Source organism: Phaethon aethereus, assembly GCF_964289735.1.
Source record: "Phaethon aethereus genome assembly, chromosome: Z".
Classification (NCBI taxonomy): Eukaryota; Metazoa; Chordata; class Aves; order Phaethontiformes; family Phaethontidae; genus Phaethon; species Phaethon aethereus.
Genome location: NC_138577.1, coordinates 37,334,279 through 37,441,878, shown reverse-complemented (window position 1 = coordinate 37,441,878; position 107,600 = coordinate 37,334,279). Strand labels below are relative to the sequence as shown.

The window sequence follows — 107,600 nt, the reverse complement described above, 5'->3', positions numbered from 1 at the left end:
GACTCTGAAGTCATTAAAAATGCGCGGTGTCCGTGGTTTTACAGTGGTACCAAGTCTTTCATCACACTTTACTGAAAAATTGCGTTTTCTCCTACCAAAGTGAAAACTTAATGCTTTCCAACCCTTTCTACTATAGCATTAAGGTGTTTAGTAACACAATGAACAAGGTTCCTGAGACAGATAACAATTTACTTTACTAGCACCACTCCTGCCATTGCTTTAAAAAATATACCTGTTGGCCTCCACCTTTTTTCCCAGCCCTATGGGATTACTGAAGCACTCCAGGAGCGATTTTTCAGGGAACATACAAATGCCACCGTGGACAACTGCAGCATATGCTTGTGTTACAGCACCTGGGAATGCCCTTCTGGAACAGCGTGACGCAGCTGCCATGAGCACAACCTCTTAAGAAAGGCAGAAGTAATTCTGGATTGGGCTAACCTTGATACATTTATTGCATGTACCAGCTGAACCACAGCCTTCTCATTTGCTTCAAGCCAAAATATCCTATTACTTCTTTAAACATGAAAATAATACTTGAAAAGAAGGTGTGTTAGCAAGTGGTTTGTTGGAGCAGAGTGTGAAGACCAGAAAAAGTTCATGAAAGGAGACTGGGTCTTTGCAAGCTGCGTGGAAGTGGTAGGATGCCAAGAGTAGGTCACAACATTTGCATGCTGCTTTTGCAAAGCAAAGTAGTTAAGGGGTAAGAATGTAATAGCCCAGTCCTGTGTTATAAGAGTATATTTTTCTTAATTTAGCAATAACAGCATGGTCTAAAGCCCTTATACCTCCCCCAGTTATATTTAGATTTGCACTGCATTTCAATGCTGAATTCTTTTATTAGCTCTCACTCACCTCTGCCTCTTAATTGCAGTTATTATTCCTCATTATGGAAGTTTTGCAAAGCTTCAGCCCGTTTTTCCTGTCGTTACTGTCAGTCCTTGTTTCCTTCTTCAGCTACACCCTCTGCTTTCTTCATCTGTCACCTTTGTGCATCATGACACTCCCCAGCTCTGGAAGGAGCTCTTGATTAAGGGCTGTTGCCATCGCTTCATGTTGTATCCTCCCTGAAACCTACCAGTTGTTCCATGAGGGATTCTAATTCCAATTTCCAAAACCATGCCTGCCTTTTTGTGTGTTTGTTGTTATCTCCTATGGTCTGTTTATGTCATGAACATACCTTTCCTCTTTGTATACTTGCAACATTGCCTGAAATTTGAAAACACCCCATCACCTATCTGATGTAGCCACATCTAGGGTGGAAGTGACTGGGCTGTATTGATCTAAGTGCAGTGTTGACATAAACATGTAGGGAGCAATGTGAGCCAAGAACAGCAGGATTAAACCCTACTTTTCCAGCAAAATATCAGGGGTTTTTAGTGTTCATAGAAAAGATAAGATGCTGGTTTCAAACACCTTCTGTGGAAAACCAAACACGACAAACTGTGTGGAAACCAGTGGGCTGGATTTTTTTGTAGGACCACACAAAAACAACATCACAGAATTCCCCAGCAGAAGGGTGGTCACTGCCAACCACAGCACTATCACATAAGGCAGTGTGATTTGGAAGAGGCTAGAGACTGCTGTGCTGTAATTATTTATGCTTCTTGGAAACCCCTCCTTGGGCTGTTCAATTAGATGTATGAATTTCCCCTACTCCTTCTCCCCCAGACAGGTTTGATTTTGGAGTTCTTCCGTATTAGTTAAATGTAAAGTACATAAACCTCAAGCAGGAAGACTGGATTAAGTAGGAGCTCAAGAAACAGCTAAATTGAAAGTACCAAAGCTGATAATTTTTAACCCTGAGTGGATAATATGTTTTCTGCTTCATTTCCAAATTTCAATACTAAGAAGTCATATACTTATAAAGCAACTCCACTCAATCCAAATCCTCTTAAGAACAAAGAGAGCTATTTATTTTTACAGCTTGGAATTAATCTGCCCTTTATACACTAGGCACAAGGCACATGGGCATTTCAAAGTTTCCAGGAGGTACTTAGTTTTCTCTGCTGTAGAGACTTTAATAATTCAACAATAAAGCAATGAAGGATGTACAAAGAACTCAAGCAACTCAAGAAACCAGGCAGGTATCAAGCTGAACTCTTTAAGACAAGAAGAGCATTGAAAGACTATTGAAATTAGAGGAAAGGTAGAGCTAGTGCAAAAGATGACTGGAAAACAAGCTAATAAAGGCACCCTATGTACAAGTGGAATAAAGAAATGGTAGCTAATGTGCTACTGAAGTTATCAGGTAGCTTGTATTTTCTAGTACTGTGGTATCCTGCAAGCTTAAGAGACTGATGTTTCAGAGCTCACGTGTGCACAACCCCAGCTACAGTCAGTAAACACTGTGGATATATAACCATTTTGAAAAGCCGGTCCTAAATGGTCCAGGAAGTCCAAGGCAAAAACATTAATTAAACCCCTTAGTTCCAGGCTAGTCTTTCACCATAAGAAACACCCTTCATTCCTTTCCTGATTCACACAGCATCAGAAATACATAAACATTTGTCAAGCTAATTGCATTCCATGGCACTATTGAATAGTACTTGCTCTAACAGACATAGTCTTAATATAATGACATGGGTATGCTTATGAAACAGTGGGTTTGTGGCTTAATCATAAATCAGATTTTATACTATTCTCAGCCCTGGCACTAAATTTAGAATAGTCATTTAAAGTACCCTGGACTTTCCACTTCAACCCAGAAAAATCACTATGATCATCACTTATGCACCAACAGGAGTTTCATGACACTAACAAAATTAATGTTTGTGGGTAGTTTGAAAAAACTTTGGAGAATCGGTGTTGAGCATTGTTTTTATTCAATATTTTAGAATCAGCTCCGTCCTTGTTCATTACCTCAGTCTTGATCTCTGTGGTACGTTTGTACCTTGGCAGACAAGGAACGTTGTTACTGGTTTTTAAGCACAGACTGTCTCGGCACAGCAATTACAGAGATATGTAAAAGTTCCAGGGCTGTAATTTTAGGAGGTGGGACTTAACAGCTGTCAATTTTTTCTCTGCTATGCCCTGTACTGCAGGCCTTTGTTCCAAGGATGCAGCTGTCTTCTGGATGGCAGCGCCCAAAACTGATCAAACCCAGTTGGAAGTACTCCCCCAGTCCTTTGGGGGGAGCATTTTTTAACTTGGCCTAAGCTAAGCCATGGCGTTTATAGTATGCTCTCACACAGGGCTGCATCGATACAGACAGCCTGGTATTTACCAATAGTGGGAATGAACGGGAAGGCCTAGCAATGTCTTGCCTGTCACTGCTTCCAAAATTCCCATGCCAATGAACACAGGTCTGGGAGTGTGACAGTCTTTGCATCAAAGACTCTCAAAGGCAGCCACTAGCATCTTTCACTTCTACACCTGAACAGGAATGATCCATTCCTAAAATGTAGCTATAGGTGGGACAAAAAGTAGCTTACATTACTTTTACAATAAAGTAAAATATTAATACAGATGAATACATTCATAAAGGCTCTGCACGGATCTGTATCTAAACAAATCACATAAAAAACTGTGCTGGCAATTTGAAAGCCATGTAACTAAAGTATAATTCTGTCCAAAGACAGAAATTAAACTGATTTTTGTATCTCTTCCCCAAAAGTAAGAGTACTTCCCAAGCATGTTGTTTTGCCAGAGAACAGCATGTTGTGTTGCTATCATCCAGGGTATGCAGAAACATTTAAAAAAAAAGGAAGGAAGCATCCTGTGGTTGGTAATTTCTGAAATATTTCATGGGTGAATATTGTTTTTACATAACTTAAGTGAGAGGCAAATGAATGCAGAATGCTTTCATCCCATAAACGTTGAGCGGTCAGTATGATTTCCCTGAAGGGTTTCTGACTACCTTTAATGCTTGTTCTTGCTTGCCATTAGAACAGCTGAAAGTGGAATGGAAGAGGAAGACAAGCTTAAGAGAAGGATGATGACAGGGATGCCTACAATCCAAACCAGATCAAACAGAGGTCTAGTCTTTAGGCCTTAAATGTTGCTGACGCAAGTCATTCTGATGTTTATAGCTGAATTTGGGTATATTACTGGAATAAGGACCAAAGTCGGACACAAAGCAGTAGTAGTATCAAAGAGCGGACACCATCGACAGTTGAGGAATGTGTTACGTGGTATTTTCAGTCACGAGCAAGCACAGCCATCAGTAAAATTTTGGTCAGGAACTCAAGCTGCTGCAGTTGTACCAAACTTTTACTCCAGCAGTAACTTCCCAGCATTTTTATTTCAAAGCTGGTTTGTACAGTGAAACACTTCAACAATACAAAAATGCAAACCACAGATGCTGTTTTCACTTGCAGCTTCTTTGGAAATTCATCACAAATATTATTCTTGGATTTGGGCATGCACTAGGTCATGTTTGCTTTTTGTTACAAGTTAGAAAGGAATGCTTCAGGAAATCGCATTTGGATTTGAAACTCCATTGGTGAAATTCTCAGCTAGAAAACGTGACATATCTGTGATATTTGTAGGACAAGGAATTCTATTAATTGAAGATGCTTTTGCATATTACTTACACACCAGAGAAGCTTCTGGTTTTATTCCCTAGTGCCTAAGAGTCAAACCCTCTTCAGACACAATATTTATTTCCATTTTGTGAAAATTGAGTTTTTGTGAAGCTAACGGAGTTTTCAGATTTACTTCTGAAGGAATGTTGTCACCAGCAATGAATTAAAAGCATTTTACACATCAGAAGAGCATGTTACATAAATTGCTTCTTGCATCAGAGGAATAGTACAGCCTATGAGGACAATTACAATTTAAGAATTGTAACATAAAGATGTAGGATATATTAAATCCTTGATCCACCTTGAAGGTATCTCTTTTCAGGCTTCATGCTAGTTTTTGATTATAGACATTCTTTCAGAAAATTTTTGCCAAGGATTTTCCATCATCAAGATCCAAAAACTATTTATCCCAGGGAGAGCTGTTGACTAGGGACTATCGCAAAATGCTTTATACAGTCATATTAGCAATGATTCTGTGAAATTATGTAATGAAAATGTATCACATTACAACTTCAGCTGAGACTATTAACAAGCAGGAGTTTGATTCTTAACATTATAAACTACGTACCAGACCACCTGAAGCTTTTTTCTTAGATACAGCCATAAAAATAATTTCAAAAATACACAAGAAAATAGGAATTTAAGTCTTCTTTCCAGAAAATTTTACCTAAGCCTTAATGACAGTCAACAAGACTTCACTTTCCAAGGCCAAGCTACAGGTTTCCTCTGGCATGGGAACCTTTTGCCAGTCTAGCTATGTCACATATCTAACAAAAGACTAAGGAAATGTTTACTAGTACAGTTTTACATACCAGTTTATGTAAGAAGGTATAGTGTAGAAACAGTATAGAAAATGCTCAGATTTGCAGGGGTGGGTAGTGCTATAACAGAATTGCTTAGTGCTTTGCCAGTGTAAATTGCCAGTGTGATTGCAGTAAGACCTAAGAAACTATAAACATCTTCCAGGCACTTTTTTGCTCCTAGTAGAAGTATTTTCTAGTTAAAGCATGCAAAGATTTTATAAGATACCAAGCAGAACTACAGCTGAGCTTCTGCAAGATGTCTCATCTGATCCATCAGCTTCCTTTGGCTGAAGACTCAGTACGCAATCTTTCATTTGCACAATGTGTAACTGTCGCCTCCATTTCAGAATTTTCCTTTACAGAGTATGAAGGAAACCTTGTCATACAACATTATAATTCATTGCTCAAATTTTAAAATTCTGTTTTATAGGCTTGCAGGGGTGATCATAGGAGTACTCTCAACTTTTCTGGGTAAATTTCACTGGCTTGGAAATATGCAAGACTAAAAAACATTTTGAACAGTTGTAGCTTGGTTGTGAAATGTAAAGCAAAGGAGCCAGATTTCAACAAACTTTCGTTGAAATCTGAATTAGTAAATAAAGTCCTTATATCTGTGAAACATTTTGAATCCAGAAAGGTGTTTCAGTGTACTAATTGGGTAATTGCTATAAGTGGTCATTTTATGCTATAATTACCAGTTCTAAATTTGTACAGTTGGGCATCATTAAAAAAAAAAAAAAAAGAAAGAAAGAAAGAAAAGGAAAAGAAAGAAGTGGTCCTGAACAGAGACTGACAGACATGAGTGTTTCTCAGCTGCCTTTTTATGTGAGAAGATGAACTGAAGGACATATGCTCACCATTCCAGAAGGGTTGTAACATCATAAATTTGTTATTCTTTTATGGTCAATGTGTCCACTCAGAGAGGTGGATATAGCCTATAGACTATATTGTGGTTATTGTTTTTCTGACTCTCAAATCTACCTATAGAAGTCCTTGTTGGTATTTTAGGGTGTGTTCTTCATCTGACAGATAAACACCTATTATTTCTTTATTTTTATTTTTTTTTTCCCCAAGAACCTTAGTCATGACCAAGGACCCCATTTTGCCATGTACGCAGAACAAAGAGATGAAAGAGGACAGGATTAATGTGGCTGCAGTTGTTTGATTGAGTAGACAGCTGCAACACAGTGTTCTGCTCAGAGTGCGAGCAGTGATGTCCTGCTGAGGAGTCCCTCCGTATTCCAGCCCTCTTCCAGCCTGACAATGATTGTTCTTGACAGCACCTGAGGGTCTTGTCCCCATCTTACCCTTTGTACCATTTCCATAGATTACCCCTAGCAACAATTTTTGTGCTACTTTAAGGGCTTTCTATTATACCAAGTGATGATACATCCTCTTCATTGAAAGCTGGCTGTTGCCATACCTTGAGAAAATAAGTATTGTATATTCATTTTTGCCAGGGTGAATTTCTTAGCTGAGTGCCAGAGATTGTCCATGTACATTCATTCTCCTTTCACCAACTGCCAGTGAGCAGAGTACTTGCTGGACAGCCTTTTGGTCACAAGTGCTTACATCTCGTGAAAAAGCAGAGTGTGAGAATTTTTCAGTTTGCTGCAAAGGAAACTGAGGAGCAATTTGATTCCTGCTATGTGCCTGGTGGTCTCTTACAGCGAAATTGTTTCTGAAGTGGATAAATGCTGTGCTCTCTTTCCACAAGTGTCATTAATTGAGATGTCATGGAGACTATGAAGTAACATAGCATTGTTTAGATAACAAAGTTGACTGGAAGAATTGTGCTTCAGGTGAGTTCAGGTAAGAGCATTTTTGTGTATAGTTAGACTCTTCCTTAGCAAATTCCACTGAGGTTGTCAGTCTCTCCAGTTATGTCAGCGACAGACACAATCTGAGGGGAAGCCAGTTTATCTGTACATAGATCTATTGCCTTGGGTCCTGCAGGGACATCAAGAGAAATGTGTTTTGGGCCTCTTAGACTGTTTTCTGAGCTGTGCTACTCACAGTCTTTAGCCTTTATTTCCAGACCAAGTCTGGTTTGTCTTGAGTAGCTCAATAAGTAGTTTGCGAGAGTTGAATCTGTAGGGCTAAAGCTCGTCTTCTGCTTTGGAAGAGCTGCCTTCTTCAGTTAAGCAGTGGCATTTCTTGCACAAAATGTTGTGGATGCTGAAGGTTTATACTGATTAAAGAGAAGTCCAGAAAAATTGACAGAAGGCTAATCTGGAGAGGATTCTTACATATATGCTCAAGAAATTCTTGAGCTGCAAAATAATGGAACCGGGGAAAGGATTACACATGCTTGCCATGTCCTTATGTTCTTTGCAATCCTGTGATTTTTGACAGTGGCAGAGCAAGGATACAAGGCTAGATAGATACCGTGGCCATTTTTGTGTTCTTTTATCACTCAGCTCACTGATGTTTTATTTTTTAAGAGAAAAAGCTGCAGAAAAGTCCCACCCTCATCAAACACATCTCATCATCATTAGTATTCCCCAGGTCAGACTGCAGAGATTAATTGGCCTATGAATATTTTCCAGAGATGTTTCCTGGAGTGTCTAAAGGATGGAGATAATAGCAGGATATTTTGTCTGAGTTTTTGGAAGTTTATTTTTGACACTGGCTGATTTGACTGTTGGGCAAATCTTAACAATAATTTATTCTGTTGATACAATTTATACCTTAACAGGTATGATGGAGTCTTCCATCCAATATAGCATCCAAAACTCCAACATGGAGACAAGTTACCTTTAAGCAGTGCTGTCCACAAGTCAACTACTTTCTATCTCACTAGTAAATGGTGCATAGAATCAGAAGGCTTGGTTATAAAAATCACTCATCTTCTGAAAAGGCAGGGACAGCACAGATCGCAATGCAAGCAATAGGCAGATAACACTCTACTGTATACTGCCTTTTCATCTGGCACAAAGAGTAACCCTAACCTTTTGAGGCTTTTGTGAAGATCTTTATGTTAAATGTGAGTACTGCAGAGTGAAATGATGTTGATGGGGCAAGGAGCACACCAATCTCCATCATATCATGTTCTCCTGAGAGCATCTGACCTCTGATCCTGAGTATAGACAACTGGGCTGCTCAGTGGACCTTTTCAGTATTTTGTAGTACCCAGACAATCATGGACAGAAAAATCTCAACTGTGAACGATGACTTCCAATGTGTCTGCATAGCTGCCTCTAAGTTCTAGTGTCATTGCATGGAACCAAGGGCATATGATTTTTCCATGCCTATTATTCTATTTTTTTACACAAATCGGTTAAAAAAATGCCACTGAGTGTTTTTTTACACTTTGTGGTTGAAAAACCACAAGCCTAAAAACAATTCTTAAAATTTTGTTCTGCTACCAATGTGTAGCCTCATCTATGGCTTCTGCTGGAACTCTAGGTTAAATCCAGCATTTCAGTCATCATTTTCATATCTCACTGTGGTCCAAGTTACTAGAGAGACTACCTCACTTTGCCTCCTTACGGTATGGCATGAAAACTACTTCATTAGCAAAAATATCAACTGTGTGAGACAGATAGACTGTTCAGGCTGCCAAGCAAATTAATTTGCAACTTGTCTCTCCAGAATATAATAAAAGCAAACCTTGATGTCTTCAGAACAAAATACATGGTAAATTTCTTCAATATAGGCTTCCCACTCCATCGCCAACAGAATAATCTCCCATTTACTAAATAAAGCCCAGCTGTTAGTGACAAGACTGACAATAAACACATGCATTTTTTATTGTGTAGGCATAATTCAGGGAGGTACGCTACCATCAGAAACTGGAAGCTGTTCCTCTAAACAAATCTGTCGAATGCCAGTGATGATAATTACTAGTGATTATCACCAATTGCTAAAGCAGTCTAGATTTAGACATTCCAAAATAGAGACAGACTGGCAGTTTTTCACATGGGTGCGTGTTCAGGCTAAATTTTTAATTTTTACCTTCTAACTAATATTCAGGAAGGAAAAAGCTAATATTCAGCAGCTGAAATCTGTGCTGCCTAAGTTTCATACAGTTTTAGACTTACTTTACAGGCATGTAATATTTCAACTTGAAAATGAATTGAACTCTAGGAGGCAGAAGAGGAAGCACTGCCTAAAGTCTGTTAAAATAAAGGCCAAAAGATGAAATCATCTTTCTGGTAGAAGACATTTAGACTAGGTCAAAGGAAAAAGGGAAGTTGTTAAAATTCATTTGCACCCTGGAAGCTATGCCGCATGAGATTTGTTGGAAGAAATCAGACCTTTTGTGAGACCAGATGGTACAGCTGGAAAAAGATGACAAGCTTTCAAGCACACGGAGCATTCAGTAACTGATAATAAAGACTAGCAAACTCACAGCTAACTATAGAACAATACCGCATGTCTAAGTAAATAGATCTCTCAAACCTTTTTGAAAAAGACTGCTTAATCCTTACCTCTATAGTCCTCTCTGTAGGGGGTTTGGGCACTCATCTAAATCTTATAAATTGAGTTTCCTGGAGAAAGTTTTATGAAAGAAACAGGCATTTACTGGGAACCGGAAATAGCAGTTCATATGAACCATTTGAAAACTGATTTTTTTTCCTTGTGGGTTTTGTTGCTGTTGTTGTTGCATTCCTTTCATCTGGAACAAAGAGCTGATCTTACTGTGTGACCACATCACCACTAGTGTCAATGAAAGGGAGAGGTGGAGGAATGCATGACGAGCGTCAGTGCAGTTTTAGAACACTATTAGCCCTCAAGAGCATAGCAAAGAACTCAAGGAGAACATCTGATTGTGCAGGTAGGCTTTGTAGCTGTGAGAGGAAATTTTGAACATTTAAATGCTGGCTTGAAAAGTTGTTTCAATTTCTTACAAATGGCATTTTTCAAACCTACATGATGCTTAAATTAATGAGATTTTCTACAACTAATATAATTTAAGTAATAAGTATTAAAGTTGTCCTAATAAATACGCATTTTGTTAAATGGACAGTTTCAGCTGATCTGAATTCTTTGAGAATTACTGCATATAACTGAGCACTGTGATTAAGCAGAGCAGTATGAAGAGGAGCACGGTTGCAGATGGTTTGTTCACGCCAAGATTGACTCTGATCTGGTTCTCAAAATGCTGTTCTCCCTATTGTGTTTGTGTTGTCTCTTCTGTGGCTCTGTCTGCATTCCCAGTGGCAACAGACCCTCTGTACAGCAGCTGGCTGAGCCTCGCTCTGTGTCACATGAGACTTCTTAACTGATGATGCTCTCCACATCCTCCTCTGAGCCATGGACCAATCCAGCAATGCAAGGGGAAGGAACAACTAAACCACCACAGTCTGGTCAACTGCTTCCCTGTACCCTCTTTTGTTTCCCAATCCTAATGACACCCTGATGATGCAAGCCAGTCTTGTTATCCCATATTATAGGACTGTGGCATGGAAAGACCAGGTGGCCAGCACAGCGTCATCCAGTCAGTATGTACTAGGGTAGGCAGTAGAACTAGTTACTCAAGCTCCAGGCTAGTTTTCTAACTTCTGTCTTGTCCTTCCTATTCATCTATGTCTTTGCATGTGGCTGCATCCCAGTGCTTTATCTTATTTTCCATGATTGGTTACCTTGTACTCTGGCTCAAGGAAGCATAAAATCCTGTGACCACATGTGCCACAACATTGAATTTCCTATTCCATCTTTATAAGAAAATCTTGAAACCTAAATCTGCAGCCCTTATTTGCACTCAGTGAAGAAAACATGATCAGACACACCACTCAAGCTTCAACTTGATGCATCTACAAAGTATTTTAATTCAAAACTATGTAATCCAAAAGATTTTATTTTAAGAACTACACGAATATATGACTTTCTGCTGAGTAATTATTGCTTCAGTGGGAAATAGGAAGCCTGCAAATGTAAGCTTGGCTTCTCAGCATGACCTATTGTGGCTCACAACCATCTGTATTTACAGTAAGAGATCGCCCACATGCATTAGTCTGTAAACAGTATCAAAACTCAAAGCTTTTCTTTTTTTCTCTTTCAGTCTTCCTCTATTGCAGTCTCAGGGTGTCTCCATCTAGGTATATCTATCTGCACAGATTTTTTTTTTTTTTTTTTTTTTTTTTTTTTGAGGTCTAAACAATCTAGCAGTTCTCTGAGCTAGTGCTTCAAAGATGACTTTGCATTATTTGTAGTTGAAAAGATTATTAGATTATTGTTGTCAGTGGTAAGGAAACACACACTAGCTGCCTCAAACCCTTCTTGGTCCTCTAGCAGTAATTGCATATTCAAATAACCAGTGCATATTCAATAACGAGTCAAAATGTAAACAAGAAAAAGCCCAACCCATTAATTTCCCCAATGTGTGTGTGGATGATAAGAACACCTCAGTTTGGCATTTGGGAACTCTCCATTTCTCCATGTTAGCTGACTTCAGACTGTCAGCAAACTGTCTTTCTGACCAGTGCTGGAGCCAGGAATAGCCACAAAACTTATTTTGTAATTCAATTATGATTCTGATACACTACATATATATTTGTGAATGTGATTATGCAAAAAGACTTGAAATCCAAGGTTTCCCACAAATGTCATTGGCAAAGAATGGAATTCAGATCAAATTAGAACTTGATATTTTTTACAAGATGTTATTAAAGAGCGCACTTACATGTCAGGAAACAGAGAGGAACGCATTTGTGGAACATGTAAAGCACAGCTGTTCTTACCACTTCATGATCTCCAGGACAATGAAAACCTCACATGCGTATCTCTGTTCCTAAAATACATGGTGCCTGCGTCTAACAAAGGTAAGCTGGCGCAACATGGAAGGAAGTTCCACGGTTGTTGCAAAGACAAAGAAAGCCCAGCATATCCTTGCACCATAGAATGGAAGGCTGCTTGCAGTTTCTGGAGCAGTCTTGGGCTTGTCTGCACTCCTAGTCACGGCACAACCACTCCCACCGCTAGAAGGGCAAGAATGCGAATTGCTGCTGCCATGGAAGAAGCCAAGGCGTTCAGTGCTGATGAGCCTGAATGAGACAGCTCTGTGACAGGTGTTTGGAAATGCATGCTATGCATGCTAGCATGGGGAGCACGAGACTAATTGCTGTCAGACCACCTTTTCCCTTTTTTTATGATGTCTTTCATGACCTCCAGGCATTGACTGATCTGATTCGCAAGATCAAGGATATGCACAGCACTTGGAGCCTGTTGCTTGCTTTGCCACATGCTTCCTGTGTGACTTCCTTAAACCAATGCAATGTAACCGCATCGTAAGCCTTAACTATTTCTTGTCCCATAAGTGTTTTGAGAATAAAGCTTTATGAACCTTATGAAATATGAGAAATCCTTAGAAATTTCCTGAAGTGTTTGGTTGAATAAAGCAAATATGCCATAAATTTTGGGCAGATAGAAAGGCACAGGCTAGATAGATAGATAGATAGACAGACAGACAGATAGACAGACAGACAAACAGATAGAAAGACATGTCAGACACACTAACACACTAACGTAAGCAAATTATGGTGAGGATTTACAACATTTTAGGTAGCAGTAACTTGTGCAATGGAGAACAAGAAGTTGCTTATCCTACTGGCCCTCAAATGAAAATTGCCTTGCAGTTTTCACAAGTGAGAGTATTCGGATGGGTAGTCCTGTATAGCAGCTCACTCACTGCGCAATCACATATCATGGCAGCTCATTCATGCACCCACATGCTGAGAATGGAGTCAACACTTCATGTGTTGGAGCTGAAAGGGCCCAACCTGGTTTAGTCAGATGATGCTGAAGTGTTTTTCTGAGTGAGCACACTGAAGACATACTGATTTTTAAAAATTCGAAAGTAAAATCAGGACTTTTAAAACTGGGAAATGAGACTGGAACAGCTTATATAAAACTGGAAAATATTCTAAACTTGACCTTCTTAAAACTTTTGAGAGCAGAAAGTGAAATAAAAAGTCAAATTGTTTCTTTTTCATAATGATTATTATGTTCTTCAGTAAAAAATAATTTTAAAGTATTTTTAGCTCATCAATATAGAAGCTAGAAACAGGCAAAATATTGTCTATTCACTAGCTGCATTCTGCTGCATCACAGAAAAACAAATGTGCTCTGACCTCTTAGAAAATTTCCTTTTTCAATTAAGTTTTGTGTGTTTGTATGGAACTTGTAAATATTATGAAAATTCTGAGCTGTCTCTTGAACAATATGAACCTTAATTTTCCTACAAAGGATCTGTTCACTGCATAACTGATAGGAATACCACATCACCTTGTCCCTCAAGGGATCTCACACCCTGGTATGACTTGGACAAGGATATAGTAAGCAGGTTTTTTGTCAGAATACCTGTGTGTCCCAGTCCATCTATTTCTCACATGAAAGCGTCCCCATCTATCTTTCTGTAAACCAAAGTCGGAGCATTCAGAAGACATTTTCTTCATAGCTTGTATGCAGTCTAGCAATCCCTGACTTCATGTGATCTTCAACATGTTTGGTATTCTGCCTGTGCACAGGCAGAAATTTTCGTTTGGTTATATGTGGCCAGTAAATGAAATGATTACTCAGGAAATATCTACCCTTTATTTTAGATGTTTTCACATCTCTTGGACTTGTGCCATACAGTGCTGAGGATATTCATCAAGAGCCAGAATTGCTTGAGAGAATTTCTCTTCATTGCAAACAGAAGCATCCGTCTGAATTCCATCCATCCATAGAATGTTTTTTTTTTCTGGTTTTATGACTGGATCAAATCAAGGCAAATGCACACCCTTAATACACCGATTTCCCTGTCAGGGTCTGCCCGTGGGCTACAGTGACCATAAAGCTAAACCAAATATTTTCACAAAGAGCATAGCTGCAGGAGAACTTTCTGCAGGATATATTAGCTCGTTTCTCTAGGAAGCCCAAAATTAGCTACAAAAAGACTGTAAGTTCACCAGATGCTTTTTCTGCATAGCCCCCCCCCCCAATTCACTCATCCTCAGATCCTTTTTCGAAGTAGTTATTGGCCAAGTGAGCTGCCACAAAGTACTATGTGAAGATTTTGACACAGAATGCATACTTTCAACTCTAATGGAGGAATATCTGAAAACTGCTGCACACTCATCTGGCATGGAAGCATATTAATTTGGGCACAGCATCACACTAACATGCCTACTGGGCTTTTGATTAAGAGCTAGATCAGATACAATCAGCATAAATTGTGGACAAGGCAAGCTCAGGTTTATCTATAACTGTGCCTGCTCTAAATATGTTTATTAGATTTTAACTGATTAAGTAAATAAAAGCTTTTTAAAGAAATTGGTTATCTAAGTCTTGCATTTTTAGGATTTCTTAAATAAACAGGTGGCTTGAATGAACTAATTAAATCATCAATATGGTTAAAATTCAAAGTAATCTCTAGAAATAGAGAGTATTTGAAACCTACAGTACTTGCGCTTAAGTTACTAATGAATACTGTTCACTCTAATAAGTATTAGTAGGAGAGCACAAAATCTCACGTCTCATTCTCTCCATTGGCAATTGTGGAATGCTGGAGCCAGGACAGTTGTATTCAATCTTCAAGAGCTCTTACTAATACACTGGCCAAATGCTATGATGTACTGAACAAGGTTTATGTCCCCAGATGAGACATCTTAGCCTCTTCTCAGCTAAATGTATGCATTTAGCTGCAGAGCACAGAGACAGTCCCCACCCAGTCCACAGCAAAATCTCCTCACAGAGGGACAGAGGAGATTTTGAGGAGAACAGAGGGACCCAGACCTGCCATTACGGTAGGAGCTTCTGAACAGGGCAACCTACATGACAAGAGGAAGGAAGCACACGCATGTGTTTTGCAGGTCTTTGTTTTTTAGAAAAACTACCTCTAATGTGGATATTACATCAATTAAGAGATGTTAAAATACAAGTAAATAAATAAATTTTTTTTGTCTTTTCCTACAGTGTGAAGGGAAGGCCTTTGGGTACAACTTAATAATTATAAATTACTGTCATATCATTAAGTCATAGGATCCTCACTCAGAGATATAATTCCTGTTTCCTTGTGGGAACAAGAACATTGTTATGTATACGTGATATTTTGGGTTTGTTTTGGGGGCTTTTTGTGGTGGGGGGGAGGAAGGGGTTGCTTTCAGGCATTTTCATTCCCTGATGACTTGGACACATAACAACCATCTGTTCAGATGGTTCAATCCAGAACATGTTGTTTTCAGAGCAATGAAAGAAAAACAAAATTAATAGACAAAAACTTTTGAAAACTTTTGTTAGTAAGGCAAAGAAAATTTCTGTAAGGTGAAGTTAGACCTTTTTCCTTTGCTTTTTCTGGTAGAAATGATACAGTGTGTGAAGAAAAAGCACATGGAAAGGATTCAGCTACATAAATAATGTCATTTTAAAGGTGCCATTGGCTATAGTTACTAGAGAATTTACAAGTAAACTGTTCCATTTCTTGAAGCTAATAGAAGTACCATGTGAGAAAGCAAGAGTTTAGACTGTTAATAGGACCAAAGGTTTCAAAGGGCAAAAAGAGCCAATTAAAAATTAACCTTATTAAATGGCAGCAATTCACCAACATCCTTAAGGGTTTATTTAACAAGAAGAGGTGATCAGGCATTCACAATATACCATGCAAACATCAAGCATCAGGTATCAGGGGGAGTGATGACACATTAATGTATTTTATTTTCTAAACAAATATCTTTAAAAAAATGGAGTGTTGAATAAGAACAGTTGCAGTTCTGAGCTTTATTACTCTGTTATTCTCTGAAACATGCAATTTGACAAGAGGCTGGGGGAAGGAACATTGAAATACTTCCAATGAAAATATGTAAGATGAAATGTAATGATAATAGGAAGAAGCTTAGAGATAAGACTGGGAGAAGTACAGAGAACATCTTGCTGAAATAGCAGGAAACTGCTTAGCTGTAAGAGAGAGGACAGAAGGGAAGAAAACTGCAAAGAAATGAGACATACCATAACAAGATAAATAAATGTACCATCTGCTGTAGGACAGGAAAGGATTAATTGTCTGGCCTGATGGAAGGAGTTACAGGTGGGGCCCCTGGAGCACCTGTGAGAAAATGCTCTTGGTTGGATGAATGAGCAGAGGAGGAGATAAACAGAAAAAAACCAAAGAGAACTTTTCCTTTCTTTTTGAGAAGGGAAATGGAATGGGATGGGGTGGGGTGGCAGGGAGAAAGAGAGAGATATGCACGTTGAGAGGAGAGAAAGCTGATCAGTAAAGATATCATGAAGAGAAGGAGTTTAGGCGATGCCTACCTGCGCTTCCAAATGTAGTGAAGTATTAGGTAGGTCTTTAACTTTACTGTCTAGAATCACAGAAAATGAGATGATTTTTAAACCTCCTTAAGAGATAATAAGTGCTGTGGTGTTTTGTTGTTGGGTTTTTTCATTTGTTTTGTTTATTGATGTTTTTGACTCTGTATGGCTTACCAATTTCCTGATGTATCATCCTATGGAGTTTGACTCAATACTCTGATCTTTTGCTTGGAGGTCTGTATTTATGTGGTGTATTATGTGTTCTCTATTAAGGCATGTATATAAAGTATATAAGGAACCTGCTCTAATCTTGAGCCTGGCTTCCTTTCAGCAGTGGGTGGATCAGGTGACCTCCTGAGGTCACTTCAAACCTGAAGTGTTCTGTGACTTACTTTACTACACTGTTGTGAAAAGTTGTGGATACATCCAGTTTAAATTGTGTCAGCCTAAGAATAGCTTGACTCCACCTAGAGCAAGGAAAGATGTGGTATGTAAGTGTTGGGGTGTATGCCTGTTTCTAGGGCTAAAACCTTTAACCAGTCATTCTGAGTGACGTCTTTCAGGGTTCTCCCTTAAGAAGGTGTTAAGGAGATACACAAAATAATCCAAATACAGCCTTTAAGTTAGAGGTGGCACCTGTAGAAGTGTTGCTAGTAACCAGTATGCAAACAATGTCTGTGTAGATATACCCGTCAAAGCACTAGAGGCTGGCTGAAAGCTAGATGCATTAATTGCATTATGCTTTCACCAAGGGCCACTTATACAACCTGTCTTAGGTACACAGTAACAAGTCACATGGTACCTCAGTTAGGTAAACCACTGTACCTTGTCCAAAGTTCATTATTGTCCTTTCCCTGGCTTTGGGAAAGAGGCAGGGCTTCCCTGAGTAGAGGAAGCTTCCATACGGATATTGTTCAAGATCTTGTTTATGCTGAAATGTCTGGTAACTGCCTGATCACCCCTCTTCTAGTCATGGGCACATAAACGAGCAGTTCTGTATGTCTTTTCACCACTACAATATTTGCTACATCCTGGTATGGTGAGTGAAGTGAAATATGGCTGTGTGACTGAAAGAAATGCTGGCTCTACTTCAAAGTGGCTAGGACATCTAAGTATGCAAACATGATCTGGGAGTTTGAAACTACTGTGGCTCTTTGGAAGTGCCTAACAGAAGGTGAAAGTTTTAAGTATTTAAAAAAAATAATTTTTTATTATTGCATCAATATATTTGTCAAAGAAATAATGCCTAGGTTCTTCACTGCCAAATAAAGTTCTTGAGAGGTCTAAGAAACAGGATTTAGATGAAGCAGATTACTGAGGGTCGAAAACATTCACTCCTAACTGTAACAGCCCAATACTTTAAGCTTTATTTGATGTCCGTGTCTGTAGTCTCTGCAGTACATGAATACTCTATGCCGTAGTACTGCCTCTACACATGTCGAGAGGTGTCTTGGCGAGGCTGCTTTCTCTAACGTTGTTCAGAAAAATTATATGTTGGTGTGCTTGGTTCAGTTCCTCGTGCCCTTTCTTTGGGGCCTGAAGCCAAATAACATGTTTTGAGGACACTGATCTTCCTTTTTTTAGTGACTTTAGGTATCGCATTTACTGGAGTGGGTGGGCTGCTCTGCAGCTCTCTAAGGTCTCCTTATAGCTGGCTGTGGGAAAACAGGTGCTGGGACTGAGAGTTAATATTTCTTTTTGAGACTAAGGTAAAACCTGAAACTTGTGGCAGGGCTGGGTAGTGGCAAAGGACCATGTATGTGTGTGTGTGCAGGAAGGGGGCAGTGGAAAAGAGAATAATCTTATCATCGATCTTATCCTTCTCATACAACTACATGTATGTATCGATGCACTCTCATCTCTTTTAACTCTAAAGGGGTTACTGCAGTCGCTATAGTAATCTCTGAAATACTGTTTGTGAGCCACAGATTAGCTCAGCTTGTGGGAAGAAACAATATTTTGATACTGGTCCCTGTCAGGAAGAGGCGTTGCCTCATCTTAATTGGCAAAATTAATGCTGGCTAAAAAAAATTAATTGCCTAGAGATTATGGCATGACTGTTATAATCCGTAAGGAAATGCATCATCATCAGTTTTTCTCTTTAGGCTGTTATGTCTTGCTTTTGTTACAGGTCTTTTGTGAATTGGTATCTCTGCTAAGTTACTGCAAGTTTTTTGTGTTGTTTTTTTTTTCTTTTCTGGCTTCTAACTCAGTGCAGCAGTAAGAAATTTCAGTCTCTTGATCTTGAAAGGTATTCCTCAAACATGGTCATTCTTACTGCTCTCAGAAAATTTTTCAGTGTATTTATGTGGGTAGATTCACATGCAGTTTGTACTGCTCAGAGTACTCATTGTTCTAATAGGTGGTTTATGAAACAGTACCTCTGGAACTAGGTGGGACTTGGTTTCTGTCTTGCTCACTTGCCCTACCTCTATCAGGGAATCTGCTAATTGTTTAATGATTGTTATCTACAGTTCTTCTGTTTGGGTGAGTCTGAGACAGACTAACCGTACTGGAAAGTAGCTGCAGGAGTGCTAAGTCAACTTCTTAGGCTTCTTTTACAGTGGGCCTGTTCTCAAGGGCTGTTTTCTAGTCCTCAAGAAAACTGGATCAGTACCGTGTGTTTATACTGAAGCTGATTTTGTTCTTCTGTATTATCTGATCACAAGGGGCAGAATAAGACTTTTCTTCATTGTCAGATCTGTATTTGATTACAGAAGCTCAAAAAAAAAAAATTCTTTTTCCTCATTGTCCCACGAATTCTTATAATGAGGTGAATTCCCAGTGAATAGCTATACTGTAGAAGGAAACACTATCAAATATCAAGGTAGTGTTAACACAGCAGCATACAGGTGATGTGTCTGAAGATGGGGGAAAATGTCGGCAGGTTTTTCGTGGCTGGGAATTCTACATAGCTATGCCAGCCAGAGGGGAATGGTCTCTCAAGGTCTTGCCTCCTCTGTCAGATAGCAGCAAAATCCTTTCAATGCATCCACTGGAATGCTCTCTGAATGCTCTCTGAAAGATTAGTAATGGGCTTATAACCTTCCTAATTCTTGCTGCAAAGATATGTGCATTCATATGCATAGAAACTAGAGCTGGCTGGGAACTGAAGCACGTTTCTCTTCTCAAAGGATTAAGACCTACTAATTCTTGTCCATATTCCTTCAGAAGTTGTGTTTTCTGTTTTGTTTAGTTCTTAACTGTAAGAAGAAGAGGAATTTGCAAGGCTTTTCTTTAATGCTTAAATTTCAAGGGAGATTAAAGTTATTAAAGCCAATTAATTGGGGGAGTGGTGGCTTTGAGATGCCTTTTTGACTATTAATACAATGACTTAAGTGGAAGCATGCCCTGTGGCAGCCTGTCAAAGACCAACCAAAACTCAGTCATGGCTCTGCCATTCACAGGGCCTGTCCTCAGACCAGTACCAATTTTCCTGCCCTAGCTCCCTGGGTCAGGAATGCTATGAAGTAGTTATCTCTGCCATGATTATTTTAGCATGCATCTTTCTTCGGACCAGAGAAAGGTCACTGAAAGATACAGCCTTAAATATGCCCAAAAGAGTATAAATGAGCTAAAGGACTTGGCAGGGAGGAAAGAATACAACAATATAAATGAAACCTATCAAGAGCTAATCATGACAAAGTGGTGTTGAACTAGAGCTTGGTCTTGACCTTGCTGAGTATATTAACTGAACCTCTGACTCATGCAGTTATGTCTCCTACGCATAGAGTAACTACTTGTGACTACAAACGCTGCACGCTGGTGTGATATCTCCAACCTAACTCAAAAAGTACTGGTGCTATAGTCCAATAACAGTTTTTCAAGAACGTGAGGGATCAGGCTAAGTTTTTATTCTCTGTAGCCAGAACTCGCAGTGCGTAACTGCCTAGGTGTGTGCGTTCTACAGAATGCTGTCACTGGTTCTCAACCTTTAAGGACCATGTTTCTAGAACTTGGAGACCTTATGTGTTAGCTATCCTACTCACATACTATGTACGCCATAGTATACTGTTATAGAATAATACTCCATTAAAAACTGTTTTTCAAATGGAGAAGCTCTGCTGCTTTAAGCAAAAGGACATGTCAAAGGGATTGCCTTTGGAGCTGAAAAATAGAAAGGGAGTCACGTCCTCAACAGAGGATGATATCTTGTATAATCCCCATGAACATTATAAAATTCTGATGTAATGGTAACGTAAATTTCAGGTGGAGTTGTGTGGGCAGACATGGCTCTGCTGTGAGTCAAATACAAAGCACGTATGGGCCTGTCTACTGCATTTGCACTACTGGTATGTTCCATGTCCTTCAGATCAGTCCTGGAGAAGTATAGTAGTTTCACTGGAGTATCTTCCAGCAAGTTGCCAGTGAAGAAACATGCTCAAGAGCAAGAAGACTATGGGAGAACAGTGTGTCTGTGACACCTTAGCTGAGAAAAGTGCAACTTTGCAGGACAAATGAACTTGTTCAAATTAGGTTCCTCTCCCCCTTTTACTTAGCTTGTCTGGGTAAAAATAAAAGAGTGAATACAGCAGTACAGACTAATGGGGACAGGTAAGTTGCTAGCCTACACTGAAAGCTTGTACTTCTGCCTCTCCTTAGACTGAAGGACCTTGCTTATCTCTAGACTGTAGTCCCAAATCTTGCAAAAAACTCTTAGACTGTAACTACTTCCTGGTTAGCTGAATCTGTTCAGTTCCCTTTCTCTCTTTGTAATGTCTTGGGTTCTCATGAAAGCTAGTATATCAAAACTATATATATTTTTTAATATCTGTGACAGAAGTAACCTGTAGGAAGTGGAGACGGGTATCTTGCTATGTACTTTTTAGTAGAACCTGATCTCAGCTGGTGGAATAGGGAAAAGTGGAAACTGGTAGATTTTTAGCAGAAAGAGCATTATGATACTGTGAACTAAGAACAGGACAAGGCAGGGTGGGGCAATCTAACAGCCCTTCTCAGAGCGCTGGCCGCTTCACCAGCATTCTTCTCAAGTGGTAGTCAGCATGGTGATGAAGCAGCTCTTCAACAGACCCTGGCTGGCTCTGTGACACCAGCAGGGTGCTGAAGGACTGCAGGTGCCAGCTTCTCCTGGACCTCAGCTAGTGAATACCTGGAGCAGACTGAGAAGAGGGGACTCATCGGGTGGCCTGCTTGCCCGCAGTGCTGCCTGTGGTCCCTTCAAGACAAGGTCCAAAGCAAACACGGCAGCGCAGCCCGTGCTGTCCTTCCCCTGGCTCCGCGGCCGGCCAGCGAGGCGGCCGGCAGCGCGTGGCGCAGGAGCACCAGTGCGGCAGGACTGGCTCGGGGGCCCTGGGCCGCGCTCAGCTAACTGAGGGGACACCGAGGGACCGCGGGAATGACTGAACGCCGCCCCACTGCACTTTGGCCGGTGCAGCCGTGACGGGTGACTGGACGTGGGGTGGCGGGAAGCAGCACGGTCTCAGGTGGGAAGGAGGCCTCGGCGTGAGTTCGGGACGACCTCCGCGTGCCCCAGAGGCCGAGCCGGACAGCCTCATCTCCGGCCGGTCCGAAGGGGCCGGGACGGTGCCGGGGCACGTTCCTGCCGCCCCGGCCGTGAGGCCGCTTTGGGTGCCGGCCAGGGCCGCCTGGACCGCGGGCTCAGGGCCAAGCGGCGGACGGGTGCGCCCGGCGGGGGCGGGGCCTGCGATGCAGATGAGGGGGCGCGGCCACCGGAGCTGTGGGGCGGCCGGGGCGGGGAGGCGGTGGCGAGCGCGGCCCCGCTCGGGCCGGGGGCAGGCGGCGGGGCCGGGCCGGGCCGGGCCGGGCGGAGGCGGCCGGGGAGGGCGGGGGGCGGGGACGGCCGCCGGGCGGTGAGAGCGGGACGGGGCGCGGCGGCCGCAGTCGTCCTAGCGCGGCGGGCAGCGGAGCGGGAACATGGCGAGCGTAGGAAACGGCACGGAGGAGAGCGGCGGCGGCGAGGAGGTAACTGGAGGGAGGCGGGGAGGGGGATCCGGGCGGGCGGGCGGTCAGCTGTCGGTCGTCCCCTGCCGGCGCGGCGGGAGGCGCAGGCGGGGGCCCCGCTCCACCGGCATCCCGCCTGCCGCCGCGCTGGGGCCGGGAGGGCGGCCAGCCGGGTAGCCGCCTCCTCCCGGCCGGCCCGGCCGCCGGCGGGGTGAGGAGCCGCCAGGAGTTGGGGAAAGTTGTGCCGGCGGCGGGGCCGCGGGCAGCCCCTTCCCGCACCCCTCCGCCGCCCGTTTGTGTTTTTCTTTTTTTTTCTTTTAAAGTATTTTAATTTTTTTAAAACTCGGCGCCGCGTCAGAGCGGCGCTGCTCCGAGGCAGTTGTCTGCGCCGCCTCTCCGGTGCGCGTTTCTCCCGCCGGCTGGTGGCGCGACCCCCCCGCCTCTCCCGCGCATCTGCCGCGCAGGGCCGGGGCGGCGCGGGGCCAGGGCGCGGGTAGCAGCGCTGCGCGGCCGGGCGTCAGCGGCGGGTGGCAGGGGCGATGTTTGCTGTCCGGCTGGCCCGGCAGCGCGCGGTGCCTCCCCCGTAGGCCCCGTGGGGTCTTCCACAGGCGGGGTGAGCTGGGTTTGTGGCTGGGAAGCGAAATCGGGCAGAACTCTAGTTCATGGAAGAGGTCTGAAGGGCCGGAGTTTGTCGTTTCCCTGTTGCTTTTCTTAAAGGTCCTTTAAACAGCCCAAAATCTCTTTAAAATGATCCCCTTCATATCCTCCCCGTCCAGAAAAATGCGATAGCAGGATAGTCGGTAACACCCCTGGGGCAGCTGGTGGCGGCAAGGGACTGGCTCTTGCGAAGGGCGCTGCCGAAGTGAGGTATTTAGCAACGTGGTTGTAGCCCAGCAGCCCTGCATGAACAATAGGGAAGAACATTCTTCACCGAGTTTGCTGTTAAATGTCAATGCCTTGTTAGACAAAAAGAAGCTGCCATGCAAACAAATGGAAAGGTAGGCATAAAAGCACCTGGAATAGGCATTATTTGAGCAAAAATTGTAAAGCTTTCTCCAGATGAGCTCAAAAGACTTCATGCTCTTCGCAGAGACCTGTACTTGATTCGCTGGAGATCAACAGACCAGAGTTGGTCATGGAGCAAGTGCTTGGATTTTTCCTGGTCAGATCCCAGAACTCAGGAAGGGAGGGCAGACAGTGGCTTGATCTTGGGGAAAGTCACTGCTTCTGTAACAGAAGTTGACTAGACCACTGTGGGCTGCCTTTGCCTACAGGTTCACCACAATCTCTTTGCTAATAAGCTAGATGTCATTTCAGAACTTCATGAATGAGAGAGTTGTTTTTAAGTGTCTTATATTTTTAAAAAATTATTGCAATGGTTGTGATACTGGGAAGCTGAAGCTGGGAAACTGAAGTTGGGGAACGTTACTGTTAGCTTTGTTTTCAAGAGCTGCATGCATCTAACATCTAAATAATGTTTCCATGGAATATGGCAGATGTGAACTCAGTTTCCTGATTTAAGTGTACGTGCTTAGTACTGTATGAACACAGCCTTTAGCATAGAATTTTGTTTTGCAGGGAGTTGTGAATATATCTTCATCCCTGAAGGTTTGAAGAAAGTTTTGTTAAGCTAGACCTTGAAGTTGTTTCCTGCTTAACAGGACATTGACCAGCAAGAACCCTTCTTCAGTAGTCCAGGCTTAAGGTAGCAGGTAGCTACCCCCTGCTGTAGTCACTGACGAATAAAATTTGGTTTTCCTTACTCTTCTTGTAGCTCAAGGAAGTGCCACATACCATCTTTATCTATATTTAATTTTTTTGCTGATTTATGCCTTATTGTCCTGCAGCTGTGGCTTTCCAGTGGGTATGTCAAGGAAGTGGTATGAAGTATAAATAAGTGTTTGCTTTTTTGTCCCCAGCTAATGCAAGTGTAGTACTCCAGGGTTGGGTTTTAAAAAACAAACAAACAAAACACTGACAGGAATTGGAGACCTAAGCCTAAGAGGCTGTATTAATGAGATAGTGTTATGGGTATGCTCACCTGGGAACACAAGTGGCTATTAAACTCAGGGTTTTGCTCTGCGGTGGTGTTTCCCAGGTGTTAGAGTGTGTGTGGTCATGCCTCTACTTAGGAAGGAGTTTCTGGTTGCTATGTGATCAGAGTGCACATGTCCACCTGTGAACTCAGAGAGTCATATGCCATCGGCACTTAAACCACCATATGATGCTGAATTCGCCTACTAAAAGTACTCATACTAGCATTCTTTTGGAACAGGTTGCAAATCTGGTACAGATATGCTTAACTTTAAGGGCAAAATACTGTTTCCAGCCACTGCAGAGTCTTCAAGCAAAACTTTAAGCCTTCCCCACACACTGTCTAAAGATTACTTAAAATAGTGGGCCAGATCTGCTTCCCATTAAGTTCACTCTGTGCTGCCCTGGTTTTTCAAAGTCTTAAAGCCAGCTTAATTGGTTACTTGGGGATTCCCTATCCATTAAAAAACAACAACAAACCCAACCTTGGCCTTTGTGCATGTGAGGGTTGTGGCCAGACAGAAATGGTCATGATCAAGGAGTGTCTAGATGATAAAAAAATGCCTTGTTTCGCAACAGTCAGCCAAGCTAAGGATTATACACAGATATGAAAGTGATTTGGTGCCCTTGCTGTGGTTAACTCTAAGGCTTGTATGAAGGACAGTTTGGCCCATTCAGCTAATCTGTGCCTCAGCCCTAAACTAACCGATCAAGCAACATTTACGTAATGAAGGTCTGGTTATGTATGCTCTTGAACTGCCCAAGCAGGGACAAACACTGTATAGGCTGGCTTTGTAAGTCTGGACAGTTTATCTTCAGAGCTAATTTAAAAATGCAATCAGCGTAGTCTTTAACTCAAAAGCTCTTTAGTACTGGTTAGTTCTCTGTTTAAGTACTCAAGCTTTTCATCCACTTCAGCAGCTGCTGCACTTGTGATCAAAGAACTTGCTAGTGGTATCCTTCTTTCCACCCGTAGCTTAATATAATAATGTACTTTGGAATAAATTACAGAACTGTGCAGCACTGGCCATTCTCTCTGTCATGTTTATGCTGAGAACTCCACCAGTTTTGTTTGGTAATGCCAGCCTGGGAGAAGAGTCTCAGTGCTGAGAAATGGGGGTAGCTGCTCTCCCTTGGAAACTTGAGAAGCTGGAGACAAGCCACTGTGATGCCTTTTTCACCTTAAAATGTGAAGAATATGTTGGAAATATGGAGTTGGGAAGGGGTAGTGAGGGGACTTGTTCTTGTGAAGGATGGTTGTTTTCAAAACATCCTAATCTGATTTGTATGGTTTGTTTCTTTGGGAAGTAGATACTACTCTGCTGAAGAACATAAAATTTGAACCCTTTTTGTCAGCTTACTCCAAAGGCTTGTGCTCTGGCACATCGCTCATCTGTTTCTCCTCTTCTTGTTTTGGCCTCTCCTACTGTCAGAGCGTATCTATGTCTAAGATGAGGGGCAAGCTATTCCAGCAGCACAGGCGAGAAAAAGACCACAGGAAAACTAAGCATGACTAGCAATTTCTTTTTAAAATAAAATTAGGTTGCTCTCTCTGCTTCCGAGATTCTGAAGTTCTTTATTTCAAATAAAACTTTGTTCTACCCATGGGTGTACCTGTTGAGAGGTATTATTTTTCCTTGTGATCACCTATTCAAGGTAAGAAGGTGTACTGCAGTATTATAACAATATAGTTAATGTGAGATGGCTGTTTTATTGTTCACATTTTTCCATTTCTTATTTGGCTTCCTAGAGCTTGCTTCATTTGTCTGTTTGAGCCCCTTGACTGTGACTGAATTTGAAAGCTGGCTAGATAAAAAAAAAAAAGTGTGGCTTAAGTCTTTATTGGTTTCCTGGAGGGGAAAAGGAAGTGTATGTAATGTGTTCCAATTAAATTTTCTTAGCTAATGTTCACTTTGGTTAATCACTGTGCCGCTCCTCCTCAGAACGAGGGGTAAAAGATACAGCGAATATGGGAAAAGGTGGGGTTACTGTGGAAAGCACCAGGTGCCTCCTTGGGAGACAGAGCAGGCAGGTAAACTGGGAGAGCTAAGTACTTACAAAGTGAATTTGTTTGTCCATTCTAATTTGCCTTTCCTTCTCTTTTCTATGTTGGTTTTTTTTGGGGGGGTGGGGTGGTGATATTTATTGTGTATATAGAGATGGAAAAAAGAACTGTAACAAAAAGGAAGAATCAGCTTTTCTTCTTAAGGTTTTGGGTTTTCTTTTTATATTGAACTGCTGCTATTCTGTTGTGGAAAGCAGCATCTACTATCTTTTAATGAAGCCTTTACTTTTTACAGTTTTTACTTTTGTTTTTTTTTTAACAGTAGAAGTTACTGTCTTTATCGGTACGGCTGTCTTGGTAATTGTGGCAAAAAGCTTGCCATCCACTACGTGGGAAGACAGTTCTACTTTGTACATAAACTTAAAGGACGATAGATTGCTTCTTGTAGTTTCAGTAAATCTGTGGGAAAATTATGACTTTGTGCAAGCACGTTTGGGTCTGCAGATGTATATTCTTCCATTGTTGACATTTTAGTGCCAGTGCGCTTGGAGAAACCTCTAGACCTGATGGGCTTATTGGAATTGCTAGAGGTCAACAACTTGGCTTGGGTAAAGGTTCTTGTTGGGCCCCTCTGTTGGCAAAGAGTTGCATGTTGATAGAGAAAAGGAACTTAATTGCTTCTTGGCAGACCACGCATTACATAGCAGCACGGACCAGGATGACTCAGCATATGAGTAGGTGATAAGCATGGATGATGTTATGCCTCCTGTCTTGTTAAGTAAGTCTCCTAGAGCTTACCTAACCAAAAGGACTTGCAATAGCAAGGAAAGTATCAAACAAATAATGGGGGTTTCTCTTCCTGTGTGGCACCAGCACAGAAGGTGGAGATAAGCTTGCTGGCATCACGCTGACAGGAACACAGCCTGACAGGCCACATCTGTCTGGTGGACCGTGATTTTCACACGTGCTGTTTCTTCAGGATTAATAGAAACAATACTATAGTTGAGGGAGCAGAATTGGTGGATCACTGCTCTCATTTTGAAAAAAGAACAAAATTTTGCAATTGAAATCCTGAGAATTAGCTTTCAGAGGTGGATCTGTGCTGCTGTTGATCTGTGTTCTGGACATGTCCAAGACCATTCTGCCATAGGTGGTCAGGTATCTGCTTAGATGGTCCGAAAAGTAAGAATTTGTGCATGAGCACTAAAAATTTATTCTGCTTTTCTAAGCCCTCTCAGGTTCAAAAAACATTTTGGCCAAGTCAATAGTAAGTAAATATCACAGATCTATGGACTTACACCTAAACACCACGTGCTAAAAGCAAGATTTTTTTCCAAAGCAAGTGAAGACTTCCCTGTCACCTTATTCTGGAGTAAGGAAGCAATATGGTTGCCACATAGTAAGTCAAGATAATCTAATACATCAGACCTTAGTAGCAGTGATATTTTTTGTTACGATGTGGTGAGTGTATCGTGTTTTTATGCCACTTCTCTTATGCATTCGTGGTGCAATAGAGTCGTAAATAAACTTCACAAGCCAGCATTTGGGTGTGCAGCACTGCTTTGATTTCTTCTCGTCCCCAGGAGCCAGCATCACGCACTCTCTTGCCCTCCAGAAATCCTCTTATTGGAGGATGTACAAGGACAGTCTGTCATCAAAAGAGAGGAAGTTTGGAGGAAACCTGTTCCTGAAGACGGTAATTTCTGTGCCTGGCACCCATTGGCAGTACTGGTTGTTCTAAGTGTAGTGTTTAGTAGATGTGTAGTAATTCTGGGCTATAAATAGGAGCAGGTGGCCAGAAGAAAGAAGAAATATTCCTATTAGCTTTGGTTGAGGGAAGTGTGATTATAAAGATAAGGATAATGTCCCACTGGCTTTTTTTTTCACCAAGACTAGGAAGAAGATGTATTATCTGGGTTCTCTCCCATAGGACTGTTGATACTTAATCCAGTGGGGCAGCTAGCTAAATTTGCTCTCTGTCATGTTCTTTTTTTTTCTTTTCTGCAAACTTAGTAGGCTTCCAGGGTTGGAGCAAATTACTTTTTTAATGTAATATTTTCATTTTTTAAAAGAAAGTATGAATAGTAATTAATTGTTAAATGGCTACTCTAAGGTCCTATGCAAAACCTGAGCTTGCCACTAAAAATACTGCGGGGACGTAGAGTTACCAGTTGTGGCTTTGGTAAAGAGGATTTTTAGATGAGGCAAGCTTACACAGATCTTCAGGTTTCTAGTAGCTCACCTGGCTAGAAGGTGCTGAAGAAACATGTGAAAAACTCAAGTATTCCCTATTCTCTACAAAACTTTTCCACTTTAATTTGGGAAGACAATAATTTGTCCAGTAAACAGTTACAAATAATGACTTTGCAAAGAGTCGTAGTATGTGATGTGAAGCTTAAGTGCTTCTTGACTTCTTTTTTAACAAACCGTAGCATAACTGAATACTGAAAAAGAGTGGGAGCTGTAGTGAAGTGCAGTTTGGTAGGGTCTTCCCAGCAAGAGAAGTATTTTTGAAAGGTAATCTTATTAACTGCATTGAGGGACAAGGGGTAGGTGTGGGTGTTTGAGCCATTTTAATCTAATTATTATCTTATTATATCCTTACATCTTAACAATTAACATGATTAATATATGATAATGTTCTTTGTCAAGGGAAGTGTAAAAGCATAGGAACTGAACTTTGGAGACGAAAGAGTTTAGCTAAATTTAAGTGTGTGACTTGGACCAGAGAAAGAACTTTAAGGTAAGACTCAGTTGCTTAAACATAGTATTAAAGAATATCTAAATCTGTGCTTTGTCCATGTGGCGAATCTTAGCACGAAAAACGTGTGGAACTCCGAAAAACACAGTTAAACATATCTGCCTCTGTACTGCTACTTGACACCACTGAAGCAGCTGGCTCTGTTAAGCTGTGTTTTACTGAGTTTACATGAAGTCTCTTTAAAACCTTGTGAAAGAAAGATTCAGCAGCAGCTCAGTGTTTATGTCTTTTAATGTAATTTGGATTAAAAAGCTATATATGGCTATAGCTCCCTCTGTCAGTGCGAAATAAGGGGTAGCTCATGGCCAGTCACATCTGGAGGATGGAATGGCTAGTCTGACCAGCAAAGTGCTACAACTTCTGCTAAATGTGAACTATGTAAATTCAAGTCATGCTGAATAGAAGGGTGGCACAAGTTGTACAGTGGAGTTTCAGAGTGAAGATATTTCTGAGTAAGTGAATGCCAAAGGAGTGTTAAGTCTGAGTAAAAACAAAAGGTTATGGTGGACTGTTTGGAGGTCCATTTCACTTATTTGAATGGTGGGATTTTTAGCTTCCATTTGGGTCGATGAAGTGATATGTTCTGAGTGGAGGTACAAAGTAAATGCAGGTTGTCCCAACTTTGTACTTTTTAGTGAACCGGAAACAGAAGTATGGAGTCATGCCAATGTCGCAAGTCAGGTCCCAGGTAGAAGGATTCTTCTGGAAGTCATGCTCTGTTATTTATTCTCTTCTTCCACAGTTTAGAGTTCCACCATGGAGGAGGACTTCCAACTGCTTTCTGAATTAGCGCTTGCTGTGAGTTTGTACATTGGAGTAGTCAAAAAGTGAGCTTGCAGCCTTAAGTAGTAATGTGTCTGAGTGAAGAGGAGGATGTTCGTGTCCCTAAGGGAAAGTAGGCAAGCAGTCCCTGGAGAGACTGTACAGCTCTGTGTCCGTGGTGGCTTGCTTTTGGGGTTTGATGCTGAATCAACCAAATTGTTCAGCTTAAAGGTCTGTCATCAAAGGTAACTGCACTGGCACAACCGAGGGCCTAGTGAAGAAAGAGCATGGGGACAAGGACTAGAGATTGGGTAGTAGGAAAGGGCTTTTGTGCCTTCTCTGAATGGTTTGAGAATTGCAACCATGGAATGTAGTTTGTGGTCCCTTTTAGCTAGTTTCTCTACAAAAAGCAGGCTCCCTTGGCCAATGGGATTTATGCAGTTGCCTTGAATTCCTGTCAGTTTGTGTGCATGTGTGTCTCTCTGGTGGACCAGAGCAGGGAACTTGCCTGACATCCCTGAAAGAGCTGACTTTTCCAGTGTTGTTACCGCTTTGGGTTGGTTTCGATTTTTTAATTTATTTTTTAGATACACATGACTTTACTGGTGTGTGTTTCTTTGTGTTTGTGGAAGCCCTCTGCTGTTAACAAGGAAAGGTGGCGTGCAAGAAGGGGAAGCTGAGGTTCTGTCTTTTGCTGGTAACCCAGGATACAGGGCTTCCCTCCTCCATTGTCTCTGAAACACTCCTGTCTTTGACTGAAGTCAAACACGAAGTTTTCTGTTTGGTCTTTTGTGTTTGTTTTAGCTTTAGTCTGTGCTGTAGGGACAATAGAGTGTGCAGTTTTATACTGGGAAGGTAAACATTGTATGAGTTTCTTATCTGTAGATCGTACCTTACAGTAGCAGTTGGTGTCTTTAGATTATGTAGGTGAGTTCTGGAAACTACTGAACTTACGTTTTAATAGTTGCAGAAATTGCCATAAATTGTATCTTTCCTTACTTTGAAATCTCACCCTTTGGTAAGTGGTTTTTATGTGGTCTGAAGCAGTAATTAAAAAGTCACATGTGAGATTGCAAAGAATTTGCAACAGCCTCCACAAATTAATAAAAACATTCTAGTATATAATGACCATGAGCTATACTGAAAACGGATACAGCTACCAGCAACAGGCAGAGATCAGCTGTGACGTAAGTACTTCCCTGGCAGCCTGGAATAATCATCTGACTGATACTTCTCTTTCTGTCGTTAAAAGAAGTACCCTACGCCTTGCGAAACGGATTCAGCTTTTCTGTGTTTGTGCCTCTGGCCACTGACGGGAGGAAGCAGTGCGCAGAGGTTCAGCGCTTTAGATTGGGCCGTGCGGTCGTGTGAGATTTCCTTTTGCACAGCCTGAGTCATGATGGCGGGTTCACCAGACGCGTGCTGCAGCGTGGGCTTGGTGCGAAGGAACCAGTGCTCTGACCGCGGGGCAGAGCGCCAGAAGAGGGCTGTGACCCCCTCAGGAGGAGGAGGAGGGAGTGTGTGTGCAGGAGCAGTTGCCTAGAGGTGTTGATACGCCATGACCTTACATTTGTGGTACAGTGACCCTTCGGGCAGAAGAAGTGACAAACCTGGGAACAACTGTATGTCTGCTCTGTCCTTGTTATTACACTCCAGCTGGGACTTCCAAAGGCCATAAATTCCTCGTGACCTCAGTAAGCTGTGCGGGGAGTGTGCGTGTGGGGGGTGAAACTGCACCTTTCTGACAAGCTTCAATGTGTAAGTAAATGTTGTGACTTCCATACGGGGAAATGCATGCCGCTTTCAGTGCGTCTGTGTAGCCTATTCAGTGACTCTTTCCTGGATGGTGCAGCCGTCCTGCAGTGGCTGAGGAAATGCCATGCTCCACTTGGGGATAGCCTGGGTGAAGGATTAAATAGGGGGGGAGCCTTGTCTGAAGAAGGAAAGCCATAGACACTTGACACATGAACAGAATTTAAAGGCGACATTAATACGTTAAGTCTTGCTTTGTTAATGACATTTGGAGGCATGTGTTACTTGTGGGGTTTTTTAGGGTGGGTTTTTTTTTTTTTTTTTTTTGGTAAGGGTTATCTTCATAACTTCAGATGAGAATGTGTTCTCTTTGTGCTCACCTGTAAGTAGCCTGAACACTTGAGTTTACTGCCTGGTTAAGTCAAGGTCTAATTCTGCTTAGTGTAATTTGATCTGGCGGTGGTGGGCTGAGCCTGGCAAGGCACCAGGTGCCCACCAAAGCTGCTCTATCACTCCCCTCCTCAGCTGGACGGGGGAGAGAGAATGCAACGAAAGGCTCGTGGGCCGAGCTCAGGGCAGGAGAGATCATTCACCAGTTACCGTCACAGGCAAAACAGATTCGGCTTGGGGAAATTAATTTATTAACAATCAAATCAGAGTAGGATAATGAGAAATAAGACCAAATCTTAAAACACCTTCCCCCCACCCGTCTGTTCTTTGTGGGCTCAACTTTGCTCCCAGTTTCTCTACCACCACTCCCCCACGCAGTGCACGGGGACGGGGCTGGGGTCAGTTCATCACAGGTTGTTTCTGCTGCTTCCTCCTGAAGGGAAGGACTCGCACTCCTCCCCTGCTCCAGCATGGGGTCCCTCCCATGGAAGACACTTCTCCATGAACTTCTCCATGGTGAGTCTTTCCCACAGGCTGCAGTTCTTCATGAACTGCTCCAGCCTGGATCCCTCCCCTGGGCTGCTATCCTTCAGGAACAGACGGCTCCAGCCTGGGTCCCCTGTGGGACAAGTCCTGACAGCAAACCTGCTCCAGCCTGGGCTCCTCTCTCCATGGGCCCTGCCAGGAGCCTGCTCCGGCTTGGGCTTCCCATGGGGTCACAGCCTCCTTTGGGCATCCCCCTGCTCTGGCATGGGGTCCTCCCCGGGCTGCAGGTGGATATCTGCTCCCTTGTGGAGCTCCATGGCTGCAGGAGCACAGCTGGCCTCACCACGGGCTTCCCCAGGGGCTGCCGGGGAACCTCTGCTCCGGCGCTTGGAGCCCCTCCTGCCCCTCCTGCTGCTCTAACCTGGGGGGCTGCAGGGCTGTTTCTCTCACTCATTCTTACTCCTCTTTCTGGCTGCAGTTGCCTTTGCACAGGTTTTTTCCCTTTCTTAAATCCGTTATCCCAGGGGCACTACCACCATACCTGGCTGATGGGCTTGGCCTTGGCCAGTGGCAGGTCTGTCTCAGCCGGCTGGCGTTGGCTCTGTCAGACACAGGCGAAGCTTCTAGCAGCTTTTCACAGAAGCCACCCCTGCAGCCAAAACTTTGGCATGCAAACCCAATACAGAGACACTTGGTCTGAAAGTGACACTACATTTCTGCGTTAGGTGTTTGTCTGTCTCAATTTCTTTCTGGTGGAAGGACAACAAACTCTCTAGAACACATGTATAAATCAGCTAGTAATTAGATAATTTTATACTACTACTGAAGTTAAGTTGCTGTGTCCTTAAGAAGATGCTTTTCTTTTAAGGAAAAAAAAAAATTCTGACTGTTTCTAGGAGAGGTGGAAGGTGGCCTGTCTCTGTCTTGCACTGGGGGAACAAGCTGTGCTCTGGACAAAAGTCATTGCTTTAATACTGTGTTACAGACGCTTCTAACCGTAGATAATGTTGGCTTCTAAAGCTCTGCTGTTTTGTTACTGCAGCAAGTACTGCTGGTGGGTCAAAAGATATCCGTAGAGCCTTTAGAGTTCCATAATGAGACCAACATTATCGTAAATGGGATTGTTGGAATTAACTGTTATTGCAGCACGACCTTCTTTTAGAGGAAATGAACTGGTCAAGAAAAATCACTTAGATTGCTTTTCACTATAAAATAGAACTTTGCGGCGCTAAATATGCGGCAACTGCTGTTGCATTCTGTACAAATGAGTAACCAGCTGTGTAGTCAAGAGGGTTTTTAACCTGAGGGAGACACGGGGAGGTTAATACCCAAGATGCTCATATTAATGTCCTTTTCATATTTTTCTTTTTGTGATTAATTATAGGCAAAGCTGGCGTTGAATCATCTTTAATAGGAGGTAAACATGTTTGTTCCCCAGCTTGGAGTCATCTGTGGAAAGTACTATATCAGCAGTTCCAAGGTGGTGCCTCTGTAATGAGACTTACTTAGGACTGTTGGTTACACTGCAGCTGGTAAGCATTCTGTAATGCTGTCAGAACATCTCTCCAGAGGAATTGTAATTTGTAAGAGGTGATGCTTTTGTCTAGATAAGTCTGTAGTAAGTGCATGGTCAACCTGTTACATAACTAGGGTTTTTTCTTGGTAACTTCAGAAATCTACGGAAGCAGTGAGCATCAGGCATCTTCAAATGAAATTGCCTAGTAAAGTTCAGGACAACACAATGTGGTCTTCCTCTTAGCTATTTATATTTTACTCTTTTTCATTTACAGGGAAGTGGTATCTCCACTGTGTCTACTTCTTTCTTATGCTGAGTCAAGACTGACTCTCTATTTGTCGCTGCAGCTTGACTTACACTGTACCTTTCTGTTTGGTCCATCCTGATGTGTGAGATTCTTCTGTTTTAAAAAATGGCAAAATTACGTGAATTTGGTTGTTTGTATTTTTGTTTGGTTTTTTGTTGTGTCTTCAACATGGTACATTTAATGACAGAAAGTCAATTATGCTGTGGGATGAGGACAGAGAGACTGTCACTGAAGTTTTGTTTTTCCTGATGAAAGCTACCCGTGCTTAGCATTAACATGATTGTGGAATTAGAGACCTCATCAAAGTTTGGAAACTCTTGTATGCTAACAAGAGATCTCTGCTGGAGAAGTGCTTGGAAATTTAGTAAATGCATTTAAATCTCAACAGCAAATACTTTTTTTGTATTAGAAAAAAAAACTATTAGCATAGTTTTTTCTAATAAAAGACCACCAAACAGTGACAAACTTCTTATGCCCGGTACTGACATAACTGGATGCCAACTCTTGTAATGATGGGAACATATCATTAGTAATTCTGATACACTTCTAAAATTTTATCTAATGACGAACGGATGGAAAGCACTGAGACTCCTCTCGCTTGCATTTTCTTAGGTGATTGTTTCTCTTCATGGTACAAGCACCGTTGATGTTATACTTCAGAGACCTCACATTCTGTTCAGCTGTGCTATTGGTGTGTCACAACACTAAGATAAAACTGCAAGTTTATTATTTAAAAAGATTGAGTCCTGTTTTTTAAACTGCTTCCAATTGTACCAAATACTAAGCAACAATAATAGAACCTGTCTGTGAAGTACATTAATGCTCTCGCAACAGCACTCCCTTATACTGATCACAGTCCTTTTTTACAGCGGATTGCAGTGTAGCTGTGGTTTGAGCAGTTCTTATTTTCCTTGTTGGAATAATCTCTGTATGCTTTTTTTGTTTGTTTTTAAACCCATAAAAAACGTTGTTGTGTGCATGAGATGAAGGAGTGTGTGGAAGTATGACAACTGAAGTTGCATTTCAATGAGATCTTTAGAAAGCCTCCTTGTATAAGCTATGAAATTCTTCATGGTAGATAAGACACCAGTCGTCCTGAAAAAAATTATACTAGAAGAGTTCCAAAGCCTACAGACGTGGCATCAAGCATTACACCATCAAAGTATAGCTGACACCCTTTCAACTAGTGGAAGTAATGGCATTTGTTTCTCTTTTGAACACTGGAATTGTGAGAAAAATCAGTGACTGATTCTTTGTTATGACAGCCAGGTGTTTTGGAAAGATGGTCTTCAATTCAGGACAACTCTCAAGTTGGTTCATGGCTTTTACAAACCAGAGGAAAGATATTTTTTTTTTTTTTTTTATACAGTTTATATTGACTTCCCACACTTGTTTATTACAAGATTAAGCTTTTGCCTGTCAAGAAATATGCATGTTTTCACATTGCTTGAAGGATAGAGCTATTCTTACTTCTCTCTCTGAGTGATGGCTTAAAACCTTTGAAATGGTCTTGATTTATAATCCTTTTCAGCATTAGATGTTTGTTTACTACCTTCTTCATGCTTTTTGTTTTACCTCACAGTTCTTTAGCCCCCTGTTCTTGAGTAGTGGTTGGTTGTAGTTTTTTGCTGTCTAATGTTGATCAGTTGGTGCAACAGCTCAGTTCAGTTGCAGCTAACAGCACTCCCACTAAAAAGAACGTATTTTTAGTGGGAGCGATAATTTCTATGTCTTGGTTCTGAAAAAAACTGTTCTTGACATATAAGGATTTCAGATTTTTGAAAAATTAGTTTAGTAGTAAATACTTATGCCTACTAATGAAGGATTATAGCAGAGCAAAAATAGAAATTGTAGCATTCAAATAATAAAAGAAATAGTGATGAAAAATATTTTTAATCTCCAAAAAATGTTTTGCCAGACAGTACAATTGAAGGTCATGGTGGCAACATATCTTATGTGGAAGCAGGAAGAGGGTAAAGTTAACAGCATACTGTTCTTTCCCTTCCAAGGCCATTTGTATGGAAAAATGATTTAGGGAATTTTTCTTTCTCATTTACTTCTCACTGCTTTTCCAGCTGATGGAGAATCATTTTCAGTCAGCAAACTGAAAATCTTTCAACAGTGGATTCGATACCTTGCTGCATTGGCTGTTGTCACTTCTAATTCTACTGTGCTTTTTTGAATTTATTTTGAGTGTCCCACTGTAACATAATGCGTAAGGCAGTCTATATGAAAACTGTCAGGTTTTGCCTTATCTACATCAGGAACCTTGAAATACGGGAATGAAGGTGGGAAGGTTAGATGAGACTGCTGAACAGATCTACCCTTAGGAGAAGGGAAGAATCAGGATTTTCGAGCTCCAAAAAAAGCACAGATGTGTTGACGTCTGGTGTTTGTCAAATGGATCTTCCAACTGTGTTTTTTGTTCCTTTTCACCGTAACTTTTATTTTATTTGATAGGTTGTGCAACGAGTGCAAATGGGCATCTTACCTGCTTATGCACTAGGACCGTATCTCTTGAAGTGATTTCTTTGGCAGCAAACTGTCTAGTGATCCTTTGTCTAGACCGAGCTGAAGTTTCTGTGAAGGTTAGCCAGTTATGGAAAGTTAAACTTGATGATAGATGGCCAGTTCTGAATTTAAATGGGTGAAATGTCACTAGCTGTGAAATATTAACTTTACCAGAATTGGTAAGACCAAGCTTCTTGATTTGAGTCACCAGGAGGTTAGTGAGTTTCAAGTTGCTCATGCCTTGCCTGCATGCAGGCAAGTTAAGGGAGTAAAACTTGTTCTGTTTCTGATGCTCTACCTAATGCCTTACTTTCAGTTAGTATCTGAAAGTGCCCTCTCTTGTGTCTCTGAAACCTCTCATTGTGTCATTACTTCTTCTACTGAATGAAAAAAATAAACTGAGAAGCTGATAGGAGTTTGCTAAATGTTTATTGCTAATCCAAATGACTGGAAGTAGGAAAGTCTTTACCAGTTTTGTGATTCAACAGTGGTATCTCATCCATGCTGTGTCCAGTGTCATGGAAAATACAGGCATACCTAGTACTTACTGGTTATGGTTATTTGTCAGAAGAATTCAGTCTAGAAAGGTGTAACAAGGTTCTTCCCAACTTTATAGACATAATAAATAGCATACTAAAGTTCCTTTCAATTTTACTGCATTTTTATGTAACTTATGTGGAATAATTGAATGATCACACTGAAGTGTTTGTAAAAACTTTTAATGAGCTTGACACAAAGTTCCTGCAAGACTCAGGGGCTGCAAGAATTGATTTCATGGATTAATCTTTCTTATGGGGAGAGAGGACAAGCTTCCAGCATCTTCCCTTATGTAGTGTCCGTTTTGAGAAGAACGGTTGTGTATTGTCTCTATCTTCTCAATCTCCTTAGTTGCCTTTGCATTCTTCTCAAATCACACTTCCTACAGTATGAAAAGGAAGATGTATCCAGCCAAGGTGCATCTGTTTGTATTCGCCTTTCAGTTTAGAGTTGGTTGGCCATCAGTTTTGTCCAATAAAATGGATCAAGGATAGTTACATACACAACCTCCGCAGGTATTTTTGCTGAGGAGCATACTTTTTAAAGTACACTTTTTTTACTTTTTTGAGGTTCATTTGTACTGGACTGGAAACTCAGGAGAGTTGAGGATGTGGTTTGTTTTGTTGTGTGGGCTTTGGTTGGTTTGTTTCTGATGCCACTACAAACAAAGGTAAGCCTACATGACACTCCTTTGGACTTGTGGGTGTCTGATGGGCTGTGTGTGAGACAGACAGAAAGGATGGTCAACTAATGTAAAAATGAGGAAAAAAGCTTTATTGCAGCAATGAAGTTTGGTGCTGCTACCTTGTTTATCTGCCTCTTAAAAGTGCTCTTTGTGCAAAAACAACGGCAGGTCAAACTAACAAATGCAGGTCAAATAGCAGGAAGGTGCCAGTGTAAACAGTAAGGGAAGCCAAGTTGATGTTCAGCCAACTTTAACTGAAACTGTACTCTTGCTTTTATGTGAAAAATGTTCGATATCAATCTGAACATGAATAACTGTTAACAGCTTCCATTTGCATGTCAATTAAAGTGAAGTATATTGTGATCTTTTACTTGCTGGGGGTGTAACTGAGTCTGCGTATTTCCACTTTTCAGTCGTGAGAGAGAGGGTGTTGTTTAAAACAGCACAAGCTCAGCCAGTTGTGTTCAGAACAAGCGAGACTGATGTCAGTGTGCTAAAGTAAGACTGCCTTATGCCCTGTCTTTAGAAGTAGGTTCAGAAAAGCCTTCATCTTGTTGCTCCCTTTGGTAGGTAACCAGTCTGACTCACAATGACTGGCATTGCTGAGTGCAATTCTTTCAGCAGATGTTCATTCGCAGTCTTGCCCTGGTTTATGCACTGTGGCTGGTATGCTGTTTAAGAATTGTCTGGCTTGCATGCAGCTGAAAGTGGAGTAGGAATTTTCCACTTTTTAAAATGTGTTGATTACTTGCAAGTACTTAATTATGGCAGGTGCTTTCATTACAAACATCTGTTTTCTGCAAAAAATGGAGGGTAGATCTTTTGAGACTCAATTTTCCTATGTCTTTTGGTAATTTCGGGGTGACCGGCTGCATCAAAAGGCCACTGCTTTTCAGACTGTAATGGAGTAACTTTTGTCCTTGTGGGTACTGACATCTGATTTTTGAGCTAAATGACACTGAAGTTTGTTTGGATTCCTAGCTGTTCAGCAACTCGTTAGTTAACCAAATGTCTAGTAAGGCTGGATTCTACTTTACCAACTCCTGTTCTCTTTTTGGGGTGGGTGTTCTTGTTTGTTTTTTATTAAAGCATGAACCCCAACCAAGTCACCCGCATTAGTAAAGATCTTGAACGTGGCATTCTGTTCTACGTGGATACGGTTGAATAAGTAAGTCTCAACTACTGAGCTTGATCTTTGGCTTCTGATGCTTGAGGTTCTTTATCTGCAGTGGAAAACATCTAGGAAAACACAGTATCTCCAAAGCAGCCACCCATCAGTCCACTTGGCTCTCTGGAAAAACACTGATATTTTATGCAAGTATTCTTGTGATCAATTTTTAAAAAGCAGGTGAGTTATATTTATAGTTCAAACCAATAAGTTTGTAATAATATGAAAGCACAAAAATATGTGCATTTTTTTCCTTTAGAGAAAACAATTTAATTTTTTAGTTTTCATGTAAAAATTGGTTGTACCGAGTAGAATAGAACTTGTGCATTTCAATTTAGCTCTTGCTGCCTCAAGGCTATTTCTGTCTGAGAAGGGGAAAATTGTTTTCCTCTTTTGTAACACCTACATCATCTCCTTCCCCTTTGAACCTAGTGCTTTTCTTGTGTTTCTGTTCCTAGGCTACAAATTGTTAATACCAGGATCTGGTGTCACAGTGGCAAATAAAATGCGTGTAGGTGACAGAGAAGAAAAGTTGGGGATGTCATCTTCTTCTACTCGTGCAGGTTATTTCTCTACCAAGGCAACATCAAAATACCTTTTCTCTCATATGTTTGGGGTTTTTTTACAATAAGCATTAAAATGTAGTTTAATTCCCAGGTTATTTTTCTCTTCTGCTAGTTTGTGAAGTGGACTGCTCTTTTCTCTAAGAAAAGACTATGTCAAGTCTAATGCTGTAGTGCTCGGAATTTCTCTCTTAACATCTGAAAAAATACACAGTTCTAGGTAATGTTTTCTTATGCCACTGCCCATGTAAGCAACAGTTGAATTCTGTCCTTATGTGACACAATCATCCGATTGTTAGTACGCAGGAAAGGTGTCCATAACAGATTATGTTTCATGGGTCAAGTTCTCAGAATTACTTTTCTTTTTTTAGTTCATGCAGCTTCTCTCTGAAGTTTGCAGATCTGTGTACGTTTGTTACCCTACTTCTCTTACTGTAGATGAATCAAAACTCCAGTTTCCTTAGCTGAATATATTTACTTTCAACTGAGCAGGATTACAACCAGAACTTTCACAAAGTTAGACCAGTGAGCTTGCACTGTTCTTCATCTCCATCTCCATCATTCTTTTTTGTGAGGTAGTAATTTCTGATATTTGATGCTTCAGTGGAGTGGTTTGGGGAAGGAGGGGAACAGGTCCTGGTTAAAGCAACAAGATCAAATCCATGTAATCTGCAAAGAAGATATTTTATATTATAGGGAGAATGAGCCTACTTTTTCTGGGAAAGAGCAGTTTTCAGAAACTACTTAAAAAGGAGTCTATACATGCATTACCATTTTGATTCTATGAAAGGGATTTTGCTGGTAAATTCGATAGCATAAAAGCATCTTTGGCTTAAGTCATAGTCTATGATTTGATTTGAACAAATTCTCCATAGAGTAGTGTCAGAACTACAGATAATTGCTCCTTGTGTAACAAAAGCTGTCAGTTTCATGAAACTTGGCTGGTATCAAGCCTAGTAATTTGTGCTTAGCTGAACTGTGATGTTGTGTGCTTTTTGGACTCTTCAGTTTGGAGACACGAAGGACAGTGTCCATGATTATTCTCACTGATGTGCTCCAGTAGTTAGCACTCTGCTTGACAAGTGCGAATTTGACACCGCAGACAAAAAGGCATGATGAAAACTGATGTTTACAAGAAACTGAAGAGGTTTTGCCTGGTAGTGAGTTTGTTTCTGTGATCAGTTTGTTTATATGAGCCACTGGTAGTAAGTACTTCTGCTGTCCTGCATTTGGTGAATCAAAAAGATTGAACTTTTAAGCAGCTTCGACATGTGTTCTACCTCTTGAACTATTTTCATAGATCTTTTATGTTACCTAACATACTTATCGGCATTCAAGAAGGATGAACTCTAGGAAAATACAAAGTTTTACAGTTTTCATCCTCCTGGTGTTGGACACTAAAATTTTGTTTTCTACTGTTTGCAGATTAATTTAAGGATCACATTAACAACAGGAATTCATATTGAATTTCTTGTCAAAATGACCTTTCAGTCTTAAGATTGTTGCTTTCTATAATACAACCTCAACCTCTGTGTATGATTTCTTTGATTTTTCCGTGTGCATCTCCTCATTTGAGACTGACTTAATGACCCCAGTCTATTTTTTGTTGCTCTGATTGGTATTCCATGAATTATTTATGGCTGAATATTTCATTAGCATTATGTTTGTTTCAAGTATGTTGATTAAAAATTGTGTTGAATAGAAAGAAGCCTTTGAGAAATTCTGTTAGAAACAATTTCATTACAGACTTCCACCTACAGCTGCTTTTCCTCTTGTTTACTCAGCTAATTCTTAAAATAACAAATGTTTATCAGGTACCTCTTAAAAACTAGATCAGTATAGCATGTAAAAAAGGGGGCTTGTCCAGTACAAAGTGTTTGTCTTTATAGTTCGTTCAACCAAGAGGGGTTTTTAATAGTCTCAAATCACTCTTAGTTTTTTTTTCCAAACCATGTAAACTTTGTTCTAGTTCTTTATTAATTAAATATAATTTTTGGGTTGTTTTTGGGTTGTTTTGTGTGGGGTTTTGGGTTTTTTTTGTTTTTTTTTTTTTTGGTGGTACTTTTTTTTTTTTCTCCTTGAGATTGGTGTCATGTTAACCAGTTTACAGTAACCGAGGTCTTTCAGTTACTTGCTGCTTGCTGTGATGGTAGCTCTGGGCTGTTCTAGCAAATCTTTGGCTGAAGTCAGCGATGCTTGTAGGTAGCTACATGTCTGGGAGTTTTGCTGATTTTGTTGCTATTTACTCAGGAGATTTTCAGGCCTCTGTTTAGCAGTTCTCAGTTCAGTCAAGTCAACTAAGGGGAGAGATGGTATGTTGTCCTTTTGTATCCTTGAGTAATATTCTTAGGAGCTTGCATATTGCTGTAATGTCCAGTAAGTTTTAAATGCCCAGGCATTTTAAGTTGTCACTTCTGTGGGCCTGGAGTTTAAAATTTTCAGCCACCAGTTTCTCTGAATAATTTTTAATGTAGTCCTTAATAACTTTGTAAGAATTAATTAATTAAAATTAGTTATTTACAAAGTTGCATAATAGAAAAGGACCAAAAAGGTGTGTGTACTCAAAATACTTGTTTTTAATATTCTGTCCCATTTCGTAATAAAACTGTGTGGTCACTCCTAACTTACAGAGACTATGTGGAAACTGGTTCTGTTGTAGAAACGAAGATCATATGGAAGGCCCCTCTTTCATAGTCCCAGTCCATAGTATGGGTGTTGTAGATGAGTTTCTTCTCCTTATACATCCCCCATTCTCTTCCCATAGTCATGCTTTTTCTCCTGTATTCAATATTAACAAGAAAAAAGAGATTTAGTCTATGCCCCCACATGGCCTGGATATGCCTTTGCCCTTTCAGCTGAGTCTGGACAGTTTTAGTCGGAGGGAATAGGGTGCACCTCCCCTGATTTTAGAAAGCTGCTTCTGAGCTTGTCAACTAAGTTTTGTTTAAACTTCTTAAAGTCCTGTGAGATGACTCCCTATACAGAATGATAATTTTCATGTGAATGCAGTGTAAGGCGTGTTATCCTTCCTGTTGGTTGAGAAATTTTAGACCTCTTAATGAAGCCTCTTGCTCTTTATGTGGAATCCAGCCGCTGACTTCCATACTGGCGACTGTACTTCCCACAGGCAGGTGCAGGTACAAAGTATTCAGGACAGCATGGCTGTTGACAGAGGCTGGGTTTGCTGTGCATCGTTTTCACCTGGCATTGACATTGATTTTTTTTTTTTTTTTTTTTTTTAGGGGATGGATGGTATGGGGCTGAATTACAGAGGACAAAAAAGGACAAAAATAATTAGATGTACCCATACCTGAATAGAAATTTGGACAAAAGGATCAGGACTAAAAGTATCTCAAAGTGTATGTGCTTGCTAAATATAGAACTGTCTTCATAGATTCCTATGCTTTGCAATATCTTAATATGTGGTCTTTCCGGGAGGCGGGGGCGGGAGTTACTGTTAACTTTACAGTTCTTCAAATCTTTCTTTAAAACTGCTCTATTTAGTACATGTAAAATAAAACTGTGACTAGGCGAGTAAATTTGGTATCTATAAATTTGGTATTAAGTACTGTATAAACAGTATTTAATTCTGGCTATTATTATTTCACCATTATCTTCTGTGGTCTCATTTGTCTCTTGAATCAATGTTTCATCGATGTTTTTGAGGTACGGTGCTTTTTTTTTCCCCTTGCCCAATCTAGAACAGACTCCAAATCCTGGCTAGTGTTCCTAGATACTATTGGACTTAGTTTTCTGAAGTTATGATGTTATCAGTGGGGAGAATCTAGATGGTTAATACCTTACTTGGTAATCATATCTTGTCATAAATCTGGATTTTAAAGGAATTATTTAGACTGACCAAGTTTGCCTACTTCACTTTGGAAAGAGCAAGTGTTTAAACACTGAGCTTGACAAAACAATTAGCAAACTTAAGACAACAATTTACAGAGAGCCACAGGTTATAATCTAAAAGTTGCTTAAAGTTAAATGACTTAACGATGAATGTGGAAGAACAGAGAGCTCACTTTTGATGGTAGGATTTCTGTAATAATCTACAGATTTCTGTAATAATCTACTGCCTAACCCTAAGGGCAAGCAGTTGTTTCCACTTTCTGCCAGTGTATTAGAACGAAAGTACAGTCACTGATAAACTTAAGTAAATCACTGAGTAGCTTAAGGGTCTCACTTGCACGTTATTTTTCATAAGGCTTTATAGGTGAATTATGGTCTGCTGTGAATGGTTTCCGCACTCATTGCTAGAGAGTACAGGAACTCTAGTCAGTTTTCCTGCGTTAATACACTGCGCCCATTTATGTCTCTGACTTTGACTTTCTTGGATTTGCAAAACATCAGTATCTCAAGTTGTGTAAACATAATTATTTTCAAACCTGCTCACATCTTGAAAATAGTGCATTAAAAAGATGTGAAATAGTACAATAATCAATGAGAAAAAAATGAGGACGATGTAATTCAAGAAAACTAATTTTGAGACAGCTTTATTTTGTCAAACCTTGCACCATTTTTTTCCACAAATTTGTGGGGAAGTCTGAATCAGTTTTTGTCATGCCATCTAGTGGCAGTTTTATTTATATCCATGTGTTTTAAATTCTTGGATTGACGCGTTCTCTGGAAAAGGTGCAATAAAATTGCTACTGTGGATTGCAGCATTAGCCAACATTATGTACTGAGAGACATGGTTGTTAAACTGTTTCTCTTGGTACCAACTCAAATGTTAATATATTTCTTTCTCTGAGTAGAATATCTGAAGAAAAGCTATGTCGCCCTTTTTATGGATTTAACTGCAGTTTGTATTTCCTGAAGATTTCCACTGAATGCCTGTGGCTGTTACAATAAGCACATACTGGAACAGGACCTTTGGGACTTGCTGCAGAATGGACCCAGGGCAGTTGAAGGAAATGAATGAAGGACTTTGTTAACCTCAGTCTCTGTCAAGTCTCTCCAGCCATGTAAATAAAGGGCATCGTATTCCAGTGTTAACACTGATGAACTGTAGAGGTCACAAATACGGCTGATTTAGTTTCACGTGACTTCAGACTTGAAGGAACTTGGGTGCAGCGTGTCATCGATGCTTGGTAAAACTATTCAGTTTGAATAAGTAATCTCCTTTGCTGTAGACTGAAATGAACAAGCACCTCTGAAAATTGGTTACGGCATTTCAGCTGTATCAGCTAGAAGTTGGAGTTTTGGGATGAGCAGTTGAAGATGAGAACTTTACTAGGCTTTAACTAAATGTGCAAGAATGTGACTGTCCATGGTCTTGTCCTGCTTCTGTACTCTGAAGAATGGATAAACTTTATCAATCACTTGATTTTTATTTTAATTGCCATAATATATGCATACCTATACAAGTTATCTAATATACAGCTTGAGATCTTCAAGCTACTCTTAACACCTCACTCTATTTTTTCTTTTTTTTTTTTCCTTCTTCTTGAACATGCTTAATTTACAAGTAAATTTTAATGGACTACTGGAGAAAAATGAATGTTTTACTGAGTACTTTTGAAACCTTTTATATCTTGGTAGAAATATGATGAATCCCAGAACTTGATCTGGGAGGAGGTGTTTTGGATGCTTGAATTGCAGTCTTTTCCCTTCCCTTCCCTAATTCCCTTATTTAGGTTGATACAACTTTTTTTGCTGTAGCAAGCATAGAATGGAGTAGAACATGGCTATTCCTTCTCTTTTAGTGCCTTCAACTTTCTCCTGTATTGAGGGAATCTGTGAAAGTCTGTAGAGTCAAGTACAAACTTGTGTGAGACAGTTAAAGAAATGAGAACAAGGTGTCAAAATGAATGCCTTCTAATACCCATTTTGCATGCAGTGGGAACAGGAAGGCACAGAGAACTTTTAGAAAAACTATGCCTTTTTTTTAGCATAGAAGTCACCTTCAGCAATGTTGTTTTTAGCTCCCGTGAGGAATCTCTTGAGAGGCTGTGATTATTCCCTATGTTTTGGTATAGGGGAAAAAGTTGGTGGGGAAATTTTTTTGTGGGGAAAAAATACCAAGGTTGTACTTCATCCTGTAGATGTTTAGACATGCATTTGACTGGTGTGAATAGCAGGGAACAAAATTCAGTAGGAGCCAGGCAGAGGAGGATCTTACCTAGACAGAGTGTGAATTCCCTCTCCTTTTCTTGTACATAGCTGCTGCTCTCGGGTTTGAAAGAGCAGGGAAGAGGTTCATGCCACAGGTTTTTTTACATCTTGGTGTAAACTTCTGATTGTTAGTGTTCTTTATAAGTACCTGACAGTTAAAAGTATCTTGACTTTTGCTGGTCAAGTTTGTTGTCGTAGGAGAAATGGAGGAGTGCTCAAAAAGCTGTCAGTGCGTTTTGTTTGTTTATTTTGCTCAATTTCTCTTCTTGTCTCCAGAAGTGGCTCAAGGAGGCAAACAGTCTTCAGAGAAGCACTTTATTAGAAGACTGATGACTGCTATCAGTGTCTGGGGTGAGATATGGGTAACAGGGTTTCTGTTCAGGATCTTTGTTCCTGTTGGTTTCTCTTCAGCTTTTCAAAAACTAGTTCAGCTCCTCTCGGATCAGGCTTCATTTTATTGTCTTCTTCTAAGTTGATTATTGTATTCTTCACAGTAGTCTTGTTCTACCTACTATAGTATTGTCAGCTGGTAAAATTAGCTTGAAAGAGAGGATTTGGGCAGTCTGTTAATAACATTTCTTTAAATACATTCATACTCCTTGGCAGTGACAGCTGCAGGCAGTAAAGGACATGCAATTGCAGCAGTTCAAAACTGATGTAGTAGCAGAAGGATGATAAAAGTCCTGACCTTTTGCAACAGTTTGTTTTTTCTTCTGAACAGAAACTCCTCCTTAGTTAAAAATACAAGTAAAGTAACATTTTCTGGAGGGGTGGATCACAGTCACATAGCATATTGTTGAATTTGTCCTGTGACAAAGAAACAGCCTCTAATGCATCATTACAATGTTTAATTATTAGCTGCCTTTTATGGTGAGTTTGCTGAGAAATGCAAAATTCATGAAGCTTAGGTCAGTCTTCTGAAGTATTACTGAATGTTAGCTTCAATCCCGTGTTGTCATGCTTAAGGTAAATACCACTAAAAACACTAATCCTGCACCTCACTGCCAGTGAATCTAACAATATTCCATGTGTGTGCATTGTCTTAACTGAGGGCAAGGGCTTGAAGTTAGCTACAACTGGTGTTTTTGCAAGGCACTTAAAGTTGTTTCTTTTACTAGTGTTTGTTTCGGTTTGAAAACTTTTTTTGGAAGGTTTGGTGCAAGCACTGTAGTGCTTGTGTCATTGGTGATTACATACCCTAAGAATGCTGTGTGAGATTTGTATTATCTTACTCCTTTGCACACCAAATCAGTGTTATGCCTGGGATATATTGAAAATTGGAACAATTACAGTTTTTCTGATGGAAGGAGCAGAAAGGACAGTCCTAAGTAGGAAGTAGCTTCTTTTTGAGGAGTGACTGTGTAAGGTGGCAGTCTTTGGCTGGGAAAAGAGATATAACAAAGGTTTTAAAAATTGTAAGTTTCAAAGAAAGAGCAAGTAGGAATTGATTCTTCACTGTCTTATAATTCAAAAGCTAGGGACTGTGAAACAGGTAGTAGGAGCCAGGTTCAAGTAGAAATTATTATTTCACACAAAACGGCTGGCAGATTTGTGAAGATCCTTACTAAGGCTATGACGTTGTGAATAAAAAGAAGTCTGCATAGGATCAAGGGAGACCGAACTGGTACTTGGAACAGTCTGAAAATCTTGGATCCACTGAAAATCACCGGATGGACGAACAAGACCTGGAATTCCCTGAGTTGCCAAAGGGTGGAAAGTGTGGGGTAGAGAGAAGGCTGTAGGAGGGAGGGCTGTTTGCCCTGTTGTCTCTCCTATATACTTCTACAGTCCAATTTTGGAAACTGGATGCAGAAATATGTGACCCGTGAGCTGAACCATTCTTACCATTTTTACAGTCGTGCATCTCTTCTTTTATTTCAATTTGAAATTTGAACCTAGATGTAAAGAGGTTTCAATCTAGGTGGAAAGAAGCATCCTCTGGATGGCTGGACCAAGCTGTTCACGTAACTGTTACTAATCTGTGAGGTGGCTGTATATGCACACTATCTATAATGCGTCCTGGACCTAGTATATATACTCTGGCCAAGCTGCTTATTGGGCTATATGCTTAGAACATTTCTTCTTTCTTTTTTTTATGTGTGGATATACTGGTCAGCTAGTGCATCCTGGATACATCAGATGTGATGTGCTACACAAACTCCTGAGGCATGAATCTGTTTTGCCTTCCGTGATTTACGTGATAGAAGTTTGGGAGTCTGAAAAGGAAGAGGTCTTTGGTTTAACTTAACTGCAGACTGATGTAGTATGCCTGTAGGAAATGTATGTGTTTGGATAATGATTTGCACTGAAAGCGTAACAAAAAGCCAGTAGACTGTGACTATTCTAATTATTACTGTATGTTGCAGAGTTAAGGGCTATCTGGTAATGGTAACTTTCTGCTGTGTCACAGAAGGAGTTCCAAAACACGTGCACATTTGATTGAAACAGGTTTTTTTTCTTTTGCAGGAAAAGTTTGAAGATGCCTTTGAAAATATCCCTGTGTAAGTAGAATTTTTTTTAATATTTGTGTTTTAATAAAAACTCTTTATACAGCAATGAAATATAGCATGCACACCATTCTAGGGAAGCATCATTTTATATGCACTGACTACATGCACATTTTCCAGAATAGTTAAGGTCCGCAGAAGTTGGAAAATAGAAGTGTATTTAGGTTGATATATGTGATGAAGTTGTTTCTCAACAAATGTGAAAGTTGTAAAGAATTAAAAATAGAAAATTTAATAACTTTTAGTTACATACTGATGGCTCTAGACATTTCTGCATGGTGAAAAAATGATAGCTCACCATTAATGAAAAAATTTTGGATCACACAGTATGCAAGACTCTTTAAGCAAGATTTTCAAGTGGCAATTGTTATACCTCGTAATATACTGCTGCATAGATGTTTTTCCCTAATGAAGTGAGCTATAGTCACTTATCTGGCATTAATTTTCATGATGAAGCAACACCTTACTTAAACTGATGGAAACAGATGATGCTGTTCATAAGTGCTTTTAGTTTTTCTGTAGGATTTTATTGCATTTTTGTGCTATGCGAAGCACGTGAGAGGGAGACTTCTTGTGATATCCTCAGGTTGCTAAAACACTTTTAGACCCAGGAGCATTAGCTTTGGACTGAATTTAATTGACAAAATTTCCGTGGCCTTGGCAAATTATACTTTACAGATTTGCCAGACCCTCTATTTATATCATACCTGGAGTAGTAAGGTCTGCGCTCTATGTAAAACTCGTTGAAAAATTAAACATACCGCTTCCTGAGACTCAGAAGGAAGGAATTAAGAATCTGATATGTTAGTGTTGAGAACTTTTTATGTTAATGATTACTTTTTCTTCCTTTGACTCCCTGGCAGTTGCTGTATGATCAGATAACCTCTCTCTCTTGCCCTTGCTTCCCTCGAAAGTGGGAAGAAAGAGACTCTGACATTTACTTTATAAGAAGATTTATCCTTCTCATTTTTGGTTGTTTTTATTGACATCTGAGCTGGGCATGGATGTTTATTATTGGCATGCAGAGCTTTGATTTCTTCCTCCTGAGTCTCTCTTCTGTGCTTATAGCTGTCATACAGAGACACTTTACATACACTATAGCAGTGTAGAAGTTAGACTGATACTAGTTTATTCTGGCTGGTATTGCTTCTGACTGTAATAACCATTACGTAGAATAGTAAATGTGGGATGATAGAGAGAATATTAGTGGGACAGAAATTGTGTCATTACTTAATGTCTTTAGTTGAACAGTTGTCACTGTCGTTGCTGTCCTCGTCCTCACATATGTCCTCATGACCTGCTTACTTCTTCTTTCACCCAGCTGCACCTGCGTCCTCCTTACTCCTGGATGGTCAACAGGTAGCTTGATTTTTTTCAGCAGGCCAACAAAACAGGAAATGAGTAGTAGCCTTTCCCTCAGTAGGTACCCTTCAGGTATTTCTGCACTATCTAGATACTGATTTTAATTGTCTCTTGAGTCCACTGCTTCTCTGTCAAACTTGGCTGACTGAAATTGTCCAATATGAGGACACGTGAGTGGACAGTCAGCGTAGTTGTGTATGTTGTTTTCTTTGAAAATGAGGTTCATAGAGAAGCAGTTCAGTTTGTGAATATTTGAGCAATAAGGGTAGGATAATCTTAGCTGGAATACTTGCTGCTGATGGCTTGCTCTGTCTTTAGAGAATTAGCTGCTCTGCAGTTACGGAAATTATATGGAAATGTGTGTATTCTTTTGTATCTGGGCAGTATTTGTCACTTGATTAGACTCTCTCTCAAATTCTTCAGAAGGTACAGCTGTTTAAAAAAAGTGCCTAAGAAACTTAAAAAAAAAACAGAAGCAAAAAAACCCCCAACAACCACCTTGGGACTTTTTGTGGAAATTTTCAATCTTTTCTTCCTTGAAATTTTTTGGTTGTAGTTTACAAATGATGCTGCCTGAGGGGAAGCCTTTCCCAAATCTAGTGCCACACCAGTTATTCTTGACCTTTCTCTCTCTAGAATTAATGGTAGTTTTTTCTATTAATAATGAAGTAGTAGAAATTTGGAAACATTACTACATTAAAGCAATGAGTTTCCTGAGGTTCAACCTTTTGGGAAGCGGTATCTATTTTTTTGATTTTGCTTTTGATAACATTAGTCTTAAAATATTCCTATGTATCAATGTTTCAATCTCTTTTATTTTGGATGAGAAAGTGATATTGTTACAGCTCTGTGATGATATGCCTGGCATTGGCTTGAGTGGCTTACTGCAGTTTGGTTATGCCCAATTGAATTTAACTAAAAGTTTTTTATAGAGAGTTGTGTCTACAAAGACTGTTGATGTTTACTTGTGAGATCAGAGCTGGTTCAAATTCTGTCAGATCAACTTGTTAGTTTTCAGAATTTGGAAAGAATGTGTGGGAACCATGTCTTCATAGCATTTCATACACCACTCCAATTCTTCATATAAAATATGTGTAGAGTAACACTGCTCAGTATATTGCTCCAGTAAATGCAAGCAAATGGTTTTGCCAATCTAAATTGGCTTTAACTGGCTTTATTCCCTAAATGTTATTGCTTAACTGTAGATACCAGGTTGTGCAGGTTAGATGTTAAAAGGGCAATGAGTTATCTTAATAGGGTAAAATCCTTCCCTAAATCTCTAGTGCTGGCTGTCGTATTTGAGGACAGGTCCAGGAGGAAATCAGTCTTTGCTCTGCTTGTCTAAATGGATTAGATTCTTTATCTAGACTCCTTTGTGATCTTCTACTTGTGATGGCTACTGTGGTTATACACAACAACCCCAAAACAGTTTTTGAGCCCAATATACTTGTTTTGTAGAAATGTGGAGGGACGGTTAAATGGAGTTCCACCTGTAAATGCAGTTCTTTACTCACTGGTGCGAAAGCCAAAGAAAGCCTATTGCAGTAGGTTGACTAACTACTGCAAGCAATAGCATTTCACCTAGTACCTTCTCTGCCAAAGAGAGTTTCAAAGTTTTCAAAGTACTGGCTTGGAGATGGCTTTTGATGTAGCATCTTTCAGCCTTACAAAGAGGATAGGTGGGACATAGGTGAAAGTAAATTTGCCATTACATGGTTTTGTTAACTGAGAACTGGTTTCAGATTGGCATATTCTGTTGTAAAAGGAGCTGACTAACTGGAGACAAACGATTCTTTCTGTTTTGGAAATTCAAGCCTCTGCCAAGAAGTTTTTTAGTGGTAAGCTACTTTTTACTAAATATTTCCCCATGTTTCCACTGGAGTGTCTGCTTACTCTAAGTTCTGGGCAAATCTGTTTCAAAAGGTAAGCTAGTGTTGCTACCTGCCAAGCATCTACTTAATTCTTGCTGAAAATGCTTCATCAGTAGCTGAATCTTATAGTGGAAAAACTATGAACTTTAATTTCAACCTTACTGACCAAGAAAATTCTCAACTTCTATGACTTCTTTTTCGTATATATTTCTTCTACCTTAATTTTTTCCCCAAATTATTCAGAAATTCTTTTTGTGGAATGCAGAGATCCATTTATTATTTACAAGAAGAAGATTGAAAGAGATTTGAGTTCTCAGCAGTTTTTAACCATCACTGTATTATGCCTAGCATGTACTGACCTTGTCACTGCTATTTTGATTTCTGTATTTTATCCTCTGAAGTTCTCAGTTTGTTAGGAACTTGTATGAAATTTTCATTGTATTTGGATTTTCTCCCATCTCATTCTACTTACTGTTCCTTAAAATGTCATCTGTATATGATGTTATAAGTTACCAGCAATTTATTATGCTTTTCCATGGTACTGGTTGGCATGCAATCTTTCTCTTGAGGTAGAGGCAAGATGGCGTTTTCAGTTATCACCCCATTATCAGAGGCTTATGCAAATGAATAACAACATTTAGAGTAACTGTATTGTGGTTGCTGCCTTAGTATGTTTATAGAAGATGCTTTGTAGTTGTCCTTGGGAAGAAACGTGGTAATCTGCCTGACTGCTGCAAACAGTTCACATGCAGAGGAAGTCTTCATGTTGCACTATTTGTATAGAAATTTTTGACACCAGACCCTGAGTTATGGCATCCATGGAAAGCAAGTGAGATCTCATTTAAACACATTTAAAAAACCAAAATAGTGGAAAGATGGAAGCTAGAATTCTGTAGAAAAGCAGACAGATGATTTTTGATGAGTAGTAGTATTCTCAGGATTTTCTGTCCTTACCAATTTCATCAGAAAGAGGCATATTTCATTGCTGTATTATCATTCCTCTTTTGCATTTTCTTTTCCTACCCAAAGCTGGATATTGTTAATCCTTGATCCTACCAAAGCAGCTCTGTGTGGTATTACTGGGGTGATAGATCAAGGGCCAGAAGTGTTTAAGGAAGTTAGAGCAGGTTATCCTTGTAATCTCAGAAGTGTAGTTAAGATTTCAGTTATACCTGTGCATATGTGTGTTTTGTCAGTGAATGAAATTGAACAGCTGAGGAAATGGCCCTAAATTCAAATTTGAATTCAAGCAGCCAAAAACTTTTAAGAACAGTGCTTGTCTCCGTAAGTTTGAACTCAAATTCTGACCTTGTCTTAAGATGGTGAGAAACAGCTGTGACAATTTAAATGATCAAATTTTTATTTTATTATGTTTGGCCCTCAAGGTCAAGGGAAAAAAAAGTCCAGTAAAGGTGATTTTTTTTTTTTTTTTTTTTGTATCCAGTAAAAAGCTATTTTCATAGCTATGTAAATATGACACAGTAGATACTTTATATGTCAGTCTCAAGATTTGGAACAGCGGTAGTGAGACACCAGTCTCATATCACTAATCCTTCTCTACCATAAAAAGTTCTTGAATTATAAATTTTTTAAGTTTGAAGGGTTTTGAGTAGGCGGTAATTAAGTAATTCCTAACTCTTCCATATTTATTGCAACTACACCTTTTGCCGCTAGTATAAAATTTCTCTGCATGTTTGTATTTGAGTAGAAATCTTCAGGCTACATTGTGCAAATTTTTATATTGGTATCTTCTGTTGATTTTTGAAATGTGCAATTTCACCTGTGTCCATAGCTGTGTAGAAAGCAAGGAGGGGAATAAAAAAACCCACAACACAACGAGCCCCAAACAGAACATCTCAGGGACATTCTTACACAGAACTGCCTGAAACTCTGCAACTCTTCCCCACTGTGCTACTCTTTTGCAAGCCTTCACTGAAAGGCTGGCACACAGAAAGATACCACAATCCTGTTTTTCTGTGATCCAGTGTTCGCTAAAAGAAGTTTGTCTTAATTGAGCCTGAATATTTGAATTGCTGCTTGTGGTTTGCTCTTCCATGAAAAATGAAAAATAAATTAACACTGTCTGTAAACTCACGTGATATTTTTGGGTTGGGAGTTCCTGGAGGCTTCTCGAGTCTGTTAATTATCATGTTGGAATCTTGTTTTTGTGCTCGAATCCATGACCTACTGATCACATCTGGGTTTTCCTTCTTTAAATTTCTTTCAGGAAATTACTGTTTATCATGTGCTTTAATAAAGACTGCATAATGCTATTTGCAGTCATGCAACTCAAGAATTGCCTTCTCTGACTAACTTCAGAGACTTTGAAAGGGGTGTAGACTCTTAATGTTTTGGGTTGATGATACAATCTTTAAGTCATTAGTGCTTTAGATAAGAAAATGAAAAGATGAGCTCGAACTCATAAATTAAAACCCCAAACTTTTAGGCTGTGACTTGCTCAGGTGTTGACAAGCAGGGTTGTTTTTAGGGAAAAAGGATTGAAAACCAGATTTGCCACATTCCTTATTTTAAAATATCTAGTGAACAAAAACCTTTCTGGTCTTTAATACAGTCATGTTTTTGTTGTTTTGTTGGTCTGTTCCACCTCAATAATTGAAAACTGTCTCAGAGCATTTTGGGAGACTATCTGAGTAGAAGGTATCTAGAGTGTGTATTAGTGGGTTTTTCTTTAAGACAACCCAGGGAAAAAATCTTTTGCACATGTGTTGATATTTGCAGACAGAAAGCATGCTTTTGCCAGTTTTGTGGAAACGTGATTCTCTCTCTCAGCTTTTACTGGGCAATACTTTCTGAGGCCTCAAGTGTTGACTATCAGCAACTTGTGCTGAGTTAGAACATTTTACGTTTTGAGTGTGATCTGAGTCGCTTTTTATGTGACTGCTCAACCTTCATTCAAAACTGGTTTGCCTTTCATGTGCAATCAAGATGAGAGAAATCCTGGCACTTTGACTCTCGCTATTCCAAATAATGTTAATATAAGAAGTGACAATACACGTAAGTACTGCTTCCAAGTCATGTGGTGGAGAACTCTGACATCTCTGAACTCCTTGGTCTTTAGGCACAATTTAGGCACAACTGTCAGGCACAATTTCGAGGAAAAGGTAGAGACACCCTGATTTTAAAGATGCTAGTGTCTGTAAGTTACAAGTGTCCATCTCATCACTGTCCCGCAAAGCCTGTCTTACCTGATCATAGCCCTTGGTTTCCTCAGGTGTTTTAGGAAATACTGTGCAACTATTGACTAGTACAGTGCATTCTTACTTGTATTTTCAAAAGTAGACTGTTTTAAATAGATTGGTTTGAAGTATTACTGCTTTTATTACTTAGCACCCATCTGAAAGAAGTAAATGCAAATCTTCAGTTTCCTGCATTGTGTTTTAATGCCTTGAGGCATTTTTGTGAGTAAATCAATTGAGCTAGGAATAGGTACTATTAGCCCAAGTGGTACAGCTTTAAAGAATACTTTTTGCAGGTAACAGTGGGGGACATAGTTTAATTTTCTGCTTCTTAGCTCCCGTGTGCTGAGCTATCCCATCCCATCTGGAGAAATTAGACCAAGGGGATGAAACTATCTCTGTAACAGCTGTTTTGCTTCTGACTCCTTTCTCCTATTGCTGCTGGTATTCCTGAAGGTAACTGTTTCTTAGATGCCTCTCTTTGCTATTGAGTTATTTTGGTCATGAACTCCAGCTAAAATTAATCTGGATTTCTGGGGAAAAAATGTCAAAGGGTTAATAAAAAAAAAAATGTTGATTTGTTCGAGTACTGTCAAATAATGAAAATCAAACATGCGATTAGTTTTCTTCAGTGCTGCTTGCTACGAGCTCTTGTATGTTTGATTTATTTTTACTGCAGTTGCATTAGTATACTTTTCCTTTTCTGACTTTAATTGTAGTTTTTTTTGTTGTTTTTTTTTTTTTACAATCAGGAAATACTGAGGTAACTCCCTTTTTGCCTTTAAATATAAGTCACTTTGCATTCCTCCTGTCTCCATTTTCTCCTTGCATTTAGGAGTGATGGATTAGAATTAGGCTGCAGCACAGATTGGGAAAATCTCCCAGCATCCTCTTTCCGCAGAGGCATCAGCTTCCAGCGTGGACCGTAGCTGCTGCCACTCTGACATTTCTTTTGAATTCGGCTATGGAGAGTGCCTGTGATGCCAGCTGCTGGCTTGTGAACTTTTATTCTTTCATTCTTTTTGCTTGATAACTCATTAATGAAACCTCATGGATATTGAGAAATAAACCAGAATCAGTTTCCTCTTTATGCTTTTTTCTTCTGTGGATTTTTTTTTGTGTGTGTGTGTGCGGTGGAAAAAGAACAGAGTGAAAGAAGCAGCACATATTTTTACATAAGGATTATATTTACATACCTGAGGTTAACTGAATTAATCCTGTAAGTATACTATCTCTGCCTACTAGTCCCTGAAATCATAAATGTGGTAGTCAGATTTATGGGATTTTATCTGAAAATTCACTTTGGCATGTATATTGAACAGTTAAACTAAAAAAAAAAAAAAATTAAATGGATTTCCTTGAAGAGGAGGGAAAAATTATATATTCACAATGGGTTTATGAAATAATTGTTTTTCCTCTGCACTTTGCAGTTGGTGAACAATGCTTTTAGAGAGCAGAAGCTTCTCTGGTGATGTCAGTGCTTAATCAGCTCAGATGCTGTAGGTTGTAGAACACTGCAAGGTGTGTATTTTAGGATGCCATTCTTTAAAATGTGGTAATTTAAGGACAGTATAAGACTTGTAGTTATTTTCTCCATTTATAGAGTATATCTTCTACTCTTGGTAGCTGTGCTGATTTAACCATTTGAGGTTATATAATTTTTGACTTAAATATAAATAATTTAATTACATGGGATGCAGTTCTGTGCTTTCTAAATACTAACTGTTAATACAGTGTGCTTTTAGAGATTTTAGTAATTTAAAGTCTTCAACATTAGCTATAAGTTCACTGTGTAATAAATTCCAGTAAATTGGTTTGAAGTTTAGGAAAAGTGTCTTACTAGGATAACACTGTCCTAATTGTCTCTTTGGATCTGAGCCAATATTTCTGTGACGCAGTGTTAGTCCCATAAACATCTGGCCTGATCTGGTGTCCTACTTGCTGCATGATTTATTTCTTGTTTTTTCCATAGCAAGATCAGTGGAATTTTTATTCGTTTTGTGTAAAACTCTCAGTAAGCTGTCATTAATATTTACATATGCTAGCTCTTTCACAAGGATCTTTTTCAACCTATTTTATTGTCAGCATGTCTTATTTAGACCTACTTTCTAAGGGAAATGTTGAACAGATCAATTTTTTGTTGTCTGAACCTCTACTTATCTATATCTACATATGATATATTAAGTTTTGTCAGTATCACACTCTGGCATATTCAAGGGCTCATTTTTCTACACAATATTGCCTGTATTGACTGCAGCTGGATTGTTTGATATCAGCTGCTAGTCTGATAAGGGGTACTCAAACATAATAAATTCTCTGTTTACTTGCAGAGCTCTCATGTTAAAAACACACATCTAAAAATACTCGTGAACCACAGAGTTCTATTAATAAATCTGATAACAACCTTCTATAGTGTTGTGCATTTCCGTTAGTGTCCAGCAGAACAGTGTAAAGCAGATTTTTCTCCTACCTACAAACCGACACTGACACTGCTTTGTTTTTCCTTTCTCGTCTGTCACACTGTGGTCATTTCTAAATACCCATGATCTGATTGTTTTGCTGATGTGTTTTTAGGATTATATATATTTTGCAATGCTGTGTCAAATTCATGCCTGAGTAGCTTGATACGCATGAATACGATCATTTCACGATCATTTTGGTGACCAGATATACTGTATGTGCATATTCAGGTGGGAAAATAGTAACCCAGGTAGTTGTCATGTGTCTTGTTCCCACAATATGGCTGATTCATTATGGAAAATTTGCATCTTGCTTACTGTGCATGTGCAGTGCAATTCGCTGTTGAACTTAAAGAACTTGGTGTCAGATAAAGCTGCTGATGTTTCTTTTTACCTTCAGGCTAAAAAAAACCCTGACTTGCAATAAATTGGTTATTGGCTTACTGAATCTGATTAACGGTCAGTCCAAAATGGAAATATTTGTGAATGCTCCTGTTTCTTTTCTTTAAAAAAAAAAAAAAAAAAAAAAAAAGTGGCTAGATATGTAGCCTGTCTTTCTGTGTTTCTCAAAGGGTTGGGCTGTGATGTTGTCAATGGTGGGTACTGGTCAGCCAGGACGATGAGTTTAGTCTTGGCACAATTTCCTGTGGCATCTGAGACTCAAGCAGATCATCAACTTTGCCTTGGTTTTCTTCCTTTGTGCTTATTCACTTGCTTTGTTGCATCTGTACACTAGTAGTAGCATGTGAGTATAGGGCAGTTGGTGTTTTCTTCTAGTGTTCAGATACTGCATTGATAATAAATGTACAGATAAGCAAATTCCATGTTTTCAGTATGAGGGACCATTGGGAAAGTTCCTTTGCCTCATCACCTCTCCCTGCCCCCTCAGTCATGGACATAAAGTAAATGTTTGGAAGCAAAACCTTTTGATCACCTTCTTGTATTTCACGACCAGAGTCTTGTGAAGCCGCGCTGTAGGCGCTGGTCTGCTTTCTAAGTAGAACAAAGATGGTCTGCTGCATGCCCCCAAAGTTTGAGATCACAGATGAGACTCACATGCAGCAAAGAAATACTACCGGTTTCCTGACAGGTGGTGGTCCAGCATTTAAAGTTGAAGGTCAGATGAGACCTTTAAGAAGGAATTTTTGTTTGTATATTAAGTTTTTGGTATGTTTGAGGGTTTTTAAATGCATTTCATTCATAAGACAGTGTTATAAATATTTCTACTGCTGTGAGCAGTAATAATTCCGGAAATAAAACAGTTGTCTCCTGTAGCTAAATATATACCTGTGAAGTTTAGAAAAGCTAAAATTAGAACTTGCTTTTCTAAAAAGGAAAAGAGGGCAAACACCCCTCCTAAAATGCCAGCAGCTCCCCGCCTCCTGCCCAGTGTCTGATATGTGAGGAACCGCTTTATCTACCGTCTGTCTGCCTCGTCATTAGATTACATGTATCTGGTAAGGTATAATGATTGATCAGTTAAAATGCTCTCTTAGTGAAATTCCTATAGTCTATGAAAAGCTAGGTTGAACTTTTTTTGACAATGCTAAGGTACAAATAAAAGCTCTAAAGTCATTCTCAGCTCACTTGCATATAACTTTAGTAATTGTTGATTTTTCAACAGTGGCAACTGCCTCTTTTTTCCTCAGTTGCCTCTTCCTTTTGTACTGTGTTTTTCTGAGAGCTCCAACTCCTTTTCTACAGCTGTTTGTTTTGAAAAACAGAGTTTTTGATGCTTTATTTTATTATGTATACAAATGTATAATACCGGATAGCTACTGTCTCTTCTGTCTGCATCGGCATTTCTGCCACAGCTGTAAGATGAGGGAGAAGAACAAAAATAAAACAATTAAAAAAAACAAACATGAAAAACCAACTATAAACAAAAACTCCCAAACCAACCAACCAAAAACCACAATGCTATTAAACAAAAGGAAGATGCCCTAGCGGTGAGATTGCTTGATCATGCAAAGGGTAGTATAGGCAGATCTCCTGGTATTGCAACGACAATGTGGGGGTTCACTGCCTACAGATTTACAAACAACTGGCTAAATGCTACTCTGAGTCAGATACCATTGAGGAGGAAGGTGCAACTTCACTGAACTGCCTCATAGCATGGCGTTTTGCATCCTCTGCTCGTACCAGTTCTGTGGTTAGATAGGTGTCTCCAAAATTCAAGTGAAACTAGTACCCAGGAGGGGCTTGGGTAAGAACAATGCTGTTTGCTTGTCTGCTATTGAATGTAGTTTTAAATGCAGCATGCAAGAAAGTCCCAAGGGAGGAAAAAGTGAAAATAAGTATGTTACCGTGATGGTTTTGCCAAAATACCAAGCTGTGTAAACTAATAAACTAATATCATTTAAATGGAATTAACATTGTTGGGGGGGGGTGGTGTCTGTGGTGTGTTTTTGGGTGGGGTTTTTGATTCTTTTTGTTTGTTTTTAAAGAACTGCTTGTTGTTGAACGGATTGTAACATAGTAAGCATTTAGAGTAATTCCTGCCTGTTTGCAAATTTGGCTAGCACAGCAACTGGATAGTTTTGCTGCCAGTTGTGTTTCCTTAAATGAATGTTTAGCGCACAGACTGCAGCATGCGTTGGTGAAGTTCTGAAACAGTGAAGACACTACACCTTCGAAGGAATTATTTTATCAAGTCTGTCTTGTATCAGAATGAAATTTTTTTCAATGCTTCCCATCAGCTTCATAACATTTTTATTGAATATCTAAATGACACAATTTTATTTATCTAAAATTCATGCTTCTCGTAAAAAAGGATGCATGCATAATGAATGCTGAATTTGCTGTGGAGGTAAGTTATGACTAGTGGATTTACTGTATGCATTAAAAAGTTAGCATTTGGTATACTGGTCAGATAGGGGTAGTTTTTAGACTTCGTATATTAATGATAAAAATAGCCTAGGATAGGAAATGATTTATGTAAGTTGGAAATAATTTCAAAATTCTAGCCTTATGGCTTAAGATTTTTTTCTGTTGTGTCATTATAAGTGGCGTTGAAGTCTGGGTTTTAGATGAAATGGTAGAACTGTTTGCCAAAAGTTTTCTGTTTACGATAGGAAGAAATTGTTGATCACGTGGTCTTATGTCTTTCCCTGATTATTTTTAAACTAACACATCAGGTTAGGAATCCTTTTTCTTCATAAACTGGAAGTGATTGGCAATTTAAAAGTACTGTGATGCCTTCAATGTAAGGGATCTATCATGCTTTAATTTGTTAGCTGCAAGAAACAGCTAAATGTGAGAAAGTTTACTCAGTTTGATTCCACCTTTCTGAATTGTTCTCCAGATGGGAGGAATGTATAGCATGCATACTGACAGAAGAATCCAGCCCTCGTGGAGGCTTGCCTGATGCACCTTGCTATTCCAGAGCCTGATTCCTGTACCTAGCCAGCAAGATACTGAAAGACATGTGCCAGCACTAGGACAGCGTCGGGGCGAGGAGCGTGTGCAGTTTCTTACCACACAGTTCAGTAGCCCTCAGAGAGAATGATACATGTTCTGCTTTCATGAGGATTCCTTAGATTCAAACTTGATACAGAAATTGTTCCTCAAAGTGGTGCATCTCTGCTTGTATTTATTTAAAAAAGAACAAAAACCAAACAGGAGTTTCACACTTGTGAGTTTTAGGAGTAGTCCCTTGCAGTAAGAAGAAAGTCCAACACATCTAGAAAGCTGCTCTCTTTGCTTTTATGAACGCTTCCTAATGTTCACTGTATGTAGGTCAGTGGATTTTACTACCAAGGACCATGTAAGCCTTCAGCCACCCTTCACTGAACTATCCCTGAATATAAAATGTAGACCTAGCAGAATAGCTCGGTAGGATTTGGCAGTAAGTTTATTTTATGTTAACCTTTGCTTCATGTCCTAGAACTGTTGGTGGGTATTTGTAATGAGGAGTGGTGCCACCTGCTGCTCTGTGGTAGGTGGGTAGTACTCCTACAAAGCATCTCACTGTTTATCTGATGAGATTTATACTTGTGTTGCAAGTTGGTGTCTGTGCAAGGGATTGATAAAAGTGATAGCAATTAACATTGTCCCTTAGAAAATGATCCAAACTACATTTTAGCACATCACTAAGCAGAATAGTGAAGTATTACTGTTGGCTCATATATGAGTGTTGGATGAGAGGGATAAGATGAGAGAGATTTTTCTCCTCAAATTTTTCTTCTTCAACCTTCCAACATCAGAAATTATAGAAACATTCTGAATAGCAATAGTGAGTATCAGATTTTGAGAGTATATTAGGACTGTTTGGCTTACCGTCTTCCTTCAGAGGACAAGAACCACCTGAGAACTATACATTTTAATGCTGTTTTGTCATCAGTAACTTGGCAGTAAATACTCTAGCAGATGCCTCCATATGTTACTGAAGAATAGTGCTACAGGTGGTAGTTTCTTGCTGCCCTACCTGTTATGCTGTGGTTGACACTGAGAAGGGTTTTCATTTAAGTTTAAGCAAACAAGTGCCTCCAAAAGGTTCTTCTGATGAAGCTTCTTTAAATGTTAAGGGTCACTTGTTTACTAAAGTATTTATGTTCTCTTAGGTGTAATGCATTTTGGTTTCTTGATCCTTACCATCAAAATAGCATCCACTTTGTATACTGCCAATTTTTAGAAGACCTTCTTTTCATTCCTTTGGTTTGTGTCAGATATGCATCTTAATGGAGATATCTTAAAACTAAATTTTTAGTGCTAGTTTCACATTTTTGTGGCTTTTTTCCTTCAAAATTTTGCTTTGCTTCCACTAATAACTTCAAATATTTTCAGTAACTGTAGCTCAATGAGACTTTTGTTAGAGAGAACAGTAGCTGTACAAAACCAAGTCACTGGCAATTAAATGTTGTTTATCAGATGAGGCTGACTATTTTGGCTGTGTTGCAAAAGAGCCAACAAATGGTTTTAGAAGTTCAAAACCTAAATTCTGCAGTCCCTATTCATACAAAGTGCTGCTTGCACATTAAAGTCCAGTTAATGTTACTAAAGTGATGTGGAACTCAGTCCTAAATATAAGATTTAAATGTGGAAAATATAGTTGGATTAAAAGGAAACTTTTCTGCAATTCTCCTATTTCTAGCTCCTGAATCCCCTTTCAAGAGAAGAGTTGGTAGACCAATACAAGCCCCAGGGGTGATTGTATTAAAAGCTGACTAAATCTCCTGCAGACACAGACAGCAGCATGTACCAAGTTAACAATTTTAGCTATGTAACTACCTTTCAGGAATGCTCTTACACTGAACTGTGGTGTGGACAGATAGGTGTTATTGCCTAACTCTTCACGTATTCAAATAACTTTCTTTTAAATACTAGAGCAATGACTTCTCATTTGTTTTAGGCTAGTAGTTATGTTCCCTTTTTAATTAATCTACAGGGGAGGGGAAAAAAGGGAAGTGGCTTAATAAGCTGTAAACTGTTTTGACATTTTAAATTACTAATGCTCCTGCTTTGTGTACATCCTGAGGACTGTCATCCTAATAGTGAATATTGCAATACATCTCAGGGCTTTGAAGTCTGTGTTCCTATTCTTTGTTTCTATCACAGCTCCAAGTAGTTGATTAGAAGAACCTATTGAAAGCTGCTAATAACTTCCTTATGGACAATATATCCCCACTGTATTGCAACAGTTTCATGGGTAGCTCAGCACCAAGCACAAGATACGTAAGCTACTTCTGGAATTCAAAACATTTATTCTTCCTTCATAAAAGAAGTTTGAAATAGTAGTGAAAAGATAACTTTAAAAAAATGCTGTGTGTAGGGAAAAGGTATCCTTAAAGTACCTAGACAGTAACACAGTGGTGTTTTATTTTCCTTGTAATGTGACATTGTTATCTTTGTGCAACACCCAATACAGTATATTTTTCTTTTCCTTTTTTTGTTTGTTTAGAAGTGAACTGTATTCACTGGGTGTAAAATCCATAGTAATTTCACTGAAGTAGTGTTAATTTAGTCTACTCCAGGATAAATTAAAGCATATGCTCATCTGAGATGATAAAATGTGTTAAGTTTATGTCAATTCTAGGAAACAGTATGTGGAGGTAGGGAAAAAAATGAGATTGCCAAAATAAGACTGAGTCAAAAGGAGAAGAGCATGAGTCAGAGAGTGTGAGTCAGCATTGCTCACTGAACTGTTCATCAGTCTGCTAACTTGCTGTAGAAATTGGTTTGTGATGTTTTGGGAGGAGAGGAAGAAATGTGCTTTTTCTGAGCCTCTGCATAGAAAAATTCCTGGTCTGCCAGCAAAGATAGCCAAGTTGGTTCTGACTGTTCTGATACCAAGTTATGAATCTTGAGTTGGAGTGATTCCTTCTGGTTATGTTCCTTTGCTACAGGATGTAGGAAAACAGTAGAAAATATATGTGAAGAGTAATTAAACAGGAGTGAGACTCTTTGATAGAGGATATGATTCACTTATCAGAAATAAGAGTGTGAGAAAAAGTTTTATATCCAAAGTGGCAGAAGAATTTTATAAGTTTGCTTCATGTAAGGAACAGTAAATATATTGACGTAAGGAATACCATTTGCGTTGTCTGCAGGCTTTGGTCACACATAAAGGCAGCGGAGAAAGAGCTAGTCTGTAGCACAGGAAAAGAACATGACAGCAGTGTGCTGGAGAGATCTGCTGCTTACCCATTTAGTAGAAAAAGAGAGTTCTGACAGGATGCCAGGACTCTGTTGTGTTAGAGTCATAGAATAGTTTGCGTTGAAAGGAACCTTTAAAGGTCATCTGGTCCAACCTCCCTGCAATGAGCAGGGACATCTTCAACTAGATCAGGTTGCTCAGAGCCCCGTCCAACCTGACCTGGAATGTTTCCAGAGATGGGGCATCTGCCACCTCTCTGGGCAACCTGTGCCAGTGTTTCACCACCCTCATGGGGAAAAATGTCTTCCTTCTATCTGGTCTGAATCTACCCTCTTTTAGTTTAAAACCATTACCCCTTGTGCTGTCGCTACAGGCCCTGCTAAAAAGTCTGTCCCCATCTTTCTTATAAGCCCCCTTTAAGTACTGGAAGGCTGCAATAAGGTCTCTCCAAAGCCTTCTCTTCTCCAGGCTGAACAACCCCAACTCTCTCAGCCTGTCCTCACAGGAGAGGTGTTCCAGCCCTCTGATCATTTTTGTGGCCTCCTCTGGACCCGTTCCAACAGGCCCATGTCTTTCCTGAGCTGAGGGCTCCAGAGCTGGATGCAAGACGCCAGGTGGGGTCTCACCAGAGCGGAGCAGAGGGGCAGAATCACCTTCCTGAGGTGCAGAATCAGCTCCCTTCCTTAAACCCAAGGTTTTAAGAAAGCTTGTTTATGCAGTTGTTTTACAGACATTGATATGTACCCTGGCGATTGCTAGAATTGGTGGTATGATGGTGTTTGGGAGCCTGATGTCTAATGGTCCTCTCTGTTAACAGCTGAAAAGCAAGCATGCCCATGGCTATGTTACACAAAATAATCATTAGATTTCCCTTCCAAAAGAAGTTTCAGCAGTTGCTCATTGCTGGGTAGGAAGTATACAGTTTTACAGCATACAAATGTATTTTGTTTCACTGAGATGAGGCCCAGTGAAGCAGTGGAAGTAGGACATTGCCCTTACATCTTGATCCTTGCATTCAGAAAAATGGTACAGAGGTGGGGTACTGTAATACTTCAGTCTACTTATTTGCTGTTACTTTTCACATTAAATGGTAGGAAATTTTCTTACTCCTTTGAGGCTGAACCCAGATATCTTAAAACTTAAGTTTTAGATATCAGTTGTTAAATTACCATTCGTGCTGTTATGAATGATCCACCTTCCCTCAGACTGTTTTATGAACTATTTGATTATACATCTCTCGCTTGAGGTTCTCTTCCCTCTGACTGTCATAGTTCCTCCATGCTCTGTGTAGCAGGTCATCGCTTACTGTTGGGTTTTTCGGGTGTTTCTGTTCCAGTAGTTCACAGAGTTCTTGGCCCACCTCAAAGTCAGCAAATGTGCTGTGAGGAGAGGGGACCAGAAGGTCCATCTGTCCTCTGTAATCTTGAAGATATAAGTTTGGTTTTTTCCCCACTTAATGTGGCAACGGGGATTTGTATTGGAAGACACCTGGAGCAGGGCACTGCTTCAGTGCTAGTCACGGACAGGTTGTGGTGTGCGAGTATGAGAGAGTAAAAACTCATCTTGCCATGTAGTAGTTCTCAACTTTGATTACTGGATTTTTTTAAGGCAATAACTGCAAATGTGGTATTTAAAAAAAGACACACCACTCCTTTTGTTTTCCTTTCTTGAGAAATTATTTGAAAGCAACTAGCCATTTTTCGTAGCAGGAAAGGCAGAGCAAATGGCATGTGTAATCTAACCAGACATGTACTGAGTGAAACACAGTTTCCTGAAAAGCAAATGTGAAATGAGGAGATAGAAACATAGGAACACACAGTGGTGGTGATGGCGTGTTACTGAGAGTCCAGACTAACTCAGGTCTGTCCTTGTGTACCAGGAAAAAAAAAACCAGCCTCTAAATCTAGCTAAAAATTAGTGTTTTGAAAATGATTTGTTAGCAGATGGTATTCATGGAATTAGCTAATAAAATTGAGTGTTTTACAAAACTTTCAGTCATTATAAATTAGTCTCTTCTTGATTCTTACCACTGTTCTTTGGAGGGCATACTATTTAAGACATTTGAAGAGGACACATAAATGAATACATTTCTCTACTGGTTGTATAAATATTTTTATTTGGACAGATTCGTTTACATATTCACAGTCTGAATGCACTAAAATACAATTGCTTTCTTCATATTTGTTCTGATAAAAATTTTAATTCTGCTTTACTGAGTTGGAAGTATAGGATCTTAAGGATACTTATTTCAGATGATTGTTGTTAAAGGGAAACCCTTAACCAGTTGAGCAGGTTTAAGGTAAAGTGCTAAGTCCATTCTTTTGTCAAATATGCAGGATGCTTCATAATCTAGAGTCTGTGGTTCTCTTGATCCATGCTCTGGAAACAACTTTGGGAGTACCAAGAGGTGTTACAGGCTGAAGCTTTGGCAGGTATCCAAACTAAATGCTCAGCCAGGTTATTTTGTTTTCTGGATTTAGAAGCTAGAATGTACAATATGCAAAATGAACTTGTGGTTGGCTTTGATAGGCTGGGGTTTTTTTTTTTTCCTAAACTGAAGTATAGAAGGTGTGGATTTGCCATTTGAGGAGATACGGATATTCTGTGTCTCCTACATGGGTTTCTTGGTCTATAGGTTCATTTTTCAGGAAGGAATTGTGGAAGGTGCCTCTGTTAAAATTGTAAGGCATTTTGCATTTTGGCCTGTAAATTCATGCAAGATGTGAACATGAAGTGATGATTTGCATTTACAATTTAATGTCTGATGTTCTAATTTTTCAAAGATTGTTCAAGTTAGATCTGAGAAGTGCAAAGTCCCTTGTTAATTTCAACGTGAGTAGCATCATAAAAACAAAAAGTTGTGTACACTGAATCATGAAAAAGAAAGTTCTTAAACCCTGTGTGACCTACAGCAAATAGATGCTTTCTCATAAAAATTTATATGCTTGCTATACTGCTTTCCTTTTCCCCTTCATCAAGGAGGAGCCAAATGGAAATAATTAATTGGGGTATTTGAGAAACAGAGGAGAAAGTAAAAAATCAAACAGATTAAGCAAACTTTATTAAAAGGGGAAATAAAAAATTGTGCATGATCCTGTTGAATTCATAGTGAAAATGGTGTCTTATTTTGTAACCAGGTTGGACCAATGCTACTACTCTTCCCTCTCAGTTTTTATTGAGAGGTGTGTTTCAGAAACTTTTGACACAGTATGTATAGCAGAGGAAATTTGAGAAGTAAACCTATAGATTTACTCAGATATACTTCTGTCATTGAGTAGTCTTGATTATCAACTATCCTGCAAAGACGAATCATACAGGCTTACACACCAAAAGATTTAGGACTTTGGGGAAAAAAAAAAAAAACAAAACCTCAACCCAAACACTCACTTCTTCCGCAGTTCAGTTGTAACATTTCAGTTAAAGTAGTCTCAAAGATGACTGCTATTGCTTTACCTGAAGGATTTTTCTTATTGGGGCTTGTGTATTTATACATAGATGTAAGTAAACTTGCTGTGCAGTAAGTTCCCTGAAATACTTCTAAGAAAATGGAAAGCAATTTAGATACCTAGTTTAAGGGTATTTAAGTGAGATAATATAAACTGATAGTGGCAACGGAACACCATGTGTTGTTGACATAGGGAATCAATGAAGAGAACACGAATGTAGTAGATTTGCTCTCCAGTAGCCCTACAGTACTAATCAGTACAGGCTAATAAAGACTTTGGTACCTGTACCTATACCCTACACAGTAGGGCAAACATAGGCAGTGTTGCAGTGCTTCATTCCCCAGGCCCTCACCTGAGACTAAATGTTGGGATGAAACCTGGGGTGTGATGGGCTGGCAGGAACCCTACACACATGGGAAAAGAGGTGGACACTTTGCTAGTAAGACTTGTTCTGGTTGACTGGATTGCCGTGGTGCCCCTTCTCTGCTGGTGTGACAGTGGTACTTTTGGTGGACAACTGGAGATCAAGGCTGTAGGTTGCATTCAGAATATGACCTTTCCTACAGCGTTTGTGCAGCTGAAGGACACAAGAGCTTAGCAAGTAGCTAATGGTAACAGTTGAAGCAGAGCTGCAAATGCTTCAGCTTCTAAGAACTGTAGGTTTTTGTTATATAAAATTACATAAATCTTAAAATAGTATACGTAATAATCAAGTTGGATCCCAGGATGGGAGAAAATAAAGGTATTTAAAATTGTTGGTAACAGTCTGATGGTAAAACTGCCGTATTTTGACTGTTGGGCAATTCACTGCTTCATTATGAAGGGCAGGATTTACCTCTTGGTATGTTCAATAATAAATATCTAGTAGTTGCCAAGCATTGAGTTAGATATTTTATTTTTCTATGAAAGGTAAATTTTTCAAGTACTGCCACTAAAAAATGACAGAAAATAAAGCTGAGAAAAGAGTTTTGGGATGACATCGAACCTTATGCCAATTTTCTGCCCCAGAAGGGATACAAAAAACAAAGCCAATGTTTTCAAAGATTTTGGGTGATGGAGAGAGGAGGAGGGTAGGAGGAGTTGATGATTCTGTGTAAAAACCTGTGCAATCATATTTTGATGTCGCCCTTTTTCTTGGCTTGTTTGGAGTGTGTATGTGTTACTGTCAGAGCAGCTGCACTCCTCTGTTGTTGCTTTCATTAAATTTCTCCTTCAAGATTCTCCTCTTCTGGTCAGCACTTGAATATTCATCTCATTGACATGATCTGTTGGTTACTACTGCTTAACCTTACTTGGATAAAGCCCATCATAGAGTCTAAAGCTGTAGATGGGTTATCTTTTCCAGATCCAGCTGTGCACACTGAAGGCTGTGTACCCTAGCTGTTAATCACTACTGTGAGCGTACAGTTTGTGACCAGTTCTGCCCATGGAGCAATTTGTGAGTGCTCCCAAATCTTTCAGACAAAACTGTCCAAGGTAGCAGTTTTGTTAGATCGCTTCCTCTTAAGCAAGTGCATGTGAGTTTACTCGAAGTGAATTAGGAAGAAAAAAAGGTTTTGGCGTAGCTGCAGGCTTCTGATAGGATTATTTTTGACATAGCTTTTTGCTCACTCATAGAGTGAGTGTCTGTTTACTGCTTTCTTGGATGAAAATATTAATTTGTCATCTCTCTCAAGATTTAGATCTGAATACAGAGTCTGAAACTGCATTTGTACTGATACAAAGAATCGAGAGCTTGGACACATTCATAAATTTTGAGTATTTCTGTTATATAAATATGTGGGGTTTTTATATATATATATGTGTGTATATATATATAAAAAAGTAGCAGTATGTGTGTTATATGTATACAAGTAGCAGTAAGAATTACTCCACTGTGTATTGTCTAGTAAAAGAAGGAGCATAAAGCCATGAACATCACTTGAATAAGAAAAGATGGCACACCCATGCAGCATGGATAAAGAGTTAAGCATATGACTTGTTTTTGTAAAGCTAGATTTAAAAAATGAGTAATAAAATTGCTATAAAAGATCTTGTGTCTTATATAAGGGAAAAGAAGTAATTTAATTTTATGTTTATATTTACAGTTTGACTAAACTAAGAATCTTTTTTTAGGGCATCCAAGATGGATCTCAAGTGTGCTCTGGAAGAATGTTCAATGGCACTGAACTTATTTCTAAACAATAAGTTCTCTGAAGCCCTGGAACTACTTCGTCCATGGTGAGGTCCTGTTATTTGCTGAAGTTACTGTAAACAGATAGTACACAGTATGCTGTCTGGTAGCTGAAGATTAATTCAAGGCGTCTGAAGATAGTAGTTTTCATTTATTCCCTTTTGTCTGAAAGCATTTGGCAGTACCTTTGGGTTTTAGCAGTGCACTTCTTTCTCCTTAAGACCATTGCAAAACCTACTGATGAAGCACTGAATTGTTCTGTTAGAGTTTATCGTTCCAGCTGTCTATCTTTGTGCAAAAGCAGGGGAGCAAGACCTCATCCAACATATCTTTGATCAGAGAATTTGTGAAATGGAACTGCTTTTGACAAGACAACAAAGCTGGAACAAAACTCCAGAATACTCCTTTTGTTGCTTTTTATATTACATTTGAGTGACAGTAGTGTTTACCCTTAAAGCCCACCATTTGATATTTTGACTAATTCTGGCTGTTCCCCTGTTGCCTTTGCTCCACTGAGAAGAAAAGCATGGCAGTGCAGATGTAGGGAACTAAAGAATACCAAAAGGTTTGTAGAACAAACCTAGCTTACCTGTGACTGGGTGGGGAGGCAATCTGGATGACTACTTTTTAGAACTGCAGTTTGAATCCCGTTCACTGTTCTTCTCCTCTCTGTCTCTAAGATGCATATGATGTTGATGGATATGTGAGAGGGACCAGTACCTTGTGTTAGTATAGTGAGGTAAAGTTCTCACTTTGCAGTTTGATGTTAGTAAGACTGGTTTAAGAAGGATGAGTTGGTGATGTTATGTCAGCAGTATGGACAGGTGGAAGAACATTGTTAAATAAACCTTGGGAGGATGACACAGCTATCAAGTGTTTGCTTTTAGTGGCATGGAGAGCTTAAGCGTAGAGGAGGTAGGCAGAAATAACACCTTTTCAAACTAGCTGTACTTACACCCAAGCTCTCTTCTCTGAGCATTGTGCAGTGTTATTTGTAATAGAGCAGTGCTTTTGAGATGGCCCACCTGCACTTGTGTATGCCAAAACTATTTTTGGGTAGTATTGCCAAATAGTAAGTTCTACATATATTACGCAAATGTTTTTTGTATGTTTCATGTATATATATTTTGTGTTGTAAAACAAAAAAATTGTTTCAGACAATAGTGTTCTTATGTACAGTGAAGTATTTGTTTTAGTTGATGTTTGCTGCAAGGAAAAAAATATTCTAGACTCCATAGTTTTGATGCTTTAAGACCCTGGCAGCTAATAGACTTTGAGCTCATTATGTAGCATATTCAACTAATCTGCAAAGGAAGACCTAGCCTAGCAAGGAAATGAAAAGCCACCTTTAAAAAAGAAAAATCCCAATTGTTTTATTGAAAAATAGCCTTTTAATGAAAGTTAAACTTAAGTGCTTAAATAATGTAAACATTTTAGGGAAAGTGTTGATATATTTAAGAAATAAATATTAATAATAAGTAGCACATGGGTCTATCTTCCTTGACTCTGCTGAAGTTTCTTGTCTTCAAAACTACATTTGGTGGGTGGCTTCTTGATTTATGGGGGGAAAAAAAAAGTTGAGGAAACTGGAGAGGAACCAACAGATGGCTAGCAGCATGGCTAGAAGACTAAAACATAGGACTCATTAAAATTGTGAGAGCTGGATTTGTTTCAGTTTGGCAAAAAGGAGACTTGGTGGTTAGTCTAATAGTGGTCTTGAGCTATTGAGGAGAAGTTGCAAAGACAGAGACATCCTTCTTCATAGTGGCAGGTAATAAAACAAGAGTCAGTCACCACAAGTTGAGGCTTAGGAAGTTCAAACAAGACATTAGGAAAAAGTACATTGATAGTACAGTACCAGAGGTACCACCAGAAGGGTATGGCATTTTCTTGAACCTCTTGAAACTTGGTTACACAAAACCTGAGTTTGCCTGACATAACATTGGCAATATTGCTGCTGCAACTGGTAGGTTTGACTATATGACCTCCAGTAGCCACTTTCCAACAATAATAGGTTTTTTTTGGTTGTATAATTATGTTGTGAAAGCCAGGCTGGTTCAATGTAGCGTTTTATGCAGAACTGAGCGTGTGTGTACTGGCTCTTCTGTGACATAGATGTGGATTTTTTTTATCTTTGGATCAAGTAATAATGCTAGAAGGATGTCCTTACTTCTTATGTTAGGTGAAAGCAGCTGAACAAGTATTTATGTCAAGGCTTAATTAGCCAAATTAAATAGATACACCAGCAGACTATAAATGGGATATAATTAATTGCAATGTTTGTGTAACCCAGTTGGGCTATTTTTTCGAACTTGCTGCAATAACCTGTGGAGGTAGACATGTAGCACCCAGTGGAAGATGATACTTGCTAGGTTATGTTCTCATGTCCATTACTTTCCTACTTTATTCTTCTGTCTTCTCACAAATTAAGGCAAGTGTCTCAGCATTTAATTTTATATTGTAATTTAAAGTTTTGCTTAAATGCAGAAGACTTATGTGTTTGCCCTAGGTCTAAAGATAGTATGTACCATGCCCTTGGGTACAGCACTATTTTAGTTATGCAAGCTGCTATGACCTTTGAACAGCAGGATATACAAATGGGAATTTCTACAATGAAGGAAGCTTTGCAAACCTGCCAAAGGTAAGTTCAAGCAATGAACATTTATGAGGTATTTAATCCACTAAGTGTTCTTTGTAAGATATCCCAGCTGTCTGTAAGCTTTCAAAGCAGGCTATTGTCAGTATGGTAGTGATCTAGATTTGTGAAGGTGGAGTAAGTGTCACTATCCAGTTATTATTGGTAAGGCTATGTTTCTTGGTATTACGGAAGCAAAAGACTTGTCAGGTCTGGGCATATATAGCCTCTAAAGTTTTGTTAAATGGCTGGTTGGCCATGTAGACCTACATGTAAGCTGACAGTACATGATTGAACTGCCTGAGCTGTTTCAACCTGTGACTTCTTGTTTTCCGTGGGGATCAACAATCTAAAAGCTCCATATTTTGAATTTACCTTTTCATCATGAAAATACTCTTCTTTTTAAAAGTTGGTTTCAAAGGTGGACCCAATAGTCTAATAGGACTAAGCTTGCACTGAGATTTCTTCAGTTTGTTAGTTTAGACATTTAACATCATCTCCTTAGCAATGACAAACAAAAGAAAGGGAAATGGGATGAAATTACCAGATACTACCTGAAGAAAATAAAGGGCCAGCGCTTTGTGCCTCTTTTTCAGGTGTGCTATTGAGTCACAGTTTCATCTGAACTATGTTGTTTAGCATGTCTGAAAATTAGGTGCCTGTTTGTACTTCAGCTAATTTCAACAAGGGCCGCCATGTCTGCAAGATACGAACTTTTATGTATAAGTGCTCTGGTCTAATCTGTCACAAAACTCATAAAAATGCAAGATAAAGGCAATCAAACACTCAAAGGTGAAGAACTGCCAGAACTACATGTGCCTTAATTGACCCTTTTTTTTGCTATGCATTATGTTAACCTGTGGTGTTATAATATCATCGTTTGGATCCTGTGCTTTTCAGTGTGCAGAATAGTGTAAACAAATGATCAGCTAATGCTCAGTATTTGTACTTAATGACTTCCTGGCTTACAAAATACATTCCTTTTCTGAATGTGGAATTGTTTCTTCAGCTTCTTCATAAAGCTGATTTGTTTGACAGTGGTAACAAATTCATTTTTGGAATGTCATACTAAAATAAACCAATTCATAACATGGACAGTTCAGATCTGTTGAAAGTGAAATATGTGACTGTTTGGCATCATATCTAGCATAAAATGCCACAAAATACTGAAGTATTAGAGCTCCTTTTGATTTTTCATCCTAATTCTGAGTGCAATTTTAAGAAACGGAAAAAGTAATTAATAAAACTTTGAAGTCCAGTTCAGGTGGCTTACCCAGCATCAGAGAGATCTCGGCAGCAGGTGGGTGGAGGTGGGATGGAAGCTATTGTACATTTAAAATAGATTAATGTATGCTTGGAACATCAGTGACGGTTGGATAGGCTTCTGAGCCTAAATGTATACCAGTGGCCATGGTTAGACTGCTCAAAGAATTGCAACTACTGGCAAATCATCACTTTACTAGGAATGTCTATAAATTGTGGTTGGAAATGGTTAAGTAAATAATTAAGTAAATAAAATTTTAAAAAAGTAAATACAAAGTAAATAATTAAGTTCAAGTTTGTGCTGAAATGTTGCTCAGCCTGTGTGCATTTCTTTTCTTTGATGTATGACTGATTTAGATTCAGGAAAAGAAGCACAGTGGTGGAATCCTTGTCCAATCTAGTTTCTAAACAATCAGTGGATCAGTTGAGTGAAGGTAAGTGGTTTATAATACAACTAAAATAACAAAGTGAAAAAATCTTCAAAAACTTCCTACCAACATGTACTAAAATGCTTGACTACTGGTATGGTGGGTTTTTTTATAATTTGAAAGCAAAGCTTCTCAAAATGGGGGATTCAGACTAATTTTTTTTGGCTCTGAGCATGCATGAATTAGGAAAGGAATGCCTTTCACAACACGTTACAGGACTGAAGAGAGATTTACAGATTTACCTTTTTTTTTTTTTTTTTTTTAACTTAAGACCACTCCCAAAAGTTTAAGAATCATTGGTGCTGTGGAATAAGTCCTTGACATTAGTTGCATTGGGATCTAAATATATTAACAAGTTTTGTGCTTGTCTGTTTTGCCTTAAGGTGTTTGGGAAATGGTATCAGTACATTGTTCATGGCTCTGAAAATGCTGATCTCCTATTTCTGATTCAGGCAGAATCAAGTATGCCTTTTTTCCTAACCTGACACAAAATAATTCTCTTTAATACTTGACACATCAAACTCACCATGTGTGCACTGTACATGCAGCAGCCTTGTGCATGTGGCTGGTCTTGCAGCATGGGTGCAAGGTAACTCGTTTCATTGTGTTAAGTCAAATATACTGCTCAGTGCTGCATGAGGACAGAAAGTCTGCCTGGAGCTTTTGGTTTGTTGAGCATGACTTGGTGAAAACCTGTTCATAGTGTCTTACTGGACTTGGGAAAAGCCTGAGCCACAGTGAGTGTGACCATTCATCTGTAAAAGTTTTTTTCTAAGTCATGGAAGGAGGGTTGGAAGAACTAGTTGCTGTAGACTGATATTTAAACTTAGGATCAATGGAAAGTACAGGAGACCATCTGCCAGAATGACAGGTAGCTTTTGCCCTCGGCTCGAGTCAGCTCTAGCAAGTTCAAAGTTTCTGTCTGAGAAGTGAAATAGAAGACTATTTTTAGCTAGCTTCCCAATTACTATTTCTACTGGGATTTGTGTATTACGGCTATTACTCAGCAGTTATCAAAACAGCAATAGCAGACTCTTGGGAATTTTTTCCTTTCTTGTCAGCGTTTTATTTGTTTCATTTATTCCAAGAAGATAATATTGGCAATAACTTTTGCAACAGTAAATAACTTTTCTTTGTTATATAGAGGAAATGCATGCTGAAATCTGCTATGCTGAATGCTTACTACAGAAAGCAGCTCTCACCTTCGTACAGGTAAAGTCAATTGTTTATTTCCTATCTCCCTGCAGCAGTTTAATGGGAAGATGTTAGTACTTGTGAAACATCATTCCCACAATAAACATGGTATTTAAACCCAAACTTTTTTCTACTGTATCACTGTTGTTTCATGACGTTGAAAGCATCGTAAATGCTGTGCTACCCGGCAAAATCCTTTGTTTATATGAATAACCCAAGATGTTATTTATACCCAGGAATGAAAAACCTAAGGTATATATTGAAGTCTTATACAGATAGCATGTTTAAATATCTTGCATCATATCTGGCAGTGGCCTGTACTTGTTTAAAAGGATATTCAAGTATGAGAAAATGTCTTGTTTGAAAGTCCAAGATTTTTTTTGCATGAAAAGGATAGAATGTTTCCCAACTAACAAAACTTCAACTGATGCGCACTTCTCTCTGATTCAGTATCGCTCTCCATGCACTTTTGACATGGTGTCAGGAACAATACAGTAATGAATGATTATAAAATGAGCATGCGTTAGCGTTGCTGAGGTAGTAACTCAGTTCACAGATCTGCTGTTTAATGCTGTCTGGTGCTTCTTGTTTAGCTTGTGGTTCAGGGACTTCATGCTACACTGTTCTCAAATTTGATTTGAAATCTGATTCCTGAAAATGGGAGGTGTTAAATCATATTCTTTTTTTACATATGCGAGTGCTTTACAAATGCTTAATGAATGTATTTTAGATAATCCCTTCAGATACAAATTATGAGGAAGAAGCGAGGCACAAAGATATTAAGATGAGATGGACCTAAAAAGTTAATTTGGCAAAGCTTTGTAAGCCACTTAATGCAGTACTTTGGCCAAAAGTGTCAGGAAGTATTATTAATGGAATGCCAGTCTTCCTTTAACTGACTTTCTCCTTTACTAACCAAATGGAAGCAACCCTCTTTTTTGCTTTGTGGGTAGGTTTTCTTAAGCATGAAGAGAATTTTTAAACAGTTGTTGAAGGAGGTTAGTTTAGGACTGTATGAAATGGAACAAACACTTAGCTGTATTCTTTCTCTAAAGCAGCACCTCACTATCCACCATGTGAGAAATCCATTGCTGTTGACTATAATACCTGCTCAGCTGATTGCTGTCATGCCCCGTATTTTCCATCCTTAGTCAACCTTTGTTCATCTGAGGATGATGATAATGAAAATGTAACCATTCAGAAAGAGATAGCAATAATGCTTGTATTAAAACACTTGTGTTTGGGTGTTCAGTCTTGCAGACAAAACAGTTGAGGTCTTTTGAAATGGTGACCCTTTTATGGAAGCCACAATTTCTTTTTGTTGATGATTCTGAGGGTTTTTTGTGCTTTTTCATTTTCCACATCACATATGCTCTCTCTGGGTACTTAAACGTGCATTTCTGAAATGCCTGCACATGTTCCCTTCTGTGTGAATTCTAAGAGAAAAAATTCTGTCCTGTTGAACTATTAACCATCTTGCTTTTCAGGAATTTATTTTTCATGGCTAGTACATTGTGGCTTTACTTCCAATTTTCTAGAAGTTAATAAGCATATATGTTGGGTAGTACACGTGGTTACTGTTGATCAGCAGCAGGAATTCATCTGTTCAGGGGATTCTTTGGTTTATCTTCTGCCAGGGGCTGGCTTTGTGTGTGTCATAATTTTTACTTCAAAACTTTCTAAAAAGTTCCTACAGCACCATCTGGTGGAGAGCTCTTGTTTCACTTACATGCGTTAGAAATTCTGCTAAAAGTAATTCTGGCTTTTTTTTCACCCCCTTCTTAAGTTTTAAAGTTTATAACATGCACCAGAGAAATCAGTGAGATACAGTTCCCTGAAAACTTAAAGCACTTACTTTACATTAAAACTTTAAGTTATTAGTTTCAGTTTTAGAGATTAATCTAATAATGGTCATTGGAAATATTAAAGAAATTTTACAGTTAAGTTATAAATAAATTTAAATGTAGATGGAAGGTTTTTATGTATGAGTTATATGTGATAGCTGAATGCGCATTTTTGTACAATTAAATTTTTTCTTCCAGGATGAAAATATGATTAACTTTATCAAAGGTGGCCTCAAAATCAGGACAAGTTACCAAATATACAAGTAAGCCGTTAGAAATCACTTGCATTCAGTGTTGGTATAAACAGGTGCAGTTGCATTAATGCCGCCAAAAGAAAAAGAAATATTTTTATAGCAGTCATAATGATTATACTTCATGTAATTTCTAAGTCATGTTTCCCCTTCCCTCTTTTTTTTTTTCCTGCATCAAAAGAGAATGTCATCAGGTACTACAGATGACTCAGGGGAACAAAAGCAAAAATGAAACTTTCTACCAGTTTGAAGGAGGAGTAAAACTTGGAATTGGAGCGTTCAACTTGGTATGAGTTTTTCAGACTACAGAAAGGCCATTAGGATAGTTCTGTAGGATTCTTTCTTTGCAGACACAGTACTGTAGTCCTGTTTTAAAAATTACACATTTGTAAAATGGAGGTACAAGCTTTTAAGGTTTTCTGCAGTATGAAAACAGCAGTGGCTTTTTGCTTGCATGCCTTCTAGTATCTTTCTACTAAGTTATTCTGAGTTTTATTTCACTTTCTTGGACTAATTTATGTATGTATTTCTTAAGAGGAAAAGCAGCTACATGTACCTGTGTGTAGCAGGAATTTTTAAGATGCTTATGCTGTTGGTTACAGGATACCTGGAGTGACTGCTTTTATTCTAACACCGCCATGTATACCATTCTTTTTCTTCGGTTGCATACTGTAGATTGGCACAGACAATTACAAATTCAGAAGAATGAGCAGTAGTTTACTGAGTTGTGCAAAAGAAAACTGGGTACACCCACTAGTGTTCTTCTTTACAATTTACTACAGTTGCCTCTTCACATCTGGCATGGCAACAGTGAGAGTTGACTTCTGCTGGTATGTTAATGTCTGTATCATTCCAGACTGGAGCTGGCCAGTTCTGAGTCAGGTCAGAAGAACTCAGGTCTGTTTGCACCTCTCAGTCTTCAAAACCCAAAGAACTGGTAGATGTCTCTGTTCATAAGTGTTCTGACCTTTCCTGTTGTTAATGAAGTCTCCTCAGCAGGAAGCTTAACAGAAAGTCTCTGCTGGGCAGAATGCATTAGGGTGAATGGAGCTTTCAAACACTGACCTTTGAATAGACCTTCTTGTAATGCTTATTGAAAAGGTGGTTGTGATCTTTGTAAGTTTTCTGTTGTGTAGGATGCAGAGAATGCAGTTACAAGGGGAACAAAAAGTGCATGTAATAGAGGGCTAAAAGTTTATAACGATAGCTAATATTTCTAAAACAAATACACTTGCTGATCTGCTAATTCAGTGTTCTCGCAGCAGGAATAAGTAGAACTTCTGTGATACCATTGTGTCATTTGATTGTGAGTAAAGTAAGATAACAATTGTAGATTGTTAGTACTACCAAAATAGATGATGCTTCCATTCCAAATGACCCACAATTTTCAGATGGTTCTGATCAGCTGAAGACAAAAATCTGTCATTGTCTGAAGAAGCACAGCTGGACTCTGTCTTGCTGTTTCCATGTTGGACGATTATCAAAAGTCTGAATTTCCCTGAAGCTGCAGACTGATTGTATATTGTTGTTCATGCATGTCTATTTTCAAGTTCTTTTGTGTTTTACTTTTTTCCAGTAATGTGTAATGTCATTTAACATAGTAGCTAGCATTTTTGGCTCAAGTTTATAGTGGTTTTACTTTTTTTAAACAAATATATGTTTTTCATTTATCTTACTTTTGTTTGAAATGTATTTCAGATGCTGTCGCTTTTACCAGGAAGGATCCTCCGACTTTTAGAATTTATTGGATTTTCTGGCAATAGGGTATTGGATCTGATATTTGTTTTTTCAAATTATTTTTTTCTTAGATAAAGAGTGGATGGATTTAACGTCATATATTTCACAGCAAAAGTATAATGATCTGTCTATCGGTATTTTTGCGTTGTTAAAAAGATGAGAAGTGTGCTAAATGATGCAGGCATAAGAGCACATATGGTGATTTTCTGATCTTGAACAGCCGTGGGAAATGACCAGTCTGCTTCAGAGAGGGTTTTCAAATTGCAATTTCCTTTCCTTTTGCTGGTCCTTAAGGAGAAGATACCAGCTTTTTTTTCAAGCCTATATGGTCAGAAATTAATATTCCTCATACAAGTAACTGTGGAGAGAGTCACAGTTGTGTATTTTTCCACCCACAATCCCAACTCATTTCTTGGCAGAAGGAACTTCTGAATATCTTGTGTCACTGTGGAATCTCAGTACATCTTTTTCTCATGGATGAGGAAAGTATTTGTAATCATAGCCTTGTTGTTGTAAACCTAGCCTTGTTTTGTAAGTCTCTTAGAGCCCTTTAAAAATCTTTTGTCACCCATAAGAAATAAAAAAATACAAAGCACTGAAAAAACAAACCAAACAAAGCAACCCACAGAAGAATACATAACTAAACTTCAAGTTATGAATGAGACAGAGAGTTTCCATATGGTCTTATTGCTGTTAGTTTGTCCACAAATATGGTTCTGCTTATGTAAAATTAAACTTCAGTAGAGATCTGTTTATTCTGTTTCTTCCTGTGAAAGACCTGGCTTATGCTGAAGCTCTTCCATAGTACACATTTTTGCCCTGACTGAAAAGGCAGTAAAAGCTGAAAGGAAAAGAATTAAACAATTTCGGAGTATCACCACATTTTTCTTCTATGGTGCTTTAATTCTCCTATAACTCATCAAGTTGCTATACAATAAAACTCATATTAAGTTAATATTTGTTTTGAGGCAAACTGTTAAAATCTGATGTTTCTGAAGAGCCCCGATCTTGAGCAGGGAAGCTCTGAGCTCATCTCAACAATCACCCAAGCAGTCAAGCTGTCATGTAATGGGCCTAAACTGCAAAAGATGGGGTGTTAAGAACTGAGTAAGTCTCCATGAATCTGGATTCCTTTTCTCAGCACACACAAATTCTGTTGTAGCTTCTGGACACGGTGTCTAGAAGGTGGTGTGTCAGCAAAAGTAGTATTTTGATCAGAACCTCAAAATAGTGGTTGGCTTGATGGAAGAGAATTGAGGATACCAGGGGTTTCTGTGAAGGAAGACTCTTGCTGTCAAATAGCACTGGAAATGTTGAGAAAGGTTCTCACTGAACAGAGATTTAAAGACATTATTCTGAAAGGCTCATAGCCAGCAAACAGTGGGGAAGGGATGTAGACCTGTGTGTCTGTGTGGTGCTCCCATTTCACCAGGACACCGAAATGCATGGGTAATTTTATTCAGCGTTAGCTTAATCTTGTCCTTGCTGAGTGCTATAAGCCGTGGCAGAACTGTTTTGGTAGAAGGTTGTGTTGGATCTGAGATAACAAAGTGCTGAATTAAGAAATACTTCTATTTGAAAGAAAAACTGGATTTGGGGGAGCCAGAAACTATTAATAGTAAGTCTGTATACTGATAGTTAATTCTGCATGTGTTTGTGATGTTTCTTAGGAGTTGGGCCTCTGTCAACTACGGGAAGGCGCATCTGGCAGCAGTTTGAGGGCCATTCTGTGTACTTTCACCCTGTTGGTTTATCATACTTACGTCTCCTTAATCCTTGGTGAGACCCACTGTGTAGCTGTTCAGTCATGCTACACATTATGATAGATACTGTGATTCTTTTTGAACTGAATTTCAAAACTGTGGCCAATTAGATTTGTAACAGGAGATTGCTGCATACTTAAGTATGATCTGAAAAGAGTATCTCTGACAAAGCTATGTCTGCAGCAACAGTGAGGATAGATAGCATTATACCAACATCTTGTTCCATTTGCAGGGCTGTTTCAACATGCAACACCAAAATACTACAAAACACTCTGAGTTCAGTGTTATCTGAAGTTCTGCTGGTCCTTATCCATAAATTAACATCAGATATTGTGAAAACTGTCTCCAGAAAGAAGTCTGTAATCTCAAACAATTAACTTGGAAGTTCAAACATGTGGAGAATTAATTGCTTTTGACACATGGGGCTAAAAGTCACCATTAATTCTGTATGCATCCTTGACCTATATTTTCACGTTTTTCAGTTTGGAAGTATTTTGGTCCTTGTCCCTCAGGCTCATCAGGAAATTAAGGAGAACTTCATTTCTTTCAGTATCACCTGTATTTATTTCATTACTGAGCTCAAAATTAGGAAAGGAGGCAGCTGAGGAATGTTTTCGTAACTTGCTAAAGCGATTAAAGGGATTTAAAAATATAACTTGGATCTATAATAAAAACATATGTTCTGTTTTGTTTCTACTTACAGGCATTTACTATCTTAAAAGCACTTAGTACCTTCAGGTCAAATATCCATTTTTATAGAAACACAATATGATGAAATAATTCTCCTTCTGCATAAAAGCAGTCATCCATTAATCTAATCAAGCCATAATATGATTTACAAAGTCTTGATCTATTAAACTGTTTTTTTTTTAAAGTACATTGAGGTTGCTTTGCTATGTTTTCTAGGTACAGGGGAAGCCAACTTTCAGGAAGCAGACAGTCTCCTCGAACCCTACCTCCAGAAATTTCCAAATGTGTGTATTCTCAATAAATTTTATAACAGCGATGTGCTTTCCTAAGCTTCAAATAGTAACTGGGTATTTTTCTCATCTCCTTTCAAGGGTTCCATTATTCTGTTTTATGCTGCCAGAATAGATACACTGAAAGGAAATTTTGAAAAGGTAAATCAGTTTTTTCTTTTTAAGGTTTTTATTTGTTCAGTGTTCAACTTGGGGGAAAGAATATCTAATTCATCCAAGTAACTTATTTTATTTGGACTGGTAATTATGCTCTTGTCCCTGTTCACGTTCAATTTCAATGTCAATGTTGATTCCAGCTTGTGCTCTTTAAGTGAGACTGAAAGGGAAGTTTATCTCATTTTACTAGTCATATGTTCTCCACTTGGGTGCTAGGAAAGAATTTGCTCTGTAACTAGACATGGCTCTCATGTGGTACTGTAATTGAGCCAATTTTCATCATTCTTACTTAACTACCTTGTAGGCACAGTTGAGGTTCCAAGAATGCATAGCAGCTCAGCAAGAGTGGAAACAGATTCATCATCTCTGTTACTGGGAACTGATGTGGTGCTACACCTTCCAGCAGAACTGGCTTCAAGCATATCGGTATGCAGACCTGCTCAGCAAAGAGAGCAGGTGGTCTAAGGTAAATCGGCAGGTGGACATTATTATGATATACCAGTAGCCTCTCAACAGTTAGATTTGCATTTCAGTTCTCACAATAAATGTAGTTTTTGAAAATCTGTAGTTTTCAGAAGTGTAGTTCTTCTGAAAACCATAAGGCACAATGGCACCAAAACGGTAGGTTTAACTGGGTGGTTAAGGAGGAATTTTTATTTGACTTTCTGAAGCACCGTAACTAACAGTGCATCAGCCCCTCTAAAAACAGAGGTAATTACCAGAGTTGTGAGAAAGAAGAGGGAGAGAAAAACTGTTAACTTGCATCTCAAGTCATATTCTAGCACTCACTAGTAGAACTTGGCTGAAGAAACTGTGTCTGTTAGTTAATTATAAACAGACAACAGTAGGCCTACTCAGCAGATGCTTTGCGACATGAAGTGAGAAGGCTGCTGGAGACAGGATCTCAGGAGAAAAGTTGGGGTATCTACCTTTTCCTTGCAAAAACTGTATGAACGCAAGCACAATGTACAAATATTTTTTTGATACATCATTTTTATCTGTTCCTTTCTGGATTACTGTTTTATTATGCTTAGTGGAAAAGGGGATACATCCAATGCTTGACAAAAGAGGAAGAGAATAGTATATTCAATGTGAAGTGCAAATGTCTTGAAAAGAATTACGGATGTTTCCTTTTTTCTCTGCAAAGTCCAATTGTTGAACTTGCCTTGAATCAGTACTCAGATGTTTTCTTTTGTTTTTTCAGGCATGTCTCTACACATAACACATCATATAAAAACATTAATGGACTTTAAAATAGTTATGCCATTTAACCTCATCTTAGTGATTTGCATAATGCATTGTCATGTTCTTTGCAGGAGACACCTTTAGCATTATAACTACTTAGAATATTAATAAATATGTCAAAAATAAAATTACAGCATAAATTATGTGACAAAGGAAATGCTAAACTTCTGTAGTTCCACCTGCCTGAGAGTTACTGGAAACACTTTGCTGCAGCAAAGGGATGAAAGATTTGAGTCCTTAGTGTATTGACTGAACACAGCAAATTAGATGTGGTAATATGTTGCAATTTCTTTTCAAAACAGGCAATATATGTATTCCAGAAGGCAGCAATTCTATGTATGCTTCCAGAGGATGATTTGAAAAGGACTGGTGAGGACGTTGTGTCTTTATTCAGGTAAACATTTATAAAGCAAGTAGGCGTGCAGTCTTTTTTTTCCCCCCCATATAAAAGTTTTTGACTTGAGTATCTTTGTCATGTGTGACTTACTTCCTACTTAAAACCATCAACTGTTCAGTTTTTCTCTTTGCTTTTAGCATCAGAATATTTAAAATGCTCCTTTTATCAGCAAACTTCTGTCCTGCAATTGCAGTCTGAGTGGTGTGAAACAATTTAAGATGTTATACTTCAGAGGAGAACAGCAAATCTTACTAAGTGAAATAAGATGAAGTAAAAATTGCATTAAGTAACTTCTGTTTTTCCTTTTTCCCTCCTTGTAGACAAGTGGATGGTCTAAAACAGAGAATTGCAGGAAAATCTATCCCAACTGAGAAGTTTGCAGTAAGGAAAGCTCGACGCTATGCAAGTTCTCAACCAGTGAAGCTCATATTACCTGCCTTGGTATTTATGCTTCCTTTCTTTTTTCCTTTTCAAATAGGAAAAAAACATGTAATTCATTATACAGAGAAAGAATAATATTATCAGGTAGTATGTGTCTGTATTTTTTAAATTATTTTTTAAAAGAATTATTGCATTCACGCAATGGGACTTCTGTGAAATCTACTAGGGTCTGGATCATGCTACCAACTACTAGCAGTCCAAAACCAGAGACAGATTTTTCATGTGACAGCTCAAAACATACAGAGAATGATTGCTGTTGCCACATGAGGCTGAAAGTTACCTTTCAGCTAGAAACCTGCAGGGGTTTCTAGCATATGTGTTCATGTTCTTTAGTTTGGCAGGATTTCAGTCCTTGGCCTCCAGACTTACTAGGAAGTTAAGGCGTACTTCAACACTTTCTGTTCTTTTGGTGAAAATGAAGAGTGTTGGTTTGGTGGTTTTCTTTGTATTTTGCTTTCTTATATTGAGTCTGAGTAAAATGTGCAGAAGTTAATGATGCTTTACTAATGCCATTCTAATTTCCCACACTTTTAACTTCAGAGGCATTAGTAGTGCACAGTCTGTTTATGTGTGCACAGCAAGGATGCTTTGTATATGCTTTAGCATATGTGTATGCTAAAATTTTTGTACATGGATAATTTAGCAACAACTGAAAATGAAAAACATAATTTGAGAAGGAATTTCTTACATTAAAGCTCACTGATATAGAAAGAGGAGTCAAAAAAAAATCTGTCCATTTAAAAAAGTCATTGTATACTCAATTACATATAAACACCTAAGTAATAAAGTTACACTGGGCTTGTACAGCACAGTGCTATTCATTTGTGAGTACATCTTTGGTCTTGCTGTCAAATCCAGTATCTTTTAAGAATTTCTCCATCATTGGTTACGCAAAAATAAACATAGTGTATGGTGTTACTGCAGTAGGCATAAATTAGACAGGACTACAGAATCAAAACAAATCTAGTGTCATGTAGTTGATACTGTCAATAACACTGTTTCAGACTTTGACAAAACCAGTCTTTTTCTCCCTCTGAAAACCTGCATAGTTACAGCACAAATATAAATGGAAATGTTTCAGCAATGGAAATTGCTGAAATCAGCTTCAGAATGGCACTAGGCTTCATATTTCAGAGGTGTAATTACAATTCAAATACAGTAGAATGAATGATACTCGTTTGTGGTGATTGAGTAAAGGTCTCGGCAAAGTTTTGTATCTGTTTAGCATTAACTCTCATGCTTTTTAAGTGTTACACAGTGGTAATATTTAATGCATTGAAACAAGCTTATTGCTTACTATTGTACTGAAGTATCTGGGAAGCTTTGTGTCAGGATTTGCCTTGATTTTTTTTTTTTTTTTTAAATAAGATTTTGTAGAAATTATATGGGAAGTGTGTGCTGGATGTGTATACTGGAACCACATTTTTATCCAGAAAGTTTTGTCTACTTCCATTGCTGCTCCATATGGAAGGCACCAGCCTGTAGATTATAGCATCTATATAAAAACAAATGCACAAGTCCGTGTTTGGGTGCATGAATATATATGTATACTGTGATCTGTTCAGTTTTGGTTTTAAAGATCTGTGAGGATACATTAGAATTTATTTAAAGGGTGTCAGAACATTCAAAAATTAGAAACCCAGGTTAACTTTGCCCATACACATTCAACGTCATTTTGCCTCCGCTACGTATAGATGCTCTTATGCAACTTTAATTACATGATTATTAAGGCGAATGGGATTGTCTTCGTGAACTTGTGTGTAACTGACAGAATGTCCTGTACTCATTGTGGGTGGTTATTTGAAGTCGTACACATGCTTTTATTCATGGGCTTCTCCACAGTGAGTGTTTTGGCCTTGAAACTTTTCATACTGTTTAAAACAAGTTTTTGTAGGCAGTATTTTTATGTACTCAAACTGTTCCATAACAGCCTTCCAAGGGATAATCTTTAATTAAATATTTATGCAATTCCATGAGTTTGTACTGTTTATTTTTTTTTGCCAGGAAATGATGTATGTCTGGAATGGCTTTGCAATTGTGGGCAAAAGAGCAGACCTCACTGAAAACTTACTGATAACAATTGAAAAAGAAGAAATTGCTCTACAAAATGAAACTAGTAAGTGATCAGTTAAGATGGAATTAATAAGCTGGTAAGAAATGCTGACATTTTGCTTTGTTTCTGTCTACTAATGTTCTGTGGGGTAAGTGTTGACTTGGGCAATGTGCTATTAAGTCTGAGTATAGAAATTTTGTAGACGCATGAAAGTTAGCAGTGATTCTTCAATATGTTCTCTATCTGGCTTGGTTGATGCTGCAGAAGAATACAGAAAACTCAAGAATGTGAGGGTATTAATTACAGAACTTAATAGAATTTTACTGAGACATTCCAGTCTCTGAAAGCGTTCTCGAAGCATAATCTGCTAATTTCTTAAATGTCTGAAAAATACTTTTTCTAAACCAATTTACACCAGACTTTAACTTTACTACAGAGGACACATACTGAGCAGAGTATGACTAAGTATAAAGGAAATAATGAAGTACTATGCATGAGTCTGTTTTTTCTACTTTTTGGCAAAATAAAACATGTTTGCTAGTTGTAAACTAAAACGTATTTTTAAAAAATGAACTTTGACCATGGTTTTAGATCTTGATGTACTTGAAGCATGGATGTTCAACGTAATGTTTAGGGAATCAGTCCATAACTTATTCCTAAAGGAGTTCAAGTTCCATTATTACAACAGGTTTACTGCAGGATTACTTGGCTTTATCAGGTGGCTGCTGTCATCTATCATGTGAACTTTGCAGTTGACCTCTCTTCTGCATTTTTCAAGAATGAATATTATCTTTTTGCACATGAAACTTTTTTAACGGTAATTCACCAAAAATAATTTCTGTTGAACGCAAATTATAATCACACTTAGGAACAATTTAGCTAAAGTTAGATTTGCTACATTATTAAAACATGAATTTTAAAATGTAAAAGTAGATCTAGTTATAATATACATATGAACTGAGGTGATGCATCAGAAGTTACACAAGGACATGCAAGAAGTACGTAATGGTAAAATCTGGATGGTATAATAAGCTAAATAAGTCTTACTGTCTTGCAAGGCCAAGACTGAATTGGGTCCCTTAAATTCTTTTTTATTCTGTTCGCATTTCTGCAGAATCAGTAGTGAGTGACTTCAGTCTCAAGTGTTTTTCCTTTTTTTGTTGTCGTATTAAAACCAAAATGTAGCAATACGCAAGACATCTGCAAATAAAGTCATGTTCACATAAGTTCTGTGAGGAAGGTTCTGACGAAGCTGTGTGGAATCTGGTGGTGTATCATGCAGGGGCTTGTACTATAAACGCTATTCATTTATAACAATTAAGTAAATTTCCTGTCAAATTCCTAAGCAGAGTTGCACAAGGTACCAAAATAAAAGGAACAGAATTAAAATCAGTATGTTTTTCTTACGGAAATACGCAGTTTACAAATAGGATGTAATCTGGAAGCGTATTTGGTTTTTGTGCTTTCCATATCTTTTTCTAGTAATAACTGCAGCCAAATGTAGTTTTGTTCTTGACTTTGCATCTGTGAGCCTGATTTGCTTTTAAGATACGGACTGAGCCAAGATAAAGACTCTGATTACCAGAATTGCTGCTGAATTGAGACCCAAAGAAAGTGATTAAGGCTATTAGCAGAGTGTGGCAAGGATACAATATTATTTTAAGAGACAGCTGTCAGTACTAGATAGATTTAAAGGACTGCTGAGGTGCTGTAAAAAAGTGTGTTAATTATACACAAAGGTCATTTAGGGATTGAGACTTCTTAAGAGAAAGCTGTACTTCATTTGCTTCAAGTGAACAGGCACAGCAAGGAATCTGTCAAGGATTGAAAGTGGGTGTATGTTGTATAGAGCTGAAAATAGAGATGGTAGAAGGAACAGATGAAAGACATTAGAAATTATTTCCCCCCCCCCCCCCGCCAGATTTTTGGAAATCTTGTTTTTCCACAGTTGTTTCATCTCTAAGACATAAAAAAAGGAATTTGTAACTTCAAGAAAAATTAGGTTCTTTTGTGTTTTATAATCCAGATAATGATGTTTCCTCTGGTATAGAAGACTGCAGGAAGATGATTCTGCCACATTTATTGCGAGATTGTCTGTATTAAACTGGCCTGTGTATTTACTGTCATTTACTATCACTGTTTTGGCATAATAGCTTTTCTTCCTCTGGGAGCTACCAGGGAGATACTAGTTGAAGTTAAAGGACTGGCAGGCTTTTACTGACATCAGTGATTGCCCCCAGTAATTTCAATGAATGAGTCCTTTAGGAGACACTCACTTGAATTCCGTACCTTAGCCTAGCAAAACAGGCTAGAGAGAATGCAAAATACTCACTCACTACAGTTCTACCTGTCACTAAAAGCACAGTCTGTCAGTTGTTATCTATCGAGACATTCTGGTTTTAAACACAGACAGAAATAAGCCTGAATGTAGTGGCAAAGCACTTTGCTGGATCGTAAGATGCTTTAGTCTTGCATGTTTCAGAACTGTTTACGTAGGATTTTTTTGGCAGACTATTAACAAAAAATTAACATGACCTTAGAGAGCTTGTAATTAGTTGTAAACAACATGATCTGAAGGGAGGGTGTTTTGCTTCCTGAATTGTTAATGTATGTGCCACCATCTGTCTATCCATATGTGTTTTCTTTCCTTTCTTTTGCTTTCCTGCACCCAGCAAATGCTATAAACCAAGGCAACAAAAAGGACCACACTCGTCAAGGTTACATTTCTGAACAGCTTCACAAAAGCACTTTTATCTGATATTTAGTCCTATTGGACATGAAACTTTCTTGAATTTTCCGAATGTTAATACACTGCTAGTGAAGCTTCTCAATTTTTAGAGATGATGGGAATACTAATAAACATAGTTTCTTGATTTTGTACTGGCAAATAATGCTTCCTGAAAGTTCTGCAGGACAGAGTCCTAGTGTATTCTTGTGCTTTTCGCATTACTGGTGCTACTGGAGGTCTGCCAGTGCTCTGCAACAGGGAAAGCTATTAAGATAATGTAGTGTGAAGGAGGTTTCAGTAGGTTTTTCTTCCTCTTTTACATATTACAAGTACAGAAATATTTAACTGATGCCAGTTTATGCCTGCTTTGTACTGACTTACAGATACAGAAGCCTGGGGAATACTTGGATGTTTCAATTTCTTTTTATTTCTTTTTAGTTTGTATCTTTAAAGAGAAAGATATAGATGTTACGCACACATCTTCTTCAGTAGGCAGTATTTAAAATTGTGCATGAAGGTTATGTATGTTTTGAGGTATAAAATCTGAGAAGCAAGGTCCTGAGTCTGAATATATATTCCCTGCTGAAAATCTGATTTTCCTTTTCATGATGATTTCAGATTGTTTGTGTATCACTCTTACTTTTAGATTGCAATGAATACTATATGGATGATGTGTGCCTGTTGCAGTTACTGAAGGGCCTCTGCCTGAAGCACTTGGGAAGACTCATGCAAGCTGAACTGTGTTTCAGTAAAGTAATTCAAAGGTAAAAATAACATAAACAGACTTTTTACCTTTATATTTTGTAGCTTTGGGTGACATTTCTGATAATCCTGTAGAAGCCATCATGTTAGAATTTTTGAATAATTGAACTTTAACATCCTGTTAAGGAGCTGGAATTAAAATACCTCTGAAAGTAGTTGGAGAACCACAAAACTTTACTAGTATTTTTCAATAGCAATTTATATAGCTTTATATAAATGTAACGTTTTAGATAAAATACATCAGACTGATGGGTAACGCATTTATCTAAACAAATTTGGAATTAGTATTTTTGTATTGCAGAACTGTCAATGTAAGTAGAGAAAATTCACATGGATTCCCTGGTTTTTTTTCTTTTTTTTTCAGGATTTAGTACTTCAGTAGTTAATGCTTCCGTGTGTAGTTGAGAAACTGTTGTTACTTTTTTTCGGTTGAAAACTTGAATTTCCAGTGTTACGGATTTATCAAATATTTCAGGTGTCAGATCCATATCTACTTTAATAATTTCACTTAATAGAACACTGGGTCATGTACTCACTCTAATTTTTAGAGTAATTAGGCTGAAAAAGCAGTTTTTACACATGCAATTTTTCTAATAAATAATTCAGGAAAATTAATATTTAAGGATAATTCGTTATGTATAATTCTATTGCTTGCCATCTCTCCTTGTCTTGCTATTTCTAAGATCCCAAGCGAGTTTACCCAAGCACTTTGCAAGTTACAGGGCAATGGGTTTTGGTTGGTTACAAGTTAAAAGAATGCTGTTTCTGAAAATGTTGTTCCGAATGTAGATGACAACACTCTTCATAAATTGGATGTTTCGCATGGGGAGGAGAGGTGTTCCAGTAAATTAAGTATCTACATTCTGGTCAACTTTACTCTACATTTCTGGGACTTTGCATTACATTAAGATTTTATGCCATAAGCAGTCTTCCCTGCTTTAATGAATGCACTTTCTGTGCATCAAGGCTTGTCTTGGTAGGTGAGGTGCCTCTTTAGAAGTACTGCTCTGAAAACGTTGAGAGCTTTTGCAGTGCTTGTTGTGAATTTCTTCATTATGCAATATTGGTTGATGTTATTCTATCCAGATAAGAATCAAAGAGTTGATTGTAAGAGAGACAGGAAAGGCCTTCTTCACCTTGTTCTGTAGTGGTAAGCTCAGCCTTCGGGAATTCCAGATCCATGAAACGTATGGGAAAGCCTGCAACATGCAAGAACTACCCTTGATGGAGGAGGGTCAGGTTAGGAAAAGTGTGAACAGACTAGACATACATATGTCCAAGGCAACTGAACATATCTATGTACACGGGTCATTGGCATATAACAATGAGTGCCGAGAGAGCTTGCCAATGTCATTGTTAACACTCCATTATCTTTGAAAGGTCATTGCAGTTAGGGAAAGTTCCTGAGGACATGAAGAAAATATCACTCCTATCTTCAAGAAGGGCAAGAAGGAGGATTTGGGGAACAGCAGGCCAGTCAGTTTCTCAACAGTTCCTGGGAAGGTGGAGTAAATAATTCTGGAAACCATTTCCAAACACATGAAGGTGATCAGGAGTAGTCAGTGTGGATTTATGAAGAGGAAATCATACTTAACCATCTTTATAGTCTTCTACGATGAGATGACTGGCTCAGTAGATGAGGGGACAACAGTGCATGTTCTTCATCTTGAGTTTATAGAGGTTTTTGACCTGTCTCTTACAGTATTGTCACAGACAAACTGATGAAGTCTCAACTAGATAAGTGGGTAGTGAGGTAGATTGAAAACTGGCTGAACTGCCAGGTTCAGAAGGCTGTGATCAGCAATATCAAGTCAGCCGGAGGCCAGTCACCAGTAGAATAATGCAGAGTGTGATGCTGGGTGCAATAGTTTTCAAAATCTTCATTAAGGGCCTGGATGGTGGGACAGAATGCGACCTCAGCAAATGTGCAGATGATATGAAGTGGGAGTAGTGGTTGATATGCCAGATGGATGTGCTGTCATTCAGAGCAACCTGGACAGGCTGGAGAGATGGGCTGACAGCAACCGCAGGAAGTTCAATGAAAGGAAGTGCCAGTCCCTACCTCTCCACATGGGAGGAATAAGCCCATGCACCAGCACAGGCTGGGGGCTGACTGGCTGGAGGGCAGTTTGTCAGAAAATGCCCTGGGAATCCTGGGCATCATGGACAACCCCAAGTTGACCATGAGCCATCAATCCGCCTTTGCAGCAAAGGTGGACAACAGTGTCCTGACTTGCATTGGGAAGACTGTCATCAGCAAGTTGAGGATGGTGATCCTTCCTCCGCTCTCGGCACTGGTGAGGCCACATCTGGAGTACTGTGACTCGTCCTGGACTCACTGGTACAAGGGGTACCTGGACATACTGGAGCAGGTCTAACAAAAGGTCACAAAGATGATTAAAGGATTGAAGCATCTGTTATATAAGAAGCAGAGAGAGCTGAGAGTGATCAGGCTGGAGAAGAGAAGACTTGAAGGGTAACCTAAGGGGAGTGTGTTTTTAAAAAAAAAAAAAACCAAAGGGGAAGAAAAAGCGCCAAACTCTTCTCAGAGGTGCCCAGTGACAGAACAAGAAGTAATGGGCACAAACTGAAATATGGGAATTTCCATACTGTTTAAACATGAGGATGATTTTTTTCTTATTGTCAAGTTGGTCAAACACTGGCATAAGTTGCCCAGAGAGACTGGAGTCTCTGTCCCTAGACATTTTTAAAATCCAGGCGGACATAGTCCTGGACAGGTTGTTGCTGTTGACCTTGCTTTGAGCACGGAGTTGGACTAGGTGATCTCCAGAGGTGCCTTCCAGCCGCAGTGATTCTGAGAATTCTTGTATTGAGGAAAAGTTCAATTTTCTTATTTCTCTGCTGATTTGTTCAGGCGAGCTATGGTAAGGGGATCTCAATTTTGTGTGGGGGAAAGAAGTATTTGTATTATACTGCATAACCTAGTGAACGCTGCTTTTATCTCAAGTCATCTTTTTCGATGGATGTGGTTCTTTTAATTTGAAGTCACACATTAGGGTCCCAGTTTTGGAATTGTGTTCATGGTAGCTTGGGTAACATACCACAATACAAGTAAGAAGTAGGAAAGAATAAATTTTTGCTTCTAGAAAGTCATGTTGGCAGTATTTGGTGTCTACTCTTTACAGGTATAATTAAAGTGCACAGAACTAACCCATAAAAAGGTTCTAGAGTGTTTTCTCTGGCCATGTGCTTTTAGAGACAGTGACTGCATTTAAAAGTTAACCGGTCAGTCGAGGGCAGGTTGTAATTAACCACTTCTTTATTTCCTCTGTTTTTCTAGTGAGAAGCAAATAAAATACGATAGTTATTTGGTGCCGTTCACCCTGTACGAGTTGGGTCTTCTGTACAAACAACAGGATGAGAGAGAAAAAGCAGTAAGATACATAGAAACTGCAAAGTGAGTGATTTTTTTTTTTATCAGCCTGTCGATTAAGAATAACTGAGTAACTTCAGCAATGAAGATGTATTTTGTCTTCCTGCCCAGCCCCTGTGCAAAATACAAAGTAATCATAAATCTGTGTTCTTCACTTGGAAAAGTTGTCCTATACCGTTGAATTTTACAGTTTCAAGAAACCTTGTCCTTCAGACACAGTGAAGTAGACAATATCAAACGTGACAACGTATGAAGGGAAAATGTCTCCTTTTAGCTTGGGCTTCAGAGATGCTGAGGCTCCACTGCATGCATGGAATGGAGCTGGAGAGCCAAAAGTAAAGGATCTATACCACCTCTGTCTCAGAGAGCTGCTGGGGGGCTTATATCCACTGCAGTAAAGCTGTTAGTGGGAGTAGGTTTAAAGTCAGTACACTTCTGACCACCTCCCTCTTTCCTTTCACACCCTGTCACAGAAGACCAGTAGAGAGCTAAATTTACTGTAGAGCAACATGTTCACTTCATCTGTAGATTGTGGTATGGGGTAGAATTTGCCCCTTATGTGTACAGAGAAGTATCCGAATCATGCAATAGTGTTGTAGATGTGAGTTAGAAACAATGTTTTGTCTTGTTTGTTTGGATTATATAATGTGATTTTCTTGTCTTTTATTACTCTGGCTGAGTTGTGTTTTGAAGCTGAACATACACTTTTAGTTAACAGCCTTTCTATTCTGTAGTCTTCTAGCTTATCTTTTCACAGCAAGCATCAGTAACAGGGAGGGCTGTCGAAAGGATCAAAATAAGTGAAAAAACTGCTAAGACATGTATTCAGTTTATCAGGACATTTAATTGTTAGTACCAGTATAAGTCTCCACTTAGGTTGTGGAAGTAGCTTGAAATGTCTCGTAACTCATCTGTGTGTCAGACTGTTTCCTGTTGAACGAATGAAGGCTGTTAACTTCAGTACTTCAGTGCATGTATGAAGTAGAAACAATCCAGGCCAAAAAAGTTTTTCTTAAAATAACTTTATTGTTTGCAGAAACAACTACAAAGAATACTCTATGGAGTCCAGGTTGCACTTCAGAATTCATGCAGCGCTTGACAGCTTGAAGGTGTCACCTGCTTCAACACCTTGAATGAGGAGGGATGCTTTTCATGCATACAATGCATACAGTAGCCTACACAATCTTTTTGCAATCTTTTTTTTTTAAACACGGAAAAGAAACAACCTAATGATTGTTTTCTGTCATCTCTGATTTGATGTATGTCATTCCTTTAGACTGTTCTTTTTCTGTATAGTGCGTATACTATATCTACTTGATACTTTAAAGAAGACCTTATATTTTGTTTGATAAAAATAATTTAATATTTCACTTGAATGGGGGATATTTTAAAAAAAATTGATGGTGCAATAAAGTTTAATGCAAACACTTTATTTTTTTATATGAAAACAGATGCTGGTTATGCAGTGGAACTGGTGATAATTTCTGTATGTTTTGAAGGTTTGATTTTCTGCAGTATGCTTGAGACCTTTTTGCCTCTGGAACAAAAATGCAGTATCTGCAGATAACCTTCGCCACAGTTGGCACACCATATTCTGAAATTTGTGTGCCAGAGGAAAAAAAATCATATTTGATTTAATTTCATTTTGGGAACAAAACGAACCTGTCTGGAGTGCAATATTTTTACACTGTCAGATAAAGTTAAGCCAGGGCTACCAGGTATATGTCTTTGCAGGTCTGTGTCACTCAAAATAAGTGGTTACAGGGAATATTTTTCAGTCACAGAAAAGCAGGGCTGCTAGGGACATTAAGAGAACATGTAGTCTGTATTCTTGCCCTAAAACAGATTCAGCAGTCTTGTGTGATTCATGACAGACTTGTTTAATCTGTTTGTTTTGTTTTGGGTTTGGTTTTTTTTTTTCCCCAAAACGTGCACTGAGAGACATTTTGTAACTAACACGTGATGTCTTTCCCAGTGCGAAAAGACTAGGAAATTTTTCCTGATGACTACCCCAAATAATTCTTGGCACAACTGAAACTGATTACTTGCCATCTTCCTTGTCATGGATCTGGAGAAAGGATTGTTCTTTTTTTTTTTTTTTTATTAAGCAGTCTTCTACTATTTGAAGACTAACCGCCTTGTTCATATTTTCTGTTCTTGGATTCCAACCAAAATAAATAAAACTTTGCAGAAGTTATTTTCCTAATAATGGGAATAGCTCATATTAATGGAAGTCGACTGTGCATAAAAAAATGAAGCAATTTTTAAACTTGGAGTTACGAATATCTGCATATTCTAATCACAACTCTCTACTTTCTACCAAATGTGTGGTAAAATTTAGATAGAGTTATAAGTGCATGTGTTTTTCTTTTCACATTAATAGGTGAACAGCAGTATCAAATTGACCTTCCCAAGTCACTATATATGCAGATTCTGCTAGCTGTCTATTCTTAAAAATGAGAATATATACACCAAATAACTATTTTTTCACAAATTACTGCAAAACATTCTCATTTCCATATTTTATTAATGCCAGTATATTTACTTTTGCACAGTAAATTCATAGTGACTATGCTTTTCTATGTGATTCTTTGCCCTTAACTCCCACCCAAGAAAAAACAGAACAAAAGAAATAGGGGAAAAATGTATCTTCAGTAAATGAATAACTGAAAGTTTCTAATTAAACAATCAATGTAATGTAAATGCTGTAGTTATTCTTCTCAGGTGACTGAGAGCACAGCTTTCTTCTATGACTTTATAAATGAGTCATTTAATTGCATATAAATCTGTAATACAGTGGCATACTTAGAGGTGAAGTAAGAGTTTAAAAATACTAGCTTAAATAAACATAATGGGTCTTTCAAAGTGGAAGCCTGATCCAAAGTCTGTTGTCTTCACTGGTTTGGATTTGTGCCTATTGTAAATATGTTACTAAATTCTTATGTAAAATTACATACATGTAGGTTTGAAGCTTAGATACCTGAGACACTGAATCACTGATAAAATGCAGCATGCTTATTTTAAAATATGTTCTACTGACTGTAGCTAAAGTAGAAAAGATCTTTGTCTCTTTGTCAACAGAGATTAGCATATGCTACCAGCTGACTTCTCTAATTACTTGCCCATTATATATACCTGATTATAAGCTCTAGGCAACAAAAAATAAAATTCTTTACATTGTATTTTCAGACAATACTTTTAATACCTCTTTGGGTATTTATGTCTTCAGTTTACGATTATTTTGGTTTAATCTGATTGTTGGATTGTAACAACCACTTCATTTTCTCTTGAAAGGTGATGAAAACAATTCCTGGTAAAACTTCTGTAATTTGTGTTTCAAATAGTAATTGACTCTACAGAAGAGTTAGAACGGGGACTGCAGACTCTCAGGATGGAGCATGAAGTAGTCTCAGATCTCTTGGTTTTGTGGGGAGTGTCTTACTGTTAGTGTTTTATCGGTGATGTCGGATAGAAATCAAAATTAACAAAAAGTAAACAATGAGCTTCCTTAGAAGCTGATTTTTTGAAAGTTTAGTACAAAGTGTCATGTAGCACTACTTTTTTCACAGATGGTGATACTGACTGCAGAGAGAGTAAAAGAGACCTTTTGTTTTCTTCAGTTCAGCCTTCCAAAGTTGATATTAATGCACCGTGAATGTTACATTTTGTATCTTTTACGATCAGCCTTTTTGCACTCATGCAGAGAACAAGCATATCAGCATGAATTTGCAATCCCCTCTGTAGTGTTTTGATGTCCTGAGGTCTCCACCATACGTACTATTTACAGCTTGTCTCCTTTTTTGTGCTGCTGTTGCGAACTTGTTTGTTAGAAAGCCTGTTTGATCAAGATTCTTAGCTTTATTCTTGATTTTCTTCCCAACTTATTAGCAGTGGAAATATAAGTGCATGAGAGTGGCTTAACGTAGGTCTCAGTAGAGCTGTAAAGATGCTTTGTGTTCCAAACTGCAGAAGCAGCACATATCTCCCTGACACAATGCATCATCAATGCTGTATTATTTAGCACATTATGTCTAAGTTAAGTGATTTGTGGCTAAGAGTTCAGATGAAAAGTCTATGGCTTTTTTTTTTTACCTGCTGAATATTGTATTGGGCCTTAAATACAACTCTGATTTAGTCTTACTGCTCTTCATAATCTTCATCTCACTTGTTAGTCCCCTATGGGAATTTTGAATAATGTGCTGAAACTTCGAGAAAAGCTGAGCATTTCCCTATAATGCTATAATTTCTGTTGATAATGGTAAGAATTATATACACAAGCAAAGCTAAGTCCTTAGTTTAAGCAAGCAAGGCTAAACTTACAGTTATGTTATGACAAAAGGTCATTCTGATTTTTCTGATAATAGGTGTATATTTTTGTAAGGTGAGGAATAATAAAGTATCCTCGTTATAAGACAAAGCTTCTCTTCCATTAAGAGTTGTCTACTTAGAAAATACTACAAAAAACTTCTTGTCTGTGCATATCATTCAGATGTTTAGTTTGTTGGTGAAAGATAGTTGTAGTACAGTTTTTAAGTCCTAGCTCACTACTTCTTAACAAAAAATTGAAAGAAAATACATGTTAAAAGAAGGCTGATTAAAGATTGTTTTCTACCTGTTCTAATACACATGGGTAGCAGCTGTATTTAGCACCTTACAACCAGAAAAATGTACAATAATCAGATCCTGTTACGCTTCTAAAACACCTTGCCAACTAACGTATAAAAGAAGTAATTTCTTGTAACAAATCCAACTTAAGACTTTGCAATTACTTTGTTACTAATCTTAATGTTTAATGTCCTTTTGTTTCTGTATATGCTTATACTGCAGAGTTAAACAAAGTGTTTATATTTGCACTAATGGTGTGGTTTATTTGCCTCTAAACTATTGAGGTTTGCACATATTCATATCTGGTACTTGAGTAAAACCAGGGTCAGGATAATGGAGGATGAGGGATGAAGAAGTACGTGCTGGTTTTAAGAGCATGTAGAAATGTTCATTGTGATGCATTGGAATGGATTCTAACCTCAGAGGAATAAAACACATTTTATGCTTGTGCTACCGAATGCTGGATTTGGCATTGTATTCTAGTTGTGCATGAAGAACCTTCAGCTGAGATTTATCGAAACAATATCAACAAAAAAGGCCTGATCTCAAGTGTAAACACACTATCTTGAGGATATAGCTCTTTCATACAACCTACCTTGGCTGAGGGGTTGTACAAAGCTGTTAAGGTCTAGGATAGAATAAAGCATCTTTTGAAATGTAGATAGCAAATGTAATATAAGCTACTTTCATCTTTATTTCTCACTAGAGATTGAATAATACCTTTAAATGGTATAAAACAGAGGACTGATTAATAATTAGCTCATTCTGTTTTCAGTTATGTCATTAAATTCAGTGAGACCTAGACATAATATACTCCTAGGATTCTTTTAAAATGCCAATATTAAAAACAGCGAGAAAATGATCTTTTTACTTGTGTGCAGGGCTTGGTTTTAGTAATATTTAGAAAAGTAAATGTTCAAAGTTATTTTTTAATGTAGCATGGTTAAATGTTTCCATAATTGAATGTAATTTTACCTGATGCTTCTCGGCAAATAGGTCAACTTAATTACCATGGTTTGAATGATAAGAGTGGTGATCATGGTTATCATAAGAACAGAAATATTAGATAACGTAGCTCACAGAAAAGCAAAGAATGGAGATGTTCCTGTATACTTGATGCTGTCTGTAAGACACTACTGTACTCTCAATTATTAGACATACCATAGTCCAGAATAAAACCTTTGTAGCTAGATTAAACTGCTTGTACTATGTTGAATAAAGGATGTACATTGAATAGAAGAAGGAAGAGAAGATGCACTGAAGAAAGAGGTAAGCACACAAATAGGAAGTACATCTGCATTCATGCAGGCATTTGGCAGAAGTTATGTTGCATTTGTAAGTCTAAGCTGTAGTCATCTGATCAGCCTTCTTCCAGGCAAGGGAAGGATATCACTGGTGCTGGGACCTTAGCTTAGTTTAGTTGTCTTTGGGGTTTTGTGTTGTTTTTGTTTGTTTGTTTGTTTTAATCTGGTCTTGTCATTTACTTGTTTTTGATTAAATCCTGTTGGACAGCTTCATAAAGAAATTTAAGCATTGTGACTCTGAACTTTAAAGTTTGTACAAGACTTGCCTCTGGAAAAAAATCAGAGCCTGTGGTTAGCGTAGCAAATTCAATGTTTAATGAATGCAAAATAAAATATTCTCCTTGTAGAAGTGTAAGCATGCCGTTCCTCTTCCAGGGGAAGCACATGTTAGCTAGTAATCGCAGCTAGGAATGCCTTCCTAGATTTAGTCACTCATTTAAAGAGATAACTTCCTCAAATGCTTTAGCAGTAGATGTCTGTTGTCTGTGCCATGCTTTTGTGCCATAAAAGTTATAGTTAGAGCATCCATGCTGAGTGGGCCAGATTCAATCCCTGCCTCATCTGAAGCCATAGGATGAAGAACATTCAGTGTTGATGACGTGCCACTGTGTGGGAAAACTGTTAAGTTTTTACTGAAATCCCACTTGAGAGGTTAATATCTTTACATACTTGAGCATGTAAATGTGGATCTCAAATTATTTGTAATCTTGAAATCTAAAATTTATTGTAAAATGAGTGTAAGACTGTATTAGGATAACATTTTTTTTTTGAGATGCTTAAATGACCTGCTCTTACTTCAGTATCTAAAATCAGGGTGAACGGATATGTAAAATTAGGTTAATGCTACTTATATAGCTTATGTTAGGCTTAACTTGTTTCAGAGCATTAAGAGATCTTCAGAATTAAATATGATGTAGGAAAGAGGGCAGTATTAATTCAAGTATGGTTTTATTTTTAATACAGTTTTACTCAAGGGAGTAGAGCTTATGTCCAGGCAAAACACAATGTCTAAATATGCTGAGGTACAGGTATAAAACTTCCACCCAACCCACCTTGATCTGTACTGTGTGCATTGATGAACCTACTTAAACAATATCCTACAAAGGAATCTATCTGTAGTTTAAAATTTTATATGATTTAGAATGTGCATGCTTAAGCTTTACTTTGACAAGATGCTTGCCTTAAATTTCCAGACTCTACCGTCACATTATTAGAATCACTTCAAATCTATTTGCATTAGTTTTTATATAGGAACATTCAAAACTTCCCATCATTGCTGACAATGAGAAAATGTTAGTTATTTTTTTCATCTACTGTTAATTGGTTTATACACTTGGATAGAAGATGAGTTGAAAGAACAGTTTGCACTTGTTTTTTGTGTAATACAAATGAAGTTCAAGATCAATTTCCTTTCACAACACAAATGGAAAGTGCTCTTCCTGTATTTTACATGAATTTTACAAGACTGTCCATATTCTGTGGAAGCAATTTATTTACCTTATTCCAGTCAATAATGGCAATAATACAGTAGTCATTGTGTGTGTTGCATAATGAATCTTTGAAGTGGTAGCTGCTTTGAATCACATTCCTATGAGCTGAAAGGAAAGGAAGACGGCTGAAAGTAGAATGTGTTTTGGGGAGTTCAGGGTGTCTGTAGATGAACAGGTAAGCAGGATGCTACTTAAAATGCGGTATACTCTTGAGGCCAAAGACAATCCGTATGTTTTAGCATCTAGTGAATATGAAACAACTTACGGAATATGCTGTCACTGTTTTTCTTCAAACTAAGATTTTTAGTAACTTAAGGTTTGTTCATTTTCTTCTGCTTGCCTGAAAATTGGAATCGGCAGCCAGAATATTGTGTGTTGAGTAATAAAAGAGGTTGACTTGTTCAATAAGCAGAACTGTTAAGGAAATCTGAAGAAGAGACAAACTGAAGCTTCACATTGTTGGTTACATGCTGTAAGTGAAAAGTTACTGCATTGGTATCTCTGGGACTTCTGAGGCCATGCAATCCAATTAGAATCGAATTACTTATTTTCTTGTCTAAACAGTTCCAGTGGATAGTCTTCAGTGCCACTTGGTAAATTGGAGCTTATATTAAGAAGGGTCCATTTCCTATGTTTTTCAGTTAACTTCTCTTAAAACACTTGTGGTTTTTATTTGATATGCTACTCAAATAGTATGTTGCAGTAGAGATACCAGGTGGGTTTGGGTTCACTGCAAAGCTGAATTTAAATTTTACTGACTGACATTGGCAGGACAAAAATGGGAAGTTAACTCCTGCTTTCTTATACAAGCAAGTTTCCTTAACTTCAGGAATCTTAGCTGTGCACCTGAATCAGATTAGGTCTACCAGTCTGAATACCCTCCAGTCGTCCGGGTGGACTTCGAAAACTGCTATATGCTCAGTGATTCTGGTGTGTGAAAGCCAGTTGGAAGAGAAGTTTGTCAGCAGCCGTTTCCCTTCTGGGTAGTTCTGAAGCTGAAAAGGGAAAATGGAGCCATCACTTTGCTTTTATTTTTCTTCCTTGGATTTTTCATTACCTGCCTAGGAGAGCTGGGTTGGAATCCTATTCTTGCTTGCCTGCCTGCCTGAAATTGGTAGCAGAGCCTTCAGAGAAAAAGCTTTTGTCTGTCACTGGTACCTGTGCTCTCTGCTTCCCTGGAATGACACAGATCCGAGATAAGTGCTTGTCTTTGCTATCTGTAGCAGTTCCCCCCCTCTTCAGATGGGAAAGAGGACAGCCATTAGGGAAGGGTCCGAGGAGGAGCTGCAGGAGAAATTTGTGCGTGATGGTTAAGAGTGGGGTGGAAGTAGGGATATACTGGATAGGGATTTCCGTAGCACCCGCACCATTGATGTCACATTAGGCTGTGGGACCAAACGTGAAAGGATAAAGCAAATGTGATTGTGGTAGAAAAGCATCAAGTAAGAAAACCTGTAGTGCGGAGTAATCACTTGCTGGCTAAAAGGAGGCAATATGATCCAGAGGTAATGCAGAACAAAACAGGTTTTTCTGCTTAAGACCTTCCGTCCGGCCAAACTAGGGAGAACGATCTTTGCTCCTGAGGGTGCTATAGAGAGTAAATTTGGCTCTTACAGGGACTATATTCAAAGAAACAATATACACATTTCAAACTGAAGCTGGTACAAAGCAGTTATTTTGAAGTCCTTAAATCCTTCAACCCCTGAAATCCAGACAGCTGCTGATTTCATGTAGTTGGTGTTCCCTGTTGACCATTGCAGAGAAAGGGTGTTTTGAGTTCCCGTCTGAGGGCTTTCTCTCTGTCACCAGTACAGCCTGAGCAGGATTCTGTGCCTGTGTGAAAACCTTGCAGAACTGTGACTGATGGACATTTCTTAGGGTGAGATGTCTATACTAAGTTGTGGAAAAAACACAAAAGTTTTGTAATGCCAATTCTTAAACATTTTAATGGTTTTGCTTTTTTCCGAAGTTAAATTGAGAAAGTTTGTTTTTATCTTTATGAATTGCTGAGTGACTTGGTGACACTTTATTTAAAATTAGTTGTGTTCATTCTGGGTTAGAACTAGACCATTACCTACTAACAGATGTGAAGTAGGGTTCGTATATCCATCTGAACTTTGGGCATCTATTGTAGGTTACCTCAGAGGACCTCCAAAGAGAAAAGTTTAGCACACGTGTCTCAAATGAGGATCAATACTGATCTGATTTAATAGCCAAATTAGATTAAATTCAACTAGATATCACGAAAAGTTTCTTTACTGAGAGAGTGGCCAAACATTGGAACAGGCTGCCCAGGGAGGTGGTGGAGTCACAATCACTGGAAGTGTTCAAAAAACGTGTGGATGTGGCACATCAGGATATGGTTTAGTGGGCATGGTGGTGTTGGGTTGGTGGTTGGACTTGATGATCTTAAAGGTCTTTTCCAATCTTGATACTGCGATTCTGTGAAATTAAATCAACTAATATGAAAATATTTGGTCTTAAATTGTTACTTGTGTTGTCTTCAGTGTAAAAGTAGAGGTGGGGGGTGAGGGCATCTGTCCACCCCCTTTTAAGATGCTTCAGCTTCACTGGCATTAACTGTAGTAAGGATCCTAGTATAAAGGATTTGGTGGCAGCTACAGGTGTTCTTAACAGTCTGAAACACTGCGTCAGCCAAGTCTAGCTGTGTTACAGACACCAGCTGTAGCCAGGGCCAGTGCACGATTTTCCTAGAATAAGCGGCTTTCCCAAGAGCACGGTTCTTAAAGCAGGGTTTATACAGACTTCATAGCAACTGTCTTCTCTCCACTATAGCAAGAGTTTAATACCTGCATACATTTTGAGGGGATACAAAAAATCATTTAGTGAATTAATAGCAGCAACAACTTGAATAGAGGATATAGAGGATAGAGCCTATCGATACTAGAGTACATCTTTTTTTTTTCAGAAAGCCAATAAAATAGTCTTTTTCCTATTTTTGAACAGCTGTTTTAGTTAATGTTCTCTCAGTGGTCCTATAAGCTCTTGCTGTTGAATTTTCTATGAAATCTGTAGTGTTTGGGGACCTTTACACTTAATTTTGACGCTGTTCTCCTGTGGATTGTGGGGGTTTTTTGACACAGAAGCTAATACAAATACAGCAGTTGTATTTTTCACTCTATGAAATAGAGTGAAATATTTGGAGGTTATTGTCTGGCACTTTGAGGGGGATGGTTTATCGATACAATCCAACCAAAGAGACTGTCTATTTTACAGGCTAAGAAGGAGTTTTAATCCCTTGTTGTTTCTTGACTTGGGTAGGTAGTCAAAGTTTTGGGAGACCAGGATGCCTTCCATACGTCACTGAGAAAGAGCTCAAACTCTTCATAAAGGTGTTTATATTTTGCCGGTTGACTTCAGGAGAGCTGCTTATGCCAACACGCTTACGGTGACCTGGATGATTTTCAGACTAGGTTCTTTGATTTTAAACAGTCAGTGAAACATTGTGGGGGAGGCCAACATCCCTAAGCACTTCTGACAGTAAAGTCATACAAATATAATATGGTTATATTACATGTCCAACTACTACTTAAAGCCAACTTAATGATTCAGTGTTCAAATTCCCCAAATACCTTATGCTGCTCTGCCAAGGCAGCACGTAGCAGGGATGCCACGGTGGGACTTGCTTAGTTGCTGTAGATGGGAAATAAGGAGTAGAGAGGAAGGCAGGCCACAAATGTTTATTTCTACTTTGCCTGATAAATCTATGTTTGACCAGCATGTGTGTGCTGGGGGAGTTGGGAGTTGGGGGTATACCTTTCCAAGTCTATCTGTTCATTAAGTAATTTGTTCTTTGCAGAGGGTGATACGGTTATGGTGGGTGGAAAGATAGCATCTGCATTACCTGTTTCACTTGTACCTTTGAAAAAAACCCTAAACCAAACCAAAAAACAACAGTGGTAGATTTGCACGAGGGACCCTAGAATGAGCAGGGATATTACACAATTTCAGGAAATAACTGGGAAAACTCCATTTTTTGTTGCTGTTCATTTAATGAAAGCTCATATATTGGAATAATTTAACTTAATTTCAACTTTTGAAATACACTTCCCAGTCCAGTAGATTGTTAGCTACATAGTAAAGTACATACTTCTTTCAAGGAAGAGAGCCTTTTGGTTTAATTTAATGGATCAATTTGTGTAACAGCATTCACTATAAAAATGAGATGTAGTAGTGCAATGGCCATGTGAAAGTCTTGTGTTGCAAGATCTTTTCAAACAAAACCATAAAGAAAACACTGATAAGGAGCAGAGTAAAAAATGTTAATGTAAGTAATCCAGGAGGAAGCAGTTAATGACCTGCTAAGCCACCTGGACACCCACAAGTCTATGGGGCCTGATGGGATCCACCCGAGAGTACTGAGAGAGCTGGCGGAGGAGCTTGCCGAGCCACTCTCCATCATTTACCAGCAGTCCTGGTTAACAGGGGAGGGCCCAGATGACTGGAGGCTTGCCAATGTGACGCACATCTGCAAGAAGGGCTGGAAGGAGGATCCCGGGAACTACAGGCCTGTCAGCCTGACCTCTGTACAGGGGAAGATGATGGAGGTGGTGGACAGTGTCTCCCACAGCATTCTCCTGGAGAAACTGGCGGCTCGTGGCTTAGACAGGTTTACTCTTCGCTGGGTAAAGAACTGGCTGGATGGCCGAGCCCAGAGAGTTGTGTTGAAGGGCGTTAAATCCGGCTGGTGGCCGGTCACAAGCGGTGTTCCCCAGGGCTCGGTTCTGGGGCCGGTCTTGTTCAATATCTTTATCGATGATCTGGATGAGGGGATTGAGTGCTCCCTCAGTAAATTTGCAGATGACACCAAGTTGGGTGGGAGTGTTGATCTGCTGGAGGGTAGGAGGGCGCTGCAGAGGGATCTGGACAGGCTGGATCGATGGGCAGAGGTCAACTGTATGAGGTTTAATAAGGCCAAGTGCAGGGTCCTGCACCTCAGTCACAACAACCCCATGCAACTCTTCAGGCTTGGGGAGGAGTGGCTGGAGAGCAGCCCGGCGGAAAGGGACCTGGGGGTGCTGGTTGGCAGCCGGCTGAATATGAACCAGCAGTGTGCCCAGGTGGCCAAGAAGGCCAACAGCATCCTGGCTTGTATCAGAAATAGTGTGGCCAGCAGGAGTAGGGAAGTGATCGTGCCCCTGTACTCGGCACTGGTGAGGCCGCACCTCGAATCCTGTGTTCAGTTTTGGGCCCCTCACTGCAAGAAGGATGCTGAGGTGCTGGAGTGTGTCCAGAGAAGGGCAACGAAGCTGGTGAGGGGTCTGGAGCACAAGTCTGATGAGTGGCTGAGGGAACTGAGGTTGTTCAGTCTGGAGAAGAGGAGGCTGAGAGGAGACCTTATCGCTCTCTACAACTGCCTGAAAGAAGTTTGTGGCGACGAGGGTGTTGGTCTCTTCTCCCAAGTAACTAGTGATAGGACAAGAGGAAATGGCCTCAAGTTGTGCCAGGGGAGGTTTAGATTGGATATTAGGAAAAACTTCTTCACTGAGAGGGTGGTCAGGCATTGGAACAGGCTGCCCAGGGAGGTGGTAGAGTCACCATCTCTGGAAGTGTCCAAAAAACATATGGACATGGTGCTTCAGGACATGGTTTAGGGGACACAGTGGCGTTAGGTTAATGGTTGGACTTGATGTTCTTGAAGGTTCTTTCCAACCGTAGTGATTCTGTAATTGCCACTTGATAACGTGATAACTTGATAACATGAAAAATCATATTCTTATTAAATTTTTTTATATGCAATTCTTTGAGTGTTTGGAGCATAATCCCTGCCCCATCCTGAGAAGTATTTTAAAATGCAGTGAATTTGTAAAAGAAGTATCCCTGAAGAGTGCCAAAATGTTGACTAGTAATCCTGGCAAGAGGAAATCTAGATGTGTTGGATTAACGTACTGCCTTGTGAATTTTAAGGTTTTTGTGAAAAGCATGTTGTATGCAAATTCATCTCATCCTGTTCTAAGTTTAAATTGTAGCTCGTGGTATTTTCGTAAGAAGTGTAGGTCTTTCATCTGAAATTTCTTAAGTTACAAGATTGTTTTTGTACCATGGATCTGACAGCTCTACCAATAGGTGAAAATTTTTAGCATTGATTAAATCCGTTGGTCTTTCATGAGCTATCTGTTTACATGCACAGTTTTTAACTCTCAGACTTCTCAACTTTCAGTCACAAGATCTGAATAAGTATATTACATTAACAGAGGATTATTTCTGGGGGGAGACAGTAGGACCTTCAAGCACACTCTTAAGCCTGGAGTTGAATTTCATTTAGAATAGAAAAACATTGTTTTGACCCATTTAAAGCATGCAGTTAAATCATAACACCGAAATAAAAGACTGGGGGCAGATTTTTAGCTGGCATGTGTTGCTGTGGCACCACCGAAGGAGCTGCTGATTGCTGTTAAAAGGTGAGTGGGGTTGGACTGTTCTATTTCTCGTCCAGTACTCTTTTCTGCCCGAGAGAGTCTGCCACATCCTATCTGTGCTGAACCAGAAGCAATGCTGAGAGACGGGCAGAAGACCTGATTGAAGACCTGATCTAACACCTGAAGCATGAAGCATGTTCTTCGATAAGCTGAGCATGTTCCCAATATCCTATTCTGTCATTTTGTTCCCCCAGCACACGCACATTCTGCATTTGATAACTTGCCTACTGGGCAATATAAGTTACATTATATTGTCATAAACATGCAGTTAAGGCGTCTTAGATGAATGGTGTAATTAAGTAGTGTTTTAGCTAGGGACAGGTCAACTAACACATCTTTCTGTGCTTACATGTAGAAGTATGTTCAATGAGTTTTCACAAATACAAAAAAGAAAAAAAAATAGATGATGTTCCGATACACTTTTGAGAGAGAAGTTAATAGGATTAGTATTAGCCTTTGTTAATACCTTTCACGGCTGCAATACAGCTAGGTTAGGTAAAAGTTGTAACGGGCTGACTGCAAAAGTGCAAGGACTCAGCTGGTGTCCACATGATGATTCTGAGAGTCATGAAGGGGCTGTGATGATTTCTGTTATAGAGCCTGGAATGAGGCTGTCTTCTCAGAAGAAGTTCAGAAGGCCTTCGGAGACGATTCCAGTTAAGAAATACAAAGCCACAGCCACCCTGAAATACCAGTTTCTGGATGTTGGAGAATAATCAGGAAAACTTTTTATGGTACAAAACCAGCTGACAATCAAACAGAAACTGATTATCTGAGCTCACGTTTGTTTATACTTCGGA

The 107,600-nt window shown here is 39.0% G+C and overlaps 1 protein-coding gene across 1 annotated transcript; it reads left to right on the top strand.

The window, feature by feature from the left end:
- Positions 1-22,459: 22,459 nt before the first annotated feature.
- Positions 22,460-94,094, top strand: TTC39B (tetratricopeptide repeat domain 39B; the record flags this gene model as incomplete). Its single annotated transcript, XM_082013404.1, has 19 exons — positions 22,460-22,507; positions 48,547-48,581; positions 69,633-69,737; positions 72,200-72,331; positions 73,946-74,022; positions 75,161-75,228; positions 77,253-77,317; positions 77,487-77,592; positions 79,004-79,069; positions 80,713-80,821; positions 81,712-81,779; positions 81,867-81,926; positions 82,246-82,407; positions 83,489-83,580; positions 83,904-84,024; positions 86,029-86,140; positions 89,452-89,569; positions 92,869-92,985; positions 93,998-94,094. 19 exons carry the CDS (start codon positions 22,460-22,462, stop codon positions 94,092-94,094), a joined length of 1,758 nt encoding a protein of 585 aa, XP_081869530.1.
- Between the last annotated feature and the right edge of the window lie 13,506 nt (positions 94,095-107,600).